General features: G+C 39.2%; 1 protein-coding gene across 3 annotated transcripts; it reads left to right on the forward strand.

The window, feature by feature from the left end:
* The first annotated feature begins 30,800 nt into the window (after window positions 1–30,800).
* FRMD6 (FERM domain containing 6) lies at window positions 30,801–115,238 on the forward strand. 3 transcript variants are annotated; one of them, XM_055537635.1, is made up of 14 exons: window positions 30,801–30,940; window positions 75,109–75,353; window positions 81,068–81,158; window positions 85,044–85,147; window positions 86,100–86,176; window positions 88,558–88,744; window positions 92,027–92,182; window positions 96,105–96,170; window positions 97,051–97,119; window positions 99,859–100,033; window positions 104,488–104,823; window positions 105,560–105,691; window positions 109,871–109,962; window positions 112,229–115,238. In XM_055537635.1, the coding sequence occupies exons 2-14, from the start codon at window positions 75,255–75,257 to the stop codon at window positions 112,511–112,513; spliced, it is 1,869 nt and encodes a 622-aa protein (XP_055393610.1). In that variant the 5' UTR covers window positions 30,801–30,940; window positions 75,109–75,254; the 3' UTR covers window positions 112,514–115,238. The 3 variants fall into 3 exon arrangements, with proteins under 3 accessions (XP_055393610.1, XP_055393611.1, XP_055393613.1); XM_055537636.1 differs by having other exon boundaries at window positions 85,044–85,123; XM_055537638.1 differs by lacking the exons at window positions 109,871–109,962; window positions 112,229–115,238 and adding an exon at window positions 106,140–106,931.
* Window positions 115,239–115,661: the final 423 nt, after the last annotated feature.

Below are 115,661 nucleotides of genomic sequence, written 5' to 3' on the forward strand. Positions count from 1 at the left end.
AAAACTCCTTGACATGCATCTTGATAATGATGTTTTGGATTTGACACCTGAAACATAAGCAATAAAATATAAAATAAACAAGCGGGACCACATCAAACTAAACAGTTTCTGCACAGCCATCAATAAAATGAAAACACAACCTAAAAAATGGGGAAAATATGTGAAGACCATATATCTGATAAAAGGTTAATATCCAATGCATATAAAGAACTCAAAACCCTGAATAACTCAATTAAGCAACAGGGAAAGGATCTGATTAAACTTTTCTCCAAAGAAGACATATGAAAGGTCAACAGGTGCATGAAAAGATGCTCAACACCAGTGGTCATCAGGGAAATGCAAATTAAAACCACAGAAACATCACCTCACATCTGTTAGAATGATCATCATCAAAAAGACAAGACAAGACCTAACAAGTGCTGGTGTGGATGTGGAGAAAAGGAGACCCCCGTGCACTTGATGGTACACTGTGTGCACTGGCATAGCCACCATGGAAAACAGCATGGAGGATCCTGAAAAGAAAAAACAGAACTTCCATACATGAGTCCCTAGTTTCCCTTCTGGGAATATATCAAAATGTAACAAAAACACTAACTCAAAAATATATCTGCACCACCATGTTCATAGTAGCATTACTTAACAGTAGCCAAGACATGAAAGCAACCTAAGTGTCCATTGACAGATGAATAGCTAAAGACGTTGTGATGTATATATATACAATGGTATATTATTCAGCTATAAACATTGAAGAAACCTAACATTTGTGACAACATAGAAGGACCTTGAAGGCCTTATGCTAAGTGAAATAAGTCATACAGAGAAAGACAAACACGTATGATCTCACTTGTATGTCGAATCTGAAAATGGCAACAATAACAACAAATCAGACTCAGAGACAGATCAGACTTGTGGTTACTAGAGGTAAGAGGGGGATCCTGAGAGGGGGGTTGGAGGAAGGTGGTCAAAAGATACAAAGGTCTGCTTTTAAGATGAGAGAGTTTAATACTTAGGATGTAATGTACAATATGACTATCGGTAACACTGCTGCCTGATGTTTAAGAAAGTTGTTATAAGAAGATCCTAAGAGTTCTCATCACAAGAAGGGTTTTTTTTCCTTTATTATTTTCTTGCTGCTTTTTATTGTAGCTAGAGGAGAAGGTGGATGTTAGCTGAAACTATTGTGGTAATCATTTCACAACTTATGTAAATCAAACTATCATGCTGTAAGCCTTATACAGAGATGTATGTCAATTATTTCTCAATGAAACTGGGAAAAATACTTAAACAAGAATAACAGGCATAACCTGGGACTTTCTGGCAAACGAGGACATACATCCAAATCATCCTCCAGCATCTTCTGTCAGTGGTACTGCATCTGGGTGAACCATGAATCCAATGAAGCATAAGTTTCAGGCTGCTTGCTTGCTCTGGTCCCTGTATATGCTGGGAGGAAAGCAGGCTTGTAGTGTTATAGGTTGAAGGGAAAGCCAAACACAAGCAGGAAGCATCTGTATGGAAGCAATGTTGGTAACTCTCCTAAAGATATTTTAGGAAAAGTCCCAGATCTCCAAGGCTTCAGGTACCTATTAGGATTTCTTTCCTAAATAATTATGTATTTCTGTATTTAATATTGGGCTCCCCTGACAGCTTAGTTGGTAAAGAATCTGCCTGCAGTGCAGGACCCCAGTTAGATTCCTGGGTTGGGAAGATCCACTGGAGAAGTGATAGGCTACCCACTCCAGTATTCTTGGGCTTCTCTTGTGGATCAGCTGGTAAAGAATCTGCCAGCAATGCAGGAAACCTGGGTTCGATCCCTGGGTTGGGAAGATCCCCTGGAGAAGGGAGAAGCTACTCACTCCAGTATTCTGGCCTGGAGAATTCCATGGGCTGTATAGTCCATGGGGTCGCAAAGAGTTGGACATGACTGAATGACTTTCATGCACAATTTTTTTCTTCTTCTTGAGTATCCTCCTTTCCACCCCTCACCTCTACCCAAGTTATCTAAGCCTCAGGTTTCATATTTAGTGCCAAGGGCACCTGCTAAGGTGGTGCAGTCTTGGGAGAGAAGTAGGGATCAACAGCATCCCACAGGGTACAATCCCCTGAATAATATTCCATTGTGTGTGTGTATATGTGTGTATATATATATATATGCATATATATATGTATACATATATATATATGCACCACAACTTCTTTATCTGTTCATCTATCAATGGACACTTAGGTTTGTTTCCATGTCTTAGCTACTATAATCATGCTGCTATGAACGTGGTGGTGTAGATATATTTTTGAATTAGTGTTTTTGTTACTTATAGATGTATTCCCAGGCTGTTTCTTACCTTCATCATGTTTATACCAATGAAATTAGGATAAAATGATCACTAAGGACTGCTCAAGAGAAGAAAATCTCCCAGCTGGAGTTGAGGGTCATAGATGACAGAAAAGGGGTAGCAGTCCTGACTCCTAATCCTTAGTTGTAGGAAGAAATACAGAAGAAAATGGTTTATTATATGTTTGTGAGCTTCAAGTCCTTCTGTAGTCCCTCTGATAGAGTTACTTTCTGCCTTAGAGCATCACTCAGAATCAGTCCCTGATCCAGCTTCTGCTGCTGCCCAAACCTCTGCTCTAACAAGCCCTGTTCCTGTCAGGGTATTGGCTTATATTCATAGTATTCTAGTGGTTCATCCAGTAAAGAATCTGCCTGCAATGCAGGAGACCCAGGTTTGATCCCTAGGTCAGAAAGATCCCCTGGAGAAGGAAATGGCAACCCACTCCAGTATTCTTGCCTGGAGAATTCCATGGACAGAAGAGCCTGGGCTGCAGCCCATGAGGTTGCAGAGTTGGACACGACTGAGTGACTAAGCACACACACACCCTATCCTAAAGATTCATCCCCAACCAAGTTTGGGGAGCCCTTCAATCTAATCCTTTCTCTGCACTGACTCATTTTGTGGCTTTGTCATTTGTCATACAATCCTCAGTTTTTTTGAATGTGCAATGAAAATAAATAATGCCAGCAGCTCCTTGAAAAAAAATAGATCAAAATTTACAATCAGCTGATCTTCATGCATTAAAGCAGCACCTTAGGTGCATGGAATATGAGAAAAGAATATGTGATTGTCTTGGCGGACTTCCTGATCCTACTTCAAGAAATGAGATGAGATGCTCTTGTTTTGTCACCAACTGGATACTTTGCAGTATCTTTGCCTCAGGGAGTTATGTATTTTTAGCCATGCTGCCAGCATGTTTCCTGACTGCCAGTCAAGGAAATGTCCTTTTAAACAGGCTGGGGAATGCCACACATCCAAACACTCAAATTGATGAGATTGTGAAAACTGGCTGGTGACTCTGAAAGCTATGATTCTGCAAATCCCTTACATCTCTTCCAGTTCTGCTGTCTTTCATATTTTTGCGAAGATCATGCATGTTTTCTCATGCCTCTGGACATGTTGTTTCTCCAATTAGAATGCTTCTTTGTATCTTCTCCCCTTGGACCACTCCTCATTATCCTTCACAGTTTTCCCAGCTATCATAGTTTGCAGGAAGTTTTCCTGAGCACTGCTGCTCTCCACCCATCACCATTAGCCCCTAGTTCCTGATCACATCACCGGACTCCACACTGTTTGTTATCTGTCTCCTCCACTGGACTAGAAACAATCAGAGTATGGGACTGTGTTCACTATAGTATTCAATAGTCAAAAAATGTTGAATAAATGAACAAGTGAATGAAAGCAAGAAAGTATTGTCGATCATTAATATGACATGAACTCTGGTTTAGTGGCTCCAGAAATAGATTCAAAGAATTTCCTTTGAAACTTACTTTGATTTATCCCCAATTTAGAGAATGTAGCCCTTATTGGGAACACCATAAGGACAAACTATTCACAGATTCAAATAAAATCTCAATGGTCTGGGAGACTCTGAATGATACATAAACAAGTAAATTGGACTCTCATTTCCGGCTTTTAATAGTATTGTCCTCCTAAAAGCAAGATGGATCTGTAGGGTGTGGATGGGTATATTATCCCTTGATGGTATCTCTCTCTCTCTCTCTCCCATTACTCTGTCTTTTAATTTATTTATTTTTTGAGATTAATTTCTCAAAAAATTTCAAAATTTCAAAAAAATTTATTTTTATTCTTTTGTTTATTTATAATTTTTTAGTTTTCAAATAAAACAAAGATGAATTTTTTAGTGATAAAAAGTACAATTCACAAACAAGATAGACATCATAAACCATTAGACGCCTAACAACAAAGAAACAAAATTACATAAAGCAAAAATCAGAAGAAACATAGGGAAAAGAAATATATATATATAATCATAGTGAGCCATATTAACATTTCTCTGAGAATATTTGATGAAGTGCAGAAAAAATAAGAATAGGAGCATCTTGGATAATGTCATTAATAATTTAAATATAATAGATTTCTATTTACATTGATTTATATTATATCATACACAAATATATTTAAAATTTTGTATCTCATATGTTGTTAGTAGATGTCCATAAGACATTTAGAAAAATTAATGGCAAAAAGATAAAGAGCTCTGTGTTTTTAAAACAGTTTCTGCTCAGCACTGCTTAGCCAGTGAGCGCAAGCAGAGTCCAAGGCTTTTTCCATCCAGCCCAAGAGCCCAGAGGGATGTTTTTCCCTTGCCCTTCTAAACTGCAGCACTGTGATAGCTAAACATTAGCACCAAATATTTTATCCTCAACAAGTTAGTAAAATGAATTTTTTAAGTCCAGATTAGAGCCAAGGGGGCTTGGGAAAATTTGTCTGGAAGGCTAACTTGCTTTGTCAAAGCTCACTTACAGAATTGTTCACCCTAATCTTGCACAAATTAAAAATGGTATAATTAAACACATTAGAAAGTTTTCAAGTGGTCCAGGTAGCAGGAAAATCATAATGACAATATTATATCGTATCTAGAAACTGTGCTTGAAAACTATAAAGACAGTTAATGGTATGTCTTCCTGTTACACTAAAAGATGTCAACATTGCCATAATTTTAAAAATACATTATTTACTGCCCACCCTATCTCCAGCATAGTATGAGCTGTAAAATATGTATAGGGATGCAGCAGTGAAGCAGGGCAGTCTAGGGGTACTTTCATTACTAAAATCTGTAATGGGAAAAATCTCCTGTCTCCAACAATCTGCATACTTAGAATGGGATAAATTTGCTTGTGTGTTGAGAGAAGTGGTGATACACTTTTTTCCCATTTAGCAGAAACTGATTCAGAAGAGGTTCAGTAATTTCTACTGTTGCATTTCAGAGAAGAAATGACTGAAAATGAAAACAGAACACAGAAATTCTGACTTCTAAACCTATATTTGTCCCATGACCCTTCTGGGATTCCCCTTATTTTTTTTTTTTTCTGAAGGGGGCAAAAAATAGACATATTTCTACTTATGACAGGAAGCCGTACCTTGGATAACTATTCCCTTGACCCAGACTAGAATGTAACTTCTTCAGTTTTATAACAAGCTGCTATAGGATAAATCACTATAGTGTTAGAATCCTTTTCCTCCCTAGCACAAATTCCATCACACCAACCAGGCTGGTGTCCTTGCTGTTCTGGGACTTGGCATACTCACTCCTTGTTCCAGGAATGGTCTTCCCTCTCTTCTCTGCTCATCTAAACTGTATCTTCTATCAGATTCACCGAGGCCTCACTTCATTAAAGGAGGGTACTCCCCTTCTCATCAGCTCATAACTGGGCCCCTCTCTGAATTCCTCTAGCACTTACTCTCTAAATCATTCTTCTTAGAACTTCATTCTCTTCTCTTTTTATCTTCACTAAACTGTGAACACCTGGAAAGCAAGATCCATGCCTTACTTTGGAATATTGTCCTTTACTATATTCATTAGGCATTAAATAGGCAACTTACAAATCGTTGTTCAAACAGCCCCCAGAATCATCTTATCCTTAGTGGTACTCCAAAGCTTGATGAAGAGTGAGCAAGCATGATGGGAAGCACATGAATTTTGAGTCAGACAGAATCTTTTAATCTTTCTTGGTCCTAGTTTTGTCTTTTTTTTTTTTTGCTATAAATAGGATTAAGAAGACCTAACTTGCCAAGTTGTCCAGATTAGAAATAATGTGAAATGTCAATTACAGTGCCTTCTGTATAGTAGGCTGTTAATAAATGGAAACTGTTATTGGTTATATAATAAGACCTGGAAAAAAATGATTTTATTTTGCATTCATTTGCTAAACAGATGAGTTTTGAGATTACTCTCATCAAAGGAAAATAAAAATTATTTGGCAATATTATTTGAACTCATAATTAGAGAAGTGTGGAGGGAAAATGGGAAAGATTTTGGGCTGTGTGAATGTTTTTTTACTTATCAACATCAGGCTCAGAACTGGGGTTTTCTGCATTGAACATACCAGCAGTCGCATCTTCAGAATGAAAAGTTTTAAAACATATTCCTCTGCAAATCATTTCACTCTGTTCTCAGGATTTGTCAGGCTTCTCTGCTACTCTTGCCTGATGTCAGATTAAGAAGATAAACAATTTTAAAACACACCAAAGGAATGTTTTAAAGGAATTTTGTATATAATGATTTCTCTTTAGCCAAATGAATAGTTTTAATTACTTAAAATATGTGCATAGATCACCATGTGAGAATGTTCTTGATCCATAATCTCCTGTCTTTTCCTCAGTGGAACAGATGCCAAAATCTTTGCATTGACTGTAAACCAAACGAAGTTGCTACTTAATTAGCTCTAGTGACCTGGTAGCCTAAACACAAATGGTCCTTTTATTTTCAGCCACTCCAGTGATTTCCAGCAAATGAAGAGCCTGAAACATTCTGGCTGTCTGGAGAACCTATAACTGAAAGTCAGGTGAGTACCCTCTAAAAGAAGAGAGTCCTGTTCAAGAGAGTCTTATAACCTGATGAACAATTTATAAAACACTGAAGAGGAGGCCCACAAGCCTCAAAGACAGTAATCTATGAAGAACTGACTTGATGCCTATTCTTGGGTGAGTCATATGCCCTTGTCCCCTTGTGGCTCCTCCATTTGTAAAAATGAGGGTGATGTTTTTATGAGATATTATCATGAGGTCTATTTGATGTGTGGCACAGTGACTGAGGACACTGGCTTGGAGTTGGAAAGACCTGAACTTAAATCCTTGGTTTATTACTTATCAGTGGTCACTTTGAGCAGAAAACCTCTTTATATCTTACTTTTGTTGTTTGTAAAATTGGGGTAGTTATTATTCCTATCTCATAGGGTCATTATGAAGATTAAATAAGATGCCTGGAATATCACAATAACTCAATAATTATTAGCTATTATTTATAGAGTACTCTATGCTTCTTATAGAAAAAAACCATATAATTCAAAATCCAAAGTATTCAATTGGCAGATAGATTTGGGAAGGCATTTTCAGTTTTCAGTAGATTTAAATAGGCTTCCACTTTCAATGAGCATTATATGCCAAATTACCGTAATTTTCTGTGTGAAATTCACACATTTTCTGGTAATTTTTTATATGCTTGTAGGATTACAACCATCAAGATTATGTGATTATGTGTCACATTCATCTCCATAACATTGCTCCCTCTCTCGTGATAATTTCCCTGTGAAATACTAGGACTAGATAAAGTAAAAGGGAGAATTATTAAATTATCAAGCCCTGAACTAGTCAAACTTGACTGTTCTTTGAGATTCTCACCCACATTCATTTTCAATAATGTAATTTCAAATTAATGATCTTAGTTTCTTGGGTATATGTTTATGAATGAGACCTAGAAAGAAACTTTATAAGTAACTGAAAAGTGATGACTGAAAGATACAGTTTTCCTTGGTTTGAACTGTTACCTACAGGTGTCAAGATACTTCAGAAAGTCTAGGCAGATAGGACATGCTGGTGCACAGATGACTGAGGGACAAATAGATGGAGAAGCACAGCCCAAAGGAAACCGGAAATGAGAAAAAGCAGGATTGGGAGAGGGTGGCTGCTCTGAGAGACTGCTGGCCAAGACAGGAAGTGGCTGGATGGGCATATTGATTTGAAAATGATCAGTCCATGCAGATGTGTGCTGCCACCTCTGTTTCTGATGTCAATGAGCAGAAGTAGCTCCAGTCTGCTCCTCTTCCCTCTGTGTCCTCTCTTCTGTGGCTGACATCACCCAGTCCTGCTTCCCTCCTCCCCTCATAGCTCCACGCCTTACCCAGCTGGAAAGTTGGAGCATTGGAGTTGTTTACCATTAGAGTCAGAGCATAATGAATATTTGAGCTGAAAGACAGATGCATGCCTATTCCAGGAAAACACCCTGATTATCATATTCTCCACAACCTCTGAATGCTACTTTTGATAAGGAGATCACCGCATGAATTGCATATAATAATAAGCTGCTTATTTTTAAACAGCTTTATTGAAGTTTAATTGACATATCAAAATCTATTTTAAATGTACAATTTAATGACTTTTTAAAATAAAGTCATAGGGTTGTATAATCATTACCACAATCCAGTTTGAGAACATTTCCAACTCCCCAAAAGATCTCTTATGCTTGTTTTCAGTTATTCCTCATTCCTACCCCTAACACCAGGTGGTCACCAATATGCCTTCTGTCTCTATAGATTTGCCTTTTCTAGACATATACATGAAGTCATCAAATATGTCTTTTGTGTCTTTCATTTAGCATAATGTCTTTGAGTTTCATCCTTGTTTTTATCATGCATCAGTAGTAGTAGTTTTCTTTTTTTTTTTGCTAAAGAGTATTCCATTGTCCAAGCACACCTGATAGACATTTGAATTGTTTCCAGTCTTTTGCTACTACAAATAATGCTGCTGTGGACATTTACATATATGTATTTGTGTAAATATATGTTTTCATTTCTCTTGGGTAGATTCCTAACAGCAAAATTGCTGATTGAGATGGTAGGTTTAACTTCTTAAGAAACTGCCAAAAGATTTTTCAAAGCAAAAAATAAATTTTGCATTTCCACTAGCAGTGAAAGAGGGTTCCAGTTTCTCTACATCCTTGGCAACACTTACTATTGTCTGTCTTTTAAGTTATATCCATTCAGTAGGATCGTAAGCATCCTAAAATGACCAGACATCACTTATCAACTAACAGGACCTTTGGTGTCCATTTAAGAAGAAATGGAATGCTTATTTGCTATTTCTTGTTTTGGTCAAACAATTAGAATAAGTGTGTGTGTGTGTGTGCGCGCGCGCGCGAGCATGTGCACACACACACACACACACACACATACCCCTCTAGCCCTTGATGTGAGCAAAGGTGGAGGCTTGGTGCTGATTGTCTTCTCCCCGCCCAAGAGGCCAGCTTCTTCTCCTATACAACTCCTCCTCTGTTCCAGAGAATTGAAACAGATCCCTTTAGGCTGAGCCTTTCATACCCCATGGTATTATTTCAAAGAAAACAATCAAAAAAAAAAAAATTCAGGGAAGTCATTTATTGATTTTGTTCCCATAATGATGGAATTAGGTGATAAATAATGCAAGCAGAAGCAAAGAGAATAAAGTAGAGAACCCAACATTTGTCAATTGCCCATGTACTGAATATGGGATAAGCCTTTTCATATTTTTCACATTAGGAAATTCTCATAATCTTTGATGTATTTTATAAATCACCATTTCATGGTCAAGAAGTGAAAGCACAGAGAGATTAGGTCAATTGCATAAGGTTGCACAGTGAGTGAAGTTAGGTTTTAAGCCCAGGTCATTAGTTCTGAACTGATTTTCTTTCACTACACCAACTGACAAGAAATAAACAGGAAAGGAAAATTTTAAGGAACAGAAAGCAAAAAGTTCATGTAAATGTTAACTACTGAGAGAATGTAACAAGATTTATAATGGTCTAAATTATACAACCAACGATCGGTTTGTGGTGCAGGGGTTCTGTTATTTCCATGCTTTGATGCTTATGACATATACAGAGTTCAAACCCTGGGGACTAGGAATCAAACTCAAAGCTTTAGGAAGGATGGGGAGGTATGGTATTCCTGCTTATTTTATTTTCTCCCAGCTAAGAAAAGATTGTTCATTCTGAGTACTTGCCCAGATAATGCAGAGACAATCCAGAGACATTTTTACCACCCAGGGTGAGAAACTGAGAGGTTCCCGAATTAAACTAGTACATTTTTTTGAGTAGCAGCTCTGCTTCCCTTGGATAAGCAGAATCTTTGCTGATGTCATCAGCACCCACCACCACCTGGCATCCCTGCATGGTGGTCAGAGCAGTGGAGAAATGGGTGGAGCATTTAGAAGAGATTACTTGGAGGAGATGTCTCAAAGAATCACAGTTACAGATTCTACAGAGAGGTCTCCTTAATCTCTGTCTTTAGGAATAGTTGATGTATGTGTCTCATACACTATCTTTTTCCATAAACGTTTATATGGTCATCATGAAAGGAAAAGTGGTAACTCATCTTTAGGATGCCTTGTTTCAAGGGAAATGGCACTGCCTCCTTTAGTCCTTCTATTCCTTAGAGCATCAGGTTAGGGGTCGATTATGCTTAGGTTGGGGATATGTAGAGGGAGGATGAGAGATGTGAATATGAGCAATATTCTGTGAAATTACCTTTTCTCTAACAGCCAATACAGCTCTAGTATTTGGGGATTATTTAGATTTTTGCCAATTAAATTCTTCAAATTTTAGGGCTTTAAATTAAATCCTGCCTGACAGCAACTTGTTACTTAGCTCATATTATCGATGTGTACTTAATAGCTCTTATCTTTGAATGGTAATAAAAATACCAGTGTATGCCACAGGATCTCAGAGTGAGAGGAAAAACTAGCAAAAGCGGTTACAAGGTGCTTTGCCAGAACAAATGTTTATTGATGTACCCAATAAAAATACTAATAATAGTAGCACAGATCAATACCACTCCCCAAACTAGGTTCCAAAACATATTAATAGGTGATCTGGGGTGGTGGGAAAACCCAACTCCATAATCAAAGACATTTGGGAAACACTGAGTGGAATTTGTGCAACACTAAAGAGACTTCAATGTATTAAATGTGCATTATCAGCCTTCAAAAGGGGGATACCATATGGGGATTTTCTGAGCTGCTTGAAAAGACAAACATTTAATCACAGGAACAAGATGTAAAATATTTGGGGTAAAGATAACATGGAAAATTTGCTATTGCTTCAAGGGTATATTTCGTTATCTTATCCAAAGTTCACATATCCAGACCACTCTTCATTTCACCTACCTTCTGCCTAATATCTCCAGGAAGGACCCAGATTGGTAAACATACAGAGCATAGGAAGATACTGAAAGAGGAATGGTATCTATGATCCTTTCTAAATCTGAATTATCTTCTGAAAGCTGAGAGCCAGCCTGTTTGAGGCACTGGTTAATGGTGGTTTCATGTGAAAAGGAAATTCTTCATTAAAAAACAAAACTAAAAAGCAAACAGTCTTATGGACTCTGTGGGAGAGGGAGAGGGTGGGAAGATTTGGGAGAATGGCATTGAAACATGTAAAATATCATGTATGAAACGAGTTGCCAGTCCAGGTTTGATGCACGATACTGGATGCTTGGGGCTGGTGCACTGGGACGACCCAGAGGGATGGTATGGGGAGGGAGGAGGGAGGAGGGTTCAGGATGGGGAACACATGTATACCTGTGGCGGATTCATTTTGATATTTGGCAAAACTAATACAATTATGTAAAATTTTAAAATAAAAAAAAATAAAGACATTACGGGAAAAAAAAAAGCAAACAAAAACTAATTTATATAATAACTACATGCAGTGCATGGGACTTGTTTGGATCTGGATTCTAACAAACCAAGTATAAGAAAATATTTGGGGGATGAGTGGAAAGTTTGAAGGCTAAGGAATTATAATTATCGTGTTAAGCATGATAATGGTATCTGGTGCTCTAAGGACATATGCTTAGTAGTTTAGTGTGGAATATCATGATGTTTAGGATTTACTTTAAAATAACCCAGGGAATTCCCTAGCAGTCCAGTGGTTAAGACTCCGCGGTTTCATTGCCAAGGGTGCAGTTTCAATCCCTGCTGCTGCTGCTGCTAAGTCGCTTCAGTCGTGTCCGACTCTGTGCGACCCCATAGACGGCAGCCCACCAGGCTCCCCCGCCCCTGGGATTCTCCAGGCAAGAACACTGGAGTGGGTTGCCATTTCCTTCTCCAATGCACGAAAGTGAAAAGTGAAAGTGAAGTCGCTCAGTCATGCCTGACTCTTAGCGACCCCATGGACTGCAGCCTACCAGGCTCCTCTGTCCATGGGATTTTCCAGGCAAGAGTACTGGAATGGGGTGCCATTGCCTTCTTCGATCAGGAACAAAGATCCTGCAAGCCATAAGGCATGGCCAAAAAATAAAAATAAAAAAATAGAGGAAGCAAATATGGCAAAATATTAATAACTGTTCAGTCTAAGTAATGGAATATAGTTTTTATAATTTTTGTTAGTTTCAATTTTTTTATGATAAATAGTTTTTTTTTTTTTCTTCTTAATGCAGGTTAGTCAGTGCAGATCCACTAAAATCAAACTCTCTAGAGACTGGGCCTAAAAGTCTGCTATTGTTTCCCTCCTCCTCTCTCTCACTCTCTTTTTAAAAAATCCTATGTAGTATCAGCTAGCTGAGATGCTAGCTTCCTCTGGACTGTGATAACCTTTGCACATTGCCCCGTACTTCACGGCCCAGTACTTGGCAGTGAGGTTGGTGTGTGAGGTGATTTTAACACAGGAGAAAGCCTATTGCAGTGTTCCTGAGCAGTGGCTGGTATGAAGCTTCAGGTCTTTTCAGTACTGAGTAGGCAAAGTCTGGCATGGTCCAGTGTGTAGACCCAGAGCCATTTTGAATTACATGAGCCCAGGTACTCATATGCAAACAAAATCGTTGGCATATAAGCAAAGGCTTTTGGTTTTTCAGTTTTAAAAGAAGTATATTTAGAAAGCAATTTTAAAATGCTCTCATTTCCTTTAAAATTTTAAGTAAATTTTTTCACAAGTCTGTACATTTAGCTGTTAAGAACTATTCTCTGTAATACACAGTTGCATATCTGAATTAAGATAAAAAAAGTGAATAATTACTTGTCATAATTAGAAGGTAACTATAAAATTATAATAAAAAGTAATATTATATTGTGCAAGTACAACATTTTAAAGCAAACAATGTAATAACTCTAATCAATTTCTAACATGGGTACCTAAAAATTAGTTCTTTAAAGAGAATGGCCACTCTGAGTGATTAGCATAATAAAGTTATATATTATACTTCACATACTAAATGACTGTCAACCTTCAGAGTTGATGTTTTGATATATCTTTTAAAAGAACACAGTGAAGAACACAGAAATTCATTACCTGCAGAATCCATGCTATTAACCCATACCATCTATGCTCTCAAAAACCCATATCATCATAACTTTCTAAATATTCTGGCAGAAGGCGTACAGAACAGGCCTGAGTATCATGCTGTGGTGCATATGGTCTGCAGAAAGTGGATCACCAACATAATTAGCCATGTTCTAAGACATCACATCCATTAAATATAGGTTTGTGAGCTGTTTTCATTTTTCTAAAATACACTGAGATGGCCTCATAGCTGCCTTTTTAAATGCTTGTCTGTTACCATTTAAAATCATGTAGCATACCAGAAGGCAATGGTACCCCACTCCAGTACTCTTGCCTGGAAAATCCATGGAAAGGGGAGCCTGGTAGGCTGCAGTCCATGCGGTCACTAAGAGTCAGGCACGACTGAGCGACTTCACTTTCACTTTTCACTTTCATGCATTGGAGAAGGAAATGGCAACCCACTCCAGTGTTCTTGCCTGGAGAATCCCAGGGGCGGGGGAGCCTGGTGGGCTGCCATCTGTGGGGTCGCACAGAGTCAGACACGACTGAAGCAACTTAGCAGCAGCATACCAGAAGTGGTACCTTTAATACACCTTGGGAAGCATCGATCTAATTTAAGTGCAGCAAAATTATATCAGATCCTTTGCTAATAGGAAAGAAAGGGGGAAATGATTCCTAAAGGGGAAGAAGTATGTCACATATATTTCTTTGACTTGTATCTAGAGCAGTGCCTAAAACAAATAGGCATGCAGTACCAGTCTGTTTGAGTAAATGAATGAATGCTCATCATGTCTCCAAATTATCTCTAGCCCCTATTCTCAAAACAAATTATTTGTCAAGATAAAGGCTTTAATCAGAGCGCTTAGCCCATGAAAATTAAATTGCTGAACCTGGCCCCTTTGTAGGAAATGTAAAACTCATGAAATTCAAGTACTCTTGGGAAATCCAAACACATTTTCATTTACCAGTGTATATAATTGAGGCAAAAATAAATTAGATAAATTTATTTAAATACATGGATATTAGCTTTTGATATTTCCTAAAACACTGGAAAAGGAAATGGAAAATTCTGTCTCATGAGGATTTGGAGGCTGCTTATTGTAACTGAAAGAATGCAGACAGAAAGCCTGGGCTTGAATCCTGACTCTGTGACTGGTTTGCAGTGTATAACCTGGTAAAGTCATGTATTCTTTCTGAGCTTCAGTACTCTCACCTTATACAATGAGAAGGTGAGACTAAACTGTCTATAAGTTTCCTTGCAGCTCTAAAATTCTGTTTTCCAATTCTTCTCCCAGAGACTCCTGAGCAGTGCTTGGTATGAAGCTTCGGGTCTTTTCTAGTACTGAGTAGGCAGAGTCTGGCATGGCCCAGTGTGTAGACCCAGAGCCATTCTGAATTACATGAGCCTGGGTATTGGCAAACAAATTATTAGCATATATGTAAAGGCTCTTGGTTTTTCAATTTTGAAGCAAGTATATTTAGAAAACACTTTAAAATGCTCTCATTTCCTTTAATATTTAAGTAAAATTTTATCACAAATCAATACATTTAGTTGTTAAAAAATATTTTCTGTAATCAGATTGGGAGTGAATTGTAGCTTTAGAACTTGGACACTGATAGATGCGCTAACTAGTCTTATTGTGGTAGTCATTTCACAGTATATATGTCTACCAAATCATCACCCTCTACACCCTGAACTTTCACAATGTGATATGTCAATCATATCTCAAACCTGGGGAGAAAAGATCTTAGCAAAGGGACCTCTCCATGACTCAATTACCTCGTCTTTTTAAAGTCATTACAAAAAGAAAAAAAAAAAGCTATCTCCTTAAAGGTTTGTGGGAGGCATAAGAATTAAACGAAAAACGAAACTTGCAAAGCACTTCGGAGAGCACCTGACCTAGTAATCACTCAATGAAGCAGCTACAACTGAGTTTTGCCAAATATCCTTTATCTAGGAAACAACTTTTTTATTTTAAAGAACACAATAAAAGTGTTCATTTGGTATGTTCCTACCCCTTCACTTTGGAGAAGGAAATGGCAACCCACTGCTGTATTCTTCATGGTCCATGGGGACGCAGAAAGTCAGATATAACTGAAGTGACTAAGCACGTACCCCTTCACTCTGACCTATTTTTGTCACGTCTGCAGAATAAGTGAGGAAGGCAGGCAAGGATCATCACCTGACTGCTCCTGGTCTCTCCCACTCTAGAGTTCTGTTCCTCTCTACAACTCTCTACAACTAAATAAATTGCTTTAGTCATCAAATATGCCTAAAGTTGACTGTCTGGTTGCTTGCTATTGACCCATTCTATGCAGCTCTACAGAAGTGGCCATGTGAAATGCCAACTTGGGTTGAAAACGATGGTTCAGGAAGCCCGTGTCCTGTTTTTATGAGGCCCATGAGATAATAACTGTGGTTTAAATGCTGCAAAATGCTTTTCAAATGCCACTTATTATACATAAGGTCCAATTTGAAGATAAAATCTAAAGGGAAAAGGCCAGATGTGGAATATGACCTCTGGAAGATCTCACATTATGATAAGGCACAGTGCTTATGTCCCATGGATCAGGGAGTGGTTGTCTCTCTGTACTGATTTGGCATAATGAGAGGGATGACCTGCAGGGGAAGAGGAGAGACCCCATTCCCCAAGAGCACTGGGAACAAAAAGAGGAGGCAACCATAGGGAAGAAATGGCCAGGTTCATTTTGAACTATTACCTCACATTCATAAACATTTTAAGTAAACAGTAATTGTATTTTACATTTAAAAATAAATGTGTTTCTTTAAAATAACTGACAGGAAATTCTTATGAATATGTCTCCTTTTAAAGGAAATGAATAAACATTTGAATTAACAGCCATTAAATCAAAATCCTTTAAAAACTCTATAACTGATGTTTTAGAGTAAATGTAGATGAATGATGTCAAATATATGTGTCATTCCTTTATTTTAGAAACACATTTTTGCCATTTTTTTTCTTTCTTAGAAGCAATACATAAGAGTGATACCACTGGCTGGGAATAGTTGCTGGGGGAAAACTCTGACATCAAGCAAAAGGCATGTAATCAGCCAGAACAGTACAATTAGCAGCAGTATTGTGCCCAACCACACAAACTTGCAGTGCCCTGTACCTAAAAACAAGTTTTGAGGGAATGCAGAACAAGGAAAACGTGCTTGGGTTTTTTTTTTTCCCCTGTTAATTAGCATAAGTCACAAAGCTATAAGGATTTTAGTTTGAAATAGGAATTACAGATAATGGGGAAAATCTCAAAAACAGGATAAAGATTAAATTCACAAGATGAGTTGATGTCTTTATATCTTCATGAAGGTAATCCATAAATCCATCTAAAACCATTTTAAAAAAATCATTCCAATTTAACTTATCTCTCCCCAAATCTCTTTAAAAAGTCTTAATGCCTGGCTTTTCCTGAAACTCAAGGATGTTTAGTTCTCCAAGTTGCCAAGAGTAACAGAGAAATCTTTGATTTAAGAAATGGAACCTTTGCCAAATTCTTTCCATGGGTTTAGAGTGAGATAGGATAGCATGGTGCCTTATCCTCATCTTCAACATCAGTGGGAACAGTAATTCAGTCCCTACCACCCCATTCAGTCGGGGAGCCTCCAGCTGTGGGTGGTTCTGCATTTTTCGCATTCCTCCTAGAGGGCTGACAGTCACCCTGCTAGCCACAGCTGACAGTAGACTCCTGTCGCATGCTGCATTTTACTGCTCAGCTCTAGCAATGATAAACAAAACCAGGGGGACTAAAGACAAAGGTGATCCCAGGACAGCCATCAGTTCCCCACATGGACCCTGAACTGTCCAGCTCTCTCCTTTATGCTGTGTTTATGGCTCAGATGAAGTAACTGGAAACTTGAAAAGGAAAAGCCAAGCTGCCAATAGAATGTGGAGTAAGTAGCAGCTTACCTGAGAGCTTTGTCATTCTTTGTTCAGTTTATTAATTTAAAACCCAGGCAGACTTAAGCTGTTAGGGTGGAAGGGGTGCTATCAACCACTGCTCTATTGACACCTTCTTGTTAAATGACATAGAATTCTTTATAAATTCATATAATTATTTATAATTATTTAAAACAGATCTATCCATTGGAAACAGGACTGTGAATTTTGTCCCCAGCCTTTCTTCTCTCAAATCTGGGTTTCCATCTGTATGAGTGGGCACATATTTTGGGTACTTCTCAATGTTTACTCATACCTACCTTGCTCTTTGAAAATTAAATACTTTACTAAAAAAGAGAACACTGCAGTGTCAGGTTTTTAAATTTTTGTTAAATGTAGGTGTTTCCATTATTTTCATGTCACTCTTTCCATTTTGTTTTAAAACATTATTTAGAAACTCTAATACTAAGGGTCTATTTAAATTGGGGTATGTTATCTGCACCCTGGTTTCCTTATTTATAAAAAAGAAATTATGATGTTACCTATCTCATAGGGTAACTTTTATGATTAAATAGGATGATAAACAAAAGACCTGACACAGTACCTACAACACAGTAAGTAATCAATAAACAATCAACTGTCATTACTATTTTAAATGCATTCCATTCCCAGAAATCACTCTTTTGAAGTCACTTGTCATTCATAGACAAAATAGTATCTATCCATGCAACCTTGTACTTATCTATGAGGTATCACCTTCCAAAGCCCTGAGTGGGTCACTTCAGTGGGGATGAAATTTACAGATATTTATTAGGCAGTATTAACAGAACAAAGGTATGAAATAGGAAGAAGTAAAAATTGGGATGCTTATACATTCTATTCAATCTATATTCTGTTTCTCAGAGTTACCCTGCAGCATACTTATGGAAATGTTAAGTAAGACTGTGATTCATTTATACACTATTAGATTCACGTGGAAGTTCCTAGGGATTCAGCATTATTGTGATGTTTCTGGGGATGCATTATTCACTTTATTCAATAAGACTAGTGGGCTCCATTGCTTTATCTTTTGTGGAATGACTGTAAAAATTAATAAACAGATACCTCAATTAAAATAGAGTTGGGCTACAATGTGCTACAAGGAAAATAGCCCAAAAAGAAGAAGAAAGACTTCCTTTTCTTGCCTGAGGAGAGCTCAGCCAATGAGAGACTCCGCCAATCAAAAACCATTATACTTTGAATTCTCAGTTCTTCCAATGGACTCCATTTACGATAATCTTCCCAACTTCCTTTTACCCTTTATAAAAGAGATATTCTCTTCCAGCTGTGTGGAACTTTCAAATGCTTGCCATGGTTGCAGACCCCAGATTGCAATTCTTCGCTGGTCCTGAGTAAACCCATGTTTTGTTGGAGAAATAGCTCTCAGTCTGTTTGTTTAAGGTCAACAGTTTCTTATTGACCAGATTAACTATCACAGTTTTAGTTACTCCAGTCACATCACAAACAATTAAAAATAGGCAACCCTTCCTGAATTTGAATTGTATGCACTGACATCAATGTCCTTATTGTGAAAAAAAATTACTAACAGATCAACAGGTTACCTCCCCCTTGTAATACACATTTTATTCATTGGAAGAAGATGGTGAAGTAACAGTACCTAAAGTATTTGGGGGCTTTAAAATGAAACATTTCAAAAGTATCTTTAATCTGGCCTCTCCATTTAAATCTTACTTTCAGTTCAGTTCAGTTCAGTTCAGTCGCTCAGTCGTGTCCGACTCCTCGCGACCCCATGAATTGCAGCACGCCAGGCCTCCCTGTCCATCACCAACTCCCAGAGTTCACTCAGACTCACGGCCATCGAGTCGGTGATGCCATCCAGCCATCTCATCTTCTGTTGTCCCCTTCTCCTCCTGCCCCCAATCCCTCCCAGCATCAGAGTCTTTTCCAATGAGTCAACTTCGCATGAGGTGGCCAAAGTACTGGAGTTTCAGCTTTAGCATCATTCCTTCCAAAGAACACCCAGGACCTATCTCCTTTAGAATGGACTGGTTGATCTCCTTGCAGTCCAAGGGACTCTCAAGAGTCTTCTCCAACACCACAGGTCAAAAGCATCAATTCTTCAGCGCTCAGCTTTCTTCACAGTCCAACTCTCACATCCATACATGACTACTGGAAAAACCATGGCCTTGACTAGATGGACCTTTGTTGGCAAAGTAATGTCTCTGCTTTTGAATATGCTGTCTAGGTTGGTCATAACTTTCCTTCCAAGGAGTAAGCGTCTTTTAATTTCATGGCATCAGTTTTAATACAACACCTGCTTAAGTGGTCACAAATGGGTGTCAGAATAATTTGGTGAGTTTGCTGCCTTTTTTTTTTTTTTTGAGGTACCCAACTTTTTCACTAGTTCTTAAATGTTTCTGATCCATTTATAGGTTTGGAAACCATTATCTAAAAGAAATTGGCTAATAAGTCTAAGTGGAAATCAGGCAATATTTGTGAAATGTGCTTAAGTATGTCTTTTTACAGCTATTCTTCTTGGGTTTTGCTTTCATGAGAGTTTGAATATATTAGAATTCATAGATACATTCTTTATTATAAATGCTAGTGATAGTGATATAAAGAATAATGGAAGGAAGTAGAGAGATTAGGAAGTGGTTGGAGTATGTGCTCAACACGACTTATGCAAATAATACTTGATAGCCCTAATAATCCTTTCAAAGTTTATTTCTGTGTAGTATTTGGCAATAGTTATTTGTTCAAAACATACATTTTCAGTGTTTAAGCTAAATACATTTCTACCACACTTGGAGAACGCAATGGCAACCCACTCCAGTACTCTTGCCCGGCGAATCCCATGGACGGAGGAACCTAGTAGGCTGCAGTCCATGGGGTCACTAAGAGTCGGACACAACTGAGTGACTTCACTTTCACTTTTCACTTTCATGCATTGGAGAAGGCAATGGCAAGCCACTCCGGTACTCTTGCCTGGAGAATCCCAGGGACAGAGGAGCCTGTTGGGTGCCGTCTATGTGACTCTGGGTCACACAGAGTTGGACACGACTGACGCAACTTAGCAGCAGCTACCCTACTACTTTGAAATAAAATTTAGCAAATTATTGAATATTTGCTATTGAATGTATTGAAATATATTGAATATTGAATAATTACAATTATTATATATTATATGAGTTAATAACTAGTCAGGTCTGGTTAGATTATAAAATTATACTTTATTAATGTAATTTTTCCTTAAGACTAATTTTATTTCAGTAAGTTGATTCTTCAGTGATGTGAAAAGCTTTAGTATTTCCAACTTTTAAAAATGTTTATTCATTTGTTTATTTATTTTTGGCTGTGATCAGGTATTCATTGCTGCATGAGGGCTTTCTCCAATTGCTTCAAGCTGGGGCTACTCCCTAGTTGCGATGCACGGGCTTCTCATTACAGTGGCTTCTCTTGTTGTAGACCACGGACTCTGGGGCACGCAGGCTTCAGTAGTTGCAGTGAGTAGGCTCAACAGTTAAAGTTCCCAGGTTCTAGAGCACAGGCTTGATAGTTGTGGCACGTGGACTTGGTTGCTCCATGGCATGTGAGATCTTCCTGGACCAATGATTGAATTTGTCTCCTGAATTGGCAAGCAAATTCTTTGCCACTGAGCCACCTGGGAAGCCCCCCCAACTTTTTTCATTTCTGAAATGACTGTCATTTAATATGAATTAAAATAAATCTTGCCATACCTCTGCTGACAAAGAGGATGTGTTCTACCACCTTAGAAATGTTATTGCCAGAGATAGAAATTATGTTAATACAATGCTTTCAACAGATGAAAGTTTATCCTATTTTCTTTTCCTCTTCAAAGTCACTGTATACTTAAAGAAGCGATACAGGACAACATAAAATGTGTATCAAGTCTTGGGGCTGAGAAAGAGATCCAGGTAACGTTAGAAGAGTAAATGGAGAAACTGAGCCCAAATAGGTCCCAAATGATCCCTCATCTTTAGCGGTTCTTTTCAACAGACATTCAGCAGGATCAGCTAGCATCCTTGGATGGTAGCCTCCCTCAACCCAACTCATGGAGCACCTAAATGTTCCAGTCAAGGTCACCCTTTAGATCAGCAGTTCTCAACTAGGGGCAATAATTCTTTTTCATGAGGTGCCCTGCACTGTAGAATGTTTAGCAGCATTTCTAGCCTCTATCCACTAGATACCAGTAGCATTACCCAACTCACTCACTACCATCACATTATGACAACAAAACATGTCTCCAGACACTGCCAAATATTCTTTTAGGGGCAAAATCACCTTCTGGTTGAAAACTGGCAAAATAGGGGTTTGAAAATTGCATGATCTTACAAATGTGTGTGCATGCTAAGTCACTTCAGTCACGTCCGACTCTTTGCAACCCCATGGACTGTAGTCCACCTGGTTCCTCTGTCCACGGGATTCTCCAGGCAAGAATACTGGAGTGGGTTGCCATGCCCTCCTCGATATTAAAAATATCTCTCCTTTTAAAAATGCTGAAATTCCTGTAATAAGGCCTTTTGTCTTTCTTTCCACAGTCACAGAATACAAAGCTTACACTTTTACCTTTTCTTATAGAGGTACCAGTGTGAGGTAACTCAGTGGGAATGCATTTATTTCACTGAAGTGCAACTAGTCAGTCAATAATGAAAAAGGTTGGTTTTCAGAACCTTCCAGTTCTGCTCAGACAGAAAGATGGTAAGAGCTAGAGGCTCATCTCAAATGAGCCACTTTTCAGAAAGAAGACTAAGAACAAACTTCCAAACCTTGATGATCTTACCTGGAATTTTTCATTCACCTATCCAACACATACGTGCTGCCTTGTAAAGGGTGGTGTTGAATGTAGTATGAAATAAACAGCAACTTCAACATTCTGTAAGTGGGAAGAAGGGTCTAGGAGAGGATCCGATTTTGGATATTTAATAGGGAGCACGGATAACTAAAATTTAACTCCAAGGTGGGAGATTAGGTCTCGTTTACCTCTGTGTCCCCAACACCTAGCTCAGAATAGGTACTTGATAATAATTTGCTAAGTGAATAAACAAACACATGATGGATAAGGCCCTCAAACAGTGGGAGGACTTGGGATATAGTTTTGGTAGGAGGAGATTGACTGAGAAGAGTCAGGAACAAATGGCCCAAGAGGAAGATACATGGAAGCTTGAAGGTGGAGGGGATTAAACCCCAAGTGAGAAAATGCCTGATCAACTCTGCACCAGCAGGAAGACAGTTTAGAGAGAAACTGTGAACTTGAATTCAGATTTCCTGAGTTCAGATACAGACATAACCACTTGTTTCCTTTGAGATCTTGGGTGTCATAAACCAGGGATAATGACAGTATCTCCATCAAAGGGCTGTCATGAGGATTCAACGAGTTAATACTTATAAACCTTTTAGACTGGTTACCAGCCAAGAGTCAGTCAGGATTGAACATTGAGAAGCGGCAGTGTTTCAGAGTGGGATGAGGGTCTTGAGAGCCATAAAAATCTAAACGGTTATCATGGTGAAAGGAAAAGAGAGCTACCAGGAGTGAGTAAAAAGTTGACCAAGTATTTGTGAGTGCTCCAGTGAGGCAACTGTTGTCTCAGCGATGTGACTAATAGACTCATTTATTTGATTTTCTTTAATCTTCCTCAGTGACTTTAAAGCAAAATGGATGATTAAGTTGACCTGAATTTGGGGATTGTTAAGACTGCATTAAAAGATCAAGGAGATACGGGACAATGAAACTAGAGGGAGCATATATTCAAAATTGTGAGCCCAGGCATTAAGCTCAAAGGGAGAGAAGGGAAGCCAAAAACAGCTAACAAACTGAAAGAACTGGGGGCAGGGGGTTGCGGTGCCTGAAAGTCTCAAGGTTAAACAACAGCTCTGGTGGAAGAGGTGGAAGGTAGGACATGGTAGACAGAGCAGTTCCTTTTAGAGATGGAGCAGATGACACAAGGGCCAGTGAAGCTTCACATGGAGTTGAGGGGACTGAGCAAACAGAAGCAAGGCCGCTTAGGTTCCCCTTGCTTAACTCAAACCACTCTGCTCCTAAGGGTATCTCATCAGAACGTTTTTCCTAGCAAGGAATCCAATAACTGATCAACCGCTCTAGCAAAATCTTTCTAACATTCTTCTTAGTATTTCAAAAGGCAGGGGGCAGGCTCACACAGAAATACAATATGCATTTAGGAATATCAGTAGAGATAAAATATTGATGATTATATAATATATATAATATATATTATATATATATATTATATTATATATAAAAATATAATTATATTTTTACCTCCAATATAAACATTAAGTGAACTGGCTGATGTATGAAGCTTCATTCAAATCAACCAAAAGTCTTCTTAAGGGATTGATCTTTTCTCATCATTATCTGGGATATCTCAAAAAATGTTAATCCTCTCCCCTTCTCATCTCAGTGCCTACTCTCTTTTCTCTACCCTACTCTTAAGGCAGCTGTACACACACACACACACCCTTCTTACACATAGTTTATGGGATTCATTCATTCAACAAATATGTACCAGACACTGTTCTAGATGCTGGGGCCATGACAGTCAGAGAGGCTACATCTGTGCTCACATGAAGCTGACATTCTAAACAGAGAGACAGTTGATGAACAAGTGAACATATTTACAAATAATTTCAGATAGCGAAAATGCTACCAAAAAACGTGATGATAATAAAATATTCTACATTCATTTGTATATTGTCTGTATGTCTATGAAATTATCACATAGTAGGTATATATCCCCATTATCCTTTAAGAAATTGGAGTTAAAGTGACCAAAAATATTATCCAATATAGAACTACTGGCAGAAGAGGAAGTCATTAATTTGCTGATTCTGTTTTTCTGCTCAAGAAATCACATAGAATATTTGGCTTAATGATAAATTAATCACAAATACTTTATTAAAAGTTTTTAACAGAAAGCAAGTTTTAGAAAGCCTATTTTCTCCCAACCCCAAAGGGTCTTACCTTCAAGGCCAGATCTAGTTAAGAGCGCTACTTACCAACCAGCACCTTATTCTCCTGGCCTGTCAAAACTGAACTTCAGAGTCTGAGGTCCTTTGGGAACAATCTAAAAATCCGTGATTTTTCCTAATTTTTCCTAGACTGGAGTTGGAATTCCTAATTCCAACTCCAGTCTAACTACCAGTGTTCCTTCTCCAAAGAACTTGAGCCTAAGAATTCTGTTTAGGCTAATAAAATGATACATTAAGACACCCTTGAAAAAGAAAAATGGAACCATTGCTTTGCCTGTAGAACTTCTTAAGATTTTTTTTTGGCATTGAAGTTCCACAGCCAAGCTAAACAAGAGTGAATGTAGGTTTTGTTTCTAAACTAGGATCAGGTGAAAGGCAAACAGGACTCTAATGTGGGTATTCACAAATACTTTTTCCTTTTTATCATACCAGTTAATGTAACCTTGTGTTATAACCAAAATCCCAGCCACTGCAGATGGGTAGGGTGTCTCTTGGAAACCTTCAACAAAGTTCTTTAGCCTCAGTGAATTTCCTGTGAAATTCCAGAGCAACTACATCTTATTTGCACCTTTGTCCATCATTACTTTTTAAGCAACTAAAATCAAGCTTAAGAGCATATTTGTTATGCCTACAATCTACTCAAGGTAACCAAATTAAAAGAGACCAGACAGATTTCATAAATCTTCTTCATAAATGGAATTTCCGTCAAGAAGACCAGCATTGACCAGGCTGTAAGTCTGTTTGTTTCCGCATTCTAGTTCAGTATGTTTCATGTGTCTCAGGCACAAATCAGTAAGATGGCATTACTACACATAGGAGAGAATTTCAGTGACATCTGTACTGTTATCATTTCTGTTTGAAAGTGATGCCACCCAAGATAAAACTCATCGGAGTGTGCCTGAGGCATAACTCAGAGTACCCAGTCTGTTGCCAGAGTCCTACTTGCTTTCCTTTCTCATCTGTCTCCCCCAGTAGGGAGTGGAGAGTGTTGCCTCCCATCTCTAAGGGTTAGGAATATTTTCTTTTAAGCTTTTTGTAGAGTAATCAAGGAATCTGGGCTGAAAAACTGCTCTAGGACCTTAAAGGCCCATTGCATAAACATATGAGTGACATACATCAGGTTTTATACTATAGGGAGTCTCCCCCCTTATCTTGTTCTTTCTGCTAGACATTTTTTTTTGCTCAAGGGCCCTTCTGCCTGTCCCTCAATCTTCTCTAGAATGTGAAGCCCATGCATAAGGCAGCAGTGCTCTTTTCACACTTAATTCCTCACCCTGTTTTAGTGGGCAGCAGTATCCCTCAAGCCAGCACTGTCTTTGTCACTGTGCCTTTCAACTAGAAAACCGCAGGGCAGTTCTCCATGCTGGGCTGGCTGTCCTACCTCGTGTAGCCCATGTCTCCCCTGCACCCCTTAGAACAGCCTCTCCTGAAGAGTGAATGGCCTGGCCTGTGAGCCCCCGCACCGCCCCCCACCCCAGTCTTATGGAAACTTTTGTCTGGAGTATTCAAGTATTCAAGCCCTCAAGGAACCGGAATGTGGTGTTTGTGGTGAAACTAAAACCATACTGGAACAGAAAGAAAGTAACTCTTCAAATATGTCTCCTGTAAACTTTTATATACTGTATTAAAACCAAACTTTGTCCCAGGATAATCAAGTTCAACTATTTTAAAATAGTGTCTCAAAACTTGATGGCCAAGAGAACAGAATTTAATGAATTTAAGTTTTTTTTTTTCAATTTTGTATCTGTAAATTGGGTAAAGGTAAATCTTTCTGAGTTAGATTGGTACATAATATTAATTCCAGTGCTGTGCTGCCTCTACAAAATACAGCTGACCCTTGACCAACAAGGGGTGGGGTAGGGTGTAGGGGTACCCACCCTCCATGCAGTCAAAAATCCATGTAAAACTTATAGTTGGCCCTCCAAATATATACATAAGCCCTCAGTTGTCCATATTTGTGGTTTCTCTGTATCTGCAGTTCCATGTCTGCCACTGGAACCAACAGTGGATCCTGTTGTTCAGTCGTTCAGTTGTGTCCAACTCTTTGTGACCCCATGGACTGCAGCACACCAGGCTTCCCTGTCCTTTACCATCTCTCAGAGCTTGCTCAAACTCATGTCCATTGAGTTGATGATGTCATCCAACCATCTTGCCCTCTGTTGTCCCCTTCTTCTCCTGCCTTCAATCTTTCCCAGCATCAGGGTCTTTTCTAATGAGTCGGTTCATCGCATCAGGTGGTCAAAGTATTGGAGCTTCAGCATCAGTCCTTCCAATGAATATTCAAGATTGATTTCCTTTAGGACTGACAGGTTTGATCTCTTTGCAGTCCAAGGGACTCTCAAGAGTCTTCTCCAACACTACAATTCAAAAGAATCAATTCTTTGGCACTCAGCCTTCCTTATGGTCCATCTCTCACATCTATACATGACTACTAGAAAATCCTGTAGTACTGTAGTATTAATTAGTGGGGAAAAAATTCACCTATAAGTAGACCTATGCAGTTCAAACTTATGTTGTTCAGAGGTCAACTATAATTCTTTCTATTCCTGGTTAGGGACTCCTAGTACATAATAATGGGACAGCTGGATTAAATGATTGTTAATCAATTGTCCTGACTTCCCTTGAGAATTAAAATCTCTTTTGGTGTTTTATTTTATAGAACATAAGTTATATACTCGCTGAGAATAATAAGGAGTGCACTTTGAATTTTTGTCAGTGAAAACCAGGACTACATCCCTGTACTGTTTGTTTCCATGTGTGATTCTTTTTTCTTTCAAAGTAATATATGTTAGCTAAAGGGACATTTGGGCTTCCCTGCTGGCTCAGTGGCAAGGAATCCACCTGCAATGGATGGATTACAGGAGACTTGGTTTTGATCCCTGTGTTGGGAAGATCCCCTGGAGAAGGGAATGGCAGCCCACTCCTGTATTCTTGCCTGGAGAATCCCATGGAGAGAAAAGCCTGGTGGGCTACAGTCAATAGGGTCGAAAAGAGTTGGAAAAGTGACTTAGCATGCATGCAAAGGGACATTTAAGACCTTCGAGTAGAACTTTTAAAGCAAATTTGCTTTAAAATGAATAGTTTTGCTTTTTCAATGAACTTTAGTAATTACCAAAGAGAAAAAGGAGCTTAATTTCTTTATTATGACCTTCAGTCAGAATGATGAACAGAATTTAATTTGGAGAAAGTATTCTTTAAAAGCTAATATGTCAATTTACTGGCTTCTCCCTTTGACTAGAATTTATATTTCAGCATTAAAACATACTGTAAGTTCCAAATTCTCTTGAATTATGTGTAAAAGATGAAAAAGAACTAAATTATTTTCTTCTAACATACTGAACTGAGCTTAATTCTTAAGGTACTCTTCTGGTGTTTGGAAAATACTTTGTATAGGGATGTAAATTATATCAGTTCACATCTCTTCATTTTCTATGTAACTGTGTTTCTTACATAAATATATGTAACTATCACCCACCAAAGCTTACTGCTGCTGCTCCTAAGTTGCTTCGGTCGTGTCCGACTCTGTGCGACCCCATAGATGGCAGCCCACCAGGATCCCCCATCCCTGGGATTCTCCAGGCAAGAAACTGGAGTGGGTTGCCATTTCCTTCTCCGATGCATGAAAGTGAAAAGTGAAAGTGAAGTCGCTCAGTGAAGCATGTTCAGTTACAAAATGAAGCTACAGCCATTGTCCTTTAAAACTATGCCTCCGTGTACCTGCTCATTCTGTGCTCTTTTCCTGAGATACTGTAACCCATAGTTCCCACATGTGTCTCCACATAGAATAATATGGGCATCTTGAAAACATCCCCAAGTCCAGGTCACATCCTAGGCTAATTAAATCATATTCCTGGAACACAGGCATCAGGAGTTTTTAAAATCCCTAGGTGGTTGCAATGTGCTACCAAGTTTGAGAAACACCACTTCAACCAACTTGTTCTCAAACTTTCATTCATCCTTCCCATCTCAGTTGATAGGGTATGTCTGAAGCCTGCTCTTGGCCTTCCCATTATCCCTCCTGCATATCTCTACTATACCAAGCATAAAGTTCATCCGTTCCCTCAAACTATAATAAGATGCTATTTTTAGGTTTAAATCCCAGAGTCTAACCCTGGGCTTATGTAAGGGAGTACTCAATAAATAAATTTATGGGACGAATAACCTCTTCCTAATAAAACTAAAGCAAAAACATACAAGATTTATATTGCTATGGAGAACATTTAAGATGTGTTTTAGGATAATGTTTCACTTGGTCAACATCTCATATTTAGGAAAACATCTCATCATACCAATGAAAATAAATCCATACCTAAACATCAAAGAGAATCATAAAATATAACTTTAATTACCTACAAAACTGCATTATTTATTATAATAAGCACAGAAAAATGTTTCCTGTGGTAAGAAACATCTAAAACAACTCATCCTTTCTCAGTTCCAGTTCCATCTGGAGTGGATTGTGTTGTTTTCCAAAGCAGTCCTTCCTGAATTTTATGTTGTTTCAGGGGTTTCTAAAACTGATTTTTAAGAATTTTAGAGTACTTAGTTTACAAAGTGTAAGATGTGAAGAGTCTATGTTTATCATGGTATTCATACTAATAACATGATCATTATGATTTTAAAAATTCATATAGTAAATTTTGCTATAATAAAAGCCTAGACAATAAACCCAATCTTAAACACATGTTTTTAAAAAGTAGTTTAAAATATTTTACTCCCTGGGTTACCTAATTACTTCAAATTTCAGCAATGCTTCACAATCCAACGTTATTCTTTATCTGCTAGATTTTTATGCATGAAGCCTGAAAATATAATCAGACTTAGGAACTGTTTTCCATGATAGTGTTATATTCCTCACTTGTCTCATTTATCTTCACATATGAAAACTTGGGTTATCTCATTAGACATCAAATTAAGACCTTGTCAACTATTGTTCAATATGCACTGATTCTGAATGCATATTAAAGTCAAAAATGAGAGGAAAAAGTATAAACCTCCGTTTTTAAATGTCAACGTTGTAATCAACTACTAAACAAAGTTTTAAATTTAGTCTATTAATTAAACACAATTAATTCAAATGGCAGTCCTTGGAACATACTTCTTGTCTTCCTTCCCACAATGGAGTCATGACTTTAAATCATGAGTGCAATAGCCTTAGAAACTGTTTTGCTTTATCCGAAATAAGCTCCGAATGGATATATAGATTGCGGAAAGACAAAAAAGATCACCATCCCCAATATTCAGTTCCAATGTCATTGTTCCCAAAATGTAAAAGCTGTGAATGAAACAACTATTTCTAGTAAGCTTCGGCTGTGAACACAAAACGGAATTTCTTATGCCATGTAAACAAGGCACAGAGGCATACCTTCAACAGGTAACTTTATTTTTGGATCAAAAGAGCAGGGCAATTTTAAAGCTGGCTTATGTTAGCATAAATCTGATTTGGGGTAGTGTCCTTTGTCAGGTCCTGTTTCCTTGTCTCCTTGTTACTTCCAGAGGCACCTCATCACTCCCTTAGTGAGGGGCCCAGTGGGCGTTACTGCCGCCCCTGGCGAGGGCTCACCGGATTAGCAGGCAACAGAAGACCTAGGAGGGTAGAAGCCCCGGCGCGGGGAGCGGGTAGTTCTGTGGCTTACGGGCCTGGGAGCCAGCTGGAGGCTGGTTCTTCTCTCTCGTCTCCAATCCCCAGAAGCTGGTCCAAGTGGCGCAGGCTGGCTGGAAAGGTGTAACCTACTCCTTCCCTAGACCCAACAATTAAAAGGTGACCCAAAAAAATCTCCATCTCCTATCTTGAGTCTTAGTGCCCTAAAAATACCTTCCCCTGGCCTTTTGCATCACTCCCTCGGCTACCATCGAGAGCAGAGCGGGTAAAAATAATTTCCGAGGTCACTGGCGCTAAAACCACAGCGGACAGAGGCTGTGTCTACCTGAAGACCTGGAGAGACAGTTAGCGGGGAAGGCTTGACTTCCTCGGCGGGGCCTCCTCCATCCAGCATAAAACCGGCGAAACACCGGCGTCCCAAGTGGTGGATGGGCAGGTGGGTGCGGGACAGGAGGACTGGAGGGAGCAAGGAATCGCTAAATCGCCTCCGCTGGGACCGCCTCCTCGCCCAGTGGCCTCCCCTGTGTTGTTCCGAATTACCAAAACGAAGCTCAGGCCAAACTGCCGCCCCCGGCCAGCCCGACTGAGCTCGGGAGGCAGAGATACAGGGGAGCGAAGGCCGGGTGTCAGAGGGGGCCATTAGGCAAGAACTGGGGGGAGCTGACAGTGTCCCCTCGCGCCTCCGTCTCCGTTTTGCTGGGAAGAGCCTAGATGGCTGAGGTCCTAACATAGCATCCATCTGCGGCTCGCCTCCCTCCCCAGGGACCCCGGAGGCGTGGCGAGCTCGGCTTTCTCCCGCCTCTGACTCGCGGCACCCCTCCGCGGGACTCTTGGTTGGGCCCGGGGCGGGGCCTGCAGGCGCTCCACGTGCGGTCGCGAGCTCCACGCTCTGCTGCAGCGGCTTTGCCACTGCCCCCGCCACCTCGGGGCGGGCTGGAGGCGGAGCCTCAGGGGGCGGGGCGGGAGGCGTGGGCGGGGCGGACGCGGAGCGCTCGTCTGGCTGCCCAGGGCAAGGGGCTGAGAGAGTGGGGCGGGCGCGGCGCCGACAGGAAGGCAAGGAGAGCTGGGAATAGTCCGACGCCCGGCGCTGCGGACCTTCTCCGAGGTAAGAGCAGGAGCCGGGTACCCGGGGACTCCCTTAGCCAACCTCCAAGACTGGCCACCGCGCCCCGACCGCTCATTCTGCCCCCTGCCGGCCGGGCGGCGGCGGCGGCTGGACGGGACCTCGGGAGGGCTTCTGGAAGTCGCGAGCCCCAGCCCAGGCGGTGTCCCCTTCTCCGCGTCTTTCTTCTTCTTCTCCTCGCTCTCTCAGCTCTGGGCGTCGGGCACCGGACTGGAAGGAAGGTCGCTTCTCGGCGAGTCGGAGCTCGCCCACGCCAGGAAGGGAGGACGGGGCCTCGGGGCAGCCGAGCCGGGCAGCGAGGAAGGCGCAGAGACTCGGGCAGCCTCTGCGGCGAGGGGGGAGGCCGGCCGGGACTGCGGGCTGCGACCCCGGGATCGGTGCTCGCGCTCGGCTCCCGGGTGGTCGGGCTGGGGACGCCTGCCCGTCACGCCCCGTTGCTGTGCCCGGGCGGCGGGGCCAGCTCTTGAGTCCCGAATTCCTGGGTGCCGCCTGTTGTGCGCGCGCCGGCCCGGGCAGCCCGGCTGCGGGAGGGGACTTGAGCGCGGCGTCTGTCCCACCGTCCCCGTAAGTCCCTGGTCGGGGGAGCTAGAGACTGAGCTCGCTCTAGGCGACGCCGGAAGGGGGCCTCGGTGGGATGGGAGTGGGGGGCGCGGCCTGCAGTAGTTGGGTTCCTGGAGGAGCTGGCGACGCGCAGGCCCGACTCCGGGCCGAGGAGACCCCCAGCTTGTGCCCGAGGAGGGCCAGGAGCTGTCAGGGATGGACAGCTGGGGGCCATCCTAGTGAGGTCCACGGGAATTACAGCAGCCCTCCAGTCCCGGGACAGCATAATCTAATGGTGAGGGCGTTTTCTTGAAGGCAGGAAGAAATGGAAAGCTGTCAAAATAAGCACATTTTAAAGTTGAGGTGAAAGTTGGCGAATTTTCAGGCCGTGCAGATGTCTAGTTAGTGTCCAAAGAAATATTAGCTCCTTGACATCCTTTTCGTTTGGAATTCTAGCAAAAATCTATTTTGCCAGTATTTCCCTCAGGAGTTGTGCATTGCCCACAGCAGGGAAGGAAAACTTCAGCAAGCATTCTCAGGTTGCTTTTAACTTCAAGTTTGTGCTGTCTAACCTTTTTGAGTGTTCACAAAAAGTACCTCTTGCTGGATTTCTCATGTAGGATTCCGTCTCTTTTTCTCTGGGACCTGGCAGTGTTTGTTTATTGGTTTTTATAAGCATCTATATAAATTTAGTCCTTGCACGAAATACTCCCCCGTTGCCACAGGGTGTAGTTTAGGGATTAGAGAATTCTATTGGAGAAAGCTGCTAGTGGCTTCATTTTCCAAGAATGTAAGTCATTTCCTTTCTGTGATTTCAGGGAGTTGATATTTCACAGCATCAAAACTTTGTGGGGAAAATTTTCCGTAATACATCTGTCATTAAAAAGGCTTTTGACTTTTGGATTTCTCATTTTAGAACAGAGCATAAGTTTAGGCTTAGCACTGTTAAAGGATCAGAAGTTTTTCAGAATCTACAGCATTATGAAACTATTGTAGAAAGTAATTTTAACAGGCACCAAAACCTACAGACCGCCTGCCGGGTAGAAGGTGGGGGAGGGGAGAAGAACAGAAGAGAGAGGCAGGAAAACAGATGCCTGTGCTGTTGTCCTTTGTAGTAAAAAAAAAAAACAAAACACACACACACACAACTTCTAGCACTTAATCATTTTTCCTTGGGTGTGGTTTTGAGAAATAGAAGTATTATGTTAAAAATGACAGTACTCCACAATATGAGACAGCTGACATTTGAATGCTCTTTCAGTATGTTTGTAAATATATTGGATTTATATTTCATATTAAAATGGACTTCTGGGATTATTAGATGAGAAGGGTCCCCCAGGGAATATCTGCTATCCAGTTATCTGCGGGATATCTTTTCCAGAAAGCAGACTGTCTGTAATATGAACTAATTCTCCGCGTCCCGCCGCCGCCCCCCGCCCCCCCAGCCCCCCTCCCTCCCCCGCCCGCAAGCCCCCACTTTGAATTGCTTGTAAGAGTGCCTGAGATCTGACACTGATGGACCACAGTAATCACCAGTTCTTGCAGGGCCCCAAACACTTTAAGGGACAGGAAATCTTTCTCTGCTTCTACACCCCTCCTTTTTGGGGAGCAACAGGGGTGGGTAAGCTACTAGCTTCAAATACATAATTTGAACTTGAAAATTAAGATGCTCCTGGCTCTACCAGAAAACCTAATGGGCCAGAATAAAAACTGTTGGTTCTGAAAGGGAAATGTCCATGTGCTAGGTAGTAAGTTTTAGCTACCAGTTATTTAAAAACTCATTCAAATGGACTAGCTAAATTGGAAAGGGAGGTGGGGAAGTATAGAGCTTTTTGAGATTCTGAACTTTGTTTCCACTTTCGACTACACTTATAAAGCTTTTGGCTTTCAAAACTAATGACATAATAGACTCTGTAGCCTTTTGTGGCAGATGCTTGAGATGAAAGTTTCAAACAGAATTGTTTTTGACTAGGCTATCAAGTTCAGAGTTTAGTGTAAATGAATCCTGTCTCACAACTAACTTTTTTGATAAAGGAATTCTTTGTAGTTTTCAACTTGGATGTTGCACATTTTGATTTCTGAGGCTGTGGGTTTAAAAAAAAGCTAAAACCTGCAAACAATTATTTTAATACATGAAAGCCCGTACCAAGAAAAGATTCAGTCCAGATGTAAAAATGTATGTGAATTTTAGATTTGTATGATCTCAACCAGTTTCCCCTTTTGTTGATGAGGCTGCCTGGATCCCAGATGGCATTTGCAAATTATCCCTTAGGTGGTTTTCAGAGTTCAGAACTAAATTTCACCAGCCTTCTCCAGTCATTTTAATATTGTCTCAAGTCTTCTAAAGGATAGAAGATTTTCTGCATTTATGGAGAGATGAATTTTTCCTACTACTCCTTAATACCAACCCCATAAATGCCCTGGTTTGGTAGATGAGGACTATGGGGAAACTGGAAGTATTATGTATTTATTATTATTTAAAAATAATATATTAAAAATACATTATTAAGAGTACAGACCTCCAGTTTAAGTATTATGTATCCTTTGGGCAGAGTATAGAAGCTTTGGGTTTTGTTTATGCAGTTACAACTTCTTTTAAGGAAAAAAAAAGTTTAAGTGTATTTACAATCTTCAATAGAATCTTGTTGTAACACAGTTTGAATGGTTTCTGATATAGCAATTGTATGACATACCTCTACCCTTCTTTCTCAACAAGAAACAAGAAACACAACTTACCAGAAAACTCCAGTGTTTTTTTATCTTGTACTCCCAATAACAGAGTTATAAAGGGTGTGTGCCATACATTAGCAATGATATATTTTTAGGATGTCTTTGTATGATTATAGAATTATACATTTTGAGTGTTTGATTACATTGTAATTGTGTGCGAAATAATCTAGTGTAGGAAGAGGGAAAGGAAAGATTTAGTGGAGGAATTTATGAGTGGTAAAATTTTAGTTAAAAAGTATCTTTCCTGAAACCCAAACAGGAAAAATGGTATTGTTTGGCCTCTATAGTTAAACTTTGGTATAGGGAGTAGTTGAGAGAGCCTGTTGAATTGCACATTATCCTGAGGAAGAGGCTTTGGGGGCCTATAAAAATAAGTAGGAACAAGTTAAAGGGATAATTGGAGAGGAAGGAAGAAGTAGAAAATTGGGCATTGAATTGCAAGGAAAATCTAAACTTAGAAGGATGAGTATTGAGGTAAAGACTGAAGTAGGGAAAACTTTATATTTAAAAGTGGAAATTAAAGAATAAGATCTTCTCCGCTGCGAGAAAAAGGATTAGAACTAAGGTGCACTGTAAGGTCTATATACAACATGAAATAGTGCTCCTGTCCTGGAAACCTTGCCTGCGTTTGTGTTGAATCACTAGTTTGGTGTTATAAATATTGCATTCAGAGATTGGATGCTTATCACTGTCCTTTCTTCCCCTACACCCCCATCCCACCACTTTGCATTTCAAAGGCTGGAAGCATTTTCCATCTAAACTCGGATGATTTGAGAAATATTTAATTAGTTCTCTAGCATTTGGGAGATCTGCTAATGCCTACCCGCTATGCTCTGGGTCCAGAGGGACTCTCCAGCTGTAAGGGCTGAATTTATCATTAAGTTTTGAGTGAAAACAAGCAATCTGTGGTTCCAATTATCTTGTATGATTTAGTGGTGTCATTTCTTCTGATGGAACTTTGTGTCCTATCACTTTTCATATGTGTCAGATGGACCAGTCATGCAGTATACAGTACTGATCAAAGAGGGATCACAGAACACTGGGGAAGGGAAAGAAAGCAGTGATCTGACGGCTGGTTGTATCACGTAAGGAGAAAAATGTGCCGAAACATTCACAGATGAGCCAAACCCTGCACAAAGGAGATGGCATTGTTTCTCCTTGGTGTTGTCTGGATCACAGCATTTTCTGGAATGCCTTTGCCCACCTATGTGGCCTTACCCAGCAGAGTTTATCTATACAGCAAGAATCTAGGTAGAGATGTAGTCATTAACCAGGTCATTTGATTAATGCGATATAATGATAACTCTTGACCAAAAGTATCTACTTGGAGCCTCAGTATTCCAATTAGATTATCTTTTGATGTTTTCAGATGTTTTCTAATATCATTGCCTTTTTTCACAGATGTTATAGAAGTCTGAGCAGTAATATTTTACTAGCATACGAAGATACATGGAAAAGCAATATTTTATACTCCCTTACAGCCGCAGTTTCATGTGAAGGAGGAAGTCATTATAAAAATCAAGCAAATTCTGCATTTTAGAAAGATTTTGGAAAAGGATTTTAGGAAGATTTTAGATTTAGATTTAGGAAGATTTAGAAAAAGATTTTAGGAAGATTTTAGAAAAATTAATGAAGCTTCTCATTTAACTTCTCAGGTAGTTCTTTGTCTGATTCACATTAGATGAAATGTTATTAATTTTCTCCCCCTCTGTTAGCAGCACTTATGCTGCCCAGTTTTAGTACATGGTTTTTGTTTGAAGAGAGTGGGTGTCCCTGTGGCTTTATTTCTTTGAACTTGTTACTCAGTAATTACATACAGCCAGAAAAATGCACTGATCAGAAGTATACAGTACAAAGTGATCACATTTAGGCAACCAGCATCCAAATCAAGAAACAGAACTTTTCCAGGTACACATCCCCTGCCCCCATGCTTCTCCATGCAGTCTTAAACCTTGCTCCAAGGATGACCACTATTCTGACTTTTATTGTCATGTTGTCGTTCACTTGCTATGTCCGACTCTTTGTGACCCTGGGACTGCAGCATGCCAGGCTTCCCTGTCCTCCACTATCTCCTGGTGTTTGCTTAAACTCATGTCCATTGAGTTGGTGATGTTATTTTAACCTGTTATTGGGCTGCATTTAAATGCAATCAAATGTAAGTTCTTTTTCGTGTCTTCTTTAACCCAATATAGAGTCATGTCCAAATTGATCTAGGTAGCAGTACTTCTTTTTTCTTTTATTTCTGTGAATAAATATACTGAGTTTATCCATTCTGTTGGTAGACATTGGGTGGTCTGGGGCTGATCTGTGGGTCATGACCTTTTGATGGCTCAAGAAAGAGCACTTTGGAATTGAAAGAATAACCTTAAAATTAAAAAAAAAAAAAGCGGGGGGCGGGGCAGAAAGAAAAGTAAGAAAAAATGCATCAGAAACATGAGAGAAAAAAAATACAATAACCCAGAAACACTAAAGGCTCAAGTGTCTAGATTCTGTCTAGGCCCACAGAATCCTAGTGTTTCAGGGACACATTTTGGAATATACAGCTGGTTGTTGCATTTCACTTGAGAGTTGGCAAGAAGGAAGGGACCTTAGGTGACAGCCCCTTCATGTTTTAGAGGTGAGGGGAACTAAAGATCCAAAAGACTGAGTGACTCGGAGTCTTACAGCTCACGAAAGCACCAAGAGTGGAAGCTGCTTCTGACTTGCAGTTTCATTATGCTACTGCCATCTGAAGGCTGGAACTCAGCCCCTGAATCTGTGGTCCAAGCAGTGAATCCACTGGCCTGAAGGATGGGGTGCCCTTTCCTGAGCCACACAAAGGTGTCCTATGGCTCTATTCGGATAGAGGCAGACTTACCCAGAGGAAAGGGAGCTGTGGCCAGTGAAGCAGAATTGCACTTCCTCAAGCCTGCTCTGTCTCTGCCCCCTACACAGAACCCTTGGAATTTTTCTTTAATCCCCTTTTACTTCTGCCCTCTGTCTTAGGGCTCTCCAGTGAGACTTTGGGTTGTAAGTGCCAAGTAGGTGATATCTTGAGGTCTTTCCTGGCTCATTGTTTTATTCATCCATGAATAGTCTAGCATGCATACTAAGTCACTTCAGTTGTGTCCGACTCTGTTCGACCCCATGGACTGTAGCCTGCCAGGCTGGCTCCTCTCTGTCCCTGGGATTCTCTAGGCGGGAATACTGGAGTGGGTTACCATGCCCTCCTGCAGCGGATCTTCCCGACCCAGAGATCAAACCCACATCTCTTACGTCTAACCTGCTTTGACAGGCACGTCCTTCACCCCTAGTGCCACCTGGGAAGCCCAAATGGTCTAGGATGGACCCTAATTTCAAAGGACTGCTTTCTAAATATTTTCAGAAGTTTATTCTTGAGAATAAGAATATATGTAAATACACATACATTTTTGCTTCTTCTTGCCATTATGTCCCCTGTTCTATACACTTTTCTCCTCTATCCCCCCTAATCCCATCAACTTATCATTTCTTAAATATCCTTGGAAATACCCAGTTTCTGGTTTCTGTCTACTGAAAACAACAGTGAATATCTGATGCTGAACTCTATGGCTGTCCCCAGGAAGAACATATTGTAAAGCATAGGGTTATGAGAAATCTAATAGATAAAGTGCTTGTGAAGGAAGACTTTTTTTTTTTTCTGCATGTGTCCCTCAAGAGAAAAAATACATTTTCATGTTTTAAGAAAAGACTCAGAATTTCAACTTAGGCTCATTAGCAAGATGGGGAAAAGGTTAAAAAAAACACAAAACCTGAAGTTTTATAAATGGGAGTAAATAATATAGCCTGCCCAGATCAGATATTTCTTATAAAAGCAAAAACTTAGCATATATGATTTTAAAAAATAAAAGATACCTGGGAAAAGAATGTTCAACATAGGGCCTGACAAGCTATTCACTGAAATTGCTACAGAAAAGTGTAGTAAGTTCTGAAGGCAAGATGGAAAAGAGGCAGTAAAATATAAATGTTAAGAACAAGATTTTTGAGATTAGTTCCCTGAGGTCCAAATCTAGGCTCCACTGTTCTCCAGTGTGTACTCCTTAGGGAAGCTATTTCCCTCTCTGAACCTCTTTTTCCTCATCTATAAAATGAAGATAATAATAGCAGCTATCGCATAGGCTTGTTTTGATTAAGTGAAATAACAGATGTAAAGCAAGTGGCAGTGCATGACATATAGTAAACGAAGTTAGTGCTTATTTAAGACAAAAAGAAATGATGTATAGGAAGATTTCTAGTTCTTGGAAGTCCCTAAGTTTCTGTTTACAAGCAATTGTTCACAGATTTTGTATTTTGATCACATTAAATAGGCAACAAATCGTAATATTTCTCAGTCACAGATGTTGGGCAATCTATACTGTTGCACTAAGAACAGCTGGCATGTCCCACTGATCTCTAATTGATTAAGTTATTTTTCCTAACTCCTATTTCCTGCAGTCTCATTCCCCCAACTTCTGCCTGCTTGCTAATGATTTCTTTCCAGCTGCCAAAAAGTAAATTCACAGAGTTTAAAAATTCTCTTTGTAACAAATAATGTTATACAAAGTACTTTTAGACTTAAAGAGTACCAGTGGTCCATGTCTTTTTATCTTGTACCCTGTAGATTTCATGTGAGTCCTTTTTAAGAAAGCCACTATTACTGGAATGAGGCAATTATTATTCCTCCAGCCCCAACCCCTACCATTATCACAGTTTATATAATGTGGGTCAGACCACGTTACGATTTTCTGTTAGGCCCAAAGCTTAAGATTTTTAAACCATTCATTCAAAAAAAAAAAAAAAAATAGTCTGAAAGTTTCAAAGAGATATTTAAGAAAAACAAATTAAGCACATTAAAAAGACATTTACATCTAACTAGCATAGTTACATCCAGTACTCTTGCCTGGAAAATCCCATGGATGGAGGAGCCTGGTAGGCTGCAGTCCATAGGGTCGCTAAGAGTCAGACACAACTGAGCGACTTTACTTTGACTTTTCACTTTCATGCATTGGAGAAGGAAATGGCAACCCACTCCAGTATTCTTGTCTAGAGAGTCCCAAGGATGGCGGAGCCTGGTGGGCTGCTGTCTATGGGGTCGCACAGGGTCGGACACGACTGAAGTGACTTAGCAGCAGCAGCATAGTTACAAACCCAGTCAAAATAGGCACAGGATGCTCCAGAATAATCATGCAGTATCGTTCATTAAAAGGAGAGCATATATCTCAGATAACCCTGTGCCCTGTTACGTGTTGTATAATATCTTAAACTTAATAAACCTAGTACTTTAAAAATGTTCGCCAAGTCCATCAAAAAACAGCTTTTACTTCTGCATGAAGTACTGAGGACGGTGCTGACTGCTTAGTGCAAATCCTGCAGAATTGTTTCTTATCTAGGTGGGAGAGTGAAATATATGTGTTTGGAGATGTATTAGATGTTTCCCAGTAAGGACTAAGTGGATTCCTGGAGGAGAACTAATGGCCAAAGGCTTAGTGGCTCTGGCTTCCCTGGGGCTGCTGCATTTGTGTTGGGTCAGGAGGTCAGGCTCGGATCTTTGTAGTCTTCAAATACAAAGAAATTTTTTTAGGAGCAACAAAAATGTTCAGGATTTGGTAAAAGTCTTAAATTTTAGAAGAAAATAATGAAATTGAAATTATTAAATGTTTAATTAGATTCATTCATTCATTCAACATAATACATGCCATCTGTGTGCTAGGCATTGTTCTAGACCCCAGAGCTACAGACGGTGAACAAAATAAAGAAAAGAAGTCCAGCCTTTGTAGAGCTTATATCCTATTAGGAGCTAAACACTGAACATAACAAAGCTATATAGTACTTTAGAGAGTAGTAAGTGTGTTTGGAGAAAGATAAAGTAGAGCAAGGTAAGGGACATTAGGTGTGCTGAAGAAGAAAAGCAGGGCCTTTGGCAATTTCAAATAATGTGGTCATGGTAGGGCTCACTGAGAAGGTGATTTGAGGGAGGAATTGGCCGTGCAGAGATACCTGGGCAAGAGTGTTCCATCAGAGGGACCAGTGAAGGCCTCAGGCAGAAGTGTGCTTGGTCTGTTCCAGGACCAGCGAGAAGGCCACAAAGTAGTAGTAGATTAAGTTATGGATGTTTGGGGGGCTCATCATGTAGGTCTGCCTGGTGGACCATTATAAGAACTTCGGCTTTTACTCTGAGTGAAACAAGAAGTCTCTAGAGAGTTTGAAGCAGAGAAGCAAGGTGCCTTGACTTGCATTTTAATAGAATCACCAACCACTGTGTTGAGATAGAAAAATAGAGTGGGGTGATCAAGGCTGGAAGCAGGGACAAGTTAGCAGCTGTTCGCAATAATCCAGTTGAGAGACACCACTCACTACCAGTAGAGGAGGTAGTGAGAACTGACCAAGATTTATTTTACAGGTAGAACCAATAAGATTTCCTGGCCAACTCTTTGAGGAATATCATAGAGAGATCAGAGGAAGGATAACACCAAAGCTTTTTGCATAGTTATGGAGTTGTCGTGAACTGAGATGGGGCTCTGATGGAGGAACTGGTTTGGGAAAGATAACTAAAAGCCATTTGAACATGTTATGTTCAGCTTCCAAGCAGAGAAATTGAGCAGCTTGTTGGATTCGGGAATCTGGAGTTTAAGGAAGAGGTCCAAGCTAGAGATAGAAATTTGGAAGTCGCCAGCAGACTTTGGATGAAATCATATAGGGAGTGTATGCAGACAGGGAAAACAGTCCATGAACCAAAGCTTAGGTCATATCAGTATTTATAGTTTGTGGAAAAGAGAAGAAATTTCATAAGAATGTACCTTAAGCCAAAGGAAATATGCACATATTTCTGACATAGTGGACCTAATTGTTTCCATTCTCTAAGTAATAGTGTTATTATTAGTAGATATTAATTCTATTGACCCATACTATGTGAGGAAGGAACTGTGAGTTACCTTTTCTGTGATGAAGGACTTGGGCTGAGCCTGAGGCACTTCAGGCTTTAGAGGGTAAGTTGATAAGGTGCTAAGTTGATAAGCCCGTGAACTGCAGCCTTCTAGGCTCCTCTGTCCATAGGATTCACCAGGCAAGAATACTGGAGTGGGTTACCATGCCCTGCTCCAGGAGATCTTCCCAACCTAGGGATCGAACCTGCCTCTCTTACATCTCCTGCATTGGCAGGTGGGTTCTTTACCACTAGTGCCACCTGGGAAGGAACAAGTAAAGATTACTGAGAAGGAGCAGTCGGAGGGACAAGAGGGAAGTTAAAAGAATATACCTGAAATCAATAAAGAAGGAATCTCAGGGAGGAGAGAGTGAATCAGTGATGTCATGTCAAGTAGCTTGAAGACTGACAGTTGCTTATTGGATTTAGCAACCTCAGGGTCACTAGTGAACTTGACAAGAGTTATGATAGTGGAGGAATAGGGACAAAAACCTGATTGGAGTGGGCTCAAGAATGAAAAGCCAAGCCTTAGAATGTGAGAAAATAGTAGCAAATGAAACAGAGGATTAATTTCCAAAATATACAAGCAGCTCATAGAACTCAATACCAGAAAAACAAACAACCCAATCAAAAAGTGGGAAAAAGACTTAAACAGACATTTCTCCAAAGAAGACACACAGATGGCTAATAAACATGAAAAGATGCTCAGCATTGCTCATTATTACAGAAATGCAAATCAAAACTACAATGAGATATCACTCACACCAGTCAAAATGGCCATCATCAAAAAGTCTGCAAACAATAAATGCTGGAAAGGGTGTAGAAAAAAGGGAACACTCTTTCTCTGTTGGTGGGAATGTTAATTGATACAGCCACTGTGGAGGGTGGTATAGAGATTCCTTAAAAAACTAAGAATAAAACCACCATATGACCCAGCAATCCCACTCCTAAGCATATACCTGAGGAAACCAAAATTGAAAAAGACACAAGTATCCCATTGTTCATTGCAGCACGATTTACAATGGCTAGAACATGGAAGCAAACTAGATGTTCATCGACATATGAATGGATAAGGAAGGTGTGGTACGTATACACAATGGAATATTACTTAGCCATAAAAAGAAACACATTTGAGTCAGTTCTAATGAGGTGGATGAACCTGGAGCCTATTATACAGAGTGAAGTGAGTCAGAATGAGAAAGAGAACTATCGTATTCTAACACATATATATGAAATCTAGAAAAATGGTACTGAAGAATTTATTTACAGGGCAGCAGTAGAGAAATAGACATAGAGAATAGACTTATGGACATGGGGAGAGGTGAGGAGAGGGTGAGATGTATGGAAAGAGCAACATAGAAACTTACATTACCATATGTAAAATAGATAGCCAATGCAAATAGGGGCTCTGATCAATCTAGAGGGATGGGATGGGGCGGGAGATGGGAGGGAGGTTCAAAAAGGAGGAAATATATGCATACCTATGGGTGACTGATGTTAAGGTTTGACAGAAAACAACAAAATTCTGTAAAGCAATTATCCTTCAATTAAAAAATAAATTTTAAAGAATCAGAAAGGAAGAAGTAAAATTTAAAAACAAGAATGAAAACCTTATTAAGACAATTCTTATTTTCAGTTAAATTTCTTATACTACAAATATTCAGTATTGTAAGTGAATATATTTTAATATGTCTGATAAAATGTGGATAGGGACTTCAGAATGATGGAGGCTATGAGGGTTTTCAACAGGTTCTGACAGAAATGGGGAGCCTCTGAGTTTCCCACTAATAGAGTTATGGTAGAATCGTTTTGTTTCTAGTGACATGTTCTTTAATTCAACCCATGATCATTTCTTATTCAAAGGATACAGTAGAGCCAAGGTGACACATGTGCTTTAGCTTTTTTTCAGTAACGATGATAGATTTGAGTTGAACAGTCTACACATCATGGTACCCCTACAGGCCTGAAAACTTTCATTCATGGAGTGGATGACTCAGGTTAGGGGTTCCCAGAGACCAGAGCAAATTGAGTAGTGGAAACATTGCTTGTTTAATGTTTCTTTTATACTTTGATGACTTTCATTGTGAATATTATTTCAAGGCATGTGATTAAGCAATTTTCTTAGTTCTGTATTTTATATCATAATTATGCACTAAGAATTTTCTCACCTGGGAATTACCTTTGAATTATAATTCTAACTTTCTGTAATACTGCCATCAAAATGAATCAACAAGTCTCTGATACTAATTATCTTTTGTTTCTCTAAGCTTATTGAAATGCTAAAGCATAGGCCTTTAATGCTTAAGTATTGTTTTTGGATAGTTAAAAGCTTACAGTGATTGGTAGAATTAAAACATTGTTACATTTATTTGAGTGCTACTTGGTAATAAAAGTATACTGTATAGTAAGTCTTTAGAAAGTTGCTAATTATGGGAAAATGCTGGAAAGGGTATGAACTTTTCCTTTGTAGTAGATTATGGCACATGTTTTTTGAGAAGTGAAGCTCCAGTGATTATATGTGTGTTTCTAGTGGGTTGTGGTATACACATATAATGTCAGCATTCTCTTAGGTCCTGCTCATCAACACTGTTTTATTACTGTCGTTTTGAATGTTATTTCAGCTGAAGCTTATAAGTCACTCTTCAGTTAATTAAATGAAAGAAATTGGCCTGTAACAGAGAAATACTTACACAAGGCCAATGTGAAATAATTTGGCAGTGCTGAGTGTATTACATGATAAATACTGGAGTGTGCAGAGGTATAAAACTAAGCAAATTATGAAATAAATGTGAAATCTCTTAAGTCAGTGACTGCAGGATGAAGTCCAGATCTCTCATCGTGGAATTCCACGTGGCAAAGCAGTGTTGCGAGCCTGTGGCGCACCAGCAGGATTGGCTGCAAACATGTTTTGGTTTTAACATGGTGTTGAAAACATTTATTTTCTAGCATTTAAAAACTGAGAAATTTTAAATTAAAAAAAAAATTGAATTTTACACCTTTTGTTAAAAAATTGGGAGGTGTGTCAGCGATCTGTTGGAGCAACATAACAGCTTCCCTTTTTATATGGGTGTGTGTTCCACAGTCCCCACTGTCTCCAGCAGAGATCCTCTTGCCTCCAACATTGAGGCCAAATGGCTGTTGGTGTTTTTCATCCTGCAGGCTTCACTCCTTTGTTAACTGCCCCTGTCAGTGAGTGAGTTTGCTACCCTTCTGTTGTAGATACTTATTTCTAGAGTCATCGCAAAGCTCCTTGTCTATCCAAATTGTTCTCCTCTTTGTCCCGTCCAGCACATACACACTTAGTCTGGGTCCTGCGTCCTCCACTCCATCCGCTGAACTGAGCTGTTTATTGCCTGTATCATTTCGTGGGAACCAAGCATGTGCTGTTGTGTACAATCACATATACAACCTTTTATATGTATATACTGACTTCTCAACTGTGTTAGAAGTCTCTTGAGGGCAGCAACTGTATCTTTCAATTTACTAGTGCCTATCAAATTTTTAGATTTAATAGATTAACTATTGTTCAGATTTAGCTTCCAGTATATGGTCATGTATGATTATGATGCTGTAAAAAGATGAGAAAATAGTAAAATCTTATATAAAATCTACTTCTTCAGATAAGCTTTTCTTAATTTACTGTGTCCATTACTCTGTAGCTTTGTAACCACATTTATGTACTCGAATTGAGTATTAATTCACTAAACACCTCATTTATTGCCAATTCTCTGATTCAGTGACATAGATGGATGAAGTTTCCAAGTACATAGGTCATTATACATACCATTTTATTTATTTTAGATGTGCCTCTGAAGGCTATTGTTTTGCACATCTTATTTTCCCATTCATTTGGCAAATAGTGTGTCCACTATATGGGAAGCCTTGGAGGGGTGTGAACCTAACCAACATGATGGTACCGGCTCTTCAGAAGCTTTTACCCTTCAGCTGGAAAGGCAGCTTTAAATAAGGGAGTATATAATTGTTCAATTTTGATAAGTATTATCAGAAGTAGGGCATTCTCTGAGATCTTATAATAGAGCACTGTGATCTGGAGGCCGGGGCTATAGTGTGGAGTATGACACAACTGAATTCTAAACTCCTTGATTTTTCATAATTCCATAGCAGTTTGTAAAATATTCTGAAGGTAAAAACTTTACCTTAAAAACAAATAAATAAAAGGGCAATTTCTTTAACAAAATAAGAACTTAAAAAAAAAAAAACTTTTCTAAAGGATATACCATTGACTATAGATCTTTCATTAATGATAAGGAATTATAATTTATAGCACTGTAGTCTTTGTTTGATACCTGAGTTGAACTCTGTTTGAATATATAAGCAAAAAAAAGTGGGTTGGAAATTTCAGAAATAGCTAACTTGCAAAACAATTTTTGTTTTATGAAATGGGCTTTCAAAAATAATATATATTAATATATATATATGTAAAGTCTAAAAATAAAATAAAATTAAAAAAATAATAATAATATATAAAAAACTAAACTGATTTATTCCCTTGAGACTAGTTAGTGGATAGTACTTTTATACTTCCAAGCCCATGACTGAGAAATATGAATGGGTTTATCTGTCTGATTCTGGAGTGAGGTAACATGGTGTTGTGAAAACCCTTAGCTCTATAGTCAGTGACAAATGCGAGCCAAAAAAGAGTGGAATTTTGTGTGGTTGCATATATTTTATTACAACAGACATGCTTTAAGTATTTTTTTCTAAAGAAAATAGAATTTTATGCTTAATCTATTGAATATAGTGGTAAAATTAATTGTTTGCATGGTTTATTGTCACACTGAAACAAAGGTCAGCTGCACTGGTGCCATTTCTGAAGTCTTTGTTAAGAAACTCATGTTACTTGTAATTATAGAAGATAATTCAGAAAAATCAACATGATTAAGGAAGTTTTAGTTCAAATCAACCAAAGATTCTTAAATGTGATCTTAAAGAAATGCAAGGAGATCAGATCAGGAAGACGTTTATAAGAAATGTCAAGTGTCCTGTGGAATTTAAAATAAATTCCAAATAAGTCTGTTTAAAATAAAATCTTTTTATCTTCAAATATTGATTAACTGAGCCCACAATCACTTTCAAATCAGTGGAAAGGCTGTTGAACTGATGATTTGCAATTTACTAAATTATTTGCTTTTACTGATGCCTGGAAAGTGAAAGTGAAAGTCGCTCTTTCACTTTGGGGCCCTGTATAGTCCATGGAATTCTCCAGGCCAGAATATTGGAGTGGGTAGCCTTTCCCTTCTCCAGGAGATCTTCCCAGGGATCGAACCCAGGTCTCCCACATTGTGGGTGGATTCCTTACCAGCTGAGCCACAAGGGAAGCCCAAGAATATTCAGTAACCTATCCCTTCTCCAACGGATCTTCCTGACCCAGGAATCGAACTGGGGTCTCCAGCATTGCAGGTGGATTCTTTACCAACTGAGCTATCAGGGAAGCCCAAATAAATAAATAAAGGAAGGTAAGCATTTCTTTCCTTCAGCTAGATTTTCTAGCACCATAGTAACGTATATCTGTAGCACATTTTGTATATTAAGTGGAACTTTTGCTTGTTTATTTGATCCTCAAAGTACTAGTCTCCATGTTATAGATAAGGAGGTTAAATGACTTGTATGACTTGATGCCCTTACCTGATTCACCTCGTGACAAAACCAGAACATGATACTCTTCTGTCTCTGAGACCTGAGCTTTTTTTGCCACCTCAGTCATAGCCACTCTGTTGATAAAACATTTCAGGAGTGTTTGCAACATACGATACAACATTTTGATTTGTTGTTGTTGTTGCTGTTTGTTTTTTAACTGCCTTATGTAAGTTTAGTTTCTGCCAGATACTAAGTCAATGTGTGGTCCTGAATTAGCGTACACTAATTTTACCATAATTTTTGGGTCACTCTGAGCTAGGTAGGAAAATCTTTTCAAACGTATTCTACTTCCCATGATAATGCATTAAACCTGGCACAAAATTCCAGATCATCAGATTTTGTCTTACTAAAACAAGATATGCATGAAATTTCACACTGTCAATCCTTTGTTCAGAACAACTATTATCTTGAAAAAAAAAAACTCTATTAAGTTGTAGGATTGGTTAATAAAAGGGAAATTAAAATAGAGATTTTTTTTAAACAATTGCACATTATGTATTTAAAGGTAAGACATTAAATACAGTTGCCTGATTTCTCTTTAGAACTTTATAACCTTTAAATTGAAATAAAGAAGGCTCTGAAGCTTGAATGAATAGTGCTAATGTTTCATGGAAGCATATCTACTATACACACATCTGTAGGGAGTTTTACTTACATGTGGACTCTTCAGAAGAAACATAATTTAGCATGAGAACCTCTGCAATTCATCTTTTATTCAACGATCATTTATGTGCCAAGCAGTTTGCTGGAAATTCAGTGCATGGACCTGTCCTCTATATAGCGGTCCCCAACCTTTTTGGCACCAGGGACCGGTTTCATGGAATACAGTTTTTCCCCAGACCTGGGGAGGGTGGTTTGGGGATAACTCAAGTGCATTACTGGAGAAGGCAATGGCACCCCACTCCAGGATCTTGCCTGGAAAATCCCATGGACGGGGGAGCCTGGTGGGCTGCCGTCTGTGGGGTCGCACAGAGTCGGACACGACTGAAGCGACTTAGCAGCAGCAGCAGCAAGTGCATTACATTTTTTGTGCACTTTGTTTCTATTGTTATTGCATAAGCTCCATCTCAGATCATCAGGCATTAGATTCAAGAGGTTGGGGCCCCCTGCTTGTAGAAGTTAGAGCCTGAATGATGAGAGGAGAAAGACAAACAAATGAACATTTGTACCATGTGACAAATGAAATACTACCTATTAAAAATTCTGCTATTGCAATTTTTGTTTACCAAGAAATTTTCTTTTGCCTTTCCAGAATTCTTACTGGGTGATAAACTTTGTAAACATAAAAGACCAACATTTATTTTTACTTAGTATTCTTTAAAATTATAGATCTATTTTCAAATCACTGTGACTTCCTACATTTTAATTCTAAGGTCTGTTTTAAACTTTTTGAAGCCATTGATTTAGCCAGTTTACCTAATGTATTGTTTCACTTTTGATTATAACCTGCATCATCCAGCAAAGGGTTTGAGATGATGTATTACTTAACCCCGAAGGCACTTTAGTGAACATGTAGATTCATTAAAATTTTTTAAATCAACTTTATTTATTATAATTATATACAATAAAGTCCACAAATTTTAAATAGAAAATTTTGTGACTTTTGACAAATGTATGTAATCAGTGTCACAATCAAGATAAAGATAATTTTTGTCATACCAAAAAGTTTTTTTACAGCTCCCTTTTAGCTTCTCACCACCCCCCGCCCAACCACCACTTCCTCTCTGCCTTTTCCCCTTACCTCCCCATCCCTGACAACTTCTCATCTTTAGTTTTGCCTTTTATACAATTTTATATAAATAGAATCATATGGCATGTAGTTTTCTCCACCTTCCTTTTATATCTGGCTTCTTTCACTTAGCAAAATATTTTTCAGATTCATCAGTTTTGTTGCATGTCAGTAGTTCCTTTTTATTGTTGGATAGTTTTCAGTTGTTTCAATATGGTTATTCATTCATCTGTTATTAATGGATATCTGGATTGTTTCCAGTGTGGAACTATTATGAATGAAGTTACTATGAACATTCATGTGTAAGTCTTTGGTGGAATATCTTTTCATTTCTTAAGGCAAATACCTAAGAATGAGATATCTGAGTTACATGGTAAATTAATTTAATTTTATGAAAATTGTCAAATTGTGTTCCAAGGTAACTGTACCATTTAACATTCCCACCAGTGGTATCTAAGAGTTCTAGTTGCTCTAAATTCTCAACAAGACCTGGTATTCAGTCTTTTCATTGTAACCATTCTATTGAGTGTGTAGTGGTATCTCACCGTGGTTTTTGTTTACACTTTCCTAATGACAATAATATGGAATATCATTGCAAATGTTTATTTGCTGCTTCTATATCTTCTTTGGAGAAATAACTATTTAAATCTTTTGGCCATACTTTTAAGAGAGTTATCTTCTGTTGGTTGTAAGACCTATTTATATATACTGGATTTGAGTCTTTAATCAGAGAAGAGATTTTAAAATGGTTTTCTCAAGCCTGAGGATTGCCTTGTTATTTTTATGTGACTTTCAAAGAGCAGAATTTTTTATTTTAAAGGAGTTCAATTTCTCTTTTTTTGAAAATGTTTCATGATTTTTTGTCCCCTAAGAAATAGAGGAAAACAATAGGATGGGAAAGACTAGAGATATCTTCCAAAAAATTAGAGATACCAAGGGAACATTTCATGTAAAGATGGGCACAGTAAAGGACAGAAACAGTATGGACCTAACAGAAGCAGAAGATATTAAGAAGAGGTGGCAAGAATACACAGAAGAACTATACTGACCTGGATAGCCACAGTGGTGTGATCACTCACCTAGAACCAGACATCCTGGAGTGTGAAGTCAAGTGGATCTTAGGAAGCATCACTATGAACAAAGCTACTGGAGGTGATGGAATTCCAGCTGAGCTATTTCAAATCCTTAAAGTGCTGCACTCAATATGCCAGCAAATTTGGAAAACCTAGCAGTGGCCACAGGACTGGAAAAGGTCAGTTTTCATTCCAATACCAAAGAAGAAGCAATGGCAAAGAATGTTCAAAATGCCATACAATTGTGCTCATTTTACCGGCTTCCTTGGTAGCTCAGATGGTAAAGCGTCTGCCTTCAATGCAGGAGACCTGGGTTCAATCCCTGGGTTGGGAATATCCCCTGGAGAAGGAAATGGCAGCCCACTCCAGTATTCATGCCTGGAAAATCCCACGGACCGAGGAGCCTGGTGGGCTACATACAGTCAGTCCATGGAGTCCCAAAGAGTCGGACACGACTGAGCGACTTCACTTCACTTCACTTACATGCTAGCAAGGTAATGCTCAAAATTCTTCAAGTTAGGCTTCAACAGTACATGAACCGAGGACTTCAGATGTACAAGCTGGATTTAGAAAAGGCAGAGGAACCAGAAATCAAATTGCGAACATCCATTGGACCATAGAAAAAGTAAGGGAATTACAGGAGAAGGGGGCAGCCGAGGATGAGATGGTTGGTTGGCATCATCCACTCAATGGACATGAGTTTGAGCAAACTCCAGGAGATGATGAGGAACAAGGAAGCCTGGTGTACTGCAGTTCATGGGATCACAAAGAGTCAGACATGACTGAGTGACTGAACAACGGGCAACAAGAAACCCAAGATCACAAAGATCTTCTTCTAGAAATTTCTGTAAGTTTTGTAGTTTTAGCTTTTACACTGGGATCTGTAATCCGTTTCAAGTAATTTTTGTATATAGGTTGAGGTTAATTTTTTTCCATGACGATGTCTAATTATTCCAGCACCATTTTTCGAGAGTTCATTCTCATTGAATTTCCTTGGCACCTTTGTCAAAAATCAAATGACTTTTTATGTATGGCTCAATTTCTGGACTATTTGTCCCATTCCATTGATCTAGATGTCTGTCTCTAGGCCAATATAATACTGTTTGGTTTCTGTTCGTATCCTTTATAATAAGGCTGACAATCAGCTAGTAAGTCTTCTAGCTTTGAATGTGAGTTGTGAGAGCAGAAATCCTTGTCTTGTTTCCAGTATTAGGGGAAAACCATTCAGTCTTTCACCGTTAAGTATAATATTAGCTGTAGGTTTTTCATGAACTGTCATGACTTCTTACACTCTTAGAGCAAATAATTTCCAAATTATAGGCAGATTAATTCCTGACCCTAACTGGAAGATGTTTTTGAAAGAATCTTGACAGAATTTCAGCTGTATAAAATTTTATCTCCTGAATTTCCTGAGACTTTTACTGAAGTTGGAAAGCCAGTAGATAACTTACAAGTTTCCAAATCTTGTGTTAGAAAAGGAATTCTTCTCCAGCCTTCCCTAGAAAGCCTGTGTCTAGGACCAATACCATGTTTTCTTAATTCACTCTTCCAAATAAGAGTCATGAAGCAAAAGAGACACCTCTCTTCTAATGAATGTTTTTTGAACACTTGAATAGTTTTGCCTCTGGACCTAAGATGAGATGATTCCACGGCAATTATTGGCAAAATATAGCCTTTTGCGGGGGGTAATGCAGTGACGTACTGTTGGTCTTATTCAGTTGTCCTGCTAGAAGTGATGGAGTGTGACCTTGGAGTAAACTGCTCATCTGGTTTCTCTAGGATAAAAGTGTGTAGGTCAGTCTCAGGACTAGTTGCCTTCTCAGCATGGTTAGGGCTGTATAGAAAAGCAGTCCTGAGCAGAGGCAGGGTGGTTCCTGTTTGTTTGTTTGATTGGTTTGCTTGTTTGTTTTTAACATTAACCTTCAAGGCCAAGCTGTGGTTCCATTTTTCATAGAAGACTAACCTTGTTAGTGTAGGGTAAGGTGTAATTCTGATTTCCTTCCTCCACACCCTTTAAAAATCAGTCTTTAAGTCTTTCTCACAGCTTTAGAGGATGATTACTGTAAGAAGGAGTGCTCTCTTTTGGCAACAAGCAAGGGGGTTACACAGCACAGACCAGAAAATCCAATGAATAGGCAGGTCAAATGAGTTATTTAGTGATTCACTACTGGGTTTTGTTGACTTCACACACCAGGAATCCCAGAGGTTCAATGTTAAGTGGCTTTTATTTCTATTCCCTTTGGAATATGTGGGTAATAATTTAATTGACCTTGGTTCTTATTTTATTTCAAAGTCCTAGTTGAGAAGAGTTCCAGAAATAAGGCCTGTGGATTGGTATATGGGAAATAGAATGTTAGTATATAGCTAAGTACCACTGGAAAATGAGATTGCACACTTGATGAAACTGACAAATTCGTGGTAGCTGTCTTCCAGAAGCTATGGAAATTAAACACTGGATGGCAGGTAGAGGAGAGCCAGCTTCTCCATTGATGATTCCTTTAGGAAAGACCTAAGGCTGCAGCCCTGACTCCCAGTGAAGTTCCCCATATCAGTCTTAACAGTCTTGGATTCATGTTTCTCCAGAATAATACTGGCCACTTCCATCTCCTTAGAGTAGATTGGCTAATGATTTGTTGATGCATCAGGGGAATGGGGGGTGGGGTTGATGTGGGTTATTGTTGTTCAGTCTCTAAGTCCCACTCTTTGTGACCCCATGGACTGCAGCATGCAGGATTCCCTGTCCTTCACTACCTCCTAGAGTTTGCTCAGACTCATGTCCATTGAGTCGATGATGTCATCCAACCATGTCATCTTTGGTCACCCCCTGCCCTTAGTCTTTCGCAGCATCAGGGTGTTTTCCAGTGAGTCAGCTCTTCGCAACAGGTGGCCAAAGTATTGGACCTTCAGCTTTAGCATCAGTCCTTCCACTGAATATTCAGGGTCGATTTCCTTTAGAATTGAATTCCCTAGAGTCTTCTTCCTAGACTCCAAGGAGTTCCCAAGAGTCTTATCTAGCACCACAGTTTGAAAGCATCAATTTCTCAGTGCTCAGCCTTCTTTATGGTCCAGTTCTCACATCTGTACATGACTACTGGAAAAACCATAGCTTTGAGGTCAGCAAAGTGATGTCTCTGCTTTTTAACATGCTGTCTAGGTTTATCATAGCTTTCCTTCCAAGGAGCATGCGCCTTTTAATTTCATGGCAGCAGTCAACCTCGAGATAATTTTGGAGTCCAAGAAAATAAAATATGCCACTGTTTATACTTTTTCCCCATCTATTTGCCATGAAGTGATGGACTGGATGCCATGATCTTAATTTTTTTGAATGTTGAGTTTTAAGCCAACTTTTTCATTCTCCTCTTTCACCTCCATCAAGAGGCTCTTTAGTTCCTCTTCACTTTCTGCTATTAGATCATATCAGTCGCTCAGTCGTGTCCGACTCTTTGCGACCCCATGAATCGCAGCACACCAGGCCTCCCTGTCCATCACCAACTCCCGGAGTTCACCCAGACTCACGTCCATCGAGTCAGTGATGCCATCCAGCCATCTCATCCTCTGTCGTCCCCTTCTCCTCCTGCCCCCAATCCCTCCCAGCATCAGAGTCTTTTCCAATGAGTCAACTCTTCACATGAGGTGGCCAAAGTACTGGAGTTTCAGCTTTAGCATCATTCCTTCCAAAGAAATCCCAGGGCTGATCTCCTTCAGAATGGACTGGTTGGATCTCCTTGCAGTCCAAGGGACTTCTCCAACACCACAGTTCAAAAGCATCAATTCTTCGGTGCTCAGCCTTCTTCACAGTCCAACTCTCACATCCATACATGCTATTAGGATAGTATAATATGCATATCTGAGGTTATTGATATTTCTTCTGGCAGTCTTGATTCCAGCTTTTGATTCATCCAGCCTGGCATTTCATATGATGTGCTCTGCATATAAGTTAAATAAGCAGGATGACAATATACAGCCTTGAAGTACTCCTTTCCCAGTTTTGAACCAGTCCATGTCTGGTTCTAACTTGTTTCTTGACCTGCATACAGGTCTCTTAGGAGGTAGATAAGGTGGTCTGGTATTCCCATCTCTTGAAGAATTTTCCAGTTTTTTGTGGTCCACACAGTCAGAGGCTTTAGTATAGTCAGTGAAGCAGAAGTAGATGTTTTTCTGGAATTCCCTTGCTTTTTCTGTGATCCAACGGATGCTGGCAATTTGATCTCTGGTTCCTCTGTGCATATATGTGCTCGGTCACGTCCTACTCTTTGCAACCTCATGGACTATAGCTCACCAAGCTCCTTTTTCCATGGGATTTCTTAGGAAAGAATACTGGAGTGGGTTGCCATTTCCTTCACCAGGGATCATCCCAACCTAGGGATCAAACTTGCGTCTCTTGCCTTGGCAGGCATATTCATTACCACTGTGCCACTTTGGAAGCCCTTTGTAAATTCAGGTTGTACATCTGGAAGTTCTTTGTTCACATACTGTTGGTTTGAGCAGTTTCTTGCTGGCCTGTGAAAATGAGAGGAATTGAATGGTCATTTGAACATTCTTTGGCATTGCCCTTCTTGGAAATTGGAATAAAAACTCACCTTTTTCAGTCCTGTGGCCATTGCTAGAGGTGGGTGGGACATGTTTTTAAAGTTTAGATTGTTGGTCTCTGGTAACTGAAATGGTACTGAAATCTTTGTTAGAAATGATGTCTTTTAATGTGTCAGAGATGAATCCCTATATGACAATAGCAGTGGTAAATATTTTATAAAACTATAATAAATCTAGAAAAGACATATATATATATTGCATATATATATATGTATATTCTGCATATATCTAGAAAAGACAAAAACTAGTTTAAAAAGATACGAGCACCCAAGTGTTCATAGCAGCACTATTTACAATAGCCAAGACATGGAAGCAACCTAAGTGTCGAATGGACGTGTCCAATTAATGGATAAAGAAGATGTGGTGTGTACACACACAGAGACAGACACACATACACAATGGAATATTAGTAAACTATGCAAAGAATGAAATAATGCCTTTTCTAACATATGGATGGACCTGGAGATGATCATACTAAGTGAAGTCAGTCAGGCAGAGAAAGATAAACATTATGTGCTCTTATATGTGGAATCTACAAATTAGTACAGATGAATTTACTTACAAAGCAGAAATGAATTCACGGACATAGAAAACAAAGCCATGGTTACCAAAGGAAAAGGGGAGGGATAAATTAAGAGTCTGGGATTAATAGATACACACTACTATACATAAAATAGACAAATAACAAAGGTTTACTCTATAGCAATGAGAACTATATTCAATATCTTATAATAACTTAGAAAAGAACCTGAAAAATAATATATATGTAAGTTTATGTATGTTTAAATATGTATTTAAATATATATGTATAAATAACTGAATTACTTTGCTCTACACCGGCAACTATTACAATATGGTAAATTAGCTATACTTCAGTCTAAAAAAGGAAGCCATGTGTAAAACAAACATTTATCATTTCTCTTAAGGGTCTTTCAAACTGTAAATCAGAGTTCTAAGAAGGGTTTTTTTATGATTAAAATAATCATTGTTTTTCTTTGACTTTTTAAATTGATATTTTCAGGTGTTTTTATGTATTTGTGTGACAGTTTGTTTCTAACTTACATAGTTATGGTAAAACCCCCAAAGGAATGTTAAATTAAGACTTCTGTAGCACTATAGAGCCTCATTAGAATGTCCAGAGGAATCTTTTACTTTGAAGTCTATAGACTTTGCTTTTGATCTTTTACTGTAGAGTGTGCCTGGCCCTGTGAGTCTCATCTCACACCATTCTGCACGTTCAACACATGCATAGTATGTGTGCGAGTGTGAGGGTGTGTCCAGGTAATACTGCTCATTTGGGTGTGCTCAGCCGAAATAATTTTGGCCCATAATTTATATGTATAAGTGTAAAATTGGGTTCTTGGCATTTCAAAGTCTTTTTCTGGCTTTGTAAAAAATTTTTTTGACATATAAAATTCTACAACTAGTAGGATTAAAGGCAGGTTTTGCTAGCATTTGGATATGTTTACTTGAGTGAATCATTTTAGCATGTTTCTTAACTTTTTACTCAAATGTATAAAATATGAGCTCTCTGAAAAGAGACTAGTTTAAATTGTTTCTTTCCCATGAGAGTTTTTGCTAGAACTCAGAGAAGAAAAACTCTGGAAGGAAAAGCACACCAGCTGCCTAAACCTACTGGTATCATCTTGGCCCAGTCATTCTCTTGAAGTGTGTTTCTTAACCTATAAAGTTAAGGAGTTGGACTGCTGCTTCTAAGTCATTTCAGTCGTGTCCGACTCTGTGCAACTCCATAGACGGCAGCCCACCAGGCTTCCCCGTCCCTGGGATTCTCCAGGCAAGAACACTGGAGTGGGTTGTCATTTCCTTCTCCAATGCATGAAAGTGAAAAGTGAAAGTGAAGTCGCTCGGTCGTGTCCAACTCTTAGCGACCCCATGGACTGCAGCCTACCAGGCTCCTCCGTTCATGGATTTTCCAAGCAAGAGTACTGGAGTTGGACTAGGCCATCTTTAAGATCTGATTCATTGGTAAGATTTTCATTTGGTTGCACTTTATTGCATTACTTTTTCATTTAGTTGTAGAAGCCCATGCACAACCATTACTGACGTAAAAACACACAACATGAGAGTTGTGAGTTTGTCAGTTTAAGTTTTATTCTCACTGAGAAATGTATAACCCAGGAAATAGCCATTCAGTAGCTCTGAGTAAACTGTTCTGAAGAGGCAGGAGAGGAGCCAATATATATGAATTTGGGGGCTAGGAAATACAGATAGTCAAGCATATATCTTGGTAAAACATTACTACTAATCACAAAGAACAGATATCACAAGTTAATGATTTTAGTGCCTTTGTAAGAAGATACAAGAATCTGGGGTCATTGAAATTCTTCCCGAGATATGCAGCTAACTCTCTATGAGTTTGTTTATCTAAAACAGGGAATGCCTCCTTCTGTTTTTTCATCCTAAATTCCTTTCAGGATGCATTGTTGGCTGGTGACTACCTGAGTTCTGACTTAACTCTTGTATAACTTGTTGTTACATATCTTTTTAAAATTTAATCAGTAGTATGTGGTTATTCACAGCATTTTAACATCAGTACCTCTGACTTATTTAACTTTGCTAAATTGTGAAATGTACATAGTAGAGTGCATTTTAAGCAGTAATAGTTATGAAAGAACACCATTGTATTTACTTCTAAGCTTAAGAAAAAGACTTTCTGTAGCACCTTGCAGTCCCTGCCCGTTTCTGAAGACATTCCCTACCCTAGCCTCTTACATCCCTCAGGACCACTATTGCAATTTTAAAGTTAATTGTTCCTTTGCCTTTCTTTATAGTCTTACCATACAAACACACACACACGTATTCCTAAATGAATCATTGATTGTCTGTTTTTGAACTTTCTCTTCATAGAAAAGTATCATAGCATATACAGTCTTTTGCAAGTTGGCTTTTTTTGTTCAGCACTGTTTTGGGGATTCGTACTTGCTAATGTATAGCTGTAGTTCACTGTTTGCTGCTGAATTGTTTTTGTGTACTGTACTTTTTATTTTCCTATTCTGCCAATGGACTTTTACATTTCCAGTTTGTATGTTTACTTCGTTGTTGTTATTAAGAACCATTTCATGACATGTAACATCATTTCGCAGTGTTATAAGAAAGCTAGCAACTTCTCAAATACTTAATTCATTCTTTAAACATCTCAACCAGATAATGAGAATTTCACATCAAAATTATTATCTAGAAAACTGCAGTTCCTGTATCAGAGGGAATTGAGTGCAAGTCCCATGAATGAAGGAATCAAAGATTTCATTGTGGAAATTAGAAGCAGATGCTTCTAAGTTGGGGGATTTTCCCTGAGAACAGCACTTTTTGTTGGCTGTGTCATGCTAAAAATTCATCTTGGTTGAAAGGAATTTTTGCGCCTGGTTGCTAAACCTGATACGACTTTTGAATACAGATGACTATGAAAAAATAAAGTTTATGTGGTTTGAAATTCATGAATTTTCACCGTTGCCTTTTTTCTTCTTGTTGGTTGCTTATCTAGCATCTCCCCTCATTTCCCAACTTCCCAAAGGTACCCGTGTTTTTGTTTTGATGTCCACGCACTTCAGGGGAAGTTGCTCCCGCCTCTGGCTCTGGAAGTGGGCCTTTGGAGGCCTCAGCTAATCTGCGGAGTCCATGCCCCTCTGTCCAGTGATAGAGAGCTTGTAACCCAAGACATCCAGTCAGATTGAGTATCAGTACTCTTGTTTGCCTCTGCATTCTGGTTGATTAAGCTACTCTGAGAGATGCCAGCCTTAAAGTGGAGTTATTCCAAGGTACCAAGAAGAAACTAGGTCCTGGATGACATATCAAGCTACCATATCAAACCACCCACAAGCTTACGCATCCTACTTCTAAGCTTTAAGTTACTTTAGTTTTTATAAATTCCCCTTATGTCATTTAACTAGTTTAAATATCAGTAGGTAACTCTCATATAGGGCTTGGCATATGCCTTATAGCATCCTTTAAGGTAGATACAGTTATTATTTCGATTCTACAGATATGGAAGCTGAGATGTAGAGAGGTGAAGGGACTGGTCCAAGATCATACAGCTAATAAATAGTCCAACCCAGGCAGTGTGGCTCCAGAGTCCAAGTGCAATTTAGGTATCTTGGATACTTGCAACTTGGTGCATCCCACCCGATGTATCTTTATGTATGTTTGCTTTCACACAAGTTGGCTTACCCTGATACACATGGAGACTTTCCCCCAAACTACTCTGTTGACAGTACTGACATTATGTTTTTTCGCTAAATTTAAAGACAAGAAAAAAAAAGGTGCCCCCTTTCACCTGTAACTAACATAGAGAAAATATTCAAGAAGCTGTAACCAGTATTGACACCCTTTGCTGGGGTGGGTTCTTCTTAAAGAACCTAATTTTTATCTTAATTGCTAGGGAATTCATTCACATTTTTGGTGAATTTCTAAATAATTTACTCAACACAACTCAGTAGTATAATAGTGTTAGTCACTTAATCGTGCCCAACTCTTTGCGACCCCAGGGACTGTAACCCACCAGGCTCCTCTGTCCATGGGGTTCTCCAGGCAAGAATACTGGAGTGGGTTGCCATTCCCTTCTCCAGGGGATCTTCCTGACCCAGGGATCGAACTTGAGCCTCCTGCATTACAGGCAGATTCTTCACCGTCTGAGCCACCAGGGAAGGGCACCTTTCCTGGGTGCTTATTACAGACCCAGGACTACCATAGGCATTAGAAACCTAGAGATGCTAGCAGATTCTCCCAGTACTCTTTGGGGAGACAGACTCACCAGCAAGCACAGAGGTGATTAGAAATGCAGGAGAAACACTCCTCAGCTGCCTGCCGATGTGGAGACGTGCTTTGCAGACCTGTGTCTTGAGTTTTCCAGGGAGAACGAAAATGCTTTGCTTTTGTTCTTTTGGAGGTGGGTGAAATAATAGGCAAGGAAACACCGTGGTCAAAAGCATGGAAATAAGAGAGCAAGACTTGCTCAGGGAACCATAAGGAAAGAATTTTGACAGTATACAACTTGAGCGGTCACACTGGGGAAGAGGGGGGCCTGATGATGGAAGATGGCTGTGCCTCAGAGTTCAGATGCTGTCCTGTGGAGCTGCTGCGGCGCCGAAGTATGTGAGCTGGGTGTGATGTGCAAGTACAGTTTCATGAGGTTCACTCTGGCAGCTTTGCGGGGGTGATAGATTTAAAGAAAGAGACAAGACGTTTGGAAATCTAGATTAGAACACAGTGAGGAGGTATGGCAGAGGAGGTAACATGACTAGAATGAGAGTAGGCAGAAGGAAGGTCTTTTTTTTTCTTTTCTTACTAGGTTTATTTTTTAAATGTATGTATAATCTATCCCAGTGTTTCAACCATTAAGGATTACTTGTTATCCTTCCTCTCTCCCACCTTCCTGGGCTTTAGGTTTGGAAAAACTGTCTATCAAAGTAAATTTCAGTCATTTGTTTTCTTTCTTTTTTTTTTAATCTGGCAGGTAAAACTAATTGTGCTGTCAAAATAAGCACTTAAAATGATATTAGGTTGATGCAAAAGTAATTGTGGTTTTGCACTGTTGAACTTTGCCATATGATATTGGAATAGATTCTTAAATACATGTGGTTATGTTATACATCATGTGAATGCACATTTCTTGCTTTATGTTTTTTTGCTAATGACTTATTACTTGCTGTTTGTATTCTATTAGACTATATAAATGATGTTAGACAAAAAACAAATTCAAGCAGTTTTTTTATTCAGCTTCAAGCTGGGTTGTAAAGCAGCAGAGACAACTCGCAACAACAACACATTTGGCCCAGAAACTGCTAATGAATGTACAATGCAGTGTGGTGGTTCAAGAAGTTTTGCGAGGGAGATGAGAGCCTTGAAGATGAGGAGCACAATGGCCAGCCATTGGAAAGTAACAGCAACCAACTGAGAGCCATCATTGAAGCTAATCCTCTTACAACTACTGAGAAGTTGCCAAAGAATTCAATGTTGACTATCCTACAGTCGTTTGGCATTTGAAGCAAATTGGAAAGATGAAAAAGCTCAATAAGTACTGCCTCCTGACCTGACCAAAAAAAAAGGTCGTTTTGGAGTCTCTTATTCTATGAAACAACAAACCATTTCTTGATTGAACTGTGATGTGCAATGAAAAGTGGATTTTATATGACAACTGGCAACCATCAGCTCAGTGGTTAGGCCGAGTAGAAGCTCCACAGCACTTCCCAAAGCCAATCTTGTACCCAAAAACGGTCATGGTCACTGGTAGTCTGCTGCCAGTCTGATCCACTACAGCTTTCTGAATCCCGGTGAAACGATCACATCTGAGAAACATGCTCAGCAGATTGATGTGATGCACGGAAAACTGCAACACCTGCAGCTGGTCAACAAGAAGGACCCGGTTCTTCTGCGTGACAGTGCTGAACCACACGCCACACGACCAACACTTCAAAAGTTGAACGAATTGGGCTACAAAGTTTTGCCTCATCTACCATATTCACCTGACCTCTCGCCAACTGATACCACTTCTTCAAGCATCTCAACAACTTTTTGCAGGGAAAACGCTTCCATAACCAGCAGGAGGCAGAAAATGCTTTCCAAGAGTTCACTGAATCCTGAAGTATGGATTTTTATGCTTTAGGAATAAACAAACCTATTTCTCCCTGGCAAAAAAAAATGTGTTGTTTGTAATGGTTCCTATTTTGATTAATAAAGATGTGTTTGAGCCTAGTTATAATGATTTAAAATTCCTTGTTCAAAACCACAATTACTTTTGTACCAACCTAATAATAAAGTTACTTAAATGAATGATCTTTTAATTTCCCTTGAGATATCACCATGGGTACATATGCCAATTTTATTAGACTTTTAAAAATATTTAAAATAACTCTAAAGATCTGCATTACTTCTTTTATGAACTCCGGAGGGAAGCCATTGTAATTATTGATTAAAAGAATTATGCTTATAACTGTTCTGTTTAGGGAGAGTATACCAGAATGGTGCTTTGCAGAAATATGTTTTTAATCTCATGTGTTTTTAAAAAAGTGGGAGTTTCATTTCCCCTAACATCACTGTTACCATTGTCCTTTGCTTTGCCTCTGTAATTGAATGGATAAAATGAGTATGGTCATAGCAAAAAATAATGCTAAAGAAGGAGAAATTCAAAAGCCTAGGGTTCTGAATACCACAGAGCACAACTTTGAAAAAAACGACCCACTGTGTGATGTTCCCATGACTCAGAAGCCCCTCAGGGTACTGAAGAAAGTGTCTTATGATGAGTTTTCCATGACCTGATTTCATCCATCAGGCCTTGCAGGGAGCAGAGGCTTGTCTCCTACCTCCCCTCCCCACCCAGGGTCTTAACTGTGTTGTTCTCCACCCTTAATTCTTTCTTGTCTCTACTGGATACGAATCATTTCCCCTCCCTCCATGAAATTGGCCTAAATGCTGCACTTCCCTCAGTTCTCAGCCATTTCTCAAATCCCACAATCTTTATTTTACTGCTCAGTTTAGCATTTAACTTAAAATACAATTGTATTTCTCTCTATTGTTTCTACTCTGTTTAATTTCAACACTTCAAAGAGATTATAAAGTCTCTAAAGGCCAGAGTTTAGAAATGGTGTGAGAGACAAAAAGTTGTAAACTTTAATGAAGTGCTTTGGACTCAAATCCAGTTGGATTATGTTTGTTCGTTGACTGACTGCTTGTGATACTTGTCATCTTTTTTTTTTTCTAAGTTCTTTATTCCTGAAAGTTCTGTTCTATAAACAGAACTATATATGTAGTGAAACAGGGTAATTTTCGGCTGTAGTTGGTATTTGTGATTTGAGGGGATTGTGCTCAGTAAATGCAGTTTTTTATTATTGATACTACTTTAGATATACCATAATTTACTAATCCATTGCTGTTGTTAGACTATTTAGATTTTTTTCCCAGTTTGTACCCTGATAGATAATGGTTCCCTGAGTGCTTTTGATCAAGTGTGGTGCTTTGGTTCAATTATTTCCTTCTTATACATTTTTCAAGTTGGCTTACTGGATCGAAGGGTAGGAACATTTTTATGCTTCTTACTACAAACTCATGCTGGTTGCAGTAATTTACAGTGCTAACGGCAGCTTATGAATACATGATTTTACTTATTTTTTTTCCTTATTGCAATCCAAGGCTTCTTTGCCTGTCTTGCCTATATTCTCCCTTTTCTATAGCCAAAGACTAGCCATATAATTTTATTCAGTAAAGTATGATGAGCGGTACTTGGCACCAATTCACATCTACTTCAATTGGAAGGTTCTTTCCATTCCCAGCCCCAAGATACAGCAAATCTCATTGGTTAAATACAAAAATGAAATAATCTATTACCTACTAATAGGAGAGAAATACTGTTTTTTGTAGAACTCAAGATATGATTAATGACAGCATAGATAATGACCAACACATATTACCAAAAAGCAATTATTCCACTTGTTTTCCATAATAGGAAATCAGGAATGTTACCTCATAGTAAATGAGTAACCCAATTAATAATGTCCACAACAGTTCCATTTCAGAAGTGAGAAAAATTGACATGAAGAAGTAAAGAGTCTTGTCCAGGGGCAGTGGCAGGTGTCAGGGCTGGCATCCAGATTGGAGCACTCAGGCTCCAGGGGCCAAGCTTAAGCAGCACATTATATTGCTTCTTTCCTAACCTAAACTTTCCATTGATTCAATAAATATTTTCAAATGTAGTTATTGCTTGTATTATATATACATATTTACATACACATGCTATTTATGTAAAAATAATATGGTTTCCCAGGTGGCTCAGTGGTAAAGAATCAGCCTGCCAAACAGGAGAAGCAAAAGATATGGGTTTGATTCTGGATCAGGAAGATCCCCTGGAGAAGGAAAGGGCAAACCACTCTGGTGTTCTTGCCTGAGAAAGTCCCATGGACAGAGGAGCCTTGAGGGCTACAGATCATGGGGTAACAAAAAGTTGAATACAACTTAGTGACTAAAAAAGAAATATGTATACTTACATATTTAAAATAGATACATACATGTGTTTACATATTTTCACACCTTACATACAATAACTGTATATTACACTAACTGCATTTCATACACAGCTACTTATATAGTGTGTTGTTTTTGTTGTTCAGTCTCTAAGTCATGTCCTTCTCTTTGCGACCCCATGAACTGCAGAAGGCAAGACTTCTCTGTCCTTCACGATCTCCCAGGGTTTGCCCAAACTCAGGTCCATTGATTTGATGATGCCATCCAACCATCTTGTCCTCTGTCATCCCTTTCTCCTCCTGTCTTCAATCTTTCCCAGCATTAGGGTCTTTTCCAGTGAGTCAGTTCTTTGCATCAGGTGGCCAGAGTTGTGGACCTTCAGCTTCAGCCTCAGTCCTTCCAATGAATATTAAGGGTTGATTTCCTTTAGTATTGACTGGTTGGATCTCCTTGCAGTCCAAAGGACTCTCAAGAGTCTCCAACATCACAGTACAAAAGCATCAGTTCTTCGGTGCTCAGCTTTCTTTATGATCCAACTCTCACATCCATACATGACTGCTGGAAACATCATAGCTTTGACTAGACGGACCTTTGTTGGCAAAGTAATGTCTCTGCTTTTTAATATGCTGTCTAGGCTGGTCACAGCTTTTCTTCCAAGGAGCAAATGTCTTTTAATTTCATGGCTGCAGTCACCAACTGCAGTGATTTTGGAGCCCAAGAAAATCAAGTCTGACCTTGTTTCCATTGTTTGCCCATCTATTTCCCATGAAGTGATGGGACCAGATGCCATGATCTTAGTTTTCTGAATCTTGAGTTTTAAGCCAGCTTTTTCAGTGTCCTCTTTCACTTTCATCAAGAGGTTCTTTAAAAACACATAGTGGTCTTTAATAAGAGAGGACTATTCACCCACACGTTAGTATTCAAGATGAGATATTCTTTTGTTGCTGAAAATTATTATCATGAATTAATTGTCCTGTATACTCGGTCTGCCTTAAATGAATGTGTGCATTATACCCATAAAGCACTTGCTCTATGTAGTGCTCTTAGAGAGTGGTGGTATCTGAACAGCAACTCAGTCACCTAAACTTTTCATTTATTCAGATCTGTTATTCCACCTTTTGTCTTTTCTACTAATGGTGAATATTCTCCTTTGTTTTAGAATCGAGAAAAACTTTAAAACTTAGGCCAATGTCTTTTTCAAGTAAATATTGGTACAGGTAACCAGTAATAGTAGGCATTCAGTGAATTAATGAATGAATATTATCAAGCAGTAAATCAGCTTGATTGAATGGGCTGTATTAGAAAAGACTAATTTAGTTGCAAGGGGCAGAATTAGCTGAAGAGAAAGGATAGTTTATTAGCTTTACATATGGGATTTCCTTGGGATAGTTTGTGGCTTCAGACATAGCTAGACATAGAAGTTCAAATGATGTAATCAGAATGCTTTCTGAGCTTCTCTTTCCTCTGTGATGACTTTCTTCTTCAGGAAAGTTCTTACCACACAAAGATAATTGCCAGTAGCTCTTCGGTCATATCATTCTCACAAACAGCAATCCAGAAGGAGGTGCAGCCTTCTGCATGTGTATTACAGATTTCATGGAGGAATTCTGGTCTTGCTTAGGTTATATATTCACCCTTTAGACCAAGCTCTGTGACTGAAGAGTGATGCAATCTGTTAGACCAGCCTTGAGTCACATCCCTGCCTAGATCATCTCTTCACTCTTCCACAGAAGAGTATACACTGTGACTGACAGCTCCCCTGGAAATACTGGGATGGAAGAGGGGTACTCCCCAGTCGAGAGACAGTACCAAACAGATGGAAACAGATGTTTTTTACATCCTGTCCTATGGTCAGCCAGCACACACTTTGAACTTATACACACATACATACATTTTCTTTTTCAATATATTAAATTTCAAAGGAGTTATCACCTTATATAATGCAGCTGTCCCATTTACAACCAACAATACACTTAACTTCCCCACCCCAAAGTAGACATTCCAAAGTTTAGCCCTGATGCTGCATCTGGCTCTAAATTTTAGATCTCTAGATGATATGTATTTTTGTCAGTCACTTGTAGACTTATCTTCTCATGAGCTGGCAACTCATGGCTGTTATTTTAGTGAGTATCCCCCCAACAACCTGATATCTAGTGCTTTATAATCATTATCTTGTTTAATCTGACCAATAATCCAAGCAGGCAAATAGTACATATTTTACTGATGAAGAGTCAGGCTCAGAGATTAGGTTCCTTGCCCAAGGTCATACAGCTCATATTGTAGATTCTAGATAGGATTTAGGTTTGACTGATTGGGGAGGTTAAGTCTATCTCCTTAATCAGTATTCTGCCCATATTGTCTCTAAACATTTGAGGCTCAGTCATATGGGAGGTGATCTTAAGCTTTTCACAGTCCCTCATTTATCTACCGGAGAAGGCAATGGCAACCCACTCCAGTACTCTTGCCTAGAGAATCCCATGGATGGAGGAGCCTGGTAGGCTGCAGTCCATGGGGTTGCGAAGAGTCGGACATGACTGAACGACTTCACTTTCGCTTTTCAGTTTCATGCATTGGAGAAGGACATGCAACCCACTCCAGTGTTCTTGTCTGGAGAATCCCAGGGACGGGGGAGCCTGGTGGGCTGCCATCTATGGGGTCACACAGAGTCAGACACAACTGAAGGGATTTAGCAGCAGCAGCATTTATCTACCAAAACAGTGGTTAGAGGTGATAAAGAGACAGCAACAGAGTATCTGATGTTCTTTCTAGAGGGTTTGGCTCTGGATAGTTGATTAATATCAGCTACTTTCTTTTTTAGGTAAAGCAGTAACTGCAAAAGAGAGCATGAAGTAGAAAATATTCAGTTTACTTACTCTTCAAATTAAGTGAGGAAAATAACTCTGTGGGTCCAGAATGACTCTTATAAGCAAATTACCTTACTTAAGAAAAAGAAGTCCTCATAATACAGAGCGTACAGACAGATTGATGCATACAGACAATTGATAATCAGGTATCATTTATTTCCAGGTCAGTTTTTATATTTCTAGGTACTGGGATTAAACTACAGGACTTTCCAACAGCGAGTACCGGTAATAATGGAAGTCTACTTACATGAGAAGTTTGGCAATACACTGAGTTAAAACTTGAAGTTTCAAGAAGGCTAAATTTCAAAACTGTTGGAGAAGGAAATGGCAACCCATTCCAGTGTTCTTGCCTGGAGAATCCCAGGGACAGGGGAGCCTGGTGGGCTGCCGTCTATGGGGTCACACAGAGTCGGACACGACTGAAATGATTTAGCATGCATGCATGCGTGAAGCTAGTGGCTGTGGAAAAATTTAAGGTTCAAGCCAGATTTCTAAGTTTGAAACTAAGTTGCTGACATTTAGTTGGAAAATGTATGTTTGGTAGGAGTTTGATTCCCTGGTAGTTCAACTGGTAAAGAATTCGCCTGCAATGCAGGAGATCCGGGTTTGATCCCTGGGTTGGGAAGATCCCCTGAAGTAGGGAATGGCAGCCCACTCCAGTATTCTTGCCTGGAAAATACCATGGACAGAGGAACCTGGTGGGCTACAGTCCATGGGGTCACAAAAGAGTCAGACATAACTGACTAACATTTTTCTTTTACTGCTTAAAAATTAACTGGATGGTAAGAACAGCCTGTTGTGACTCTATAAGGAAACTTGTTCTCAACGATTGGTTCTCAGCAATGGGTGATTTTGCCCCCAAGTTGATATTTGGCAATGTCCGGTGATATTTTGGGTTGTCAGTACTGGGAGTTGAGGGGGATTCTCCGTGTATCTAGTGGGCAGAGATCAGAGATGAACATTGAACACCCTGCAGTGCACAGGACAGCCCCTGACTACATAGAGTATTTGGCCCCATAATGTCAATAGTGCTAAGGTTAAGAACTCCTGCTGTATAATCTTCCTTGTCCAAGGACATGTGTGTAGTAAACCAGTCAAGCCACTTTTAATTAGTATATACAGAGAAGGCAATGGCACCCCACTCCAGTGCTCTTGCCTGGAAAATCCCATGGACGGAGGAGCCTGGTGGGCTGCAGTCCATGGGGTCGTGAAGAGTTAGATACGACTGAGCGACTTCACTTTCACTTTTCACTTTCATGCATTGGAGAAGGAAATGGCAACCCACTCCAGTGTTCTTGTCTGGAGAATCCCAGGGATGGGGGAGCCTAGTGGGCTGCTGTTTATGGGGTCACACAGAGTCGGACACGACTGAAGCGACTTAGCAGCAGCAGCAGCATGTACCTGCCATTGAAAATTAAACATACACACACACACACACACACATTCACACTCTCGCAGACTAGTGATCCTGCTCTAAGAAGATCTGAATAGAGGAGCTAGACCAAAATAATAATAATAACAACAGCAACAACTACAAGCAGAGGCAGAGCTTTGAGCATGAGGCAGAACTTTGAGCATGAGCTAGTCAGAAGGCCAGCTCAGATTCAAGAGAAGAGGGAAATAGATCGTACCTACCTCTTCATGAGAAGCATGGCAAAGAGTTGTCAGTTTTCTTTAATGTACCATGAGTACTTAACATCAGCATTTGGCTCAGTGGTAGAGAATCCACCTGCTGATACAGGAGAGGCAGGTTTGATCCCTGAGTCAGGAAGATCCCCTGAAGAAGGAAATGGCAACCCACTCCAGTATTCTTGCCTGGCAAATCCCATCGACAGAGGAGCCTGCAGGGCTATAGTCCATGGGGCGCAAAAGAGTCAAACATGACTCAGCGACTAAACGCGACAAGTATGTAGTCAATGTTAGCTATAGTTTTTACTGTTATTTTACCTTTTCTGAAGTGTCAGTGAGCTTTGGCACTTATTGTCCCCTCTATTTGGAAAAAAATTTCCCTGGGTTGGATGAGGGGAAGAGGGAGAGAGGGGAGGAAGGAAGAAAAAGAAGGAAAGAAGAGGAAATAAATTGCATCGTTCTCTTAATTCTTACATCTGCTCAAATATCAGAAATGCTTCCCCTGAGTACCCTGTATGAAATAGCATCCACATGACCACAGTATCTTCATCAGCTCTCTCACCTACTCTGAATTTATTTTTCTTCACAGTACATGTCACTATCTACATTATATATTGTCTGTCTCCATTAGAGTTGAATATTTGTTTTATTCATTGCTGTGTATTCAGCACTTACAACAACACCTGTCACATAGTAGCTGTATATGCTGAACGAATGAGTGAATAAATGAACAACAAAGCCATTTTGATGTCACTTTTAGGAAAACATTGAGTAAAAGACTATGTACTTTTTATTCCAAAGTGATGTTAGCCACAGTATTCATACACCTAATGCTGTCATCTGTTATGTCTTCCCACAAGTGTCCATCGGAGTCTGTGTGCTCATGGGAAGGAGGGACACAATATCATCGTCCTAAGCGTCCTGGCCCTGTTATATCCCTAACTTGATGGTGAATTCATGAGAGTAGGGGGCACATCTTCCATTGCTTTAGTGTTCTGCTTTATACCAAGTAAATACCGCAATACTGTGTATATAATTTGAGTTTCATGACTATGTAGTGATTAAATTAAAAGACAGGGCTGTCTGCCACCCAGCTTTTCAAGATACTATTTGCCTTATTTTTGTTAGGTAATAAAAATACCTTATTGACTGTTGAAATATGCCTACTAACCATGCTGATGTTATAGTACTTTTCTTATCAAATTACCACCTAACTTTTTTTAGGGTGACAGTCTCAGAATTAAGGATCTTCCATTCAAAGTGAGACTATACCTGTTGTATAAGGAGTAAATTCCTGGTGACCTAGGGTTTTTTAAATAAACTTTTTAACTTTAGAATGCTTTTAGATATACAGGACAGTGCATTTTAGATATACGGGACAGTGTTCTTCTGTACCCATGGTATCCACTTTCCCTGTTGTTAACCTCTGATAAGAGTATGAGATCGTCATCACAACTGACAAACCAACTGATTATACTGAAGGAAAGTCCAAATTTTTATTCCAAGGTGACACAGTTTTAAAGGCTATATCCAGTAGTTTCTAAAAACTGAAAATCAGTATTGAATGTCCGTACCACGTGTGAGCTTCTTGATTCTTAAAAGAAATGAAGTAACTTTATAATTAATGGGCTTATCAGGAAGTAAGGAATTTAAAATAGTGGGTTTAAAGTTTGAGTAGGGAAATTGACAAGTAATTGAAACTTGAATATTCATAAAGATGTCAAGAGAAACATTAGCAACCTCGGATATGCAGATGACACCACTCTAATGGCAGAAAGTGAAAAGAAACTAAAGAGCCACTTGATGAGGGTGAAAGAGGAGAGTGAAAAAGCTGGCTTAAAACTCAACATTCAAAAAACAAAGATCATGGCATTCAGTCCCATCACTTCATGGCAAATAGAAGGGGGAAAAGTAGACACAGTGACAGATTTTCTTTTCTTGGGTTCCAAAATCACTGTGGACAGTGATTATGCAATGAAATTAGAAGATGCTTGCTTCTTGGAAAGAAAGCTGTGACAAACCTAAATAGCATCCTAAAAAGCAAAGATAGCACTTTGCTAACAAAGGTCTGTATAGTCAAAGCTATGGTCTTTCCAAAAGTCATGTATGGGTGTGAGAGTTGGACCATAGAAAAGGCTGAGCACCAAAGAACTGATGCTTTCAAATTGTAGTGCTGAAGAAGACTCTTGAGAGTCCCTTGGACTGCAGGGAGATCAAATCAGTCAATCCTAAAGGAGATCAACCCTAAATATTCATTGGAAGTACTGATGCTAAAGCTGAAGCTCCAACACTTTGGCCACCTGATGTGAAGAGCCAACTCATTGGAAAAGATGCTGATGCTGGGAAAGATTGAAGGCAGAATGAGAAAAGGGTGGCAGAAGATGAGATGGTTAGCATCACTGACTTAACAGACATGAACTTGAGCAAACTCCTGGAGATAGTAGAGGACATGGAGGCCTGGTGTTCTGCAATCCATGGGGTCACAGAGTCAGACATGACTTAGCAACTAAACGACAGCAAAGATGGCAGGGTGGGGCTTGATCACCATATTAGCTGTTCTTTTGTTGTTTGGGAAATATGGTATTATAACATGGTTTGCTCTTCATAGATAATCTATCCCTAGATTATTGAACATAAGGGCTGCCCTGGAGTAGGAAATGTGCCCACCTGGGACTGCTTCGGGACTTAGGATACAGAAGAAGTAGCCAATGGCTCAGAGGCTAAATTCTATTGTTAAAATTGGTAAAAATTTAGTCTTAAGTCTTTCCCCTAGGACTCTCTAACTTTAAATTTTATACTGAAGCGTATTAGAGATATGGGAATTTTGCTATTTCAGTGGAACCTTTTAATCAGCTTTAATGCAGGCTTGGGTAAAGTAAATCTTAATACTGTCTTTCTTTCAGGGCTTTGCTAGTTTGCTATCCTCAAAGCAGAAAAGCAGCAATGAAGCAGCACTGCTTCTTAACTCTGCTTTTATTAAATTTTCTTTATAATCCTCTTCTAGTCCTTTTTTATACTGTACTATTGAACCATAAACAAACTAGTAAATAAAAATTGTACTCATGGAATTTTAAAATTGTTTTAATGAAGCTCTGGAAGCATCCCCATTTCAGAAGATATTTTTCCCTAGTTTGTTTTTTAAATTCTAGAAAGTAGGTCAGTAGAAATAAACCCCCTTTAATTGGTTTAATTAGAAATGGAAAATTATATGAGTAGCTCAATTTGAAGTGTTTAAATAATTTTACTGGGATTAATATCACTTAATGGTTTGAATTTAAATAAGTTGCATTTAATCATAGCTTATAATTTCTTGAAAAGATTTTAATATCATAAAAAGTGAAAGTCACTCAGTTGTGTCTGACTCTTTGTGATCCCATGGACTATACCGTCCATGGAATTCTCCAGGCCAGAATACTGGAGTGGGTAGCCTTTCCCTTCTCCAGGGGATCTTCCCAACCCAGGGATCGAACCCTGGTCTCCCACCCTGCAGGTGGCTTCTTTACCAGCTGAGCTATTAGAGAAGCCCAAGAATACTGAAGTGGGTAACCTATCCCTTCTCCAGCGGATTTTCCCAACCCAGAACTTGAACCAGGGTCTCCTGCATTGCAGGTGGATTCTTTACCAACTGAGCTATCAGGGAAACTCCTATTAAATATCTCATATTTAATATCAGAGAGGAGGCCTAAGTGTTGGAATATATCTATGCATAGGGAAAAAAGTTTGCCATGAAATATAATATTTGACTATGAAATTATTTTAGAACTGTATTTCTCACATAGTATGCCTGAGACTATTGTTCTTAGTTCAGTCGCTCAGTTGTGTCCAACTCTTCGTGACCCCATGGACTGCAGCACACCAGGCTTTCCTGTCCATCACCAACTCCCAGAGCTTATTCAAACTCATGTCCATCAAGTCAGTGATGCCATCCAACCATCTCGTCCTCTGTCATCCCCTTCCTTCCTGCCTTCAATGTTTCCCAGCATCAGGGTCTTTTCCAATGAGTCAGCTCTTCACATCAGGTGGCCAAAGTATTGGAGTTTCAGCTTCAGCATCAGTCCTTCCAATGAATATTCAGGACCAATTTCCTTTAGGATTGCCTGGTTTGATCTCCTTGCAGTCCAGGGGACTCTCAAGAGTCTTCTCCAACCACAGTTCCAAAGCATCAATTCTTGGGCACTCTGCTTTCTTTATAGTCCAACTCTCACATCCATACATGACTACTGGAAAAACCATAGCTTTGACTAGACAGACCTTTGTCGACAAAGTAATGTCTCTGCTTTTTAGTATGCCATCTAGGTTGGCCATAACTTTTCTTCCAAGGAGCAAGTGTCTTTTAATTTCATGGCTGCAGTCACCGTCTGCAGTGATTTTGGAGTCCCAAAAAAATTAAAGTCTCTCACTGTTTCCATTGTTTCCCCATCTATTTGCCATGAAGTGATGGGATCTGATGCCTTGGTCTTAGTTTTCTGAATGTTAATTTTAAGCCAGCCTTTTCATTCTCCTCTTTCACTTTCATCAAGAGGCTCTTTAGTTCTTCACTTTCTGCCATAAGTTTAGTGTCATCTGCATATCTGAGGTTATTGTTATTTCTCCCAGCAGTCTTAATTCCAGCTTGTGCTTCATCTAGTCCAGCATTTCTCATGATGTACTCTGCATATAAGTTAAATAAGCAGGGTGAAAATATACATCCTTGACATACTCCTTTCCCAATTTGGAACCAGTTCATTCTTCCATGTCTGGTTCTAACCTGTTACTTCTTGACCTGCATACAGATTTCTCAGGAGTCAGGTAAGGTGGCCTTGTATTCCCATCTCTTTAAGAATTTTCCACAGTTTGTTGTGATCCACTCAGTCAAAGGCTTTAGCTTAGTCAGTGAAGCAGAAGTAGATGTTTTCTGGAATTCCCTTGCTTTTTCTGTGATCCAACAGATGTTGGCAATTTGATCTCTGGTTCCTCTGCCTTTCGTAAATCCAGCTTGAATATCTGGAAATTCACGGTTCATGTACTGTTGAAGCCTGGCTTGGAGAATTTTGAGCATTACTTTGCTAGTGTGTGAGATGAGTGCGATTGTGTGGTAGTTTGAACATTCTTTGCCCTGCCCTTCTTTGGGATTGGAATGAAAACTGACCTTTTCCAGTCCTGTGGCCGCTGCTGAGTTTTCCAAATTTCCTGACATATTGAATGCAGGACTTTCATGCATCATCTTTTAAGATTGAAATAGCTCAGCTGGAATTCCATCACCTCCACTAGCCTTGTTTGTAGTAATGCTTCCTAAGGCCGACTTGAGTTCACACTCCAGGATGTCTGGCTCTAGTGAATGATCACACCATCATAGTTATCTGGGTCATTTATACCTTTTTTGTATAGTTCTTCTGTATATTCTTGCCACCTCTTCTTAATATTTTCTGCTTCTGTTAGGTCCATAATGTTTTTGTCCTTTATTGTGCCCATCTTTGCATGAAATATTCTCGTGGTATCTAATGTTCTTGAAGAGATCTCTAGTCTTTCCCATTCTATTATTTTCCTCTGTTTCTTTGCGTGGTTCACTTATGGCTTTCTTTGCTTTGGAATTGTTTAAAGTGTGCATTCTACAGCTGAATGGTTGGATTTGAAGTGCAGTTAGCTGTGTTCATAGAACACAGAGGCTAGCCATTCTAGCCGTCCCATACTGGAGAGAACTGCAGCACTGAGCTCTGGTGGCCCTGTAGGGTGATGTACTGGCTACAGCCTAATGTGAAACAATTGCCTTTATGCTTTAAGAAATGTAAAATACTCCTAAGGGTCTTTTGGTCTCCTTCCTAAGGAAATACTGTACATGTTTTTACTTTAGTTTTGAGTAGCTCCCTGGTGGATGCTATTTTATTTATACTTTAAAAAAAGAAATACTAGTTTACATTTACTTATGGTGCCATCTAAGAGTATATTCTCTCCTGTCTTCCTGCTGATAACAGATGGACATTGCACCTTAAACAAATAAGCCAAGATTCTGCCTTATTTATGGTGTGATTTATATGAGCAGTGATAATAGCTCTTCTATTAAAACTATATGGTTATGCTTTCTGCCTGATAAAACTAATCCATATTCCTGGAAATTCCTACATATCCTACAAATGTAGCTGTAAAGGAACAATATAAATGATTACTACTGGTTTGACAGGCAAGTTGTCTTAACATGAAAGAAAGTGAAAAAGTGAAGTCACTCAGTCGTGTCCAACTCTTTGTGACCCCATGGACTATAGCCTACCAAGCTCTTCCCTCCATGGGACTCTCCAGGCAAGAGTACTGTAGTGGGTTGCCATTTGCTTCTCCAGGGGATCTTCCCGACCCAGGGATCGAACCCTGGTCTCCTGCATTCCAGGCAGATGCTTTAACCTCTGAGCCACCAGGGAAGCCCAGAAGGTATGTCTTAACATACCTTGGTTGAATAGTGTTGTATTAGGAATAGTATATGAAATACTAGACACATTCATTAAAAGTAGAAAATATCCACCTGTGTTTTAAAATTATTCTTAAAGTCTTGCCAGTGCAGTGAGACATGAGACAAATAAAAAGTGTGGTTACTGAAAATTGGTGATTAAGTCTTTATAACTTGCAGGCAAACTTGTTTACACTGAATATCTGAGAGAATTTAAAAAGTAAAATTACATGGTTTAATAAACTAGTTAGATATGAGAAGTATCTAAAATCTACCATATAAAATAAATACAAATATTTATTATATACTATCATGTTATTTCTATGTGTTAGCTGGTTGGTGAAATAACAGAAAAATAAAGTTTGCATTGTCAGGTTAGGGAATGAGAAGAGAGGGCAGCATCATAAAAACTCAGGGAGAAAAAGGTTGTAAGGAGGACTTAAGAGCCTTAGTAAGTGTTGTACATACTGAGGTCAATCAAAGTGAATGCTATGGTTTCTCCTCGTGGTCTTGAGATCACTGGCTTCCTGTGGCAAAGCCACGCTGGTTAGAAGAAGGAAATGGAAGCCAGACCACAGTGGTTGAAGAAGGAATATAATGTAAGATCCAAGACATTTCTTTGAGTTTGATTGTAATGGAAGAAAAAAAGGAGAGGGATTGAGAATTGTGTTGTTATTGCTGTTTTGTCATTTTGTTCATTTATTCCAGAACACTTCCATATGAGACTGGAAACTTCTCAAAGGCAGGCTCTACTTTTGAAAGCCCTGCAGTACACAGTACCGCCTTGAATGTAGAGACATTCATTGGCTTTATGTTAAATTCATGACTGTGAATGTAAGTTTTAAAACACTTGGTAGTGGCCAAGTACAGAGTACATGCCCATGCGTTCTCAGTGATTAGACGAGGCGGGCCTCACTGTGAGACGTGCTGTGCCCCGTCCTGCTGCGGCTCCTCTCCCATCTGTCTATTCACCAATCTTACCATCTTCATTCACAACCTCCTTCCTTTTGGACTTTCTTTTTTTTTTTTGCAGCTATGAAACCTACGTAGTCGAATATCACGATGCTTCTCCTGTAGGGAGTGTGATGAGGAGCAGAGTTTGGCTTTGGAGTGCTCGGAACCAGAGGAATTGCCGAGGACTCGAAGCCCAGCCCTGACCACTAGAGAGCCCACAACACAATGAACAAATTGAACTTCCATAACAATAGAGTCATGCAAGACCGCCGGAGTGTGTGTATTTTCCTTCCTAATGATGAATCTCTGAACATCATCATAAATGTGAGTAGATCCTACTTTAGAAATGTTTAAATGATAATGTTCCCACCAGTGACCACATTCAAATTATGACTTGGCTAATGATGAGATCCTCACAGAATGAGACCGTTAATAATGCTGGAGAATTGGGGTATTAAGGCTGTCTACACAGGTATAAATTTGAATGATAACTTAAGTTCAGCTGTCTTTACCAAAATTCTCTTGTTTGGTAAAATTAGAGAATATCTGTTACTATATTATATATAGAAAAATAAACACTTTGCTTTTTAAAAAAACTTTTATTGAAATATAATTTTTATGGATATCCAAGTTTGCTTTTTAAATACTTTTGAGTTGTCACCTACACACATGAAATGGTAATACATAATTGCTAACTTTTTAACATGCATCTTGATCATTGTTTTGATAGTAGGCCGTAGCCTAAGTCTAGCCAATTTCAAGAATAGGCTGTGTATTTACTCACTAAACTTGCTTATGGTTCATGAGCTGGAGTTAACTCTCTTAGTTAACCTGGACATTGAGGAATATAATACATTTTCTTTTTTGTTTTTACTTTTAAAGTTGAGTTATAATTTACTTACAGCAAAGTATAGGAATATTAAGTGTGCAGCTCTGACTTTTCCCAATGTATATATCCAAGTAACCATCATTCAGCTTGAGGTATATAGATTTCTAGTGCCCCAGAAAGATCTTTTGTGATCCCTCCTAATCAATAATCTCTACCAAAAGATAATATCTATTTCCACTTCTATCACCATAGAGTAATTTTCTTATTTCTGAATTTCATGCAGCTAAAATTATGTGGTGTGCTCACTTTTATATCTGCTTATATTTTATATACTCAATATTTGGCCTGTCACAGTTATCCATGCTGTTGCATGTGACGATAATTCTTTTTTTCATTTTTATATTTCATTGTATGAGTATGCCTAATTTCTTCTCCAGCTATTATTGATGGGCATTAGGTTATTTTAAGTTTTGGAAGTATTACAAATAAAAGTTATGAACATTTTATGTGTATACACATATGTATATGGGCTTCCCAGGTTAGGGTAAGTGGTAAAGGAATCAGCCTGCCAGTGCAGGAGACATAGGAGACATGGGTTCAACCCGTGGGTCAGGAAGAAGCCCTGGAGGAGGAAATGGCAACCCACTCCAGTATTCTTGCCTGGAAAATCCCATAGACGGGGGAGCCTCACGGGCTACTGTTCATGGAGTCGTAAGAGTCGAGCATGGCTTAGCAACTGAGCACGCACACATGTATATACATGTCTGGACTTACACCTGGAAGTGGATTGTGAGTCATGATGTGTGCACGTGTTGAGCTTTGGTAGAGACTGCTGCACAGTTTTATGTGATCACAGTCATGCCTAGCATTTGTCAACCCCGCCCTGTTGTCAGCCTTCATGTTCTCTCTTTGTATTCTGTTGGAATTAAGGAAAAATTTTCTTTAGTTCATGTCTTGAGTTAGTTCTTCTTGCTACTGTATTTTTAACCCAATTGCCATATGAAAAGAAATGTTATACGGAAGCTATATGACATTTAAATAGCTCCATTAAAAATGTAGAGGAAAAGATTCTGCTTATCATAATTATTTTGGTTTCATTCTATCAGTCACCAGAGTTCCTTGATTTACTAATGTAGCCTTGTTTTTGCTTAAAGGAATTGTCTGAGTATCAAACCTGCCTACTGAGTGAATTTTATCAGTCTCTTAGGCAGAATTTCTATTGATTTAGCTCTTCTATACTTAGATTACCCAAAGTTGTTTTGGATGTGTGAAGTGATAAACTGTTATTATTCCAGCATTTGGTTTTTAAAACCTAGTTAAAATTGGCAACATTATCTCTCTTCTACAGTTTGGGCACTGTCAGAATATATTAAAAGATAATTTACATATATACATGAATATGTTGTTTGAGTTCTTTTAACAGTTATATAGAGAAGGTATCAACTAAAATTTTAAAATATACATAAACATATAGTATAAGCACTTAAGAAACTTCTCTCAGTTCCATTTCTGCCTTTTCACCTGGTTGAATATGTATAAATGTGTTCATATGTGTGTACACACAAAAAGTATATGGAACAAAACCTTACTGACCTCAGGTAAGTTAGAAAGAAGACTAATCTTATTTCATGAGGAATACTAGGAGCTGGCTATAATTTTCTAAGAAATTAATTTATACTGAAATCTCAGTTGAGGAAGATAGTTATGGAGAACAGACTGACAGGCAATCCATTTGTTCCTATAGATCAGTGATTTTACAACTTGATGTCTAAAAAATTATCTGGAGAGCTTGATAAATACTCAGACTATTGGACTCCACTCCTTGGAGGTGCTGATCTAATAAGTCTAGGGTGGGACACAGGGATCTATGTTGAAATCCCTACTTCACATCTGCAACCTTGGGCAAAGTAGTTCTTTGCTTTGGTTTCCTCTTCTATAAAGTGAAAATAATCTGCTCTCCTCACAGGGACATTGTGAGGATATAAAGACATAAGATGCTTACTTGCTTACTGCTCTGTCTGGCCTCAGTGAGTGAGCACTTAATAGAGTAGCACTTGTTTTCATTTCTTTGAGCTGTATGCTCACTCTATTAATGAAACTCAACTTCTGAACACCATGTAGACCTGTTCTTATTCCAGGGTCCGTGGATAGCCCTGCCATGTCCAGACTCCTCATTAGCAAGCAAACTGCTGGACCAAAGGAGGGAGGAGGAGGAACTGGGTTAAGTAGCTTGGGGTCCCCTCACTGCTACAAAGTCAACTCAGGGCTGCCAAAGGCATGTCATTTTCTACAAAGTGTCATTTTTGTCTTCAGAAAATAGCAGTGATGTTTGTAGAGTTGTGGTAGAACAGATTAACTATAACAAAAACTATTTCATTAATGGTCTCCTTTTTAAAAATCATTTCTAAACACTTTTTTTAAATGAAGAAAATTTATTCCCTGAGAAGTGTAATTGATAGAATATTGCCTTTCTGCATGGGGTAAATGTAGTTTTGATCATTTTGATTTTCCATGAATTGAACAAATAGGGATTGTTCTAAATTATTTTAATCATCAGATAAATATTAAATATGGAAACTTGGAAATTTTTTGGAAACAAAGTTATGTTAATGTATGAGTCACAAAATTTTTAAGTGATGTAAATTGTGGCTAAGAGATTATATCTCTTCACTGAGACGAGAGTGAACAGTTCTTTTTCTGTAGCATATTTTAGACATTCTTGCTCAACAAGCTCAATATTGAGAATTAGATGCTGTTTTTATTAAAAAGTTCCATACAAAGTATATTTTTAGATAATGCTTTCATCCTTATCCCTAATGCCTCATAGTCTATGGCACCTTTTAAAGTTCCTATTGCTCCTGAAGATTAGAGAACTTGAAAATTTTTCAGTGTACTAAAACATAGCCTTCAAGACTCATAATATGCAAATGCAAAAAACTCAAAATTGTTTTCACAGTAGGTAAGACTTCAGAGCCACAGCCTTACTTACTTGCAGTTTTTAAACAAGAACATTGTCTTTCCTTGATAGTTGTTAAAGAGCTTTATTATGCTCCAGATACTTGATTTAAAACTAACGGAACAATAATAATTATATAGGGTGTATGTATGTATGGAGATTATTTGAACAACAGTTATACAGAGGTACAACATAGTTTATTTTGTATATAGCGTGTGGTTTGGAATTTTTCTTTTAACTTTTTAATCATATTTTATCCAAAGTACTTTGTATATGACATTTTAAAATACAGTCAAAGCTAAAGATTAAAGTCCTAGACTTCTTTAAGTCTCAAATTTGTAGTATATAGTTCAGTTTTATTTAATCTTAAATACTTTTCCCATTACTTTATCATTTTCTTTATTTAAGCTTATTTATAAAGTGCAGTTTCAGTAATACAGAACTCAAATCCAAAGTCTTTTTAGTGAATGAAGGTGACACTGATTTCCTGTTGGCAAATGTATCCCCTCAGTGGTGTTGGTGGGCACATATTGATACAAATTCTTGAGTGGCACAGAATTAAATGATCTGCTCAGTGGGCCAGAGCACTGTAGTTTGTAGTCATGGACCAGAAGGAAGGTAAGAAACCCACAGGAAATCAGATCCTTGGCTTTCATTCATCAGACATTTACTGAATGCCTGCTGTATATTCTGAGTATAGAATAAGACACTGTCCCGGCTTCACGGAATTCCTGTTACTTCTAAACAGCTGAAGCGGTGCTATTTGGCCTTACATATATACATTTTGTACTTTCTAGTGGATAAAGTGCTTCAGATTGCATATGTTCTCAGTCCCTCGGTGTGTCTGACTCTGTGCAGTCCCATGGACTGCAGCCCACCAGGCTATTCTGTCCATGGGATTACCCTGGCAAGAACACTGGAGTGGGTTGCCATGCCCTCCCCCAGGGCATCTTCCCAACCCAGGGATCGAACCTGCATCTCCTGCATTGCAGGCAGTTTCTTTACTGCTGAGCCACTGTGAATTAATAGTGAATGTGGAAAAGAGCCATAAACTATCTTTCCACATTACTAGTGAATGTGGAAAAGAGCCATAAACCTATCTTTCTTAATCCAGTTGACGTTGTCACCATTCTGAATTGTTTGACTTTCAATTATTAAGAGATCTCAACATGTTTTATTTTCTGAATCTAAGTTATATATTAAAGTATGATAAAAAAATCATTAATTCAAAGTTAACTAATTTAAGATTTGTAATCATTAAAACTGTAACTGGCATGATTATTGAAGAAAGAAGTTGCAAGTTACTAGTACAAATAAGAGGGGAAATGCTACACATAATATAATGAACTGTCAGGTTGCACATATTTTAATAATATTTACATACAAAAATATTATAATACACAAATGAGCAAAGTTCTGAGTTACTCTCTCTGATAGTACTAACTACATGACTTCAGGCTCTCTGGGTTTTCCTTTATATGTTTGTCAAATGAAGAAATTGACCTATATGATCTCTTAATGTCAATCCTAACACCGATAAGCTTTAGTGATTCTGAGTTCAACAAGGCAGACTCATTACAATTATGTGTCCCCCAAAATACTTCATTCAGTATTTGAAAAGTCAATAAAACTGTGTCTTTTAAAGACTGTTTTATCTTTCAGCATGTGACTTTTCAGAATAACTTAACCTTAACTCCATGTTCCAAATTAACATGATTTTATTATTATACTAGGACTCAGAAAAGAACCTGGTTTAGTACTTAAAAGATATATCAATGAAAGTGATTGATTAAAGTAAATAAAAGCTAGGTATTCACTCATTGTGTGGTACATGAGCATTTTGTTTAAACCACCATGACGAAAACTTTCCTTGTAAAAATACTTGCCAAATTAATAATTTTGATAATTAATAATTTTGATCATTTGATTAGATTATCTTGGTTTCCTTCTGAAATACATATTTATCATGCACTATGGCTATAGAGTAAAGCCTTGTCCATGTGTCCTCAGATTTGTGAGTCTTGTACAAGATTGCACTGGTACTTTATTACCATGTTGTAGAAATTTGTATTGTGATCATCATTACTGAAACAGCTGTAGTGATTTCCATAAACCAACTGTTGTTTTGCTAGTGTCAGCTTGTCCCTTCGGCATATATTTAGGATGCATTACATTGCCTGATTGTGGCTCACTGTTTGGACTTGGCTGAATTATTAAGTTGTGTTTGTTTTATTTTTGTCTTTTTTCCCATAGGTCAAAATTCTGTGTCACCAGTTACTGGTCCAGGTGTGTGACCTACTCAGGCTAAAGGACTGTCACCTTTTTGGACTCAGTGTTATACAAAGTAAGTCTCAGTCCCGTCTCTGATGGAGTTAGCCAACTCTCCCTGAGGAAATGGCATTTTATAGCTGTAACTTAATTGAGCATATTGTTATGTAATTGTGATTGTCAAAGTACTTGTAATCTTGGCTTCTAATCTAGTATTCATATTTTAAACTCAACTGCGGTGTATTTCTTCTATGATTTAGAATTTTAGGTCTTGAATTTATTATGGTTTGAACTCAAAAACTGGTACCTCTTTACAAGCCTAGATTTTATGGATTTGCTCTTTTATGTTTTAATGAACCCAACTTGATTTTTGTTTCTTTGCACTATAGGAAATTACCTTGGTTATTTTTATAATTTAATTTGTTTTGTAATTTTTGACATTAAAAGACATGTAGACATAATAAACCTGACTTTTCTCTATTCCAATTCTCTTACTGTTGAAGATATAGTATAACAAAGTGATCTATTAATTTACTCTTATTTTCTTTTTTCCTTCCTTTATCCCTTCTCTTTTTTTTCCAGTCAAAACATATAACTTGGAGATATGGGATCGGTTTCTTCTGTATACTTTACATGGAGAAGATTTTCAAGTAAAGGGCTCCATATAAGCTTTCTCTGCCAGTGACACCTTAGTTAGAATCAAGTTCCCAGAGTTTAAGTGTAGCCATTCCTTAAAACTTTTTTCTTTCAAATCATACTTTAAAATTTCTCTAATTTAGTCTTCTAGATGCCAAAAAACCTTTCAGATCTTTGCTCAGTTTTTCAAGGAAGCCTTTTTTGTGAAATGTAGCTATATTTTGTATTTGGATATGAATTATTTTCTACTACTGAAATTGGTTTCAATTTAAAGGTTTATGATATCTTGAGAATCTGGTTAGTACCATAAAATGCTCAGATCTCCCAAATTGGAAAGTGTATCATGATGAGCTGATCAATAAGTTCAGCTCCAAAATGTGAGCTGTTTTCATTTATCTAAAAAGACCACGCTGAAGAGGCCAGAGACCGTGGAGCAGGGAACACATCAAGAAGAAAGGAATCATCTGTATGTCTTCTTTGGAGAAATGTCTGTTTAGTTCTTTGGCCCATTTTTTGATTGGGTCGTTTATTTTTCTGGAATTGAGCTGCAGGAGTTGCTTATATATTTTTGAGATTAGTTCTTTGTCAGTTGCTTCATTTGCAAAACCACAATGAGGTACCACTTCACACCAGTCAGAATGACTGCTATCCAAAAGTCTACAAGCAATAAGTGCTGGAGAGGGTATGGAGAAAAGGGAACCCTCTTACACTGTTAGTGGGAATTCAAGCTAGTGTAGCCACTATGGAGAACAGTGTGGAGATTCCTTAAAAAACTGGAAATAGAACTGCCTTATGACCCAGCAATCCCACTGCTGGGCATACACACTGAGGAAACCAGAATTGAAAGAGACACGTGTACCCCAATGTTCATCGCAGCACTGTTTATAATAGCCAGGACATGGAGGCAACCTAGATGTCCATCAGCAGACGAATGGATAAGAAAGCTGTGGTACATATACACAATGGAGTATTACTCAGCCATTAAAAAGAATACATTTGAATCAGTTCTAATGAGGTGGATGAAACTGGAGCCTATTATACAGAGTGAAGTAAGCCAGAAAGAAAAACACCAATACAGTATACTAATGCATATACATGGAATTTAGAAAGATGGTAATGATAACCCCGTATGCGAGACAGCAAAAGAGCATAGATATATAGAACAGTCTTATGGACTCTGTGGGAGAGGGAGAGGGTGGGATGATTTGGGAGAATGGCATTGAAACATGTATAATATCATATGTGAAACGAATCGCCAGTCCAGGTTCGATCCAGGATACAGGATGCTTGGGGCTGGTGCACTGGGATGACCCAGAGGGATGGTATAGGGAGGGAGGTGGGAGGGGGGTTCAGGATGGTGAACACGTGTACACCCATGGTGGATTCATGTTGATTCATGTTGATGTATGGCAAAACCAATACAATATTGTAAAGTAATTAACCTCCAATTAAATAAATTTATATTTTAAAAAAAAGAAGAAGAAAGGAACCAACCATTTGCTCTTCAGTTTCTTCCTGTGATAGTGGAAGCAGTAAAAACACAAATGCTCAGCTCCATCTTTATATTAGTACACACCTCAGTCATTCTTTCAAGGAAGAGCCTGGGGGAAATAAGATGCTCTACAGAGTTAATTCTTCTTACTTCAACTACAAGCAGTCTGTTGATCTTTGCTGTTCAGCAAGTCAGTCTCATAAAATCAGTTTCCTTGGTTTTCAAAATAAGAGTTTTTGAGATGTGTTTTTTAGAAGAGAGATTGCAGGATGGTGCAAGAACTTCGGAACAGGCATCAGATGACCTGGTTCTGATTCAGGTTCTACCACTAGCTAGCTATGTGGCTTTAGACATGTCCCTTGCCTTCTCTCCATTTCAGTTTTCTCTCATGTCAAATAGAAATCACTGCTTCACCTGCTTTGCAGGACGGATGTGTGCTTGAGAAAGTATACAGCTCTGGTCAAACTGCTGGATGGTAGAAACAAAGTGGTAGTTTAAAAAACTATGCATGTGCCATTATGGCGAGCAGTCTCAGTTCTATTCATTATGTTGCTTCTTCAGACAGGAACGCAAGCCAAAAGCAAATCAGTTTCAACAGGAACGTTGTCTGATCTTGTCCATTTCATGTTTAATTGGTACCATAGTAGAAACGGGAGATGGTTTTAGTTCATGTGATAAATGGATTTTAGTAGCATCTTCTTATCTCTCGGACTTCTTCTTTGCCCCTTTCATCCATGCTGGTTACTTACTATGACATTCATTGACAAAGAGTGGCTTTACCCTTCCTATTCTTGTCAGACGTTTGACTTGTTCTGTCAAACTCCAGTATTCAGTCATGAGTGACAGTGTGGGCGTGTGTTATCCTTGGAGTAGTCAAAGAAACAGACTTTTCTTCCACAACAAGTACATGTTTATGCAGGACTTTCCATGAGTATGACCCCAGGGTGATGGTTAGAGGAAAAGGAAGGAGTTTTAAAAAAAATTTTTTTTTTTAAACTTTGTACAAGATAGGAATACTTTTCATATGAAATATCTCTCTTTAAAAGAGTCCATTTGGGAAATCTGAAAAATTTTGCACTTTTTACCAGCTAGTTTTCACATGTTTAGATCATTTTTTACATGAGTTACTTAGCAGTCTTATTTTCTGCTCATCTTAAGAACATCATTCCCTTGAAGAAATATTTTGGCATCCATTCTTGTTTTGCATAAGATTATTTTCTTCTTCCCACAAGATCAACCCCAAAAGCAGTGCAAGTAATGCTTTATCATTTTGACATTCTGTGTTTTATGTGGATAGCACAGAGAAGGAATAGTATTAGAGACTTCTTTTCACAAAACACATGGGTCAGGCTCATCACTTGAAAACAAATTGGTTATCATCAGTTTTTTTAGTTTCTTACATAGCAATTAAGATGCTGTTTCTGCCCTTTTTAATTACTTTGCACTTATGAGATGGATCCTCTGTGAACCAAACAAAAGCATGTTTTTCTAAGACTGAGTAACACCCACAGTGTTGGAAGTTAAACTATAAGTTATAATGACCATGGAAACTAAGTAAAAGCAAGAATAGGAATCTAATATTTCTTCTAAATGTTAACATTTTCAATGATACATGCTCTGTATTGCAAAAGCAAAATAATAATGTCATTAATAGCTATCCCACAGAACCTTGTATCTTTTTATGTTTTCAGTTTTCTTGGTGATATGTGACTTTAGAGTACATTCAGAAAGCTTGAGGCTTTTTTTGAAAAACCCATTTCTTTGTATATTCTTTTCTTAAAAAAAAAAAAATCTATCCTTTATCACCTGGTCTCCTTTTTTTTTAATGTGCAGATAATGAACACGTGTATATGGAGTTGTCACAAAAGCTTTATAAGTATTGTCCAAAAGAATGGAAGAAAGAGGCCAGCAAGGTACGACAATACGAAGTCACTTGGGTGAGATTACATTTATCAGCAAAATTATTTTGATTTTTAAAAAAGGTTTATTTTAGCTGTTATATATTAGGAAAACATCTTAACACTTTATACAGTAAAGATTTGGAAAGGGATATGAATTATAAGTTCTAAAATATCACATTAGTGAGGGATTAATAGCTTATAACATGTAGCAAAAGATTTTGAATATCTGCTAAAATAGTATTGGACAATAACTTTTCCATAACCTTGGGATAATGTTTTGAAATGAAAATCAAGGGAAAAGTATTTGTTCCTCTTCTTTGGCCACATTAGTTGTCAAAACTGACTGTCTAGAAATTATTAGTCATTTTAAAATCTGCTTTTACTATCTTTACATTGATATTTTATTACTTTATTGAACCCATGCCTCGTATTTGCATAGGAGAGCATTCACTGGGAATTTACCTAGTGTTCTCAAGATCACCCTCACAAAACAGTAATAATCCCCAGTGTGTAATCCTTGATCCTCCAATTTGTATTTAAGAATTCTTGGAGTAAACTGAAGGCTACTTCAAAGCCAACTACAAAGTAAGGAACATGAATGTCTAAATAAACAAACAGCATGTTAGAATTTGGTATGTGGAATGTCAGAGGAACAGGAGAACATTGTAATGAGGAGCAAATGGTCACCACAGGGGACAGAGCTGGGAGAGGAGCTGGATCTCAGCTAGAACTTTCCACTGGCATTTATTTTTATCTTCCCTTATGTTGTCACTGGCATTACAGTGAATGAGTATCAGATAGTGATGATGCTTTATAACTTCCTGTTTCTGCATGGACAACTTTATACCTACTGGAAGCCCCTACTCATTAGAAGTAGATCAAACCTTTCAATGTTTAAAAAGTGTCTTAAAAATGATATTTGTTGGTTTTAAAACCCACTTTTGAAGTAACTAAAAACAGCCTGATTTTTACACGTGTCTTTGTTTAGGGAATTGATCAGTTTGGACCTCCTATGATCATCCACTTCCGTGTGCAGTATTATGTGGAAAATGGTCGATTGATCAGGTATGAGGACAAGGAGAAATTCCAAACCTTTCATTTTCCACAGTACTCATCTTCTAACGTATCAAATAAAGTACTTGTGTTTATTGTTTGTCTCCACCTGCTAGAATATAAAAGAGCAGGGAGATTTTCTTTTTTAATTAATTTACTTGGCTGCACAGGGTCTTAGTTGCAGCACACAAGCTCTGAGTTTCAGCTTGTGGGATCTTAGTTCCCTGACTAGGGATCAAACCTGGACCCCCTGCATTGGGAGCACAGAGTCTAATCCACTGGACCATCAGGGAAGTCCCAAGAACAGGGTTTTTTTCTTTTTAAAAAAAAAAACACTTTTGCACACACATGTATCTTCAGTCCCTAAAACAGAGGTAACAGTAGACACTCAATACATATTTGTTGAATGAACGAGTGGTAATGTTAGACTATCAGTGAAGTTGTTAACAGTGTCACAGCTCACATTTTCTCTACTCCACATTCTCCATAACAGATCAGTCACTGAAAAGGTACTTCCTTTAAGGAAGAACTAGCACTTTTGTGAAAAGATGAGAGGTTGGTTAATGCATTGTATTCTTTTCTGGTGGTGGGGTGAGAAAAGGGACAGCAGCAAGAACTCTGTCCTATACAAATGCATGGGTGTTTGTATCGCCTGGTTTTCTTTTCACCTTCGGGGTCTTGCTTCTGTTCTTGGCAGTATCTTTAAAGCTAAGATTACACCCAGTGGAGCTATCCTGTGAGAATCTTATATGCAGTTCGGCAAGGGCAGGTAACTGATTCCTTTTCTGGAGGTGGGTACCTGAATACTACTCTGCACATGATACAGACCCAGAAGTCATCAGTTCAGAAGCTCAGATTAACATTTTATATGAGGATTCAGTGCTGGAAGACTTTCAGAGGTGACCTTGTCACCTGGTAGAAATTACTAGAAATGTGAACTCTGTTTTTCACTTATTTTTAAATTTTGAGAAACCCTATGTAAAAGGGACAAAGATACATTTAACTAATGAGTTGTATCTGAGATTTGCTCTTAATATTTATATTATTGCCACATGCAAATTAAAAAGTAAAAAATATGAGCCCATAAAGGATGTTTTTAAAGGCAGAGAAACCTTTTTAGTTATTCTCAGTTTGTATAAAATCTTTACTCAATGTACTTAATTGGAATGGAATGTGCTGGAAAGAAGAAAAATATAGTATTGAGCCACTAATTAGCCCCCTGGGACTAATGAATGTTTCATTAACCCCTATACTTCTGCCCTTTTCTCCAGTGATTAGCTAGTCCAAACGCTGTGTACTCAGCATTATACAAAGAAGTGCTCTGAAAAGTACTCTGTCCCAAGAGGAAAAAAATTACATAAATGCTTTATTTTTAAATTCTTCATTCTTAAACATGATCTTGGTTAAAATAAACCCATATGTTTTTATTATCATCAACTAATGAGCTATGAATCTCAGGTAAACATTCAACCTAAAATAATAGGGAGGCAAATACTCATTAAATACATAACACAAACACACACATTTTTTTCCCCCTTGCATTTTTACTTTGATCACAGAGGCGTCCTGTTTGCCTGTGACATTTTTTGGAGCTTGACTGTGTTTTTACCCAGTCAGCACTCTTTAGTGTATTTAATGGGGACTATATTTATTTCTGACCTCAACAGATAATGAGTGCACTATCACTGTTTCCGTTTGTGAGGACTATCATGATTTTGTGGCATGTACCTATAAAAACACACCCATAAAGTAACATCTGCTTAATTTAAAAAAAAAGGATTTTAAGAGAATTTTCAGTTCATTCATTTTTAGAGGGAAAAAAACTATAGTCAAGCAAATTTTTTCTAGTAGAGCATATAAATAGAAATATTTTTTAAAGTGCCTAATGTATTTGTAATTTGCTCAGATGAAAAACAAAACAAAACAGGACACATGACATTAAAACCAGGATTGTTCCCAGATTTGTCCTTATTTATGTTGTGTGTGCAGCATCGTGGTAGCAAAGTTATTGTAATACAGACAACGAATGCCTAGGCTTCTCTTCTAATACTTGTTCAATGTAGTATTTATTTACCACATTGGAGTGGCATGATTTAGATCTTGTTTCCATCCTCGGAATGAATCAAGTGCCGCAGGCCTCAGGAAATGTTGCTCTTGCAGTCCGGGTCATCTGGCCTGGGGTCCTGTCTCCCTGAGGCCTGAGGAAAGCAGCCATCAGGCAGCCATCAGGCATTGACACAGCCTCCCCCTCTTCAGCAAGTGAGGCGGGGGAGGAGGAGGGGACAGAGCAGAAGAGCTCCCGTCCCCAGATGGGCAACAGGATTTGCTCTCTGTTTACATGCGTTTAGATTGTTCCATCAAAATGTGAGTTCCGCTTTCTTTTATTTTCCTAGTGACAGAGCAGCAAGATACTATTATTACTGGCACCTGAGAAAACAAGTTCTTCATTCGCAGTGTGTGCTCCGAGAGGAGGCCTACTTCCTGCTGGCAGCCTTTGCACTGCAGGCTGATCTTGGGAACTTCAAAAGGAATAAGCACTATGGAAAGTACTTTGAGCCCGAGGCTTACTTCCCATCTTGGGTAGGCACTGTTTTCAGATCTAAAGCATTTGCTCTAGCACATTTCTAGTTCATTGTTCTAGTTCGATAGAGACATATCAACCCCTAAAATGTCTACTCTCTATGTTAGACACATTGCGAGGCGCAATGGTAATGACAAAGAAACTAGTAGCAACCAGAAATAGTCAAGCTACTCATGCAGCTTCAAGAACTGGGAAGCCAGGTGTTTAATGGCCCACACACCCTCCATGACACGCGGGTACACATTTCACACTTGAGAGCGTGGCACACACAGTCTCTCCACCGACTCGACCTGTACGTAGGTAATGAGGAAGAGGATGGCTGTCCATCCTAAAGATGCTGGAACTGGGAATTTGTCAGCCTTCTTTTGAGATTTACTCAGCTTTGACTTTCCTATTTACTCTTAATTCGAGCAGCATTTTTCCCCTTCAGAAGGAGAAAAACACTGTTCTTTAAAAAGCAACATCATTCACAACTTTTCCTGTGCTGAGAAAACAAATATAAGTGAACTGCTTGTGCCTTCCACCATCTCCTTCGCTATCAAAGGAGGAGCCACCCGCTTCCTTCAGCAAGAAAATGTAGGTTATTTGAGCACTGACTGTCTCAGCCATGTTTCCTCCACCATACTCTGCTGACATCACTTCCCGTTCTTCCTCCAGGTCTCTGCTGAGGCATCTCTCTCTCCTATATCTTCAGCCTCTACTTGAACTAACTCCTCTTAAGTTAGAACATACTTGGGTTCACACCTTCCTATCTTCAGAGGAGAAAGGAGGGAGGGAAAGAAGAGCTACCTATCTCTCCTTCCCTTCTCAGTAAAGCTTCTTGAAAAAGTGATGTGAATTTGATGTTTTAGCATCTTTACTTCGACATGTACTCCTCAATCGACATCTATCTGCCTTCTTTCCTCACCAGCCCCTCCACTATGGTGTTGTCCTTAGGGCCAGCAGTGACCTTTAAGTTGCCAAATCCAGTGGACACTTTTCACATCTTTTCCTGGGTTTCTCTGCTGTGATTGACACTTAGTCACTCCTATCCCAGGAGACCTCCTCCAAATTGATGCTTTTTACAACCACTTATGTGCTGGTACCTCCCGAATCCGTTTCTCTCCCTTATGTCTGTAAGACAGATGTTTACCCATAGGCACCTCAAACTCACAATGTCCCAGATCAAATTTATCTGCTTCCCACCTCAGTTCTGTGTGTTCCTACCTCTGTGTTCATAACCTCAGCCAGTGGCCCTGGTCACCTAGAAACTTAAGAGTCATTCAGGCTCTTCCTTAACACTCTTCTTTTAGCTTGCCCCATCTGGTCAGGAGAACATCCTCTAATATAAACCCTTGATTCCCCATCACTCAACTTAGGAAATAAAATTCTCTTGTATTTTTGTTGCTGTTAACTTCCTAAACATTACTGCATCCCCACCCCAACCCAGGTCATGATTCCTCCCGTTTCCCAGGTGCCAGCTCTCGTCAGCACTCACCAGTGGACACTTGTCCCTGCTCCAGGCTTTACTTCACAGCTTGCAGAGAAGTTGATTTTGCTTCTGATTTAAACCTTCACCTGCAGAGTGAAAGCCTGAGCGCCAAACATGACCTAGGAACTTCCCAGCTCATGGTCCCTGCCAGATTTTTCACATTCCTCTCTGGTTGTCCTGCACCTCGTGTGTTGTGCTCCAGCAACACTCAGCATTACTGTGTCTCCACAACTCCTGTAGTTTTGCACTTTGGGCCTTTCTGCCTGCAGCTTCTTTAGCTGGTGAGGCACCCTCCCTGTTTTACCTGGCTACTCCTGCTCATTGGCCCAGGTGTGTTCTCTGGATGGACTGTCTAGGTGCCCAGGGCCCTTCCTCTGGGCTCAATAAGACCCTGAACAAAAGTATTTTATTTTCGAATATTCTGCTTATCTCTTGCACCCAGTAACCTGAGTGTTTCTTAAGATATCCTAAAGAACAGGTGTAAACTTAACCTTTTCTGTTTCTTCAACATTTCACATCATGGTGCTCAATACAAGCTTTTGTTCATGGGCTGACTGTGCTTCAGTTGTTGAAGAAAAACCACAGAGGGCATCAAGCTATTACATAGCAGTGCCTGTGGGACCAAAAGTAGCCAGTATTTCCATTGTCTAGTTATCATCAGGTTCTCATGGGCTCTTGGTCTTTAAAGCAGAGCTTCCTGATTCGTGCGCCGTGGCGCCCAGGGTACTGAGAGACCAGCTTCCTTGACCCTTGTGATCACCAGAACCACCTATCATATACACCTCACTGCCCTTTCAAATACTATTTTCTATGGGTTATTTGACCTGAAAAAGGTTGACAAGTACTGATTTAAATGATCTCCATGAAAAAGGAATCTAGAAAGAAAGAATCTATAACGAGTTATCAGCAAAACTTCATTATTGGCCAATAATTCATCATGTTTAATTCTCCTTAAAATATTCATAGGAAGAAAAATATGTCAATAACTATAAAAACTGATAGAACTAAAAATTCTCTAATTTTTAAATTCTGATCATTTTGAGCACTAAAAATGCTTTTTGTTCACTTTGCATACTTCTTTTCATCTTTTATAATCTTCATGAAGTCAGCTAAGACTTTTAACTTATCAACACCTTTTTTTTGAGCCTGTAGCTACTGGACACTATATATTTTTGAAATCTGAAAGCTTAGACTACTGTCTGATGAAAACTGAAGTCGAAGTAAATTGTAACGAATATTTGAGTGAAATTGTTTTCTCCTAAGTATTTGAGTAGAGTGTTCTTATCAGCCTCTTATGCAGAAACCAGAAATGTTTCTGAGAATTCCTTGTAGTCCTCTGCCTTCTTTGGATTAACATTGAGAGCCTCCCACTTTGTGGCTGTAATTTTAGAAGAGTTAAGTAGGATCCAGAACCTGAAGATGTGCTAACAGTAGCTGTATTTCATGGTACCAATAATTCTGCAAGTGTAAACAATGATGTGGACAAAATTGTGCAAGTTTGCATGGCTTTTCTTTGTTAGTGATTTTAAAGCCAAAAGAACATATTTTCCCCATTTCTTATGATTTTTCTTCTTAGATATGAAGTACTACAGCTAAACTGACTCTGTACCTTCTAGTATTAGCTTGTTCAGCCTAGTAACGTCACAGATGGTCAAAAGAGTATCAGTGTGAGAATTTCCTAGTGGAAATCAGCCAGTTTCAAGGGCCTATTTTCGGTTCTCAGCCTTTTCATCATTTGCGGGGTGAGGGTCGTGTTATACTTGAATCCTTCCAACAAATGTTGCATTGCACTCCCGTTGTATCCCAACAGGTTGTTTCCAAGAGAGGGAAGGACTACATCCTGAAGCACATTCCAAACATGCACAAAGATCAGTTTGCACTGACAGCTTCTGAGGCTCATCTTAAATATATCAAAGAGGCTGTCCGACTGGATGACGTCGCTGTTCACTACTACAGATTGTATAAGGTACAAAACTGCAGTAAGTCTGCAGCTGTATCTTCTTGATCAGGAGAAGTTTTTTTTTTTTTTTTAAGTTTTGGTTGTTTTTAAAATGGGTTTTTAAAAGAATTTTTATTTGAACTGCTGTTTGTCGTCATAAGTCAGTCTTGGAGTCAGTGATGTTTTTCTTTGGGCCTGGAAGCAGGAGTGAGTCTTTTTCATGGTTCTGATATTGAGATGACAAGTGGCTGTAAATTGTGCTTTTGATTTTTCAGTGATTATGAAATAGTTATTCTCCTCCTTCCCAAATCTGCATTTCTGCCTTGGGGAGTAATGTTTACTACTTCTTTGATCAGTAAGTATTTAATAAGGGAAGCCACACCTGCGTTCTATCCGTTAGTAACAAGAGCACCACCACAGCAGCTAATGTTTAGTGAGTTTTGTGTTTATCGGAACACTTCATATCTATCCTTTTTTAAAAAATACTCATAACTCTATAAGATAGGACTGTAATCTTCATTTTACAATCAGGGATACATACCAAAGATCACAAAACTAGTAAAAGACAGGAGTCAACCCATGTCTGCTTACAAGAACCTTTGTGCCTGAATCACTGACTTTCTTGCTGCTCTCACTCTGAAGTTTGTTCCTTCTTTTGTCCTGTGTCCTTGTGTTCTGTGTTCTTGTGTCCCTAGCCTCATTTTTCCATTCTGAGTCAGAAGTCACACATCCAAATAATAACTGGGGCGGGTCTTGCGGAGAATCACTGGCAAAAGTATTCACCACATTCTGTCTTCTCTCCCTCTTCTCCGCCACACTCCTCTCTCTCCCTATTCCACAAGTATCACTTCCATGGTATGAACCCTTCAATTCCCACCTGAGTATTCAAAGGCGTATTTATTTTCCAACCAAATAGGATGAGGTGGTTCAGAGTGTGGTCTGTTGTATCCAGCTTGCTGGGGTTAAATCCCAGCTTCAGCCCTTACTGGGTAACCTTAGGCATGTTACTGTGCTTTGGTTTCCCCACAGATAAATGGACATGGTAACAAACCCAATAAATTCTGAGGTTTATTAAAGACTAAAGGAATTAGTGGGTGAAAAGTGCTGAAAACAGTGCCCAGCACACATTAAGTATGATGTTAAATGTGTTTCTGTTACCACTGTCTTTGTTATTATTAGGTTTGTTAATCTCTGCTACACCCTTGTGGTAAGATAAGCATAATTAGGCCATTAGAGACTGGACCATAGATCGGTTATATTGCTGGCTAATTTTCTTGGCTGGTTCAAAAAACTTAAAAAGAGAGCAACGGATGTTATTTTTTCCCCTTTCATGCCCAAGAGATGCTTTGTTAATGCCCTGTCATCTTTGAAAGGCAAAGACTTCCATAAGATCTCTTCAGTTAAATTCCTAAAAGACTGAGTTCTTGTTTTTCTTTTAAGAGTTCATTGTGACACCTCAACTTATAAGAGAAAATGAAAATTAATGACAGTTTTGACAATAATTTTATATTTTAAAATGTATTAGAAGTATGAATGATACATTGGAGAGAGTATGGCTTTAGAATCAGATCATCAGTTAGAAACCCTCCGCCGGCACTCACTCTTGCTGGGATCCTGGGGGTCTGTTGCTGCAGTACTGGGCATCTGTTCAGTGGGAATTATCCTATACATGCCACAGGTCAGGAAGGATTCAACAAGACGATGAATCTGAAATGGCCAGATGGCGTGCCTGGCACATTAGTGAGTGCTCAGTAAATATTGGTTGCTTTCCATTTGCTAGGGAAGCTTTGGTATTTTAAAGAATCCTATTAGGAATCCTTTAGTAGATAAGGTAGATATCTCTAATTTATCTTTCATGTAAAAATTAATTTTTCAATTTGCTCAAAGTGTGCTACTTTTACATGGCATAAAAATCACTCTGGCCTTCTTGAAACAAGATAATGCTAACGAACTGATTGAGGTGAAGAAACAGATTTTTTTTCCCTTATGGAGAGAATTTTCATTCTTTAAAGAAATTAAGTGACTGCCATTAAAAGTGCTTCATTTAAGACCTGTTTATAAAATGGAGACAGGAGATAGGTAATTTAAAACAACAGCAACAACAAACCTCTGTACCTCTTGCCCAGTGATACATACCTCATACACACACAACCAGCATTTTTATGAACACAGTCTTATTTCTGGAAGCAATCAGAACAGCCTTGAAAGGGATATTGGCCTAAAGTCATAGGGATGAATTGGTTTCTCCTGTTAAACCTATACTGTATGTGCCTTTCTTGATGTAAAGAATATTAGTGGGGGGAAAAAAAAACAGCCCCAGTAGTGAATATAGGCTCTATCTACTATGCCAGCTGAGGATACATTTTCTAAAAATACTTCTTTTCATGATCATGCAAAAACTGGTACTGAACATAATAAAGAGCTGTACATACTCATTTTTTTAATTGAGAAATCTCATACTGAATATACTTTAGTGACTTAGCAATTTTATTTTCTATTTTGAACTTTACATCATACAACCACTTGTTACAAATAGTGCTTAAAAGATGTGGCTAAGTACAGTATTTTTCCCTTATACTTGTTGTGGTGTATTTTTTTTTTCAGTTTATGGTTTAGCTGGTTGAATGTATATCATAATGGCAGGTGATAATTGAACTTCTTAAAAATAAGTGCTTTTTCCAAACTAACATAATGTAAAGCTTTATAGCTTTCAACTATCTTCATGAGAGAGCATTAACTATTCACTTCAGTTCAGTTCAGTTTAGTTGCTCAGTTGTGTCCAACTCTGCGACCCCATGAATTGCAGCACTCCAGGCTTACCTGTCCATCACCAGCTCCTGGAGCTTACTCAAACTCATGTCCATTGAGTCGCTGATGCCATCCAACCATCTCATCCTCTCTTGTCCCCTTCTCCTCCTTCCTTCAATCTTTCCCAGCATTAGAGTCTTTTCCAGTGAGTCAGCTCTTTGCATCAGGTGGCCAAAGTTTTGGAGTTTCAGCTTCAGCATCAGTCCTTCCAATGAATATTCAGGACTGATCTCCTTTAGGATGGACTGGTTGGATCTCCTTGCGGTCCAAGGGACTCTCAAAAGTCTTTTCCAACACCACAGTTCAAAAGCATCAATTCTTCAGCACTCAGCTTTCTTTATAGTCCAACTCTCATATCTATACATGACTACTGGAAAAACCATGGCTTTCACTAGATGGACCTTTGTTGGCAAAGTAATGTCTCTGGTCTTTAGTATGCTGTCTAAGTAGGGAAGCTCATTAACTATTCAGGCTTGCCTCTAACTTTTGTTTCAGAGTTGGGAGATTTAACCAGTTTTAAATATGCAAAATCTACTGCACCTCAGAATATAACTATGACATTATGTTCAAGATTCTAACATCTGAGAAAAGATGTTAGAAGGTTAAAAGGGGCTTCCCAGGCAGCACTAGTGGTAAAGAACCCACCTGCCAATGCGGGAGATATAAGAGGCACTGGTTTGATCCCTGGGTAGGCAAAATCCCCTGGAGAAGAGCATGGCAACCCACTGTGGTGTTCTTGCCTGGAGAATCCCGGGCTACAGTCCATAGGGTCACAAAGAGTTGGATACGACTGAAGTGACTTAGCATAGCATAGAAGGTTAAAAAAAAATTTGATGTAAAAGTAGCAAATAGTCTTACCAGAGTTCTCAGTAACACACAAATTTAGAATATTGTCAGATATGAAAGTATAGTAAAAACATTAAAACTCTGAAATCTCAGATTTAAAAAGTAGAAAATATCATTATTGATTTAATATGTACCCATGATTTTCTTGTATCTTACAGGAAAAAAAGGATGCAGAAAGGCAAAGCTATTTTAAGTAAAAAGCTTTCTAATACTGAAATTTATCTTTCATTCTTTAGTGCTGAATTGTTTCTTACAGAAGAAAGATACACTTTTTCATATAATTTTATTCCTACAGGATAAAAGGGAAATTGAAGCTTCTCTGACCCTTGGCTTGACCATGCGGGGAATACAGATTTTTCAGGTTAGTTAATGGGGAATAGGTGTCAAATGGTATCTATCCACTGTGTCTTCACTCTGACAGTGTGCCTGCCTGGTCCTGTGCTATGCTCACTGGTCCTATTTCCAGCCATTGATTGGTTACTACTTCTTATTTGTCCAGCACAGATGTGGATAATGTGGGATAGACAAAGTGAAACAGTCTGATCCTTGACATCAGTAAGTCCTCTAGAACAGGAAACAGCAAACCAAAGATTGGCCCACATTTATCACTCATAGATCATTAATATCCAGACATTTTTCTTTGTGTGTCATTAATTTTTAGCATTCTTTTTTTTTATCATCTGGTGCATCTGTAACTATGGAAAGAAAAATGACTTTGTGATAAAGTATCTGACCCAGACGTTTTAATTTCCGTTACAAATTCTGATAAAACTCATCTGTTGAGTAAGCGGATCCTGTCATCCTACTGCAGGTGGGATGGTGTTATCATCCCGCCATCAACAGGGGAAAGAGGAGGTCTGTGAGACCTGGGAGGGTGCCTTATCTTTGGTATAGGCAAAACACCCAGTTATGAACGTCTGAGTGCCTTATCTCATCTCTCGAATGCCTGAGTCTTCTGGACTTTTTATTTAAATTTAGAGATGGGCCAGAAGGGAACAGATTACCTTGAAAGGCAATGTAGTCACTGAGGAACCCAAAGTGGCAGAATTGTATCATTTCTCTTTTAATTACTGTCTGCATGTCTCTAAAGAGAGTTGGGGACCTCGTTTAGATTTTAATTACTGTATGTATTTTAGTTTTCTGGGAAAGAAGTTAGAGCTATTTTAGAGTATCTGTCAGTTTCCTCGGTAACTCTATGTGCATAACTTAGAGTTATAAGTAACTCATCATTCTTTCCACAGAATTTAGACGAAGAGAAACAATTACTTTATGATTTCCCTTGGACCAATGTTGGAAAGTTGGTGTTTGTGGTAAGTTTAAAATAACTGACTAAAATACTCATCTGTTTGTTTTTGTGGACTTTTGTTTTTTAAACAAAATATTGTTTCAGGCACAAAACTTGATGTTTTCTCAAAATTGAAGATGAAAATAGTTAGCTTTCTTAGATTCTTATGCATGCGCTGTAATTATAATCCTTGCCACTTTTCAGTAGTGAACCTGAAATCACAGAGTCTTACAGCAAAAGAAATCACCAATTTTAATTTGTGTGTCTGGTCCCCACCACTCTACCCTAGTTGCAGAAAAAACGTGATGGGAAAAGTTCAAGATGAATTCATCAAACAGAATTATTTTTAAAAATGTACAGCAGAGGGATTAGAAAACAGAAAGCTGTAATCAGAGGGTAAATTATTCTTAGCTTGGGGGTTGGCCCGTTCTTTTGGAAGTTAACTTCTCTTGAATAGAGAATAAAGAGTGATATAAAAAGATGTTTCTATTAATATCTGTCTGTTGAAAATCATCATTATAAGGAAAGGGCTACAACTCTTAACAAGAAAAGTACTTTTGTTTTTAGATTATTGAGAACAATACACTTTCTTTTGTCAGAGCAAATTCTTATTTTTTCCCAGCTGTTTCCTCTTTTGCCAGCTGTATCCATTTTGGGGAAGAGTTCAAAGAATTACAGTTAATTATATGTCTTTCTAGTGGTCATTAAAATTCATAATTTTGCTTTGTTCCTAAATTACTGGAAGAAATACACAAAAAGAGGAGGAAGATAAGGATTAAGACACATGCTTCTTTCCAGCAGGAAGATGGCCTATATAAATAAAGAGCTCTATTGCCAGATCGCATTTGGGCACTGATCCCACACTGCCCTGTGAGTTAAAAGACCTGTTTCTGACTTTAATTCCTTGGGCACAGTTCAATCTGATTTCACTTTACTCATACATTAAATGGGGCCTGGCCTGCCTCCTCCTCACTGGCTCTTTCTCCTTCAAGCTTTTTGTGAAAGGAGTGGAGTTATTTGTAAATGAGAAAATTATTAACCCACTTGCCCCCTTCATGTCTCCAATTAAGTAGTAATAAAATACATTTATAGAAATTGAATTTTTAAGGGTCCTGCACCAAGTGGTTCCTGAATCTAGTTGTGCATCACCTTCATCTGAGGAGCTTGTTTAGATTTCTGGGCCTCACCCAAGAGATTTTTGATTCAGCAAGTCTGGGGCAGAGACTAGGAATCTGTTTTGGCAAACTTCCCAGATGATTCTTCTTGCAGCCAGCCCAGCCCTGCCTAGTTGTATGACTCTGGGCATATCACTTAACATTTCTGTGCCTTGGTTTCTTCCTTACAAAATGGGGAATAATGGACCACCCCCTTGGGCTTCCTTAGTGGCTTAGATGATAAAGAATCTGCCCACAGTGCAGGAGACCTGGGTGCTATCCCTTGGTCAGGAAGATCCCCTAGAGAAGGGAATGGCTTCGCACTTCACTATTCTTGTCTGGAGAATTCTGTGGACAGAGGAGCCTGGTGGGCTGCAGTCAGTGGGGTTGCAAAGAGTCGGACATGACTGAGTGATGAACACTTTCACTGGCCATAGACTTGTGAGGACTGAGTAAGTTAATACATGTTTAGTGCTCATGAAGTGTAAGTTACAAGCATTCTATCATAGCATTGAGATCCAGTGGTGGTTCCTTTTAAAATGGAAAGTCAAGAGGTAAGAAATTCCATCCACGTCTGAATTGCTTTGTGCTGACTTTCAGTGTGTAGTTAAAATACACCTCCCTCTTTGCTTTACCTCTCGTCTCCAGCTGAGAATCACTGTGTCTGGAAGACTCCTTTCTGTAGTCCTGCTATCCTATTCATTGTCAAAAAAGTTAAAGGAATTCATAATATTCTGTAACTGGAAGGAACTTTGCCACACCCTCTCCCTCAATTTCGGAGAGGGCAGTGGCACCCCACTCCAGTACCCTTACCTGGAAAATCCCATGGACAGAGGAGCCTGGTAGGCTGCAGTCCATGTCCGACTCGCTAAGAGTCAGACACAACTGAGCAACTTCGGGTTAATGATCCCAAACCTGGTGAATGAGATTCCTCCACTTGCAGAGAGATACTTACATACCACTTGCATATCTTATTTCTCCTTCCTGTCTCATCCCTCCAGCTATCCATCTGGCTTCCAAGTCCCTCTTCTATCTGACTAAAGAGTTTTTCATTTTTTTCTAACCCACAAATAGGTATCTTGTATTGTTTACTATCGTAACTCCTTGTTTATTTTCACCCCATAATTTATCATAAGCTGTAGTTATTTTATGTGTTTATTCACCCTCTTTAGCACCAGATTGTAGCAACAGGAGGGTAGGGACTTGGTCATATATGCACTGCTGTTTTCTCAGGAACTAGAAAAGTGTTTGACATCTTGTCAGCATTCAACAAATATTTGAATGCATTACTCTTCTAGAGCTTGTGGTCTTGTTTACTGAGTTAGGGTGTTGGGATTACATTTGAGAATGCTTTCATGATGGCCTCTTCTCTTCTCCATTATGTAAATATCCTGGCCAGCCAGAGAAACCACAGATGGAACCAGAAGACCCTGGCTTGGCACTTCCCTGAATTTTTGGTAATCCTGTATCCCATGACGTTTTTGAAAGGGAAGACAGTAACATACCCCTCAGGGAACTTTGGATGGAGCCTTAAGCATCTATTTCTGAGTCTGTAGTGGACCTTGACACATCAGAGACTTGTCTTCCTGACTTGTTCTTTCCCTCCACAGGGTAAGAAGTTTGAGATTCTCCCAGATGGCTTGCCTTCTGCCAGGAAGCTCATCTACTACACGGGGTGCCCCATGCGCTCCAGACATCTTCTGCAGCTCCTGAGCAACAGCCATCGCCTCTACATGAACCTGCAGCCCGTTCTGCGCCACATCCGGAAGCTGGAGGAAAACGAAGGTATCACAAAATCTTGGCCAGGAAGCAGGTGGTACTTTTGCCACCCGTGGCCCCTTATTCGACAGCTGCAAGAACTGGGGCTTTAGTCTCCTGAAGAGTGGGACCTGGGGGCCCCCAGCCTCTCCAGGTCCCCAGCAACGTTGCTTTTTCCATCTCAGCAGTCCTGGAAAGCCCACCCACAGGCTGGTCAGCATACCTGAGATTATCCCTGCTATTTAACTGTCCTAGCAAACAGTCTCTTTAAAGTTTCCCTGCACTCAGCTTGAAAGTCCGGAAAGCCACTACATGGAAGCACAGCTAAGGTTTATCTGCTTACCAGCTTTTATCTGCATCTCAGAGTCTTGATTATACACTGCTCCACCTTGGGGCTGTTACGTACAGGCTCTCTAAAATTCCTTGCAGTGAGATTATTCCTTATGTTAGAGTGACAGTAAAGGTGGGCCACAGAATATCTCCAGCCTCTTGTTGACAACTAGGAAGCCCCTTGTCTGGCTCAGCAAGAAAGACCAACAAAGGAGAGAAAAGTTTACAATTGAGGATCTTGTTAGCCTGTCCTATTGGGGCACGGGGGCGGTTTGCTGAGACACAGAACAGAGCAGTGCATTTGGGGCTTCAGAGTTCTGAGCCATGAGAGGGCAAGTCTTGGTGAGGAGAGGAAGACAAAGTGGAGGCTTCTAACAGTAGACTTCAACTTCACAGTATTAACCTGATGGTTAGCTCTTTATCTCCTGTGGTTACTCTGTACAGCACACTCCAGTTTCACACCCAAAAATGCTACTTTGCATATTTGGTCTTTCAGTGTCTTCAATTTTTTTGCAAACTCATGTTATAGTAATTGTTGGTAATTTTATTAGATTTGATTTGGGGTATTTGCATGAATTAGGATTCAGATTCATATTAACTTAGGTCCATGTCGGAAACACATTTTGACCTCTCAGACGTCACTTTCCGTATAGAAACAAGACAAGTACCTGTCCTCTCTTAACAAACAAAAATCCTTATAGAAGTTTAAACACAATTTGATGGATGTTTCTCAAAAGCTGCCTCTCAATTTAAATGAGGCCCAGTTTGGAGATGCCATTGTAATTTAAGTAGCAATTAGAACATGAATCATTTTCCACTGTCTGCCACCAAACTGCATTTGTTTTTGGAGAGAATTAGTCTCACTGTCTAGTGTATTGGCTTCCCCTGCTGCCAGACTGCCAGTTCTTCCCCATGATGACTTATCAGTATAACAAATGCATGTATCTGTCTGACACTGACATGAAGATTAGGAATTTAAATGGGCAGAAGCACCAGGAAAGCTTGTGAGAATAGGTGACTTAGGTGCAGAGCCCATCATTTGCCAAGTTGGCTTCATTCCTGAATGGCCAACTCGCAACTTTGGGAAATTCATTTATTCCAGCAGCTCTCTGCCCACAGCATTTTAGTAAATTCTTGTTTAGGTGACTGTAATGTGAGCCCCTTGTACCCTGAAAGAATTAATGAACCTCCCCTATAGGTTCTAAAGAAAAATTACAAAGAATGTTGAATTCTTAAGGGGAGGGCTTTGTTATCAAGTACATGTGAGGGCTTATGTGAATGGGGCAGTGAGAATGACAATGATGCAGATTGGATCTTTGATGTGGGTATGCGTAGATACATTTTGCAGATATGTCTTTTTTTTTCTTCCCTATCTTTACTTTCTTCTGCTTAGAAATCCCTGCAGATCTGAAGAAAACCTGAAACTAAGTTCTTTTGGATTAACGTTGGCCTGAATTCAGTTATTTCACCCACACTTAGGGATTGCAACATTTTAAACAACAAAAAAACCTATTAACATTAGCCAAAATCACAGCATGAAAAGAATCTTTATTTTTCTTAATTAGATTTCATCTAGTGTCACCTTGTCTGAAACACTATTTTTGCATTTTATAGTAAAAATGATCACAAGAATCCTATTGTTTTAAAAGAGATGGATAAAAAATGCTTTCTGTCATTAAAATCTTTTTTCAGCTCAGTTTTACTAGATAGCTAGGGCTTATTCTTAGGTTTTATGTCAAGAGGGTGCATTGACTTGCATTATGGTCCAAAACAACACGAAAAGTTTGGTGTTCTGTGGGCTTTTACAACAGATGACTTGCATTGTTGACACCAGTGATTACTAGGGGGTGAGCGGTTGCATTTTGTATTTCTTAAAATAAATTTCAAAATTATTTCAACATTTTCCTCATTTTGTAACTGATCGGTGTGAAACTCCTTAAATGTTTGCAGAAGGTCTAAGAGATGAAAAGCATGATGACAGGAGTAGAAGCCAGCACGTGGAGCACCAAGGCTGTGCTGACATGTTGACACGAAGTAATTCAGGCTAGGCTCTTATTAGCTAGAAGACAGGTTGGCAAAGTACTTGTTTTCTAGTGACTATGTGTGTGAGTATAGAATAACTAGTTGACTCCAAATCTGTCAGAAATTTGGGAGTAAAAGGGCTATTTTTAAAGATATAGAAAAAAAAATAAAGATATAGAAAAGTTTTTTTTAAATTATTAGACCCACTGTTATCAGTTGTCTTAGGGCTTAAGACTTTTTTTTTTTTTTTTTTTTACTTTTTACCCTTCCAAGGGCCATGTGCCTATTGTATTAAAACTACAACAAATAGAAAGCATATGGGAATTTTGCAAACCCCTTTTAGCTCTTCATCTCAATTCCTGCTTTCTTAGAAAATAGGACTCATTAGAACCCAGCCTAGCCCTAAAAAGATGGGCTGTAGATGGATGTACTTTTGTAGCAGTGATGTGTGGTTAGGCCCTGATATCTGGTTCCATTCTGCCTCACTGTGAGTATGGCTACACACACCTCTTTGCTTCAGCTTGAGTCCTTAGAAGTAACGTAAATAGGCTGGAGCCCAGAAATGTACACACCATCATTTCCAAGCATTGTTGCCATTTTGCATCCTGGAGTACATATCTTCTCTTTCTGCTGATGTTCCTTTCTTCTCTGGGGAAGCCTGTGGTGATTATACTTCAGGCTGGATTCAGACATCAAGAGTACACATATTTTTTACTTAACCAAGAGACAAGACAAATCCATTAGCAGACCCTTGAGAACCCAGTCTGGTTTAGTTAACAGTTTCTGAAATGGTATCAATTCAATATTCCCCAAGTGCACTCTTCCTTTTTAACGTTGTTCTGATGTGTTATTTCTCATAAGTATTAAAAATACAAGGCTCTTTCTTTGTTTTAAATTTCTGACCTCAAGCACAAAAATAGTATGTTTGTATCAGTTGTATTGGAGAAGGCAGTGGCACCCCACTCCAGTACTCTTGCCTGGAAAATCCCATGGATGGAGGAGCCTGGTAGGCTGCAGTCCATGGGGTCGCTAAGAGTGGGACATGACTAAGCGACTTCACTTTCACTTTTCACTTTTCACTTTCATGCATTGGAGAAGGAAATGGCAACCCACTCCAGTGTTCTTGCCTGGAGAATCCCAGGGACGGGGGAGCCTGGTGGGCTGCCATCTATGGGGTCGCACAGAGTTGGCAACGACTGAAGTGACTTAGCATAGCATAGCATATCAGTTGTATACCTGTAGCCCAGTTGTAAGTTTGTGCCTTTATGTAATGGTTAGTTTAGCATTTGATAAAAGGGACTTTCCAGTATTGTGTCTTTGTCTGCATTAAAGATCTGTACCAACTTGTTAAAGAACAGTTTTATCAGTCAGAGGCTAAGTGGGTATAAATCATCAAACCAGAGTGATTACTATGTTTTCTTAATAGATCGTGAAGTCTCATTAGTTCAGCCTAAATGGAGAAAAGCAATCTTAATCTGTGAAAATCTCAGTTCTGGAATTTTTTGAAAGAAATTCTCAGAAAAATAGTTTTATTTCAAATTGTCTTCAACAGTTAGAGCTAAGTTAACAATGGACCAAACTGAACAGATGAACAAATCAAATGAAAGGCAGTTAGTATAAGTGTACTTATGAAACCATTTCTGTAGCAGAGTTCCTGAAATTATCTGTGGGGAAGAACCAGATTTTTCAAAACTTCTAATCCACCATGCACTGATACTTTTGCAAAGTTCAAAGTCTCATTAGTGGATGTCCTGGCAATATCAGATCGCTCTGAAAGTTTCTAAATGTTTATTCTCAATTCCTAAACTTATTCCATTGTGGACAAATGACAGTTTTCAGACAAGAAGTGGTCTTTTCATCCACATTGAGTAGCATTCTTCTGCAGTGTTTGAAACTTTAAAAGTCTTCAAGTAGTCAAATACCTGCCTCAAATCTATTGTACTGGGTTTTATTCATTTTGCAGTCTTCTTACATAGAGTTCCTATCAGAATTATCAGCACTTTCCAGTCACTCACTTCTGAATGTGAAATTGTACTTGTTTGTGGCCTGATGGCTGCCCTGGGCTAACCAGCCATCATTCCTCCTGCCTTGGTTGACTGTAATGATGAGCTGTGTTCCTCACCACACAGAGAAGAAGCAGTACCGGGAGTCTTACATCAGCGACAACCTGGACCTCGACATGGACCAGCTGGAGAAGCGGTCACGGGCCAGCGGGAGCAGCGCCGGCAGCATGAAGCACAAACGCCTGTCCCGTCACTCGACCGCCAGCCACAGCAGCTCCCACACCTCGGGCATCGAAGCTGACACCAAGGCCCGGGATGCGGGCCCTGAGGACGCCTACCCTGGCAGTGCCATCCACCGCAAGCTGAAAACCTGCAGCTCCATGACCAGCCACGGCAGCTCCCACACCTCCGGGGTGGAGAGTGGCGGCAAGGACCGGCTGGAGGAGGATTCGCAGGATGATGGTAACCTGCCCCCCAGGCCCTCTAAGCTAACGGTGCTGACCCATCGTCAGGGCCCCTTCTGCTTTTTCTTTCCCAGTGCTTTCCCCAGTATTGGTTCCATAGGATTGATGTCGTAATAGAGAAGAGGGCAACACAGCATTGGCTGCTTCACCCTGGGTTAAGGAGATAAGATGAGATCTATAGCCTGTATCAGCATTTGGGTGCATCTTTTTTATTGTTTTTCTGTTTCAAATAATTGCTGTAGCATTCAAGTTTGGGGAAAAGAAAGATATACTGACTCCATTGAGGAAAACTGAAAAACATATGTGTGCTTACTGTAGAATTCATGTGGCTCTCAAATCTCATTGTTAAATGCTCCAAGAGATGGCAGATGTGGGAGACGGAGAGCTTCGTGCACTATTCATTCTGTCTTTGTCACCAGTCTGCTTTGGCATGAGCCACACGGCCCATCAGCCTCCCCTGGCCCTTTGCCATCACAGCATGCTAGTACAGGTTTTCTTAAAGAGAAAGAATAATTGATAGTCAGATCATGGCATTAGCAGACATGTAGATAACACAACAGTCCTGAGAAAAAGAGAAGCAGGATCTAGTCGAGAATTGTCACTGGAATTTCCTATTGTGGAGTCTCATTAGCAAATTTATTTTTACATGTAAATAATTGCATAACCTCCCTCAAGGTGTGGCTGTGAATGGTGACCATTTCCTTTCTGTCACTAAATGTCTTTCCCTTCTTCAGAAATAGAGATGTTGGTTGATGACCCCAGAGACCTGGAGCAGATGAATGAAGAGTCCTTGGAAGTCAGCCCAGATATGTGCATCTACATCACAGAGGACATGCTCCTGTCACGGAAGCTGAACGGACACTCTGGTGAGCTCCCGCAGAAGGGACCTCTCCTTACCCAGGGAGGGGTCCTGGACTGGGAAGCAGGCGACCAGGAAAATAGAAGGGGTGGGTTGGGGGCTCCATATCAGTGTCACAGACTGTGGGACCGAGTGCCTTCTGTGGAGGGAAAGGAAAGGGAAGCTGGAGAAGCACTCAGCATTGGAATTAGCATCCTCTACCTCATGCTTTGGACAAAGCTGTGTAATTGGGTTTTATCTTTCCCTCTTTGCTCTTTTAAATGATAATCAGAGAGTTATGTGATTTATCTGTTAAGAGGCTTGGAGACCCTTCAAACTGGCCTCCTGCTTTCCATAGACAAGAAAACCCATGGATTAGAGAGGACAAATGCTGGGTGGAGAAAAACAGCAGTCAGCTCTCCAGGTTTACTTTGTTTTGGTTTCCCCCGTGCTATATTATATTATGGCCTTCCCAGGTGGCACAGTTGGTAAAGATCTGCCTGCCAGTGCAGGAGACATAAGAGATGTGCGTCCGATCCATGGGTCAGGAAGATCCCCTGGAAGAGGAAATAGCAACCCGCTCCATTACTCTTACCTGGAAAATCTCATGGACAGAGGAGCCTGGCAGGCTTCAGTCCACGGAGGTCACAGAAGAGTTGGACACAACTGAGCGTGCACACACACACACACACTGTATCATATAGAATGTAGGAATCTGGAGAAAAAGTGTTAAAAAAAGGTTGGCGTAAAAAACTCTTAAATTCTATATTTGATGACATCTTTAAATGTATTCACTATAACCCTTTTATAGAGTTATATAATAATATATATATTTCTCTCAAATGAAAGTTGTCATCTTAAAAAAAAAAGTAGTTTTTTTAAAAAAAAAAAAAAAACACCTCAGACTTGTAATTGTTTTTGTCACATGTCATGAATTAGTCTCTGTTCTTTAAAGAAAATGCCTTAGGAGCCAGCTGTCGAAATGACTTCAGTGCTAAGTATCTTGCCACTGAAAGCACTTCTTCAGTGAGAAATCCTCCTTCGACTGGAGTGACCTGGCATTGGCTTGTCATGACCCACAACCTCTGATTGTGGTCCTCTGCCATGCATCAGGGGCAGGGAATTAGTGATGAAAAGGTTAACAGACACAGTCTTTGTCATTCTGGCAGCTCTCTAAAGAGTAAGAGGAACCTTTGATGACAGAATTCCACTTGCTAACCTAGTAGAACCGTGGCCTTCAGAAGCTTAGCCAGAAACAGACCTGCCCATGATTGCTGAGAATCACTCTGAGCAACAAAGACCCAAGAGGCTGATTGCTCTAGTCTTGTACCAGACTTTGCCCCTTTTTGTCCATTTACTTTGTTATGTTGACTTTTTTTCCTTACAAATATGTTTTAATATATATATGCATATTATAGCTGTATAGAGAGCATGTCATCACTCACTCTGTGTGTGTGTTTGTGTAAAGAAAATTGTCTAAAGTGGGCCTCTGGGAAGGAGAGATGAAGCAAGCAGACTTTTACTTTCTATTTTTTTTTTATTTCTGTTTGATTTTTATAAATTAATTTTGTAATTTTAAATAGAAATTAAATTTGTTTAAAATTTAAATAAGATGGCTTTTGAAAAGATTTATATATAAAAAATGTGTATTGAAATGTCAAATATTATAGCAAAAAGAAAAAAGAAACTAAAGTTTAACAATGAATAAAGTTATGTTCTGTTCATTAAAGTGGAATATTATATAGCCATTCAGTAATGAGATTTTCTTTCAGAGGATACTTAATAATATAAGAAACATAGGTAAGAAAAACAGTATAAATTGTTTAAATAGCATGATCTCAAATTATAAAAATGTTTATACATATATGATAAAAATATTAGTAACCTTTTTGCTGGATAATGGGGTTATGGATGTTTTTATTTTCTTCCTTGCATCATCCTAGTTTGCCCAAATCTCTATAATCTGAGCCTTTAAACATTGTTTTAAATACACAGAGCTAAGATTGAGTGGTGATGGAGTGTACTGCTCTATCCTTCACTCTTGTGGAAGTTGGCGGGAGCTGGTTCAATGTTCTGATCATCAGGCTTGATGCTGAGTTTTCTAGTGCTGGTTCTGGGTTTCAGAGCAGGTGATTTACAGGCAACCAGGGCACATTTGGGCTCCCCTCGTAGCTCAAACAGTAAAGAATCCGCCTGTATATGCAGGAGACCTGTGTTCAATCCCTGCGTTAGGAAGATCCCCTGGAGAAGGAAATGGCTACCTGTTCCAGTATTCTTGCCTGGAGAATTCCGTGGACAGAGGAACCTAGCAGGCTATCGTGCATGGGGTTGCAAAGAGTCAGACACGACTGAGCGACTAACACACGCACACGGGCACGTTTACAAGGAAATCCAAAAGGAAGCATACCAAGTGCCAGCCAGTGCCCTAGTCCACATCTTCTTCCTGTGAAGATTCACTCAGAAGTTTCATGCTGGGACTTCCCTGGTGGTCCAGTGGTTAAGAACCCGCCGATTGACATGAGTTATATCCCTGGTCTGGGAACTAAGAGCCCACATGCCGCAGGGCAGCTAAGCCTGTGCACCGTAGAGCCCATTCTGTGCAACAAGATAAACTACTGCAATGAGAAGCCCACACACCACAACTTGACAATACCCCTTCTCGACACAACTAGAGAAACCCTGCACAAAATAGCAAAGACCCAGCACAGCCAAAAATAAGTAAATACTTTTTTTTTTTTAAGTTTAATGCTTTTTAAAAGATTATGAGCTTTCTAGAGAAAGATCTTCTGCTCAGGCAGTTGGTACCAACCCCAAAAACATGACTGTCATCTGAGAATAAACTGTCTACATATAAGCCAAAGAATGTACATATATCATTTTTTAATTGAACTAATTATCAAACACTTAAAACATGCCAGACACTGAATTATCATGAGACCCTTTTAAAGAGATAGAATACAAAAAGTCATTTCTATGGATTACTAGCAGTGGCTGAATAAAAATCATATTACTTACCCAAGGTCCTTTTCTTTATCAGGTGGAAATGTACTTAAGCCATTTAGCCTTAAGGCTCTGGGGCTTGACCTTCACTTGCTCCATCTGTTTGCAAGAAACATGAGTGGTTTTCACTTACATCGCCAGTTCTTGTTGACAGTTTTACCTCCTTAAACATTTTTTCTGGATGCTTTATTCCTATGCCACAGTCCCTTAGGAAAGTTTTAGCCCTGGATTTCTGTTTCTAAAATACCATCAGGCCCCCTGAGCCCTCAGTGACAAGGGGCTCTGGTGATCTCAGAGGTCCAGAGCTGACTTTTTACTGTAGCCTCCCATTTTTGGTGTCAGGCCAGTAAAACCTGATGCAGGAGGCCTGTGCAGTGGCCCCATCTTCCCAGAGGAACCTCTGGAACAGAATGTGTTCCATATGCAGGCCCTGGACCTTGCCCTTTGTGGGCATTTGCTCTTCAGTTGGATGGGTGCTGTGCTCAACCCCATTTGTAAGAGGACACTGGCCAGGACACACAGGTCCTTACTTGCCTGGACCTAGTTTCTGCCCATTTACCCACTGCTCATTTAAGTAGAACCAAACCTAGAGGCTGTGTCACTGTTCAGAGAGTTATATTCAAAGTCAGTGTTGTATAGAGAGTAGGGGAGCTTTAGTGATACAGTAAAGAAACCACTTTCACCTTCGGCCTTTGTTTTTGTTTCTAACTGCATCCTAAACAGCTTAATTAGAAGTTTGTTTTAGAGAATGCAGTTTTAACCTCCATGCCATGCTCTAACCCGTCATGGATCTCACCACTCCCTGCAACACAAGGAGTGGTTGTGATCCATGCCTGTCGTCAGCCACCAAAGGGCCACAGGGAGGGAGATTCATCAGCACTGGCTAATATTTGCACTTTAGTTCTTGGTAGTAGGGTCGCTCAGCGGTAAAGAATCTGCCTACGTTGCAGAAGATGCAGAAGACCCGGTTCAATCCCTGTGTCGGGAAGATCCCCTGGAGAAGGGCACAGCAACCCACTCCAGTATTCTTGCCTGGAGAATCCCCATGGACAGAGGAGCCTGGCGGGCTACAGTCCATAGGGTCACAAAGAGTCAGATGTGACTGAAGTGACTGAGCACAAGCACACAGTAGTTCATGTCAGATGCGTGGCAAGAAGGATAAATAATTTGAGGTCTTCACTGGTTTTTCCTCTGTGTTTTACTTTAGGATTGATTGTGAAAGAAATCGGTTCTTCCACCTCCAGCTCCTCAGAAACAGTAGTCAAACTGCGTGGCCAGAGCACTGATTCTCTTCCACAGGTATGGGAGGAGTTGAAAAACTTAAATCAGGAGCTGAAGTTATAGACAGTTTTAAATAGGGGCTTGCATTTATAATTATGTAAATGAGCAGAAATTTAAAACCTTCAGGAAATGATTCCTAGTAGATACATACTTTCCAGTTTTAGTCTGAATTTATTTCCATTTATTTGCTAGTTCCATTTCTCTTTGGGATTTTTATTTGGATGAACTGTATACTTTGTTTCATACTTCATATGGGTGAGAAGCCTCTGGTCTTTAGGTTTCAGGTTAACTGTGTTTGTGTGTGTGTGTGTGTGTGTGTGTGTGTGTGTTGATCTCAACAACTGGGAGAGTAATTTTCTTGTCAGGTATGTTGTGACAGAAGTGTTTCCACACTCTTAATTATTCTATTCAGTTTGAATTTTCAAACTGTGCTAAGCTAGTGTGTTTGATAACCCGTAATCACTGGTTAGACGATTAAGCTATCAGAAGATACAGACAAATTAAAATACTCTGAAACTCATTGTTGCAGGATTTGGATGGAATCTACAACTGATACTCACTTCTGACTTCTGAGCACTCTCTTTCTCTCTCCTTATATGCTGTCTGTCTTGGGTGCTCTGTGGGTCTCTTGTTTTCTTCACTCTATTATCTTCCCTCTTTTTTCTTTCTTTCTCTTGTATCTGGCAGTCTTTGCCTTCTATATTTTTCTTTCTTCCCTTATTAACTTTTGTCTTTTTTTTTCCTTCCATTTCAGTAGCCATAATATGCAAGTGATATTTTATGAAATATTCTTTTAGCACTTCCAATAAGTGGTATTTATAGCTGTACATATAGCATGATGATTAGGAGTACAAGCTCCAGGGTCAAACTGCCTCAGTTTGCACCCCACCCCTGCCACTCGATGTTTGCTCTTAATTGTACATGAACATTTGTGGGGCACAGCTAAGGATCAGATTCTACACCCATGAGATAGGGAGATGGGTGCCTGCCTTGATGCTTTGTGGCGATGACCTGATGAATTCTGTGTGAAAGTTTTGGTGGATCCTCAGAAGACACCATCAGTACAAGGATCATCATCTTTGGGGGGCTCTCAGATATGGCAATTCCAAGTAAAATGTTGTTGAGCTCAGACTCTGTTCTCTTCTGCTGGTAGCAAAAGTGATATCTTATTCTAACAAAGCTAGCCTTTGTGGTTTCAGCAGCAAAAGTAGGTTAGAGCTGTAATGGCTCATTTCCATAAGTAACCCATTAAGGATTTTCTATTCATGTAATTATTGGAACCATTTTTTAACCTGCTTATATTTGCAGCCAGTACCACCTCTTGGGATAATGAGTTTGGAAAGTCTGTAACCTGCTGTGTGCAGCATTTGGTAGAGTACAGCCTCTTGCACTGTTTAGGAGCCACCTCTTCATCCTGGGGCTGCCTCCCAACCTTTTCTACACCAAGAACACTTCATGTTATTTTTCTACCCAAGAATTCTAGCTTTTTAAAAAAATAGTGTTTTAAATTGTGTTTCTTGCATCATAATTGGTTTGTTTTCCCATCTCGTATTAAAAGAATAACAGACCTCATCACAAGAGTGTTGCTATGCCAAATTACCATATCCTCATGGAAAAGCAAAGAAACAGTACCTTTACCCGTGCAACGTGATTTTAGGAGAACTGCTCAGTTTCTGAGATGCTGGAGACAGTTGGATTCATGTTGCATTGACTTCTCTGAGCCTTGGGTTATTCTTCTAGGGAGTGGGTGGGGAAGGTCATTGAATTCCTGGGGCCTAGCACATAATAACGGAGAAGGCAATGGCACTGCACTCCAATACTGGAAAATCCCATGAATGGAGGAGCCTGGTGGGCTGCAGTCCATGGGGTCGCTAAGAGTCGGACACGACTGAGCACCTTCACTTTCACTTTTCACTTTCATGCATTGGAGAAAGAAATGGCAACCCACTCCAGTGTTCTTGCCTGGAGAATCCCAGGGACGGGGGAGCCTGGTGGGCTGCCATCTATGGGGTCACACAGAGTCAGACACGACTGAAGCGACTTAGCAGCAGCAGCACATAATAATGACTCAGGAGATGTTAGCTACTATTATTGGTGGTGGTAGCATTTTTTCCTCACAGGGCTTCAGGGCCCAGAAACCACAGATTGGAAGCCACCCTCTAACAGCTAAGGATTCCTTAACATTTTCTGATTTGGCATCTTTTCTCTGTGCAGGGCACAGAGTGATGAACTTTCACATTAGTCTATACTCTTAAAGTCATTTCAACCTTCCCTTGTTTTGTAGACTATATGTCGAAAACCAAAGACCTCCACCGATCGACATAGCTTGAGCCTTGATGACATCAGACTGTACCAGAAGGACTTCTTGCGCATTGCAGGACTGTGTCAGGACACTGCTCAAAGTTACACCTTTGGGTGTGGCCATGAACTGGATGAGGAAGGCCTCTACTGCAGCAGCTGCTTGGCTCAGCAGTGTGTCAACATCCAAGATGCTTTTCCAGTCAAAAGAACCAGCAAATACTTCTCTCTGGATCTCACCCACGATGAAGTTCCAGAGTTTGTTGTTTAAAAGACCTCTGCGTGCAGCTGTCCAGACAGCCTGCTGCTTGCTAGAGGCTGTGAAAGCCATGGGTTCCTTCTTTACCTATTACTCGTGCCATATTTTCTTCACCCCAGACATATCTCTTTCTTTATAATAGTTGTGATGGAAATAAAAGCCGAGGGACAGTTGCACTTTAAGTATTACACAGGAGGAAAAGGACTACAGAGAATGTACAGCAAGACAAGTGCCCGGAAGTTCACTGATCCTTTGAAAGGAAATGTGCTTTACTGGTTACCAAACCTTCAGGATATCAGACTGTGGTGTGTGTGTTCATTGTTTTGTTTTCCAATTCAATTACGTGTAACATCACTTTTTTTTTTTTATCATGTGAAAGATGTTGTTGTGTTTCTTTGTTTGCTTGTATGTTTTTTTCCTACCACTCCCTCATGAAATGCTGGTGGTTTGAGGGAGGAGAGAGAGAAGCAGCTCTCATCTTTTTAAGAGAGGGACAGTTGCCCAGTCATAGCCATTGCCACCCCGCTGGGGCTGTCCCAAAGTGAACAGGAATGAAGCGGTTGAATCACGTGGTTCCAGCATGCCAAAGATGCGTCATCACAGAAGTGCAGCCCAAGGTCAACAAGATGTGAATCAAGCAAAAACCAAAAGAAGGTGCGGTGAGGCCTGTGACTGCTTCACACTGGTCAGTGCCATGTCCTTCTCCTGCTCTTCCAGAAAGCTCTAGGATTCAGCCGAGTCCTTTGTCCAAGTAACAGATCGGTTGTGTTCATGCCATAATGAATTTTGTGGAGTTTCCAAAACCAGTTTCTGTTAAAACTGTAGAAATGTCTTAGAATATGTTTATACTTGGTGGTTTGTTTTTTTTAATCAAGAATAAATTATGGTAATGTTGGTTTCTGCTTAACCAAAATACCCCAACTATACATATATGTTATACATATATAAATACATAAGATTGTGTGTTTATGTGTGTCTGAAGCTTACCACCTTTTCATCTATGAAAGATAGACAGCTCCCATGTCTGTCTTACATACATGGTCTTTCTTGTTTGGTGCAGAGGATGATGATGTTTGGTGTCACTGAATGAATGATGCCTACAGACAATCAGTTGATAGATACACAGTCAAGAACGACCGTTTTCTCATGTGTCTTTTGCCATAGTTCTCAACCCTGGTTGCATCATGGAATTATCTGGGGATCTTTGAAAAAACTAACAATGTCTGGGTACCACCTCAGATGAATTAAATCAGTGTCTTGTGGTGAGACCCAGGTGAAAATTGCCTTTTCTTTTGAAGTTTCCAGATGGAGCTAGATGTAACAGGATTGAAAACCACCAATCCCGAGGATGTCTTTTTCATTAACTTTGACGTATATAGAAAGTGTTAGTGTTTGAGAAAAGGCCATTTTTAGGATAGTTACTGCCACTGCTGTTAGGATATATAATAAAATCAAGTCAGGAGAGTGAACTTACTCACCTTCAGATGTACAGTAACAGTGTTGCTCGCACTTCAGGAAAGTACTTTAGCACAATGTCTTTCTACGAGATGTTTTTAATGATTTCATATATTTACAACATTTGTTTACCATATTTTGATATACCATTTTTTCTATCTACCAAGTTTTATTAAAAAAAAACTATATTATTTTCTAAAGAAACAGTCATATTTTTATACAAAATTACGTTTTCAGGTAACAGAGAAATAGTCTTAGGGTACAGCAGAACCTACAGTGTTCCCCGTGGATGGGGGTCAGTATTATAAACATGTGGAGAGTGAGAACAAGCGCTACCTGTGTTGCCCCTCACATTCCGCCCCCGCCGTGGATATGAAAGGGCAGTGGGTACACACAGGCCTGGTCAACTTGGTTTAACTTGACACTTTAAAAGGAAAAAAATTCTAGAGTGCTATAGTCAGGAAATTATTTTGCTTTTATCAAATGTTTGAAAGAACCAAAGTTTCAGATATCAGAATGTATTAAAGTATCTCAATCTTTGTATATAAAAGGATGAAAGTATGAAAGGATCATCTAATGACTGTTACTTATAAGTCATTAAATAATCCACCATTTCTTATAGATGCTTAAGAGACAAATTCTGATGAAGTTTGACCCTAAAAAGCCCAGATCATAAATGTGGTGTATTTACTTTAGCTCTTAGTGTTTCTTGTTTAAACATCAAAAAATATATATTTAATTAAGTACATAATGCTTTATACTTTTATTTTCTCTCTACTTCAAACAGAATCAGGTCTTTAGGGTTTTGCCAGCATCATTAGTGGTTTTGCACACCCTCTTTCTAATTGGATTTATGAATAGTCTTGTGGGTTTTCAAAAATGAGACATGCTAAGGACATATTTTTGCTTTTTGATCCACTGCGGCAGAATTATATATATGTATATGAAAATCCATTTTGAATATCTACATTTTTGTATTTGGAAATTGTTTTAAAAAATAAAGGAAAAGTATAAACCTGATATTTATTCTGCATTTGTTAATATCCATTGCTAGTCAGTATACCAGTTTGGTGTATATTGCCTCTACACGTCTGCATTTGTATTTGCAACAATGAACTTTATATCTGCATAAATTGTAAATAATCCTTTCTGTGAAAGGATCATCATGTTAAGATGATACCAAAAGTGTGTTAAAAAAAACTGCATTATTTTGTAATTATTCTTATAAGGATTTCATGGTAAGATTAGCAGTCAATAAAGTTACTTTTTATTTGTCTTTGAAGTGCCTTTTTAAAAATTATTATTAGAGTTCTCCATGATGCAAGAGTGACTGTTCTCTTTATGTTCTTCTTTCCTATAATAGAGCACATTTAAGGACAACCTGATAGAATTCTGAGCAAAGTAGCCCTTGTGTTGATGCTAATAGCTGATGCCAAGCCCTGCCGCGTGCCAGAGCCTGCTCCACGTGTGTCAGAAGCTCATGTGTTAACTATTGAATCCTCGTATTCCCATAAGGCAGGTACTGTTATTCTTTTCAAGTTAGAGATGAAGGAAACAAGGTTCCGAGAGGCTCAAGGGTGTGGCAGTCAGCCACTATTCAGTCCCAAAGTGTGGGACATAAAGGTCTCTACTTCTTTAGTTTCATTTTTTTTAAATAACTACTTTAACTTTTGCCCATTCAACAGTCATTATTGGAGTGTTCTAG

Source organism: Bubalus kerabau, chromosome 10, assembly GCF_029407905.1.
Source record: "Bubalus kerabau isolate K-KA32 ecotype Philippines breed swamp buffalo chromosome 10, PCC_UOA_SB_1v2, whole genome shotgun sequence".
Classification (NCBI taxonomy): Eukaryota; Metazoa; Chordata; class Mammalia; order Artiodactyla; family Bovidae; genus Bubalus; species Bubalus kerabau.

What these genes read in the sequence shown, in the direction of transcription:
- FRMD6 (XM_055537635.1), top strand. Translation starts at nt 75,255, where the DNA reads ATGAACAAATTGAACTTCCATAACAATAGAGTCATGCAAGACCGCCGG. An exon ending in GGGGAATACAGATTTTTCAG is followed by an intron (nt 96,171 to 97,050) that starts GTTAGTTAATGG and finishes TTCTTTCCACAG; the next exon opens with AATTTAGACGAAGAGAAACA. An exon ending in GAAGCTGGAGGAAAACGAAG is followed by an intron (nt 100,034 to 104,487) that starts GTATCACAAAAT and finishes CTCACCACACAG; the next exon opens with AGAAGAAGCAGTACCGGGAG.